Source organism: Zalophus californianus, chromosome 5 (assembly GCF_009762305.2).
Source record: "Zalophus californianus isolate mZalCal1 chromosome 5, mZalCal1.pri.v2, whole genome shotgun sequence".
NCBI classification, from domain to species: domain Eukaryota; kingdom Metazoa; phylum Chordata; class Mammalia; order Carnivora; family Otariidae; genus Zalophus; species Zalophus californianus.
In genome coordinates this window covers 17,952,473-18,096,651 of record NC_045599.1, presented here as the reverse complement: position 1 = coordinate 18,096,651, position 144,179 = coordinate 17,952,473, and the positions used below count along the sequence as shown (strand labels likewise).

Genomic DNA, 144,179 nt, shown 5'->3' with positions numbered 1-144,179 from the left:
AACTCATTCACAAGAGGAAAGTCGGAAAGAACTCAGATACATGGAGGCTAAAGAGCACCCTACTAAAGAATGAATGGGTCAACCAGGAAATTAAAGAAGAATTTAAAAAATTCATGGAAACCAATGAAAATGAAAACACAACTGTTCAAAATCTTTGGGATGCAGCAAAGGCAGTCCTAAGAGGAAAGTATATAGCAATACAAGCCTTTCTCAAGAAACAAGAAAGGTCTCAAATACACAACCTAACCCTACACCTAAAGAAGCTGGAGAAAGAACAGCAAATAAAGCCTAAACCCAGCAGGAGAAGAGAAATAATAATGGTCAGAGCAGAAATCAATGAAATAGAAGCCAAAAGAACAGTAGAACAGACCAACAAAACTAGGAGCTGGTTCTTTGAAAGAATTAACAGGACTGATAAACCCCTGGCCAGACTTATCAAAAAGAAAAGAAAAATGACCCAAATCAACAAAATCATGAATGAAAGAGGAGAGATCACAACCAACACCAAAGAAATACAAACAACTACAAGAACATATTATGTGCAACTCTATGCCAGCAAATTAGATAACCTGGAAGAAATGGATGCATTCCTAGAGATGTATCAACTACCAAAACTGAACCAGGAAGAAATAGAAAACCAGAACAGACCTATAACCACTAAGGAAATTGAAGCAGTCATTCAAAATCTCCCAACAAACAAAAGCCCAGGGCCAGATGGCTCCCCAGGGGAATTCTATCAGACATTTAAAGAAGAATTAATACCTATTCTCCCGAAACTGTTCCAAAAAATAGAAATGGAAGGAAAACTTCCAAACTCGTTTTATGAGGCCACCATTACCTTGATCCCCAAACCAGACAAAGACCCCATCAAAAAGGAGAATTACAGACCAATATCCTTGAGGAACAGGGATGCAAAAATTCCCACCAAAATACTAGCCAATAGGATCCAACAGTACATTAAAAGGATTATTCGCCATAACCAAGTGGGATTTATCCCTGGGCTGCAAGGTTGGTTCAACATCCGCAAATCAATCAACGTGATACAATACATTAACAAAAGAAAGAACAATAATCATATGATCTTCTCAATAGATGCAGAAAAAGCATTTGACAAAGTACAGCATCCTTTCCTGATCAAAACTCTTCAGAGTAGAGGGATAGAAGGTACATACCTCAATATCATAAAAGCCATCTATGAAAAACCTACAGCGAATATCATTCTCAATGGGGAAAAGCTGAGAGCTTTCCCCCTAAGGTCAGGAACACAGCAGGGATGTCCACCATCACCACTGCTATTCAACATAGTACTACAAGTCCTAGCCACAGCAATCAGACAACAAAAAGAAATCAAATGCATCCAAATTGGCAAAGAAGAAGTCAAACTCACTGTTTGCAGATGATATGATACTTTATGTGGAAAACCCACAAGACTCCACCCCAAAACTGCTAGAACTCATACAGGCATTCAGTCAAGTGGCAGGATATAAAATCAATGCACAGAAATCAGTGGCATTCCTATACACCAACAACAAGACAGAAGAGAGAGAAATTAAGGAGTCGATCCCATTTACAACTGCACCCAAAGCCATAAGATACCTCGGAATAAATCTAACCAAAGAGGCAAAGGATCTGTATTCAGAAAACTATAAAATACTCATGAAAGAAATTGAGGAAGACACAAAGAAATGGAAAAACGTTCCTTGCTCATGGATTGGAAGAACAAATATTGTGAAGATGTCAATGCTACCTAGAGCAATCTACACATTCGATGCAATCCCCATCAAAATACCATCCACTTTTTTCAAAGAAATGTAGCAAATAATCCTAAAATTTGTATGGAACCAGAAAAGACCCCGAATAGCCAGAGGAATGTTGACAAAGAAAAGCAAAGCTGGCAGCATCACAATTCCGGACTTCAAGCTCTATTACAAAGCTGTCATCATCAAGACACTTTGGTACTGGCACAAAAACAGACACATAGATCAATGGAACAGAATAGAGAGCCCAGAAATGGACCCTCAACTCTATGGTCAACTCATCTTTGACAAAGCAGGAAAGAATGTCCAGTGGAAAAGACAGTCTCTTCAACCAATGGTGTTGGGAAAATTGGACAGCCACATGCAGAAGAATGAAACTGGACCATTTCCTTACACCACACACAAAAATAGACTCCAAATGGTTGAAAGACCTAAACGTGAGACAGGAGTCCATCAAAATCCTAAAGGTGAACACAGGCAGCAACCTATTCGACCTCAGCCGCAGCAACTTTTTCCTAGAAACATCGCCAAAGGCAAGGGAAGCAAGGGCAAACATGAACTATTGGGACCTCATCAAGATAAAAAGCTTTTGCACAGCAAAAGAAACAGTCCACAAAACCAAAAGACAACCGACAGAATGGGAGAAAATATTTGCAAATGACATATCAGATAAAGGGCTAGTATCCAAAATCTATAAAGAACTTACCAAACTCAACACCCAAAGAACAAAGAATCCAATCAAGAAATGGGCAGAAGACATGAACAGACATTTTTCCAAAGAAGACCTCCAAATGGCCAACAGACACATGAAAAATTGCTCCACGTCACTCGGCATCAGGGAAATCCAAATCAAAACCTCAATGAGATACCACCTCACACCAGTCAAAATGGCTAAAATTAACAAGTCAGGAAACGACAGATGTTGGCGGGGATGCGGAGAAAGGGGAACCCTCCTACACTGTTGGTGGGAAGGCAAGCTGGTGCAGCCACTCTGGAAAACAGTATGGAGGTTCCTCAAACAGTTGAAAACAGAGCTACCCTACAATCCAGGAATTACACTACTGGATATTTACCCCAAAGATACAAATGTAGGGCTCTGAAGGGGTACATGCACCCCGGTGTTTATAGCAGTAATGTCCACAATAGCCAAACTCTGGAAAGAGCCAAGATGTCCATCGACAGATGAATGGATAAAGAAGAAGTGGTGTGTGTATATATATATACAGTGGAATATTATGCAGCCATCAAAAGAAATGAGATCTTGCCATTTGCAACGATGTGGATGGAACTGGAGGGTGTGATGCTGAGTGAAATAAGTCAATCAGAGAAAGACATGTATCATATGACCTCACTGATAGGAGGAACTCTTAATCTCAGGAAACAAACTGAGGGTTGCTGGAGTGGTGGGGGGTGGGAGGGATGGGGTGGCTGGGTGATAGACATTGGGGAGGGTATGTGCTATGGTGAGCGCTGTGAATTGTATAAGACTGATGAATCACAGATCTGTACTTCTGAAACAAATAATGCAACATATGTTAAGAAAAAAGAAAAAGAAGAAGACAGCAGGAGGGGAAGAATGAAGGGGAGTAAGTCGGAGGGGGAGACGAACCATGAGAGACGATGGACTCTGAAAAACAAACTGAGGGTTCCAGAGGGGAGGGAGGTGGGGGGATGGGCTAGCCTGGTGATGGGTATTAAAGAGGGCATGTACTGCATGGAGCACTGGGTGTTATACACAAACAATGAATCATGGAACACCACATCAAAAACTAATGATGTAATGTATGGTGATTAACACAACAATAAAAAAATTAAAAGAAAAAAAAACAAGTAGCATTTGGAGATTTGTCACTATTATTGTTACGATTTTTGTTATAATTATTCTGGCTGAACTTGTTTTGTCAGTCTATACATTCCACACCAGACCAAGTAACCCAGGCAGGAAGTTCTCCATCAGTAACATGCAATATGGATCTGTTATCCTAGATTTAAACTACCAGTAAGAGTTTCCTTCTTCGGAAAAATAAGTGTATGTATTATTATGTATTATTTCATTCTGAATGGCAGAAAAGTCTTTTTATCATATTTCACTTATTAATTTGGACTCTTTATCTTTATAACTAGATAATAGTATATAGCATATGAGTAGCCAAAATCATTCATTTAACTTCCCTTCACGGTCAAGTTCATGAGTGGAAGAAAAGATTAGGCTAAGATGATCCTTTGTTGGAAAAATAAAGGTTATTTTCCTTCACTGCAAACATTGCATAGCAGAAGGAAAAACCACCCATAATCCCAATACCCCAAGAGCAACAAGTTGCAATGGTAGTAGATCTATGTCTGTTCTTTTCACTATTCAAGTTGGGTTGCGAATGTTCGCATTCACAGTGTACTTAAATTTTTACATTATAATTTAACATTAGAACATGACAACTTTCGATGCCTTGATTAATTCTTTGTACCCCTTATTTTAAATGGCTGCACAATATTGTATTAAGCCAATGGTTTACTTAAAGGCATCAGATTGTTTCCCTCTTTTAAATAAAATTACATTGGGTATCTTCTTGCATAAAGCTTTCTCCAACCTTAGGATTAATTTTCATTGCATAAATTTTTGGAAGCAAGAGTAAAATCCTAGTTCATTATTTACAAGACTCTTTTGAGTCCATTATTATTTTATTTAAGTAGAATTTTGTCCCTGCCATGGGGAGCACTCACTCATCTGCAGTAAGAGAAGAAATGACCTCCCAGTTAGCGATGTATAACTTCATCATTTCAGAGGATTCTCTCTTCACAGTGTCCTTAGTTTTAGGAAAATCACATCTTAAGATGATTACATTGCTCTTTTTCAAATTCAAGATGTCAGTGTTCCATTCTGGACATACCTAGGGTTTGGTTCTGTTTAGAGGGAACCCGTTAAAGACGTGAAGAGAAAAAGGAGAAAGAGCGACAACTTCTCTCGGAACAGTGTTCAAGTATTATTTATGTGGTGGGAGCAGAGCAATTTTAGTTTGTTTTTGCACCATCATGTTACAGAGCGCCCTGGGGGGGTGTGACATGAGGGTATGGGAATGTTCTCGTGCACACATGTCAGAGCTGTGTGGCCGTGTGAACGTAATGTGCCGGAGCCCCGGCTGTCAGTTTGCAGCACGGAAATCATGCTGCTGAGATTCAGTTTCTGAGCAACTGTAAGAGATTCCAGAGGGACAAATTCAAGAATGACTTAGAAATCATAGACCAGATCACACAACTGTCATAAAGCTATCATCAGTTAATAAAACAGGGTTTTCTTTTCATTAAAAAAAAGTTGGCTTTTTTTCTCCCTTAAAAAAACAATATTGATGTTGGAAGCCTTTGGAACTTTGTCTGACCCTCTGTCTGCTTTTTTCATTTCCTGTTTCTTTCTTTCCTTTTTTTCTTTTTTTTAATATATATATAGCAGAGATCTCTGAAACAAGATCCCCATGTGTTAAAAACAAATGTAGATTCCCTAAAAATAGTCGAGCTTCAACGTCCTCACTCCCAGAGCCCTGCCATTCTAGGGTCTGTGGCTTCTGTGAACAAAAATGCAGGCTCCCTCCCCTGCCCCCGCCCCATGCTCCCACAGAAACTAGGCTGTGGAGACATTGGTAGGAAGAAGTCCAAGAATAAACATGAGAGTATTCTGAATGAAAAGCAAACCTCTAGTAAGGAAGAACACAACAGTGTCTGTAAAATGCTTCCTAGACGGGCTTGGTTTCACTGTGAATCCTTATTTATAGCTCCATAGGGGGGATGAGCCAGAAGAGAAACTCACTTAGTCACACACCCACTCTCTCTCTCTCTCTCTCTCACTCACTCACACACGCACACACATGCACACACACTCACTACAGCACCATGGCACCTAGTAGTAAGGTGGCTCTGCAGGGCGCTATGGGAGACCCTGGGAGACTGCTTATCAACGAGCCAGGACCCCGGGCTACCCGCCCTCGGCGCCATCAGCAGCCTTCGGAACTTACAGACACAGAACAAGGACGCAACACAGAGTTTTGCACATGACGGAGGGGTGGGGAGGGGTACAGGGGCTGCTGTGAAGTCCCCAGAACAAGGGACCAAATCATGGGACCCGGGCAGTGTCCCCAAGGAGCGCATACAGTAACCCACACCTGGAGCTTGCTCACAGTCAGCCAGGTGATGGGAGAGACAGGTGGGGGAGGCGCATTTCCTACCCATGTATTGGGAGACCCCGGGCCCAGTTCACTGCAGGCAAAGAGGACCGTCCAGGGTGTCTGCAACAGAAGGGGAAGAGGAGCCGTCCAGGTGAGCAGGGGTGACATCATGCAGAGGCCCCCAGGACCATGAGAGACATTTGAACTTGATCCCGAGGGCAACAGGAAGCAATGAAGGGATAGACACAAGCAGATCTGCACATGGGGTCTGAGATTATACTGAAACATGTACTTTTTTCTTTTTCTTTTTTTTCTTTTTTTTTTTTTTTTAGCATTTTCTTCTGTATCTTTCTCCTCTCCCAACAGATACCTGACTCTGCTTTCTGGTGCTTTGGGGCAGGTGTGTGACTCGCAGGGCGGTAAGAAGATAACACCCTGCTGGAACTTCTGGCTTTTGTTTGCAAAAGCCTCAGCACATGAGGGGCCGTGGAGATTTGCAGAAGAATTCTAGAGGGGTTCTAGGGAGAAGGAGGGTGGAGAAGGGGGCTCCCCACCAGCTTAGAAAAAATAGATTTCTCTGGAGTGGAGAAAAGGGAGTGGTTAGAAGGCAGGCATAGGGGGACACACTTGCAGCAAGAGCCCAGAGGGTTCCTGAAAGAGAAAGAGAGATGTGGACAATGCTCATCCCAGAGAACGTCAACGTCTACTGGATGCCTCAAAAACCCTGGAAGCACGACAATTCCACGGCATCAGGGAACCCTCAGGCATACGCGAGAATAAAGGTGCTATCAGCCTGGAAGGACAGGGTGGAAAGGTGATCATGAAAGATAAAACGCCATGATATTTCTCGTCCTGCTGATGGGAACCATGCTCTGTACCGTGTGTGCATATTGAAAGGCTTAGTCTGGCCCCCGTGTGAAAAGCGGATTGGAGAGAAGCAGGTGAGAGAGAGAAACCCCACCTGCCCTGGGCTGACGGAAGCGAGAATGAACAGAAGGGGATGGATTGGCAAAATATCCAGAAAATGAAAGAGCTCGGTGATTGGTCAGACGTGGCAGTGAGATGGAAGATTCCAGAACAACTCCCAGGTTCCAGGCCTGAATAACTGGGTGAGTGGGAGTATAAAATATGGTCCAGCTCCTGCAGTGACCAAATGCACAGGGGGGTGCTGAAGGAGCTCGCCTGGAAATTTCCCCCCGGGGTGATGAGCAGCCATCATACACAGGGGATGTCATATTTTACCAATACAGCATGAACAAAGAGGTAGCAGAGGCCTCCAAAGGCAGAAAGTGTAGTTATTAGCTAAGGACAGGTAATCTCAGAGGTCAACACACTGCCGGAGATACCACCAATGGAAGTCCTTCCCGTCCACTGTCTCAGAAACAAGAAATGAAATATTTATGTGGCAAGGGGCCTCAGGAGCCCTATGGCTGGAAGGGCTCCTGAAAGCAGGAATTTTCTCGCGAAGGTTTGTGACAGCAGGCTCTGCTTCTGCACTCCCAGGCCCCAGCACTTGCTATCTGGAAAGCAAGACTGCATTTGGGACCCATTCCTGGTTAGAAGAAAGGTCCCCTTACCTTACGTAGAAAACCCTCTTATTCACCTGCTCCTTCTGGTTTTGCTCTTTGGAGCCACACAGACTTAGTGTGGTCCCTCTCGTACGTTACATGTCAAAGCTGTTCTCCCATTTTTCTCTAAGTCTTCCCTACTCCAGGCTACAACCATATATCACTTCCTTTATCTCTTGTTTTCAAAGGATGTAGTAACGGAAAAAGCAACTGATACTTATTGCATGTTGCGAGTGTCGTGAGAAGCAGGAATGTCTTCCCTACTGTACCCGGATGTCTTGGCTGTCCGCCAGCAGGGTGGACAGGACTCTGAACTCCTGGAGGTGGGTGGGCAACACAAAGATGGTGGAAGCCCGGGCCCCTGTACCTGGATGGCCACCACGCTCCTTGCATGAGACTGGGATGCAAGTAAGAAATAAATGTTCCTGAATTAAGCCACTGAGCACTGGAATTTTACCTGTTACTGAGGCCAGTGTTACCCCCAAGTAATACAGAAATTGGTAGCAGAAGTGGGATGCTGCTAAAACAAAACCCTGAAATGTGCGGGAATGACTTCATGGCCAGTTCTAAAGGTCATAGAAAAGGTAGAAGGGATCAGAATGATGGCTCATGTTGGCTACTCGCTGGCTTTAGCAAGGTCTTGCAAGGAAGACATAAGCTCAGGAAAGAATTGGCCAATTTTCAAGCAGGGTTGGAGGAAAGAGAGAAAGCCCAAGGATCAAGGATCTTACAAGGTTGGAAAGGTCAATTGCTTCTGGACCCCAAAGAGTAAGAGATGAAATTGAAGACTACTTTGGTGATCATGCCCCAGTAAGACTTCCCGGTTGAGCAAGGTAACTCGGTCCAGGAGCAAAACCCAGATTAAAGGTATTCTATTTTAAAGGTATTCACTTCTATTGTGACCTCAGTGAAGCTGCCATTTAATTAAGAGAGAGGGATGGAAAGAAGAAAGTGAAGAACCATGAAAGTTTAAGAATAATGTATAAGAGAGAATTGTGTGTGTGGTTACCAGCATGAGGAACTGACTGAAGCAAATAGATCAGAAGCCTCCTACATTTCTGAGATCGTTCTATTGCCAAAGAAACTCTGAGCCTGGGCCAGAAAACAGAAGTAAAAACTCTTTTGATTGTTTAAATGTTAAATATGCTTGAGGCACCAGAACTTAAACCACCAGGAAGCTGAACCCCCTGCAAGGGATACTTGTCCAGGCCCAGTTTAGGGGTGCTCATGGAGGATACTGGGCAAGGAAAATTCTCAGAGGGTGAAGCCAGAGGGCTCAGATGGAGAACAACGGACAGAGCGTTTTTCATAGAGCATGAGACCATGAGGAGCCTCTTCCAGAATGGATAGGAAGGGTTATATACATCCCAGAGATCCTGGACTCTGAGCCAGATGCTGTTAGGGGATAGGATTTGGAGTGGTCTCCTTTCAGAAAGACCATGGAAGAAGAAGAAGGTAGGGGACAGGTGAGCAAAGGCTGGACTGTGGCAGACACTGCTATGTGCTCACTAAAATTCATTCTCTTTCCTCCTGGGCACAGAGTCACTGTACTTCCCAGAATCCCTTGCATTTAGGTGTGGCTACAGGATTGCGTTCCTGACAATGGAATATTTCTGGAAATGGTTTATGTCACTTCCCTGCTGAAGGGGTTAAAAAGAAAGTGGTGTCTCTCCTCAGCTGCAGGGATAGCTATAAAGTGGAAGGATCCTAGGTGCCTGAATGACCTCATGGAGGGCAGGACCCACATTTGACCGTGATGGAAGCAAGAAATAAATTTTAATTGCTTTTTTTTTCTGTTAGTAGATCTTACCTTAGTCGACCTATTTTAGTAGCAGTCGATCTAACCCTAATAAATACAATATATTGTCTCACTTCATCTCCAGTTTATAGATGAAGAAATTAGAGACGTTAAATGACTTATTCTAGCCGACTCATTTAGGAAGTGGGGCATCTAACGCTAAAACCTCAGTCTGTCTGGTTTCAAAGTCCATGCTTTTAATCAGTGTGCTATACTGTTTTCCAGAAGAGCAGACTTCTAGCTCCTGTATCCCCTGGTTCTCCCTCCTCTGGATGTTTTGAGTTCGTCCACATTTTGTCAGACCTGAGCACAATAGTTTATGCCATAATTTAGTGGTGCCATGACCTAAATTACTTCTCTTCTCTAGAATCATCATCTGTGAAAGGCACCCAGGAGCTCTCCAGTTATATTAGTGGCCAAGACTTCTCCTAGGATTGTTGACTTTAATCATCCAGTGCCCGTAGACCTTGTCAGCACTGCCAAGTCCCTTTCCCCAATTAGAATTTAAATAATTATTTTCCATCCAAGAGGAGACTTTATAATCAATCCTGTTCAATTTTTTTTTCTTGGTAATTTCAGCCAAGGTAAGTTCTAGCCTGTCCACATTTTTCTTGAAGCATTCAGATGACTATGCCCTTCTGGGAGTACCCCACACTGGGACAGAATCAGCCCCATGTGGGGAGCCGTATCTTTGGATTCTTACTATGACCAGTCACTGTACAAAGGACCTTCTGTGCTTATTTCATTTAATCTTTTCCTCATGCCCACTTTACAGATGAGTTTTGGACAGGGTAAGACTGCACAGTTAGTGAGTAGCGCCCATCATTGGCCCTAATCACTGAGTGAATATCTTATGACCACTTTTTTCCCCTTACACTGGAAGAGAACGAATATTGCATGGTGAAACTTGGAAGGAATAATTTTGAGAGATTTTAAACATGAAATAGAATTATTTGGGGAGAGTCTCTATGTAGTAAAAAAGTCCATACATCTAAGTAATGGCAGTAGAAGGAAGTACCAACAAGACACCTTGAGCCCAAGCTAGCTAGCCTGCAAGTCTGTGAAAGCAGAGAGCTCTTCCCCTCTGAACACTGTCCAGTATAGAGAAATAAATACTCAGTGCTCAGTACTGTTTGTTTGAGTAAATGAAGGTAGACTTAGTAGGCAGATATAAAACTCTACAGGAGACAAAGTTGCACCCATGTATGTATCAGGCAGCTATTATGAGACATTTCCAGGAGGGGTGGGACATGGCTTAGGGAAAGGAGAAATAATCCAAATAAACATGTGCGTGCATGTGCGCACATGCGTGCGCTTGCACGTGAGCACGTGTGCACGCGCCCACACACACACACACACACACACACACACGCACGCACTACATAGGTATTGACTATCCCTGACTGATTTCCGTGGGTATTGCAGAGCTGAGCTATACCCAGGCCAGCAACATCATGAAGTAGATATCCAGACCGCAGTTCTCGAAGCCCTACATTTAAACCCAATACAAATATCCAGACTTAGCACAGTGTTGGGTGTTGATCATCCTAAGCCAACACTGGCAGATGTTCTGCTGGATTGGAATGGTTTACACATAACCATATGGGAGGAGTGTGAAGGAAGACCAGCCAGCCAGCCTTTCTCAGTGCTATGGAATTTGTGGGCTCTCCAAAGTTCTCCTGATACCGACACTAGGTAATGGATGCCATGTACGCCAGGTGGTGAGCCCTGTGGAACTCTCCTAAGTCCTACGAGTTTTCCTCATTTCTGCTCCCACCTAAGTCCTTCTTTGTTCCTCTCCAGTGGTCCTTCCCTTCTCTCTTACTTCTATTCTATTTCCTTCACCCTGAGTCTCTGTTTCTCCTTCCTTCCTTCCTTCCTTCTTCTCTCCTTCTGTCCTTCCTCCCTCCCTCCTGTCTTCCCTTCCCTCCCTCCTTCCTTCTTCCCTTTTCTGTACCTTCTTTTCTCGTCTCTAGTGTCCTTTCTATCATATTATTCCATATCGGTTTCTCTCTTGAAGACGATGGCATTTAGAAGCTCCAAAGAGGAGTAAAGCACCTCCTTATCCTTGCTGCGGAGGCTGAGATTCAAGCTTGCAGGGAACAATTAGGAGGCCATTCACAGGCTACATCATACTCCCTGCTCCCACATCGACCTGCTGAGCTATTCACATGCTGTCATCTCAGGCAGAATTGTTTATCCATCACATAATGCTAGTCTATGTTGTGTCTGTTAGAGCCCTGGTGAGGAGTCTGTCCTGGATTGGACAGTTGGACCCAGGCACATGGTCAACACAAAACACGAGAGATCCATATTTGGGCATGAGTATGCCTTAAACACTAATGGGGTTTGGCACAACTGTGGCTCGGGAAATCCAGCCCACAGATCAAGTCACACATCAGGGAAAATCAAAACAGAATTAAGTTGGCCACTTTTTCTTCACGTAGACACGAGAGGCATTTTGAGTCAAGTCTGTGCAACCTTGTTTTTCATGTTCAAGTCAGCCTGTGGGCATGGCCAAATGTTATCAGTGCCCTATTTCATACAACTTTTTCCCATGCACAGATGAAGAAGGCTCAGATACAGACCCAATCCGCACCCAAAGTGTGGATTCAGAGGCAGCCCATGAGCCAATGGTCCTTTCCCTCCTAAAAAACCCTGAAATCACTGGATAAACATGCATCTGCCTAGGACAACTTGCATATGTTCCTGCCTGGTGGATGGGGGATGAACAAGGTCAGGCCCGCGATCTTTGGAAGTGAAAGGACAAAGCAGGAAACCTCCGAATAGAACACAGATTATTGGCTTCCAATATCCTTGACCTGGCCTTCCATGGACCCTGAAATTTAGAACCTTTTCACACTTATCCCTCATGAGTCCTCGTTATAAACTCAAAATCTCCATTGCACTGGTCAACTCTTTCTTCACCTAATTCTCTTTCCTTCCAGGTCCCAGCAAATGTGATCCTTTCTCTTTCACTTTGAGCCTTCCAATCCCATGTCATGTGTTACTTCTAAACAAAAGCAATCACTCTTTTCTCTAACCCTGTAGCGTATTATGCCTCCTTAAAGATGGTTGTCACTTTCTACCGTGTGTCCAGTTGTAACCTGAGAGAATTCTGGTGTCACTAGAGGGAGTGCTAGACAAAACGAATGGTAAGTTCCAGGACCTCCTGGTGACTTTGATCCCAGAGGGAGAAGTTTGGGTTTCCTGGTGCTCCCCATGCCCCCACCCCAGTCCAGCAACTGCTCGGTACCACCCTTTCCTAAAACACACACTTCTTCCCTCTGAGCATTTTGGAAGGGGGAGGGGGAGATACCCATCTGGAAAGAAAAAGAAAATTCAGCAGCTCAAGAATGAGGCTACAAGAGTCTTCTCCCTACCACATGCTCAGCCCAAGGGCTTGCCTAGTGCCCAATGGAGAAAATGTAATGATCAAGCTCACCAGTGAGGAAGAGAAGTACAGATCTTAAATGAGACCCCCACTGAGCCTTCAGGCATTCCAGGCAGCCTAGAAGCTCAGGGGTGTGGCTCCCCAATCACTAGCCACACTCAGTATATCAGAGGTCTCGAATGAGAACCCTGGACCGGAAGAACGAACCCTGCTCACCCTCCCCCAGAGATGAGCAATAATGCAGCTGGTGTCTACCTACACCCACTCATATGTCCTGTCAGGTAACCCATTTCTTAAACCAGTGTTAAAAGTATACTTTGGAGGTGAGGGCACGGGGAAGGGATGGGGCAGTGCTTATGCAGGTCCAGTAATAAGGAATTTGGCTGACCTCTGTCCCTCCTGGTTCCTGGGAGGAAGCCTCTAAACTCTTGGGATGTTCTGAGGGATGAGTGTCCACGCTATTTGTGGTGCGTGCCCGCACTCCAGTACATTCTGGTTTACACTGATGATGGGCCTTAGGATGGGGCTGGCGATGCCAGAAAGACCATGTGATTAAAGGGTGAGGCCTTGAAGCCTGTGATATCATCCCCATCTATGGGGAAAGGGACTCAACATTGAGTGGAGTGAACAATGATTCACTTGGTCATGCCTGTGTAATGGAACCCCCATAAAAACTCTGGGTATCAAAGCTGCGGCAAATTTCCCTGGTTGTCACATATCCATGTGTCAGAGAACACAGAAACTTTACATTTGGGAACCTCCCAGACCTCACGCCGCGTATCTTTCCTTTTGGCTGGTTCTGATTCATCTCCTTTTGCTAAATAAAACTGTAATCACAAGTAAAGCACTTTCCTGAGTTCTGTGAGTCATTCCAGCAAATTAACAAACACGAGGGGGCAGGGGAAACACTCAAAATTGTAGGCAAGGGAAACACTCAAATTGGCCTGGGGACCCCAAGTTTGTGGCTAGTGTCTAAAGGGAGAGAGGTCTTGTGAAGGACGGCGCCCTCAAGCTGAAAAGTCTAACTCTGGGTAGTTGGTGTGAGAAGTCATCACCGCAGTAGAGCAGATATCCACAGGAGAAGATTTGTGACAGAAAGATACTATTCCTCAATCCAAAGACCTGAGTTCATTATAAAAGAATCAGGACCCAAATAAGAACTCCGTATGCCAGAGTCAGGATGGTGTCCTAAACTACCCTGGGGTTTATTTAACAAGTGCAAAATCGCAATGGTATTTGTTGAAAGAACTCAAGAAATCTCGTAACTAATTCTATTACTTTCACCAATTTTCATGCAATCAAAGTTTTGTAAAAAATCAAGGGGCACCTGGCTGGCTCAGACCGCTAAGCATTTGCCTTCGGCTCAGGTCATGATCCCAGTGTCTTGGGATGGAGCCCCACATCAGGCTCCCTACTCAGCGCAGAGTCTGCTTCTCCCTCGCCCTCTGCTGCTTCCCCTACTTGTGCTCTCTTTCCCTCTCTCTGTCAAATAAATAAATAAAATCTTAAAAAAAAAAAAAAATGCCTTCTGTGCCTCAGTTCTTAAGAGAGTGGAAGTAAACGCATCAACTATTAACAGTAGTTATTTCTGAGTAGAAGACTCAGAATTTTCCAAGATGTCTATTACTTTTTGCTTGCTGGTTTCTTGACATTATGTTTTCCTTTAATAACCTATCCCATAAGGTGAGTTGGTGGGGGGAGGGGGAAGTGGCAAGTGTCTGGGAGAAGGGTGTTTTCCAAAGGGTAGGTAAGGCACTGGGGCTCTTTCTCACACTGCACGTGCATAACTCGCACAATAATGATCTTCTCCTGTTGGTGTCATTCTGGCCCTGTGATCTTGGGCAAGTCACTTCCCATCAATTTCACCATATGTGAAATCGGGGCTTAAACAAGATTACTGCTAATATTTCTCTCCACTCTAGAATTCTAAGTGCACATCTGAAGACTGAAGTTTATGTGCCCATATCTCAAAACATCCACAGATGTTGGAAGTGGGGGAGAGGAGTCCCTGAATGGGTGACCCCATCCCCCTACCCCCACCACCCACCCCGGCTAGGGTAATATTTGCATAAAGCTGATTTAGCAAGTGAAAAATGGGCTGCGACAGATTAATGTTGGATGGCTTGCTCTGCTCAGTATCTGGCCCACAAAGCCCAGTCTGATCAGATCTTCAAAGTCATATGGTCCCTATTTGGTTTTACAATAAATAACTCAGACTTATGAGTTAGACACCAAATAATGAAATCTTCTAGCCCAGAGGAGAGCAATCCTCATGGGCAGTCATTTTGGAAGCACAGACCATCCACTAAGGTTGCCAAGCCTGGGACTTGTGTTCCTGCTGGTGGTAGAAATGGTAGGACTCCTCTGGATTCCAGAAGACGTTCACTCTGAAATATACCAATGGTTGTCTCGGAGCTCAGGAAGGGATTGGATCCCACGGACCTGACTGATGACAAAAGGCAATTCAACCTCCTGGTCAGAGGTTGAACTCAGGACTGAAGCATGTTTGGGGTCAGTATGTGAAGGACAGAAGACTTCCGATAAAACTATATTTACTTAATCTGTTGTTTACATGCATCCTGACAGGAAGGACTCCAGGTAGAATAGTATGGAAAGTCCTTAAGGTGGCATCTTGAGGCGTCATGTTTCTGGGTGAGAAAGAAACCTACTGACGTATTCATATTCATTGAGAACCAAACCCACCACGGGTCCTCAATAAACATCAAGCAATCAGTCAATTCTCCAGCCATAGAGAAGCTTCCTGTTCCAAACGTGTAGTCATGGAAGGGAACTTGGCCCAAGACCTCTATCTCTTTTCCAAATGACGTGACTTCAAACTCCAGGAAAAGTCTGGGGTGGGTTTTTTTTTTTTTCCTTCATCCCATGGCAACTGACGGCACAATCCTTGGTAGCCTTGAAAACAGTGATTTCTAGATCAAGACACCAAGGGAACAAAGTTCTGCCATGCATTGGTCAAACTTTCACAACTTAATGGTAAGAGAATCTTAAATTATCACCAAGCAGCTGATTGGAAGAGGCTGTACCTGTTTTTTTTTTGTTTTTTTTTTTCAGAAATGCTCTGAGTAAAAATGATGTGATTTTGAAAATGGAAATCTATTGTATGGAACTCTTTAGCATTGAAAGCACTTGCTGGAAGATGGCCATAAACTGCATTTATCTGAGTTAATTTTGCATCAATCAGTATGCCTCAAAAATGACATCCTGCATTTTTTATTTAGTGATACATATATCATAAATTTCATCTCTAAGTGTTGGGAAATCTCTTCCCCAACATTAAAAATCCACTCTGAGGGTTGACAAGCTACTAACAATTTTTAAACACTGCTGTTGCAAAAGCAATTAGTGCTGAAGCTTGACAATTTGGAGTTACCCCACTTTTCAACTTACGAGAGAGACAAAGATTTCACCAAACACGAAATTCACTTCTGAGGGTTCCACAGTGTACATTGCCCTTTGAAATGATGCATGTTTTAATGATTCCTTGGGCACATACTCTTTGCAAGACTGTTTGAGCTGTAACTTTATAGACCTTTTGATGGCCCATTTGTCTTTGGCTTTTGGAGAGGGTAACCAAAGTTATGTGATCATGTATGTTTTCTATTTAATAGTCATGTATCAAATCTCTATGCACTTCTTACTGTGGTGGGATAATAATTTGATATATTAAGCAACGTTGGGTTTTTCCTTTGCGTGTGTGTGTATGTATGTGTTTAGTGCTATGACCCTGTGAGCGTCTCCCATTAGGACCATTAGCCATATGGCCCCACTGGGGAGCAATTTCAGAGATTGGGGAAACCAAGGGGCAAAAGATGAGTTTTCAAATTCAAACACCGTTTATCCTTGAGTATGACAGAAGTGATGGGAATCAAACCGAACTAATCTCTCACCCCCACCCAAAATAGTGATCCTTAGAGCTGCTGAAAGAGAGAGAGAGAGAGAGAGAGAGCGCTGAGAAATTCATGACTGGCTCTAAGAGGGGGGTGGATACTTTGCCCAGGCTGGGGGATGGGCAACTGAGTGCAGAGAACTGGGCCTGTTTCCCATCGTGAGTACTGGGAGGTGGCCAAGCCCCACAGAATTCCTTTTGTCTCTGTGCCTCTGGAAAGCAAGCTAGATGTCGGTACAACAGTCAGTGAGAATGAGAGAGGGAAGAGAAATACATATTCAGGAGGTCCTGAGCCTGTGCAGAAGGACGATGGCCTGGGGCTTCTAGCCAGGGCCCTGGGGAGGCATCACTCATTGCACCTTGGAGAGGGGTAAGCCAGCTAAGACCCAAGGAACGTGGCATATCCTAGCAGAAGCCAGATGATGTCGATACAACCCTTAAGCGACTGACTCTCACCTTAAAATTCCTGATCAAATGTCAGAATTGACTAGACTTGTGTTCTGGCTGTCAGATGAATAGAGAAATGAAATCCAAGGAATGGAGCCGTAATTCCTGCAAGTTTGGAGCCTGAGAAAGACTCCTTCTCCGTGAGCGCAGGGTGAAACAAATTCCTCCTGATTGTCTACACACACATAAACAACACGGAGCATGCAAAAAAGAGAGGCAGACTTCCCAAGGTCATAAATTAGAAGTTTGCCTGGTGAGCAGAAAGTCGCCCGAGGAGGGCTGGGGTTCCAGCCTCAGCTCCACCACTCACTAGCTGTGGAAACTGGGGGAGCCATCTGGTCTTTCCGAGACTGTGTTTTCTCATCTGTAAAGTGGGGATAGCAACTCTATCCCGTGAGACTTGCACAGGGTCATGGGGAAGGTCAAATAAGAAAAAGCATGTGAATGTGCCTTTCAGGCTGCAAATCGCTGCCCTTGAAATCAGTATCAACCTCTTTGTATTTGGTCCAAACATGGGCTCACCTTTCTTTTATGAGGCTGATTTCTGACTCTCTCTACCAAATGAGTTCTCCATATCAGAAGAATGCCTTGAACACCTGACAACTCATGTAAATAAACAATCGTATCCTCTTGTGCTTCATCTCAAGGAAAGTAAATCAGACGCCAAGACGCTACGAGATACTGCAAAGAAATGGGACTATAAAAAAAACGGACCGGATGATGGATAAACAAAGCCTGGGAACATCAGTATATGAATACAGAGGGATTATTCAGCACGGGTCCCAACACCCGGGCCCCCCCCCACGCATGCCTGTGAGAGCATGTTGTTGAACTTAGAACAGCTCGGCGCATGTGCTCAGACGGAGTCTGTCCGCTCGTGCAATTAGAAATATCATAAAATTATTTCTTGCATTTGCAATTTTTATCATAGATTCTTGTGTATTACTATATAATGAAACTTTTATCCATACATATTACTGTACTTTATAGGCATATTATAAGGGGTTGTCAAGGATAATTACACTACATACATTTCTTGTCTTCAATACTGACTTTGGAGTCAGATCTCCACATAAAATGGAACTTCATTACATATTTTAATAGTCAGCCTTCATGAAACTGAACAAAATCTTAACTCTGAAAGAATCACGTAGTTCTCTAAAGCAGAGTCATCTACCTCTGGTGAGATAAGTTGATTCCAATTTTATTTGGAAGTGAAAATCCACACTAGATTTACAGATGCTTAGATAAGATTTGTACCTCCTTGGCTAATCTGTTTATTTCACGTCCAGCTGAACGTGAAATTCCAGGACTAACTCTGTATTTTCCAAACCCACAGGAACTTGGCTTCCAGAGGCACTGGCTTCCCAAGTGGAACAGAAGGTAAAGTGAGTAAGGTGTCCCATGTACAACCGAGGGCTGACAGAGGGCAGAGGTATTTGATTTGAAAATCAATCCATTTCAAGGATGTTATTTATTTATTTCTTTGCGAGAGAGAGTGAGAGAGCACAAGCAGGGGGAGTAGCAGAGGGAGAGGGAGAAGCAGACCCCCCACTGAGCAGGGATCCCGATTCGTGGCTCGATCCCAGGACCCTGGGATCATGACCTAAGCCGAAGGCAGACACTTAACCAACTGAGCCACCCAGGTACCCCGAAAATCAATCCATTTTAATCACACCCCAAATTAGGGAGATAGACATGCCATCCTCAGGAAGGGATCATGCATGCAGGAAGTCAGAAAATAATCCTAAATGGCCTCTTTTGCTTTGGCTAATGGTCTCCACAGACCTGAATGAATTTCCGCCGAGAAGAATTCCAAGTGCAATGAGATGACATTATTATTGCCATTTCCAATAGGTAACATTGTGATAAACTCTGTTTCTGACATACCTCTCAGACTGGTTACTACTAAACACTGGCAAAGTCAGGAATCCGAGAGTGACCATGACAGGCATTCCCAGCGAGGGTGAGACTCAGGAGAAAGGATGCTACACAGTTTTCATTGAGTTGGCATACTGGTACACAGAGTAACCTCCATAGTACATAGTACATGGCTGGTAGCGTTGATTCTGTTCACTCATGACACCATCATGCATGGCAAAACCAAGCCCAGAAGCTCATCTCCAGAAATGCTGAGGCTATAAGCTTTGCTAGCTATGGCCCCTGGGGAATTGGTTTACTGAGGTTATGTGCTTGGTGCTTCCAACCCGGTGAAGTTTTAAAAATAATGATCTAAAACACCAGTTCCTGTATTCTTCTCTACGGAGCCATGGGTGTTTCAAGGGACAAAGAGACCAGTGGGTGTCCCTCCAACCAAAACATTTCCACTGCTATCTGCTTTATATAGTAGGATTTTGTTTAAGATTTCCATTTTTAAACAGTTCAACTGTTTTTTTTTTTTTTAAAAAAGTTTAAAAATTATTGATCTAAACTGCAGTCCCAATTATTTTGTTTTTCTTCCTCCTCACCTGGGCCTAAATAATGACCCCAGGCGATGAGTTTCCCAGGTGGATGATGCATATGCTTAAAGGGGATAACCTTGAATCAACCTTCAATGGAAGCCTCTGACTTAATTGCATACTGTGGGAGCCTGGAATTGCAAGTGAACAAACCAGAAACACCTGGGCGAGCAGGCATCCTTCAGTGTCTGTCATTTCTCCGCTGACACGTCTCACTCTGGCCAAATCCTGTAAACCAAGGACTTCCTATTGGACGTCTGCATCACTGTACTATCTTTATATTTTGGGGTCCTTCTGAGAAGGTAAATCCTGGTACGAGGCTCTTCAACCCAAGAACTTCCTGGCCTTCCCTCCCCTTCTTGCTTGTCAGACTCGTTGGTGGAAAGTTCCTCTGCAGCCCATTCTGGATGACCAAGGAGAGACGGGAGATCAATCTTCACAAATTTTTCTAGCTAAGAGGATAAAACTCAAACGTCCCTCCAAAGTCAGAGTCAAGTCCCATGGTTGTGTATTTTCTCCAGCAGCAAGGGAAGACAAAGGTCTTCTGTAGGTACACACATCACTCTGGTACTTGAATACTGAAGCTCGTCACTTGCTGGTCAGTTTTTACACTTTTGGCCTCCAGCCCCCAACACGTAGCTCTTTGCGCCTAAGGACTCAGGTTCAAGGTTGAGACTGGTTGTTCTCTGAGCATCCCCATATGAGGCAGAAAACGGAACACGTGTTTTGAGGGCAGAGCTTCATTTGAAAAAGATCATTTCTCAGGAAGGGAAGGCTCTTTGGCATTCGCCTTGGAGCTAAGTCACTTACAAGGTCCACCCACTAGTCCTGCGTTAAGAATGTTCTTCACCAATTACCGCACACCTGGGAAAAGAGGCATATCTAACTCCCACAGCAGGTCAATCTGAAGAGGAAAATGTGGTCAGAAGAGAAGGAGGGGCACCTTCTTATCACAAAGGCCCCTTTGATAGAATCAAGCACACGTGACTGGTTGATGAACCCCACGCCTCCCGGGGCCAGCCTCAGCACAAACCAGCACCGTTCCTGTTCTCAAACATTCCTGCACGCGGAGGAGTGGCTCTCTGACAGAGTCTCACAACACTGGAGGGTATAACGTCCCAATGAAGCATTCCTCATGGGCTCTCCCACCTACGGCATTGCTGAGGGCCCCCGGATCGGCGAGGGCCACACGAGACAGGGCTCTGGGGTAGCAAACCCCGAAGGGAAAAAAAAAAAAAAAGGCCTGTGAGACCCAGGCTCCTGACCCTTTCAGAGAGGGAGCCAACTAAGCTGTTTCCACCAGCCAGGCCTAAGCCAGAAAAAAAGAGTTTGGCTGGACGTGGTGTTGTTGAGTTTGTCTTTGGCTTTTCAGGTTGACCCACTGACCAAAGAGGATACCCCACCACGGCTTGGGATTCTGCAAGTTTGTAATCCATATAGAAGCAACATTGTTATATAAACCTTGCCAAGTCTATAGGTCTTTTAAATTCCCAACTAAGAAGCCGGAGAAATTTATGGCAGTGTTGCTAGATGGGGAGGCCAAGTAAACTCACAATGTTGATCTTAGGTCTGTTTAAATTTCTCTTGCCTTCTGGCACTTTAAGCAGTTGTGGAAAGAAATCATTTACTCATAGGTGCATTAAGCCTCTGGAAACACAGGGGTACCAGGGAAGAGCATTAGGAACATAATTGATGTGGCACATGGGGTCCCAGCCTGTGGAGGGCAAGATTTCACTCCAACACTGTGGCCATTCGTGTCCCGGGGTGGGACAAAAACCTAACAGTACCTTCGTGCAATAAATTAACTGAATTATATGGAGGCTCAGTTTTCCTACCAGGGAAGTCTTGGTAATGAACCAGCGTCCCCTGTGCCCCCATAAAAGGACACACTGCTTGGAAAAGGAGCTAAGTCATCTTATAAGGAAGAGCCACATGGCCTCGAAGCATAAGGGAGTGAGGTTTGTATTGTTTTTTTTTTCTTAAACGCTTGTTTCTTCTGCTCCTGTCACGAGTTTGGGGTCTCTCTTCGGCTCTTTGTGTTTGTAATGATTGAAGGATGCGCAAGAGGAGTCATGCAGTTTCAGATCCTTTTAGGACTGGAGTTGGAGGAGAATGAGCTGAACCCTAAAGAGAAAAATCAGCATTTAGCACAGGATTCGGCCTCAATTTGCCCATCGCACGTCTTTGCGGGAGACTCTGGGATTCGATCAACAGTGACTATTTTTCTGCAAAAGGCTGTGATTCTGCAGGTCTCCTGGAAGGACACGAAGCACACGGCTGTGGGAATCTCCACCTTGCCCGGGCTGGGAAGTGCAGTGAAGGAGTCCATTTTCACATGCCAGATTACCTTGATTTAATACAAGATGAAATGCAATCTGATATGAGCGCTGGTAATGGACTAACAAATGACTCAAGTAAAAAGTCATTTTAATGTAAAGTCCTAGACATGATGTATAACCTTCCCGGGAAGCCTGCTAATTGTGCACCCCTAAGGTTCGTGGCTATAGGAATTTTCTGGATGTGACGCCTACCCCTTATCTACCCTCCTCCCGCCGTCTCCACTTTAGTGCTCGCTTGTGTGTAATCTGAGCATTTCAGACTGGGAAAACTTGCCCGGGTTGAAACTGGAGGAAAATCTGCCTTAAAAGAATTTATAATTTAACAACAAGTCAGGCTAGAATTTATTAGAATAACATATCCTAAGAATCTTCCATATCCCAACTTCCATAATCAGTGACCCAGATCTTTAAAAGAAAAAGAAAAGAATGCCTTGGAATGTTTTTCAGGCTGAAGAAAGCTGAACTTATGTAAAGTATATAGAGTTATTTATAGATATAGGGAATGGGGAAAGAAAAGAAGGAAAAAGGGAAGGGGGAGGGAGGGAGAAAGAAGAAAGAAAGAGAGAAAGAAAGAAAGGAAAAGACGAAAGAAAGAAAAAGAAAGAAAAGAAGAAAGAAAGAAAGACGAAAGAAAGATGAAAGAAAAAGAAAGAAAGAAAAGAAAGAAAGAAAAGACGAAAGAAAGACGAAAGAAAGAAAAAGAAAGAAAAGAAAGAAAGAAAAAGAAAGAAAGAAAGAAAGAAAGAAAGAAAGAAAGAAAGAAAAAGAAAGAAAGAAAGAAAAAGAAAGAAAGAAAAAGAAAGAAAGAAAGAAAGAAAGAAAGAAAGAAAGAAAGAAAGAAAGAAAGAAAGAAAGAAAGAAAGAAAGAAAGAAAGTCAGGCAAGCAAACAAAACAAAACAATGGTTTTGGTTTCTAATTTCCCTGTAGCAGGAATGACTTTCTTTTATTTTCATTCACTCTTGTCTCCACCCTACACCCATTAAGTTCTTGGATCTGTGTATCTTTAGATGCAGACACTCAAATGCTTTTTTCCCTCAGGAAGTTACTCTCCTCACGCCTTGTGAGGTCTTGGAACAAGAAGTGATCAAGAAAGAAAAAACGGCTGCTTCTCCGTCCAGAAAAAAAAATCACATTGCATCATAGAGCTCAAAAAAAAAACCATGGTGGCTCTTCCGAGGGGGGCAGGGGTGGAGACAGCATCGGAGGGGGCGGGGAGGAGGGCAGGAGGGAGGAGAGTCTCATTTCCTACACGGGTCATTCTGCTCCATGAAGCAACAGCCCCTGTCTGTTTGCAAGGGAACCAAATGAACACCAACCGTGTCTGATGGGTACAGCCCCCCGCGTCCAAATGTGTAGGGTCTGTGCCTGAGGGTTCCCAGTCTCTCTTTCTAGTCAAAATTCTTCCCATCATCCTTGGTGCTCACGACCACCAGCCTCCACTCCCACGCCCAGTACGAAGGCTTTTCTCAATAACAAACAAAAACACTTCACCCACTCCCCAACAAAAAAAAGTTTTACATGCAGACAGTTGATGGCTCACTCCTTTGAAGGAGGGGAACCATGGTTTGGAAGGGCTCTCTTTATTAATCTATAAGTATGGTCACTGTATCTGCCCTGGGGTCAAGCGACCCTTTTGGAGCATAGACGCTCCCAAGCTTCTCTTTTTGAAGGGCTCTTCATCAGCCCTCCAAAGGCTGAATGAACATCAAACAACTGAGGGACTGCTGGTTTAAATGACTCAGCCTCTGCTTGGGAGAAGGACTTTCTTAGAGATTCTGCCCCATCCTGAGTGATTTTTCTGATTATTTGGAGGCAGGTAAGGGATGGATGCAGCGGGGGGGGGGGGGGGGGGTGTCCATATAATACAAATGACTTAAAACCAAGAGCAAAGATGGTCAATATCAACCCTTCTTTACAATAAAGATAGTAATAACCACCTCCTAGTATCGCTGAGAGGACCCAGGGGGCAGCAACCCAGGGTGGTGTGTGGTGCCCCGGCTCTTGGGCCTCAGTTTCTCTGACTGATAAAAGACTGATCATTCAAGTCCCTACCTTACAGGACTGTTCTGAGAATTCAGTGAGAAAAGACATGCATGTGTTTGGAAGAGCTAAGGATATACCAGGTGCTCAGTAGAAGTTAGTGATGATCATGACACCCATCAAGCACCTTGCACGATAGCTAGGCTCTCAATGAAAGCTAGTTTCCCCGCCCACAATTCTGAATCACCTGGGCAGGTACCAAATGAAGATGCATGAAATTTAATTATAAGAACATGACTTTCGATGCCAGTCGGACCTGGGTCCAAACCCTGCTTTCTCTACTTACAACCATGTCCCTTAGACAAAGTACTTTCTAGAGCCTTGGTTTTCTTATCTCTAAACTAGACAAGGCCTACCTCACAAGGTAGCTCTGAGGACAAAATCAGAGACTTGACAAAAGTCAATGTTTCATTTGAGGGTGATGTGTGGCTTAAAAGCTGTCATACAAACTGAGACATACGCTCAGTATTGACTGATACATAAGCATGTCCCACCCCCTCACTATGGGCAGGATTTCCGAGCTAGGCGCTGAAGGTGCAAAGGCGAATATCATACAGTCCTGCCTCAGGGAACTTCAGGTCTAGGGAGGGAGACACATTAAGAAAACATCATTTTAACTCTGTGGGGCTCTTGGTATTATCGAAGCATATTCAGAAGGCCAGAGAAGACTCAATAATGCATTGTTCCCTTGCCCGAAATATTTTCTTCCGACTCTTCAGGCAAGTAATTCCGATTATCCTTCAGCTTTGAGACGGGACTTCACCTGGTCAGGGAAGCTTCTCCAAACTCCGTGCCGTTACCCACCATGAAGGCATCTGTTGTTTCCCACTTTCTAACACTCGTCACAGAGATGATGGCTTGTCCGTTACACTCCCTCCTACCTCAGTCCACTAGCGTTTCCAGGGCTGGGTTCATTCATTCACTTAGAAAACGCAGTATACATCTTTCATACAGGAGGAAGTGCTATGCCCCCAAAGTTGCCCATGGGGGGAGGGACTGATCGTACTGAATCAAGTATTCTAGGACATCCTGGGGGCCTCCGTGTCTGGCCTCTGGTCCAAAGGAGCAGGAGGGAATTCTGTGATCATCAACACAACCCATGAGTCAAGAATTACCTCAAGATTACCAAATAAATCCTCATATATATATATAGTCAAGTGATTTTTAGCAAAGGTGCCAAAGCCATTCCATGTGGAAAGGACACTCTTTTTGACAAATGGTGCTGAGGAAACTGGGTATCCACGTGCAAAAGAGTGATCTTGGAGCCTTACCTGATACCATATACAAACATCAACTCAAAATGGATCAAAGACAAGAGTGCCTGAGTGGCACAGGCAGGTAAGCCCCCAACTCTTGCTTTCAGCTCAGGTCATGATCTCAGGGTTGTGAGATCCAGCCCCGAGTCGGGCTCTGCACTAAGCATGGAGTCTGCTTGGGATTCTCTCTCCTCCTCCCTCTGCCCCTCCTGCTCGTGCTCTCTCTCTCTCTCTCTCTCTCTCTCTCTAAAACTAATCTTTAAAAAATGGATCAAAGACCTAAACATAAGAGCTAACACTATGAAACTCTCAGAAGAAAACATAGGGGAAAGCTTTAAGACATTGCATTTCGCAATGATTTCCTCTATGTGACACCAAAGACACAGGCAACAAAAGGAAAGAATAGATAAATTGGACTTCATAAACATTTTTAAAATTTGTAAATCACAGGAAGCATCAACAGAGTGAAAAGGCAACCCAAGCAATGAGAGAAAATATGTGTCAATCATATATCTAATAAGGGGTTAATAACCAGAATATCCCAAACTCTAACAACTCCACAACAACAAGAAAACTAACCTGGTTTAAAAATGGACAAACGGGGCGCCTGGGTGGCTCAGTTGGTTGAGCGACTGCCTTCGGCTCAGGTCATGATCCTGGAGTCCCGGGATCGAGTCCCGCATCGGGCTCCCCGCTCAGCGGGGAGTCTGCTTCTCCCTCTGACCCTCTTCCCTCTCGTGCTCTCTATCTCTCATTCTCTCTTTCTCTCAAATAAATAAATAAAATCTTTAAAAATAAATAAATAAATAATAAATAAATAAAAATGGACAAACGACTTGCACAGACATGTCTTCAAAGAAGATATCACACATGGCCAATAAGCACATGCAAAGGACATCAGTAACCACTAGGGAAATAAATGCACATCAGAATTATCACGAGATACCAAGTCACACCAGTAGGGTGGCTATTATCAAAAAAGCAGAAGAGAACAAGCATTGGAGAGGATGTGACAGCCTGTAACCCTTAGGCACCGCTGGTGGCAGTATAAAATGGTGCCGTCACAACGGAAAACACCATAATAATTCATCAAAAATTAAAAACAGAATCGCCACATGATCTAGCGTTCCACTTCTGGGTATATACCCAAAGGAATCCAAACCAGAATCTTCAGGAGATATCTGCACACCCACCAGCATCATTTACAATGGCCAAAAGGTAGAAACAACCCAGATGTCCATCAATGGATGAATGGATTAAAAAAAAAAAAAAAAGTAACATGTATGTACGTACAACGGAATCTGATTAGCCTCAAAAACGAAGGACGTTCTAACACATGCTACATGAATGAAACTTGAAGACATGATTCTGAGTGAAATCTGCCAGTCACAAAAGGACAAAATACTACAGAGATTTCACTTGTTTGAGGAACCGATAGGAGTCCAATTCACAGAGAGGCAGAGTGAACCGGTGGCTGTGGGGGGCTAGGAAGAGAAAGGAGTGGACGGTTCGTGTTTGTTGCGCACAGAGTTTCAGTCTGAGATGAAAAAAGTTCTGGAGATGGATGGTGGTGATGGCTGCATGGCGATATGAATGGGCTTCACACTTTTGAATTGTACACCTAAAGTTGATTCAGATGGTAGATCTTATATATGTTTTACCACAGTTAAAAAAAATGAAAATAAAATAAAAGATTTACTTTGAACTAAGTGCATTTTGGTAATGGAAAGAGGCTAAGAATGCCACCCCAGGTTTGAAGCCTCCACCTGGGTTAAGTTGGGTTACTTTGAAGAGAGGCTGAGGGTGTGTCAGTTCAAGTAAACAAGGTGAGGGGAGAAGGTAGGATGAAGCCTGATGATGTGAGCAGTGAAGCTAGTTTGGAAAACCCAAAGACACTGGTCTGCATGAGCTTCACTTCCTGCTTCTCCAGATTTTCTTGTCTCTTTCGGGGACACGAACTCCATCTGGTCTGAGACATTAGCACTTTCTGAAATGTTGCCTTGACGTTCTTGTTGATGGGCAAGACACTCTTAGACTCTTCTTACCTCCTTTGTTTTTTTTTTTTAAAGATTTTATTTATTTATTTGAGAGAGCGAGAATGAGAGAGAGAGAGCACATGAGAGGGGGGAGGGTCAGAGGGAGAAGCAGACTCCCTGCTGAGCAGGGAGCCCGATGCGGGACTCGATCCCGGGACTCCAGGATCATGACCTGAGCCGAAGGCAGTCGCTTAACCAACCGAGCCACCCAGGCGCCCTTACCTCCTTTGTTTTTAATGGAAGGAGGCTTTGTGATTGGGCAGAAGACCACAGAGCCACGAAGACTCAAGTTCACATCCCAGGCTCAGGCTCGTGGAGTTTGAGCACTTTTGGAAACTTGGCTCAAAGGAAAAGGGCTGTAAGAAAATGCTGTAGGATTTTTGAATTTCATTCGAAAGTCGGAGATTTTCCGGGTCCTTGAAACTTAGCTGGGATGAGCTCTAACTCCTTAAGGTTTCTCCTTCCAAAAGCAGGGGAGGGCAGGGGGCCAGATTTGGGCCTGGCCTCTTGGTTGCCTGGCTCATATTCACAGAGACACAGCCCATGGAAAGGTAACACGCCCCACTAGGTTGGTATCCAGGTTCACAAGAAAACTCCATCTCCGGGAAAGTCATCTGAAATGGAAAACAAGCTAGAAAGGGGGAGGCAGACTGGAATGCTGGAGATAAGCTCTTAGCTATGAGAAATGGTCTTCTTAAAGAAAACGAACCAAACGTATCCATGATTCTTCTAACCTCCCTTTGTGAGACCCAAGGAACCTCTACACAGAATCCCAGTTTATTTTCCTCAGTTGAGGGACGAGTGGCCTTTTTTACTAGGCCCAAAGCAAATTCATCCAAGTTGCTCCCCGTCAACAGCAAAGGGGGATACCAAATATATTTGTCCTGTGGACAACGTCAACTTTCAGAGAGCAGACCATTTCTAAACCTGAAAACAGAATTCGTCCAGCTGTAGGCTTTGGCCCATTTCCATATGGATTCATCTAAGAATAATTTCTCTTAGGCCAGTTGCTTTCTGGCCTGTTTTATGTGGGTGGTGCCCTCATACTTGGAACTCACTAGGTCAGGTCTCTCTCTGCTCCTAAAAAAGGAAGACTCGGCCAAGAGGCCCTTTGAGACTCGGAGCCAAGGAAACTTCACATAGGAGTGCCCAGGAAGGGGTGGGCAGCACATGAGGAGGAACAACATGGAGCGTGCTGTGAAGAAGGAATTAATTTTACAGAGTCATGTGCAAAATTTACTGGGGAGAAGCAGAAGGGCCAGGAGACAGCAATTCATTGCCCAAGTCTAAGGAAAGGTGCTGTTTCAACACTGCTGAGTCAATCCTATGCAGGCCACACAGGGAGCTACTTCAATGCCCTGTGGTTGTAGGACCAGTGAGAGCTCCTAGCTCTGACAGAGAAGAACACACTATCAATGACTTTCAAGAAATTCTACCGGACTCTCCTCACGCTTTCCAAGTTTTTGCTGATTGCCAAGGTCTCTTTGTTTGGCCCTGGGCTATTTCTATTATGAAAGGCCCAGAATAAATCTCTGTGAATGGCTCAAAGTTTAAACATGAGTCCTTGAAGAAAAATTAAAGACACTGGGATTGAATAATCTAGACATACATATCACAGAGGAATGTTTCTGCAGGTTTCTGGAGTTGCTGGAATTCAAGTAAGTGGTGTGTGGCACTTTAAAAACATGGCGCCCAAATTCTTGGACATCCCTCCCACTGAGAAGTGGGGGTCAGTGTCCCGTCCCCTGAATCTGGGCAGGTTTGTAAGAGCTTCAGTCAAAAGAATTCCAGTGCTGGCCCTCTTGGGAAGCTCACTCTGGGGGAAGCCGGAGTAACACGTCAAACTCCCCGAAGACTGCCATGCTAGGGAGGCCATGTCCAGGGACTCTGGTCCACAGCCTCAGCTGAGCTCCCAACTGACAGCCAGCATCAAGTGTCAGCCACACCACAGAGCATGCTGGACCAGCAGCCCTGTGGAGCTTCAGATGACCCAGCCCCATGCACCTACTGGTTGCAACTGCTTCACAGATTCCAAACAAGCCCAGCAGAATCCTTCCCGAATTCCTCATCCACAAAATCGTGAGCACAATTTAAAGATCCTTTTAAGTCACTGAGTTTTGGGAGAAGTGATTATCCAGCAAGAGTAGCTGGAGGGTGGTCCCTTGGTAGTTTGGTGATTTCAGTGCAAAAGGTGAGGAGACAACTTTGTTGATAATCAGGGCACAAATGTGCAATGTAACATTGATGATGGTTTTTGCAAAAATCCCTTTCTGTCCTCAGTAACCATTATATTCTTAAATGTTACACATGCACCATTAGGATTACAAGGAGCTAATTTGTCATGACTACCTTTCAGGTAACAGGGGGAGAGTCTTTCATGTATTTGCATGTTCATAGTTACAAAAGCTAAATTTGTACTTTTCGTTTTGGTTACACATACACTTTTATTGGTTAGATGGCAAATATTTACAAAGCACTTAGTATATGCCAGACACTGTTTCGAGCGAATACATTTACTCTTCAGACTGATCCCAGGAGGCAGGTATTATTACTATCCCCATTTTAGAGGTGAGAAAACTGAGTCAGAGAGAGATTAAGTATCTAGCTCATGGTCACCTAATTCTTAAGTGTTGGATCTGGAATCTGACCTCAGGCAAGCTGGCTTGAGACTGTGGACTCTGACCTCTCTGCTGCTTCTCAATTATGCCTCATTTTATTACCAATTCATAGACACACACACCACACACACACACACACACACACACACACACACACACACACACAAACTCCACAGTGGGATATATGCTAAAGTGCAGAAGAAGTAATAAAAATCTACAATTCAGGGTAATGTCATGAATGTAAATGACACCAGGACTCAAGTACCAATGTGAAATATGTATCTATATGGGCCGGGAGGAGTGGATCCCAGGATATAATATCTGAAAGTTAGATTTTGTGTGATCATCTATCCATCTACCCCTGTCTTGAGTACATTATATCATGAAATTTTGTCATATGGGGTTAGGAAGCATCTTAAACCTTCCCCTTACTCATAAACACCGCACGAACCACCCTTCCGAAAAGCAACCAGGATTTTTCTAGAACAAGTAGAGAATAATTCTGTACAGTAAGAGATTATCAATAGTGCTGCTGAGGCCTAGGGGAGACCAGAAGTACAGAGGCATCATTTAAAGGGGCACCCTACAGCAAAACAAGTCACACCATCGCCAATAAGTTTATAAAGCCAGGTATATATTCCTGACTGATAATCGTGTTTGGCGAGAAAGCAGAACAAGCCATTGGAAGCTGCCTTTTCAAATGGCCCTGTGGGTGTCACATATTAACCATGACATGAAGTGTGGAGGAAGAATTAGCAGCATGGGTCATGATCGAGAACACCAACCCCAGAGCCAGAATGCCTAATCACCTCCCGGTTCTGCCCTGTGCTAGAAGCATGACCTCGGGGAAGGTGCTCACCCTCCCCTGCCTCAGTTTCTTCATGTGTAAAACAGGGATCATACAAGAACCGCCTCAGAGCTGCTAAAAGGATTAAGTAAACCAGTAAGGTAAAGCACTCGAGGCAGGGCCTGGTGCAGGATACTTGCTATAAAATAAATGTTTGTTAAATCAGTAGACATGCTGTGTGCTAAGACAGTTCACCTTACGGTCAAAGATGCTGATGTACAATGTAATCCATATACATACATAAACGAGGGAGAAACGTTATGAGGACTTTTGTTCGAATTCACACTGAAAGCAAATACTACAGACGAAAAGATGTTTTTGGTTAATAATCATTTGATGAGTTATGACATCAGTAGAAAATGCACACTCATTAAGAGTATTGGTGTGGTGCTAACCTATGTGTGTGCCAAGGATAAAAGGGTAAAACAATAGGCAATTATTAAATAAGTGTCGATCCATACCCAGTTTTATTCCCTAAGAACAGCGGGTGGCCAAAAAACATGCCTCTCAATCTCAATTAAATGTTGAAGGCAATAATGAAAACTGCAAATATCATCAACTCACAGCCACTGAATGTGTTTTTGACGTTCAGTAGGAAAGAGGTGAATGCAAGCCCTCTGATGGTCCACACTGAGCTGTGTTGAGTCTTGTATTGATTATGTGTGGCCACGTTAGTCCACGTCACAAAGAATCACAAAACCTTTGTGGCCTGCTACAATACATGTTTTGCTCGAGCAGCTGAACTCATCTGGGGATTAGCTTGGCAGCTCTGTTGAATTTGGCAGGCAGATGCACAAAACCTCTCGAGGGCGAGGTTCAGAACTAACACACGCTCCCTCCTACCACCCACCGCTGGCAACAAGGTACAAGCTGACCCACACTGGAGATGGGGACTACACTCTACACTCGCCTCTGTAGTGGCCACAACTCCAAACTCACAGGGCAAAGGGAATGAACGCAAAGACAGGCAAAGGAAAAGACCATTCTGGTGACGAAACATGCTTCCCCCCAAGATTTATTCTCCAAGGGATGCATTTGTTAAATGTGCTTAAAAATTGGTGGGCTGTATTTTTATGAACTGCTCATAACATGCCCTGCAATTTGAGAACACTAATTCTGCAAGAAGTCCTAAGATACTGTGATTCCTAAGTCAAAACCATAATTTCTTATGAGGACAAAATTGGAATGCACACATCTAATGGCTGAGAGCTTTTCTGATATTCGATCATTTTTATCATTTGTTGGAGAAAAAAAACTAATAATGACACATTTTAAGAACATAAACAGGTACTACAAAAGAACAGGAAGAAATACTTTCCGCAGCTATAGTGGATTAGGAAACCATTTGCTTTTAACTCTTGAGTTGGAATTTTAAATTTCCAATTTCAAACTTCGAAACAGTGTATTTTCTTCGGGTTAGATTTTGACACAGTTCCAAAGGTAATTTTCAGGGAAAAATTCTTAATTCCCAGGTTTGTGCATAACCTGAACGTAGACGACTCTGACAGAGCCATCGAATACCTGCTGTCATTGCCAATAACTTAAAATTGGAATTAAGTGTTTCTAAATGAAAAGAAAGAAAAAGAGACAAAACCAGTGAGGGATGGAAACAGACCTATGCCTCAAGTTATTCACCATGGACCTAGATGATCAGATTACTTTTCAGGAAGATAATGTGGAGAAAGAATTTATTTAGATGCTATTATTCCCATAATTTACATTTAAAAAATTATTTTGAATTTTAAAATGTTTCATTATTTCAAATTTATGACAACTCTTTTGAAATATACCTAAAATCAGTGGGCTACATGTTATCTTCTTTGCCCTTATATGCCCTGTAAATGATAAAAGTTTGAAAAGCAAAGAATGGCTAGCCAAAATCTGAAGACCTTGCCAATCCTGAGACTCAGCAGAACACGGATTCCGTAAAAACGCAGGTACTTCATAAATTCAAGAATGGTTATCATTAGAGAATGCTGTCATTCTGCATTGCAAAGGTGACAAGACTTCTTGACCGATGAGAATATGAGCAAATGAAATTATCTTGGTGAGACAATTTCCTAAAGGTAACTCTGATTGCTCGGTCACTATTTGCAAGAAGCTGGGTTAGGAACTACATCGTGTATTCGTTTCCTGCAGCTGCAGTAAAAAATAAGCACAAACAGAAATTTATCCTCTCACAGATCCGGGGGCTCCAGGGGTCTGAGATCAAGATGTAAACACAGCCAAAGGCTCTAGGGGAGAATCTTTGGCTCTTTCAGTTTCTGGGGGTTCCAGGCATCCCTTGGCTTGTGGATGCATCTCTCCAACCTCTGCCTCCGTCTTCACATGGCCTTCTCTGAGCACCTTCGGCTTTAAGACCCACCTGGGTAAGCTAGGATGATTTCGAGATCCTTAATTACATCTGCGAAGATGTTTTTCCAAGGTAAGGTCACATTCACAGGTCTGGGTGGACATTTTTTTTTCTTTTTCTGTTTTGGTCAGGGGCTGGGGGACATGCACTATTCAACCCCTCACAAATGGGTAAGAGGATGGTAAAAACTCAGAAGAGAATGCATATGGAAGCTTGACATTCTTTTATTAAGGATGTTAAAGATAAAATAGATTGTTATCGCTTATAACGTGCGCATGCGCACATGCACCCACTGGCTACCAGAAGGCAGGGAAAACTGACAGGAAGGTCTTGTAAGATCACTCCCCACTTTATTATATGGTTGGTTTGAAACTGAAAATTCTGGGGGCGCCTGGGCGGCTCAGTTGGTTAAGTGTCTTCCTTCGGCTCCGGTCATGATCTCGGGGTCCTGGGATTGAGTCCCATGTTGGGCTCCCTGCTCAGGGAGGAGCCTGCTTCTCCCTCTGCCCCTTACCCCACACATGCTCTTGCTTGCTCTCTGTCAAATAAATAAATAAAATCTTAAAAAAAAAAAAAAAACTAAACTAAACTAAAAGTTCTATTTTACCCGCTTTGATAGATACTAAGTGACTTTGGTTGTGACTAGGATTCCAAATAACTAGTACTCCCTTACCATTGTATGCATGTAGTACATAATTTCTATATATGCAGACTTGGTTTTAATTTGGGAAAGGGAAAATGGAATAATCTGGGAAAACAGGTGGGAAGATTCCCCGCCTGGCTGTGAGATGCCCTTTTAAATGTTAACCAAGTGACCCCTTTAACCTATTGGTTCGGCCTGGCTTTCTTGTTGCTCCTGCTAGAAGAGTGAACCAATCAACCCCACTTCTTCTTCCTCGTTATCTAGAATCTTCATGTAGAGAATCAAGAAATACAGGTCTTCATTATCAACTAGGAGTCTTTTGTTCTCATTTCCACTCAATCTTCTGAAGATTCAATTCATGACTGGAAGGCGCCATTCCAAATGCAAGATCTTAGAGTTGGGGGTTCTTAAGCTGGGATCCAGGCCCTCCTTCCTGAAATTCAACGTACAGTTCGGTGTGTTTGTGCATTTTTCTGTGAAGAAGTCCCTTTCTCAAAGAAATTCACTGACCCAAAAAGGTAAGAAAGATCCACAGGTCAGCTCAATGCTATGAACCATTGGTTTGTTGTTGACTACTGACAAGTTATCTAGTTTCCAGGTACAAAACTGTTATCCGCACAGGGGATGGCAACAACGGTAAAAATTCAATAAAAGAAAACAACTTTGATTCAAATATGACACAAACATCCCAGAGAAGGGCACACTGCATAGCCGTCAATCTAGGTGACAGATCTTCCACACGAGCCCACATCAAGTATTGGTGGCAGTTGTTTAGTAGGGAACCCAAACCCCTGTCTCATTTTGGCACATCTCACAAAGCAACTCCTCAGACTTGCCCGAACGCCTGCTCCAGAGAGAACAGACTTCTCCTTCAAATCTGTCCCTGCCAGTTTCCACATGGCCTCCCCATGCATATTCCCAGAGCACACTTGCCCTAAAGAATCTCCAGAAGGAGACTCCAACGTCCTCTGGCGGCAGGGTACTACTATTTTGAAAGTAGACCCTTCTCTCTGATGTAATCTTTTCCTCAAGAAACATCTGCATGTCATTCCTGAGCAATGGAATATCAACGTGGTATGACAGAAGCAGCAGGATATTATTCAACCCTCTTGTCTCCAGGTTGGAGCTGACTGCTGAGCCTCGCCACGCACGGAGACTCAGCAACCTCGCTGCATAGCTGCCTGGCATGCGTGATCATCTCCACATTTATTCTACAGGACCGTTCCTGATGCTTGTGGAAAGGATGCGTGACCTAAAACTGACACGTAAGCCCCCAAACTGAAAAACTCAATCTTCCAGTTGCTCAGGCCAAAACACCTTGGAGTCATCCTTGAGACCTAATATTCCACATCCGATCTATCCACAAATCCTGTCAATCGTCACAGTGTGCCCAGAATTCTAGCACTTTCTGCCACCTTTACCACAGCTCCCCTTGTGGGCAGACACCACCGTCTCTCACCTATAGTGAGACACCCTCCTAGCCAACTCCCATCTTCAGCCCATCTCCCTTACAGTCTGTAGTCCACAGAGCAGCTAGAATGACCCTTTCCAAAGTGGACCTTGCCTCATCTCTGCTCAAAGCCAGTTTCCCCACCTCACTCCTGGGAAAGAGCCTTCAAGTTCTCTCCCAATTGGCCTTCAAGGTTCTCATGGTCCACCTCACTTTGCCTTGCTGACCTTAACCCCTACCATCTCCCCCTCTCTCCCATTCCACTCCAGCCTCAGTGATTTCCTTAATGTTCCTTGAAGCTCAAGGACTTTTTCCGAGTTAAGTGGAATTTCATTTCCTAACAGAACAAGAGGTAAATCCAACAGCAGACTGTGGCTTTCCTGACTGACAGCCCCATGGCCCTGGACACTCAGAGGGATCACAGACCCGGGCCACTCTCAGAACAAGAGCTCTCTGTTCTTCTCTAAGGCTAAGTAGGCCAGAGATAAAAAGTCAAGTCCACCCTGCCCCACAAACGTGGCTGGGCCTCTACATAGAAATTTCCTTACTAGTGGACCCAACTTGGTTAGGCAAATGAGCTTATATAAGCACAGGAGTGAGGAAAAGAACAATCTCAAAAATACCAAAATAAAGCACAGGGCTGAATGACGACAGTCTTTCTGCTAGCGACTTCCACAAACTTGCTCATTCCTTTGTCTAGTTAATGCTTTCCCAAGAAGAATTTGTTGACACCTACTACCGAATCCATTTGTTGACTACTTCTAGAATCAAAGAGCTTGCCCTTGGGAAAAAAATGACCAGTGTGGGACTGGAAAGGCAGAACCCACGGGCAGATCAAGTCAGCGCAGGAATGTTTTATGAAGCAAATATATTTACATTCGTTGGCCGATTATCTCTAAGTGTGTGCCTGCTTTTCATTTCAACACAATGTAATCCCAGTAGATTCTATCATAAGAAGACGGCTGCACGTATGATCTCATTGGTCCTTTGTGGTGTTTTCTTTTTCTTAAAGATGTGAATTTAGTAAGATTTAAAAGTATAAACAAACTGTTGCCCATTCTAAGGGCCAGTCAGTCAGCCATTGCTGTCCCATCTGTGGCCCTTACAGCAAGCCTTCAACACCACAGCAAGCTTCTTCTCATTCTCTCGACGCACTTGTTTAAACTTTCCAAACCTCAAAAAGAAACGAAATGAAGCGCTACCCCTAACATTTTATTTGGTGGGAAGTTACAGAGGAGAGAGTCACATTTCTATTCCAATGGGGAGCATTCCCAATAAATTTATCTTTTTCACAAGAAACTTAAAATTAGCATATGGAGGAAGCCGACAACAGTGCCCTCATAGCACCTAAATATCACACTTCTATTAGCATGCTGTGAAGCTGGACGCCTTCCCTGGAGAGAACAAAATAAATTCACTTGGGGACATCTGGTTTCCAAAATAATCTTGCCGATGTGAGCCAAAATCCTTAATGTCGGAGTCACCACCTGGGCCTTTGCGTTTATACCAGAGGCAGCGTCTTTCACAGAGTACTTAGAACTTCCCAGCATAAGAACTTCCCAGGATAAAAAGCCTCTGGTTTTGCTACTTCATTCTCTCCAAGTTGGGAACAACTCAAGTAGGCGTACTGGATCGTTCAGAGAAAGGGAGTCTATGAGGGTTGATTTTTGGCAGTAGACAAAGCTTGACAGGGTGTCAACAGTGTGAGGAGGCAGACATTCGGTCTAACTGGCTGCTCTCCTTCACATGTGGTGATCACTTGCCATGACGTGATTTAAAACACACACACACACACATACACACACACACACACACAAACACACAAAAAGAGTTCTGCTGTAGAGACTATACCTCTAGTTGGTTGGAGTTTCTACCAAGATTGTTTTCAGCCAGGAGTGACATGCCAAGCTTTGAGGAAGAAAGGCACCAATAGAGGAGTTTTGTAAGAAAGGAAATACCAACTGGAACCCGCCATGTTTGACTGATTGGGAAAAACGTGTTCATCCTTTTGACAAATAAGCCTGTTAGAATCTGAATTTGGAACAAAAGTAGCATACACTGTGGTTTCAATACCGTGATAAAGAATTGCCTTGTAATAAAGGCAGTTCGTGAAGAAATTCTGTCAACTTTCTGAACACACCTCACGAATAGTTTCTAGATTGTGCCTAAGAACGTGACCTGGTTCCTGAGTACCTCACGCACGCAACTCTGTTGTTTGTGCCTTTGACAAACCAAACGTGTAAGGACTCCAATCTTTCTACCTCACTGCTCTAAACCAACAGGCTAACCACATAAGCTCATATTCTTAACAACTACATAATTACTCCATTGATGCCTGAAAAGGAACTCACTTAGCATTTTGCCAGAACAAAGGAAGAAAACTAGATTTCACTTAGCCCTGCTCAGGATGTGTTTTCGCCTGTCAATAGTGTTCTAGCCTAGCTCTCTTTTGGCCAGTGCCCAACATAATCTGCCTTCCTGCCCGTGGCCATTTGTCTCCCATGTGCATGCCATGCTTGAGAGGATTTTTCTTTTCTTTCAATGCAGAATTTTAGTTGCATGTTTAGAAAAAAACAAAAACAATGCCGGCCAGCAATGGGATATTTGAAATTCTGCTGTCCAGCAGCAGAGATTTGGTGATTATAAAATCAGCAACTACCACGTATATATATTTTAAGAGTATCTCAGCATTGCTTCCAGAAACACATTTTAGAAACATGGGACACTTGTGTCTTTTTCTTTGACAAAGCTCTCGTTCTCAAAAAGAAGCTTTGAATAAAAAGGTGTTCCCTTGTAAAAAAATTATTGCCATGTGGTTTTAGAGCCAGGGGGGCAGGTGGGCGGGAAGGTAAAGAAGCTGCTAAGATTAAGTATCTATGAGGAAGGGGATAATGATAGTACCTTGGTTATAAAGATACTGAGATTAAATCAGATAATCCACATCGAGCAGTTAACAGGGCTTGACAGAGACTGCAGTGTCTGTTGCTATCATTATCCCTGTCAACATCTGGAGAATAAGCTCACTTCATTTTTCTATTAAAATTTGCTCAACAGATTTTTTTTTTTTTTTTTAAAGCAGGGAGGGGCCGAGGGAGAGGGAGAGAGAAAATCCTAAGCAGACTCCTTGCTGAGCGCGGAGCCCAACACGGGCCTCAATCTCACAACCCTGAGATCATGACCTGAGCCGAAATCAAGAGTCGGACGCTTGACGGACGGGGCCACCCAGGCGCCCCTCAACAGATTTCTTTTAAGCACAACAGTAGCATCTCAATACAGAGGGAAGATAATTCACTAGTTTTACGCCTTTGCCCTGTTTTCAGACATATTTTTGTTTCTTGTCATTTTTGATATTGATCTGATGAAATATCTGACATCCATTACTTAAAAGAAGAAACCAAATAAATACTTTCGATGTTAAACGCAACCACGAATTACAGGCTAAACACCTGTGGCAAGGCTTCCACAGGGGAAGCAATATCCTTCTCAGTCTGGCTCTCCCTGGCCAGTTGTCCCGACAGCTGATCGTCGGGTTTGTAGAATTTAATCTTGAGAAGGTCTGAAATGTGGGTCTTCCCGGGACTCTGTGTTGTTATTTTGTGGTAGTTCAGGTAAGTATTAGTGATGGGGAAACCTCAAACTCTCGGGTGGATAAGCACCCAAACGTCCCGTCACTTCGTAAGATGTCTCCAAACCTCTTTGCCTTGCAAGGCTCCTGACGAATGACATTTCTGGAATGTGCCGTTTCTCACTTAAAGCAGCAGCTCCTAGGATCTTTCAGGACGTGACATCAGGAATTTGTAAAGGTTATGGGAAATAAAATTAAATTCACATCGAGGAAGGAAAATAGTAACTAACTTTGCTGAAAATGTGCCCGACTTCTGCGGGCATATGTGGCCTTAATAAGAGAATGACAGACTCGCTCCTAAGCCTGAGGCTGCTGGGCCTGCCCAGAGTGACCCACAGACCCCATGCTTGTTGTTCCAGAAATGCCCTGCTTTGTGAGATGCGCCATGTTTCCCACTTGAAACAACTCAGCAGATATTTGGGTTTGGTTTTTTTTTAAAACAGTGCAAACAAATACAGCAATCATGCTACTTCTACCGTGAAAAACAATGAAATATTAGCTTCTTACATGTACAACTCTTACAACCAATAGCTAGCAATTAGTTTTGCGATGATGCACCAGAGACCTGGGGCCTTGAACGTGGTGCCATCGAAGAGGAAGATGCTCCAGCCTTAGTGCATTAAGAGCTGGACAGTGAGGTTCAAGAACAAACGTAACCAAACAACTGCTCTCCATAAACCAGAGGCGAATACCCACGCTGACGTGCTCTCTGAAACACCTGAGTACAACTGAGGGGTCCCCACCTCTGAGAGCCCCACAGCCACACCCTGGGGACAGGGGCTACATTGCCAAGGCTTGCCACCCATGAGGCCTCGCGGACCCACACGGGGTCTGCATGGTTCCTTCCCTGTGCAACTCCAGCCCTGTCCCTATTTGTTGCCTTTATCACTGGAAGAGGGTCATAAAAGCCCTAAGACTCTGGCTCTAGTCCTGGTATCTTGATATGGACGCTAAGAACCACTAGTCCAGTGAGTCTTTTTCTCAGATGCAGCAATCTCTGGGACTTCACTGAAATAACAGTGTAAAGAACTAAAATCGCCATGCCACTAGCCAGCCACTTACAAGGAAAATCACATTTTCTCACCAACAGCCGCTTACATAGTGCCACTTAAAGCGAACACCTAAAATGGGGTCTTTATCTCAAAGAAGAGTTCACTAAATATTTGTTGAGTAAAGGAATGAAATCAGGAACCAGGCAACTGATGCAAAGAACGGATGAGTTGGCAATAGTTAGTAAATCTTTGTGTATCTGGACTAGAATCAAGTTTTTCCAAAATACGATACAATAAACTATAAAGCCCTCTGAGGAGAGAAGTGGTGATATCATCTTTTTCTGTTATGCTATACCGGAAATCTTTCTTCCCCCTCACCAAAAGGCTGCACTTGAATGGACATTCAATAAATATTTACTAACTGAATCAAATTATACAAATTATACAAATTATACAAGATTTAGTTTTACAGCTTTAATTATCCACACCGTAACTCTGTAAAAGTGTATCTCCCCTTTAAAAAAAAAAAAAAAAAAAGTCACTTTTAAAGATAAAGACAATCAAAACAAAAAGCTTATCTTTTAAAAAAAAAAAAAACCATGCACATTTCCTGGGGAAAATATTTGGCTTTACTTCAAGTTACTGAGATTTTTCTAGAAATGTGATGTTTGCAGCCCCACCTGGCATTACCCTTTGGCTCAGACTCTTAACTAGACAAATGAGCATGTGTGCGGATGGTACATCTTATTTTGTTAAAAAAACAAAAATGTTCCCCATGGAGAGAAGAGGGCAAACAGGGAACGCTTCAGGAGTCAAATGCCGATTCAGCAGATAGCCTCCCCCGTCTCAGTGATTCAGAGCCTTTACTCTCTTTATGCTGTAATGAATTAGGAGGTTGCTAATAAGGGAAATGGGCATATCCTGATGACTACAATTTCTGCCACCCACTTGCAGGTCCCATGTGAGTATCTGTCAATTTTTAAATAAAAACACTAAAGCAACAGTTGGGAGATTTTAAGGCGAAATCCCTATTTCAGCACATACTTCACTTAAAAGCCTCTGGGACCCAAGTGATGTCAGGACCTACTTCAGGGCTCCAAGTCAGTTCCCAGGTGGAGACCTGTCTTACAGTGTCTGCTAGACACTGGCAATAGCTCAGCAACGTGACCATTAGGAGTGTCCCCAATTTTCTATCTGTTAGAGAGAAAATGTTGCCGGCCAAGTTTGGTGGGAAATACATGCCAAAAGTCTCCTTTACTAAGAAAGGGGGAAAATAAGCTTAAATGGAGGGAGAAAGGTAGAAGAATCTTCTGGTTTAGAAAGGCTACTGCCATACTAAGTGGGACCTTGACCTTGACAAGACCATGCAGAGTGACAGAGACCCCTGTTATGGAAAGTTCCTGGGGCAGACATCAAGGGAGGAGTGAAGTCTTCCCGTTCCTGCATGCGGAGCTCATGGGAACAGAGGAGAGTGCACTTGTCTCTAAGAGTGAAATGTGGCAAATGGCAGAACTGATTTTTCTCACTGGAAAAAAGCGTTAGGGACATACAGGTGAGTCACTTATCGTCATGTTCACAAAATATACAACCAAATGCTCTTGCCTTAATCAATGGAACAGCTTTTGCTCATCGGTATAGCCGATCTGACACTTCCTTACAGGTTTCGGATTCATACGGCTCCATGTTCTTTCCATCCTTCCCAATGACACACATTTTTGGCAAATGTCTCCATCATTTCAGACAAGGAACTATAAAACGGAAGACATTCCTATCTACCAGACAGAACACTTCGAATCAGCAACAGTGATATAGGAGCACAAAATGCTTACACGTTCCGTGACAAAGAGCCAAGAAGAACGGAGGGAGGGAACGTTCTAGGTTATCTTGGACAACGGGGGTCAGGATTGTTCCAGTTCCTCTTTGGACACCACAATGTTAGAGATTATTTTGAGATATAAATATATTGTGAAAGAAGAGAAGTAACAAGCCCGAAATGGAGTCATTTGCCCCCCCACAAGAGCCCACCAAGACTTAATTACAGTTTCAACCTGTCCCATGAACCGTTTGAGAGTCGATCTGGAATTTCCTGACTGGCACTAGTGAGCAGACCTGCATGAGAAAAATCCTGCCAGTTCCCTTCCCCCCCAAAAAGATGATGTCCTGGCCTGAAAGAATCCTTCCGTTTCTTTTGCTGATAACCTTCCTTGCCCTACCCTCCTTCCTATAAAAACCTCCTACTTAGCTGGTCCACCTCCTGGGAGCTGGTGAGATAGGCCGTGGCCCAATTCATGAATCCTTTAAGAAACCCAATCAGACCTTCAAACTGACTCAATTCGGTTTTGTTTTTTAACAACATATATATAAATAAATTACAAACACAATTAACGAGGCCCCCTGTTCCTCCACTTTGAACGTGACAGCTGGGTGCTAAGGGGAGGGGATGCAAAATCAGAAGGGAAGGAAGATGTTCTGAGAGCCAAATCCATGAGAACCAAGTAAAGTGAGCCACCAAGTACCCTTGCCTTCCAGGAGCCAGTTCTGTGTTTCATGTATTTGTTACGGGAAGACCCTGGGAGAGCTAAAAGACAAGGAGTTCCTTAAAATGCTGTGTCCTGCTATCGGGTGATCAAGACATCCACAAGGTGGACTCGGTCTCTGCCACGATGCTGGCAGGAGCCGCCGGTTCCTCCCAGGGAAGGGATCGTTCTGCGGGATGTGCCCTGGGGTGACTGGGCACCTCTGTCGAGCTGCCCAGAGACTAGCTGAAGTTCACTTGCTTTCCTTGCACTCAAAACAACAGTGCGATTATGGACACCAGCCTTCCTCTTTCAACAGATTAATGATGAAAGAAGAGCCCTGTCAAGGGCCAGAGGAGAGGAAAAGGTAATTCCAATGGATGAAATGAGCTGTTCCTGCTGCAGTCTGTTCTCATCACAACCCTCTCCGGGCTCCTCCTCTGTTTCTGGGTCTGGGCCTCCTGTCACTTATTTTTGCCGAAAAGCTCCCGACACTCAGGAGAGAGTAAAGGGGTCTCCCGGGCTTCACCTACGGGAGGAAGGAAGAGGAAAGTGCCTCCACGGGGCGCTGACCATGGGGCTGGGCACCCTTCCTGCTCACATATTCAACACCGTCATAGACACAACGAAAAAATTCCTTGAAGCCTCAGACCTTCTATTTCAGCTTCATACCGAAGAACTTTATTTTTTGTTTTTTGTTTTTTTTTTTTTTTTTAAGATAAAATGGTACTGAAAACAAAATCTTCTCAACTAGCTGCTTCGGAACAATATACTGTATTACGAAGCTCTGTACATTTTCAATGTTTTTGAGATCTTGACAGGCCAGAGTCAGGTCTCCACTTCTTCTCCTTGAATTCTGAAACCGAACGGTCTTCTGCCTCTTCCAGGCTCTTCTGCATCAAGGCCAGGCTGCCGGATGGAAGGAGTGGCATAAAAAGTGCGTAGGAAAACAGAGCAAGGGACCACCCTCGGGGCCCACGGTGGCATTGACCTAGCGGAGGCTCTGGCTTCCGGTCCCGCCGGGCGGCTGCGTCAGACCACCCAAACCCAAGCTGCAGGAAGGGGGGGGGGGAGCTGTACAATGGGTCCCCTTGAATCATGCTACTAAAAAAAGGTGCAATGAGAAAGAAGTCCCTGTGCATTCTCAGTCACAAGTTGTGGGCAGAAGAACCCACAGGATTCCTCCCTTTGGTATTAAATAACAGTTTAAAAAAGCTTTTTAGAAACAAAGCAAATACACGGTGGGACCGGACACGGGAGCCGTCCCAGGTTAGTCGTTCACTGAAACAAGTCTCACCCCTAGTCATAAATAAATAATCTCTGCCCTGGTCGGACTTGCACGCCAGGATCAATCTCTCTTAACATCTTACTTATTTTATTACTGCTTTTGGTTTTCTGGGACTGATTGAAAGTTGCTCAGAGGAAATCTTTGGTTTTGCTTAAGTGTCCATGACATTTAATCATGACTTTCCTTGCAGTTTAATTCCAACCAGTCAATCAGTTAATCCACTTCAATTGATTCTGGGCTCTCGGTCATTGGCTTGCACTCATTGGGCATCCGCTGGTGCCGGCTCAGCTGTGTGGCCTGCGTGAAGCTCCTCTCACATCTCTCGCACCTGGTGGAGGCAAGAGAGAAAATTGAGACCAGGGAGCGGGGCCTGCAGGGTGATGGGCTTCCTCTCATCCTGCCTAATGAGAACCGACATTCCAAAGTGGCTTCAGATTTTACCGGCTCAAGAGGTTTAATTGGTGGCTCCTTCCCAGGCCTGGAGGCCTGGGACGGGACAAAGCCCGTCTGGTGCGGAACAGAGGGATCTGTCAATAGGCAGGGGGAAGGTGATTTCTCCAGAGAGCCTTGTCCTGCTGCAGCTCTGATCACTGTCACTTCAAATAGATAAAGAACAAAAAGAGATTTTTAGGAGTGAGCCATCAAAGCCCCAGCTTGTCTGGAGTTTTCTGCTCCGTAACCCCAAAGAGAAATTGGTGACAAATAGAATTTCCCCTGCTGCTAATTTAAAATCGGGGACTTGTCCTCCGCTCAGCGCGGCTGTTGAAGAGCCACCCCCTCTGAATGTGGAAAGTGCAGGAAGCGCGACATCCTTCTGCGCGACCGTGGGGGCGGGGTGGGGGGCTGCTTTTGTGCAGAAGTCTCACACAACGCTGCCAAAAACGCGGGGCTAAAAGAGCTGTTTGCGCGGTGGGGTGGGAGACAGACGAATTCACCATCAGCCAGTGTCTGCATGGCTCAAGAAATTCACCTGGCGAGACGGTACAGTCAAGAATGTCCCTGGAGGCCAGAATTAGGGGTCAGTGTGTCTGATGAGGAGAAAAGTGGCATCCCGCTTCTAGAGCATCTACTGTCTTCAACTTAAAAAAAAAAAAAAAAGATTGTAACCTAGAGACCCTGAGCTGGACCTATCTCCCATGCGACACACTTACTAGCGCAATAGCTACTCAACCTACAGAAATACTAATGCGCACGCGTGCACGCACACACACACACACACACACACACACACACACACACACACACACACACACACACACACACCACCCCCCCCCAATGGTGGCGTCTAGCTTTGCTGTGGTGGTTGTGACTCCTGGTTGGGTGTCTATGATCACGCACACAGGGGCACACCTACAGTGAGTTGCCTGTCACCGCCCTGCACGTCTGGGCTGCCTGGAGCACCAATGGCGCCCCCAGGAGGGCACAGCGACCACCACAGCATCCCCTTAATGTCTTCTCCCCAATCCTTTGAAGGAAAAGCTATTCAGGAGCACTGCAGACACTTGTCCCGCTTCAAAATAACACAACCTTTGGTCTCAGGTCCCTGCGCTGCTTGGTTGGGGTAGCGCTCTCAAGAGCTTTAAAGTCCTCACGGCTCCATCACGTGCCCCGTGCCCCGTTATCTGGGGGACAGTCCTCTCTTCCCTCCCCCCCTTTTTTTGGTCCATCATACAAAGTGCCTCGTCATGGAGGGATAATTACCTAAAACAAACAAACAAACAAAAAGAACACATCTATCCACTTTGGGGGTTCCTGTCTATTTTGTAATGTTGGGAGTCTGGGGGCTTGACCATCATGCTGGGATTTTTCAGAGTTCCCGTGCCAGCTGCATGTGTCAGGATGAAGAAGTTATGTTTCTTTGATTGTCTTCCTGGGAATATTTTTAGCAGCCTGTTCCACTGTTAAAAACTGCACTGTGATCTTGACAAATGTATAATGTCAGCTTTAATGTATCAGACCTATCAGCTCAATGAAAATAACTCAGAAGTATTGATCAGCTAATGATTTTTGGTGTATTCATTAACGTCCACGGGCAGCTCATCCTCTCTCCAGAGCTCCCGAGGTGCTGATGACATGTTAGCGAATTGCTGATTGTTTATTAGAAAACTGATTAGTTACTGGATCAGTGTGTCAAAATATACTACCTTTCACTGCCTGACAAACTTTCAAATTATTATATTCCTTTAAAAAAAAATTCTGAAGCTTTGGAATCCATTTCAAAGAGATCGGTTTGAACACTTACGAGGAAAGACCCTTTCCCCGGGTTACATTTCTGCACCTCTCATCTTGGGTGTTCGAATATAAAGAATTCAGACATAGGAAGTTCCGTGCTTTGTATGAGGCAAAGTGTATGTCTCTATGTGATAATTAAATATCCAGATTGGACCGAGACCTTCGGAGGCAAGTTACGTTTTTCTCAAGCGGTTTGCCTAAGCGGCCGCACAGATATTTACACTCCCGAAATCGGAAATCTACAAAGTCTGCTCTGTTGGGCTCCGGAGATGCTCACTGAAAGACCATCTCCAGCGCCATGTGCCTCATGAGCAAATGGAAACACATGCACATGCGTGTACTTGGGTGGGTTCCTTACCAACCCGCCAAGGAAGTGAAGAGAGCTAGATAGAAAAAATAATCCTTTTTTTTTTTTTTAAAGATTTTATTCATTTATTTGACAGCAACACAGTGAGAGAGGGAACACAAGCAGGGGGAGTGGGAGAGGGAGAAGCAGGCTTCCCGCGGAGCAGGGAGCCCAATGCGGGGCTCGATCCCACGATCCCGGGATCATGACCTGAGCCGAACGCAGACGCTCAACGACTGAGCCACCCAGGCACCCCCGAAAAAATATTCTTTTAAATAAGGGAAGAGCCTCCATTTCACATTCATCACCTTTATTTTGAGAAAAATTCCCTTCATGAGTTATTTTTATAGCTGAAGGAAACTCCTCAGAAAGACAGACTCCATGCAAAAGCCTGGTACCTCTAACCCTGGACTTCATGTGGTGCAGCAAATAATAAGGAAAGAAAGATGGGGGTAATGAGCCAGGAACAAAGGAAGGCTCCTGCACACGGGTCTTCCTCTTCGTGCTGACGTCACAGCCTTGAAGGGGACATTGCAGGGACACTGAAGCAGAAAGGCATCCGAATATTTCAGCAGAGAGAAAAGCCCCCAACTGTCTATGAGTATGGGTATCTTAGTTAGATTTGAAGCCACTCCTTACTTCATGTGATAGTTGGCTGGCTTATCGGTACAGAAAGCCTAACAATTGCCACCTGAAACTGACAGAAGCCAAAATGACATCAAGTTCCGTTACACAGAAAACCTGCAAGAAGCTTTCTTTCATGCCTCTGCAGCCAGTCACCAAATATTTCCTGGATTGAACCAAACTGTGCAGGGCTTGTGCATACGAAGTGCTCAATGCCTGTTTGCTGATGTCCCCTTTTATTTGCTCTGTTGCCTAAATCTTGTTAAAATATTAGATGCTCTCTGGGATATCCTTGGATTTTTTTTTTTTTTTAATAATGAACCAATCTGTCTTTACTTAAGGCAAAGATGAACTGGTGAGTATTTTCTCCTGCTTCTAACAAACATGAGGAGAAGCGCCTTTTCCTCTGGGAAGTCCTGATCTTCCCAGGCTCCAAAGCTGGGCATCAAGCAGTTCGCGTGGATCCGCAGAAAAGAGCAGAGGGAAGCAGCCCTCCCTCTGAAATCTTCAGAGATTATGTTTAGGAATGGGGGGGGGGGGGAGAAAGGAGTCCTCGCTATAAATAATAAGTTTTCGATGCCAATTAACTTCCTTCCTTCCTCTTTTCAGTAAAGAGCTGGGAATTATTATTAAATGAAATAATGTCTTGCTTTTGTTCCTTGCTCTCGATGACTATCAGTCCCACAGTACAAACTGAAAGCCACGACCTCCATCATGTTCCTTTGGTCAGTATGTTTCCTATGTGCTCATTTACTTTTTTTTTTTTTAAGGTATTATTTATTTGACAGATAGAGACACAGCAAGAGAGGGAAAACAAGCAGGGAGAATGGCAGGCTGAGGGAGAAGCAGACTCCCCACCGAGCAGGGAGCCCGATGCGGGGCTCGATCCCAGGACCCTGGGACCATGACCTGAGCCTAAGGCAGACGCTTTACAACTGAGCCACCCAGGCGCCCCTGTGCTCCTCTACTTTAGAAGTTCTAGGTCTACAGCCAAGTTGCCTGTCAACAGGCCCATGATCTACCTGCTGCTTGGGGGTGAAGTAGTCCAGTGGGATCTCAGCCAATCAGATTGTGAGGCAGAGCCTGGACAGAGACTCTGATCTCCTAATGCCAGATCTTCTTCAGCCTGGATGGCAATAATCTTGATCTGCCTACACCCACAACTCAGGAGAAGATCTCAGATGTTGGAAAGGGCCCTCCCCTGTGGCGGCAGGTCCCCAAGAATTCTGTGAAAGCCTCCGGGGCCCTAGGTAGGTGGGACAGTTTGGGGGCTGAGCCATTTGGGGCACCTCCGTGGAAGCTGCCCGAGGCGTACAGTTTAGGGTTCTGCATCTTTATGAGGTCCTTCCCCTTCTTCGTAACATTGTTTAAGCCAATACCCATTAGTTGAAGTAGTAAAATTAACTGTTGCGGTGAAATCCGTTTTATTGACTAATCTGCAACAAGAGTTTTTTTGAATGTTTCTTTTATGACCTTGTAAAAGGGTATCTTCATAATATTTACAAACGTCCGTGGGATGGATATTCATGAGCTATGGTGAGAAGCTTCCCAAGACTCCCTTGGGATAGTTCAATCCTGGACAATCTGATTGTATACACCAAAGGATTCAGCTTTCCATTTCCTAGAAGATGTTTAAAAACTTGCACTATTTAAACGAGCATACACTCGGTTCTCCCCTGGGAATATATATTTGCTAAATCAAAATTAAAAAAAACGCACCCCACCCTACGTACAGCATGTAGCTATCTGAATTAGAGTAGAAGCAGAAGGAACTAAAGCATGTACCTAGAATCGAATTCAGCCAACCCTTGTGGTTTTCTTAATTCGTTTTCCGGATGAAATTAGGTGATGGTCACAAAAACATACTTTAAGAAAGGGAAAGGATGCAATTATTAAAGCCCCTCAAATATTAATCTGATGAATTAAAGTTAAAATGGCAACTCTATTGGAAACATGACAAAAACAGGATGTTAGAGGAAAAAAAAATTGAGTAGAGTCAACAAGGTTACACATAAGTAACACCTTAACATTAATAGGAATCTATTTCCCATTTTGACCCTGAAACCTCTTCAATTAATTACTAAAATCTATTTACACAGCAACAAGATAAAAATCAATCTGATTCCTGGCACTCTGTCTGTCGGGCTGCCCTCTCTAATGTAAGGGGCCAGAAGGATCGTCAATCCTCCCGCATCTTTGCTTCTGAAAAGCTCTCCTGCTCCAAGGCATGGGACTTGGGCAACTGTCCTCTTCCACATTCAGAGCAGAGACGAAGCCAGAATCTGTGAAGCCCCTGAGGGTCAGGCCTGAGGGCGATGACAAAGTCCACTGTGCGGGACGCACACACCTGTGATAGGAACTCCAGTATCTGCGCTAACCACTGGCCCTTAGGGTAGATTAGAAAAAAAGCGGCCCCTTTGGGCTATCACAGCCCCCAGAAGGTCCAGCTTGGCTGGTGTAGTGCAGGTTTGATTTGAGACCCCTTCCTGTCCCCTTAGCCCAATGCTTTTGCACAGTGCACAAGCCACACCCATGTATGCAGAGAACAATTAAAACTCTTCTGATTATTAATGTCATAAATTAAACCACGATGAAACTAGTTAAGGATAATGAACAAAAAGTAACTAATTTGTGGGGAGGTAAGTGAAGATGACAACCTTTTATGAGTTCCTCCCTCTGATGGCAGACACCGAGGAAGGCAAGAGCCAGGCCGGCAAGACCCTGCTACCCCGAGACAAGCCGAGCCTCAGGCTGAGTGCCAGAGCAACAACGGACCACGCCAACAGGTATGAAAGGGAAATCGTGGGTAATAAGACTCTACAAAGACTCATTGGCTGAGACTGAGCAAGGGGATTTGTCCCCCACTGCCTGAATCATTTCTCTTCTTGCTTGATCTTGTCCTAGAGAAAGTAAATAGGCTACACATCTATGTCCTTTGAATTTTCCTTCCCAACCAGGGAAAACCAAGATGGCAAATGAGTAAAGAGATACGTGGTGGGTTGAAGGGAAAAGAGTCCATCACAAAGAGAGCAGAAGTTGCTTCAAGCCAACCAAGTCAAACGTACTGCTTCTCGCTCCCACGCCTATCCACACACTGCTTGGGCTACCAGAAATGCCTCTTTCCTTTGTTATGCCTGGAAAACTCCTACTCATCCTTCAAAACCCATCTTAAACATTATGTCCGCCAGACAGCACTGATAACTCCATTTCTGGGCTAACCGGCAGCACTGTAAGAATATGGCTGACTCTTCTTCACTTTTACACTTTTCATCCTATGTTGTAATACTTGCTTATTAACTGGGCTTCCCCATAAATTATGTGGTCTTCAAAGACTGGGGGAGCGAGTCTCATTCACCTTTGTATCTTTTGCACCTAGCTGGGTGCCCAGTACAAAAGCAGACGTTCAATAAATATTTGCTGAATGAACGACACATACATGAATAAATGAACGAGTGAAGGAACAGGCCATCGTGCATGATTCAGACGTCCACTGTTTTCACGACTGTGCTGTATCTAGAAACAAATTCTCTCTGGGGGGCTCTTACCTTGCCAAAGTCCTTGGAGTTCAATCCTGCCTTTTTCCACATTCCCTGAATCCTCAAGCATTCGGATGTGCCCTGTATGTGGTTGTGTTTTGTGTCACCAACATAGTAATTCTGAAATCCAAAGAGCACTTGAAAAGCCCCAAGCTGGTCGCTATCACAGATTTAAACCACTTGAACAGACAGGAAAGAGGAGGAAAGAGTCCACCAGAATCCTATAACATTCACATCTCCCAAGGGATGACTATTTAGACGTCCTAAATCGGGGTCACCTCACTGACGGTCCTGGGCTCGCTGGTGGCCCAAAGGTGGCACCTTTGGGTGCCTTGTGGGGGTTATCCAGCTTCAATTCTAGAAGCATAGAAAGAATCTTCAAATGACTTACTCCTACTTTCTTATTTTTCTGATGAGAAAAGAGACCCAGAAAGATCATCCTGTGTCCACAGTCGCACAGCTTGAGAGGAAAGAAGGTTCTAGGGTAGGCTCTACTTACTTGAAGGGCTTTTCTCCAGTGTGGGTTCGGATGTGGTTGTTGAGGGTGGTGGCCCCGGCAAAGGCCCGACCACAGTAGCCACACTTGAAAGGCCGGTCACTGGAGTGAGTGACCACGTGGTTCCTCAGCTCGGACGGTTGTGAGAAGGACTGGGAGCAGTGACCACACTGATAAGGTCTGAAACAAACAAAGAGACTGCCTGGTCATTACTGTCTGTGTCCGTCAGGGCAAAGCAGCATCACGAGGCAAGGGCCAGAACTTTCTGGTGGTATTTTCTCAGTTTTCCAAACAGCACCTTGGGCTCTGGCTGCCGGGTCCCCGAGACCCGTGCACGTTGCCACGGGAACAAAATTCACACAGCTTCTGAGGCACATTAATTCCCAAACGGAGTATTCCTTTCCAGTATTAACCATACCATTTCAAGAACCCTCGCTTTGTTTTTATCCCCACCCGAGGCAAACATTAGTGCACTTTTGGGAGCATTGGGAGTATGGGCTCAATTCAGCAGAACATTACAAAAGAAGATATGTAATTGTTGCTCTTAATTCCGTGGCACTTGAAACTCTTCAAAGCGCTACGTCAGTTACGCACTTTCATCTTCACCCTAATCCTCCGCGGCAGGGAAAGCATCTGTTACTATCTCTGTCAGTTCAGAAAACGGAGGCTACACCATCCTCGTAGGAATTAAGTTTTTGAGGCCAAGGTTACTCTAGGGTGTGTGGACTTGATCCTGAGGTAAACATGCAGAGAAGGCAGCAAGCTGCCTGCATGTTTTAATAAATACTCAACTGCCTTGGGGTCTGTAAACACAACCTCAACTTGGGGTCATCTGAGAGTTCGCGGATGGACCCAGGTGTGTACCCAGCCAGATCTGTCTCTTTACAAAAGCAATCCTGACTTGGGCTTACTCTTCACACACACACACACACACACACACACACACACACACACACACGCACGCACGCACATTTATCCACTGGGTCTTTTCTTTAAACTTCAGCTCCCCAGTTTAATTTGGTGGCAAGCAATGATTCATAGCAGCACAGAAAATGACGGGATGTCACTATGTTTGCAGGAGGGATGATGGTGATGTGAAGGCAAGTGGAAGGAAGTTGTGACAAATACCTGATAATTAGCAAGATTATCAGAGAACATTCTTTCCAGCTCATGAGAAGGAAATCAAGTTGGGGTTTTCATAAAATAGATTAAAATTCTGTCTTCTCTACACAAGTTTTGCTGCTGACTGAAGCAGAATCTGGGGAGGGATGGAAACCCTGGGGGAGTTTTCCCCACTAGAAGTTACCTCACGTAGTTCTTGGACAGCGCTCTAATTTGTTTATCAAAGTTTTGGTTAAGAAAATTAAGAATCTGTCACGAGGGATGTGAACAGCACTGGCAAAGCCCTGGTTTGTGGCCCCGATGTTCCTGGCTGCGTTTGAGAAAGCCCATGGCAGAAGCTGACTTAATTGCTCTACCTTCCACAAATGCATAAGCGCCAAAGACCAGAAACCAAAACGAAGGGCCAAGAGACAATGGTGAGCGAGCATGTACAACGATTCAATTAAGTGCAAAATAAAGTGGACCCACTCATTTGTCAAGCAAAGGGCTTAATTGTGGCTACTTGCCTCACTGAACACAAACACTATTATTTTACCAGGCTTCAGCGCACTGAGCACTGATTGTAGAATTTTTTAGCTTGATTAATAGTCCAGGATTGGTCAATAACTCAATACTATACAATTTTAATTACTTACATTTAGAAATCTATTTAACTGCTCTCAAAAAAGTTTCAAAAAATATATATAAGCGTCCTTGGTAAGGAGTTTATCAATCTTGATAAATTACATGTGCGTGTTATTACAATTATTAAATAATGCTTTGAGAAAGCCATTAAAATTTTATGTACACGGGAAGGTCCTCCTGCCAAATCTGTTCTTTGTAGTAACCATTAACCTTAAAGTGTGCCTCAAGAAAGAATTCCCTCAGGAGTCAACTTTTTAAGATGTTACGGAAGATTATAAACAAAATAATTTATTAATATATGCTATATCCACTGACAATTGATTTTTTCTAATAGTGAAGGGACCATTAACAGTGATTAGCCTCTGGTTACCTATTTTTAATAGCTATCACAATAAACAATAAACCGCTAAATAAAGCCAATTAATCTTTTCTTTTTTTCTAAGTCCGCTGTCAAAAGTTGGGGTGATTTATTTCCTATCATCAGAAGTCAATCCATCCTTTTTATGTTAATAGTCACTGTGGCAAAGATTTGCACACAGAAGAAGAGAAATGACCCCAGGGAGGCTTATTTTGGTAATTCTCCTATCAAGAGACTACCAAGGAAAGGCAAAGTGGATTCTAACACATCCCCCTTTGCCCACTACTGGCCTGAGAGGCACTTGCTAGGTATCCAGTGACCAAAGGCACAGCTTTAAAAACTTCGTAGAATTTAGCTGGACTGAATGGAAGGGTCTAGACAAAAGGGAAGACAGCAAAGCGGAGTCCTGCTTCAGCCCCTAGCATTAGGCAGTCAGGCAGCTGTGGGACTTGGACAAGTCAACCAGACTTCCTGATTGCTGTCTCTTCTCTCTGCCAAGAGGGATACACTGAGCTAGCTGTTCTCCCGCATCTCATCGCGCTCTGTACCTGCTTCCAGATGATCAACAAATGCGTGCTGCCTGAGGATCTGTCCGAGACACGGCCCCACGAGACCCACAGCATCAACAACATGACCTCCATCTTCTATTCTGTCTACCAGCCAGTTCCCTGGACACGGGGCCTCCTACGGGTGTGTGTGTGTGTGTGTGTGTGTGTGTGTGTGTGTGTGTGTGTGTGTGTGTGTGTGTGTGTGTGTGTGTGTGTGTGTGTGTGTGTACATGCTAATTAGAATATGAACCATTTAAACTTAGTAAACAGCTGAGAATTCAGGGCAACAAAATCTAGTCCCACAAGGTAGTGCCAAACCTTACTTAACTGATCTCAAGAAACAAATCGATGTCCTTTCATTCTTAAGTACCTTGAAGAATAAAATTTTGCACCAAATGGTTACATTCACCTTGGCAGAAGCTGACTTTATGTAGAATTCAGAACTAAAATGCGTACTCTAGTTGTCACCATAATAACAGCTTGTCTCCCTCTCAGCCTAGAAATTTATAGGAAGTTGGCCTTCACAAACTACAGAAGTCATACAGCAAGTAGACAAGATTCTTTCTTTCCCTGGATTTTTACTATTTCCTAAAAAATGAATAAAAGGAAACAATCCAAAAGTAATTTTAATGTCGACTGCATCATCAGATTTCACCTGAGGACAAAGGCCTACGTTTGAGACAAAATGAACTCTCCAAGCCTGAAGGCAGGTCTCAGAAAACACTATCACCGCTATGGAATCTTCTTTGGAACAACTGGCCACAGGGGTTAAGACTCACGATTTACACCTGAAGGGCTTTGAGGGCATGAAATTCATTGCCATTACTCAGCTTTTTATTCTGATGACTAACATTCTCATTAACTTGTCCAGGTCTGGCCAAAAGTCAAGGCTTACATTACTAAACCTGTAGATACAACCCATTTCAACTCCAAAGTTCTTCCTCCCTTCGACATGTCCTACCAGCAGGAGTTTGGGAGGACTGATGTCATGGGGCACTGTGTTTAGCTCTCCTCTTTCCAGGTTCACAGTTAAATGGGAATCTCCGTCCTTAAGCACTCTGATTCCCCCCAAGTCCTCATCCACGGACAGCATGTCATTATTCTCAAAACAAACGCAACCAGCATTCCTCACAAAGGGATGACAGCTCAAAACCAGAAGCTCGTGGCTTTTTTACTACTTGAGACATCTAGCACTGTTGTCCAACGCTGGAAATGTTCTTATCTACGCTATCTACTATGGAAGCCATGAGCTCCATGGTTCATGGCGTGAAAAATGGATGTGCTGTTCTACTTAATTTTGATGATTTTAAATTTACCTAGCCTTGTGTGCGACTAGTGTCAACACAGAAATACCAAGGCTTCGTGGAAAACGAGAAGGTGCCTCCTACTCAAAAAAAAAAAAAAAAAAAAACCAAAAACTAAAAAATCGACAAAGCCTGGGTCGAGTTAGTGAACGTATATCACTGTGGGTCCATTCTGAAGCAGACAGAGAGCGGCGAGACAATTCTGTACATCCCCTGGCACGCTGTGACGGGCAGTCACCGCGGCCCAAGATTCCTCTCCAGGACAATGTGCAATTCATTTGCTTGGAGCCTGCGACTGGTTTGGTGTACACAGAGCAAAAAGGATGAAACATTTAACAAAATTAAGTGTGGCCCGATTTAAAATATTAATCCTTTGATTTTTCTTTCAGGGCAATGGAAGCCTCCAGGACAAAAGCTGTTCAGCTGGGCCCACGTTCTCTCCTTGCCCCGCGTCAAGTCCGCCCACGTGCAAATCTTCCAAGGCTTCAAAGGGAGCACTACTTAGGTCACTGCTGGGCTGTGTGGAGGGAGACAAGAACGCAGCTCTACGGAAGGAGGAAAGATTTCAGGGAAGTGGCAACAGGGCAGAGCCAAAGGACCTGGAGAACACGGAGCCCTAGAAAGAAGAGAAGCTTCCCGCTTGGGGGCACGGGGGAGGGGTGCGGAGCGGCAGGGGAGGGGTGCGGAGCGGCGGGGGAGGGGTGCGGAGCGGCGGGGGAGGGGTGCGGAGCGGCGGGGGAGGGGTGCGGAGCAGCGGAGGAGGGGTGCGGAGCGGCGGGGGAGGACAGTGGAACACAAGAACATGAACACACTGCAAAGAAACGATTACGGTGACGGTGATGGAGCATCTCCAGGCTCCTCCCACCAAACAGCACCTCCAAGGGTCGTCTCGCCCTCCGGTACCACCACAGCCAATCACAGACAATGATACTCAACACAGCACAAATGTGAGGAGCTGACGGGGCACCCAGGAGGCTAAAAGGCAAACAGGGGCCACACAAAAATCAAAAAGGAGACAAGGAAAGGACGCAACATAAAGATAAGCATTATAAAGACACTTTCTGCAGAAAATAAAAAGAAGACATGGTCATCAGAAAACAATCCACCGAGATTGCTTACCCCTTTCTGGAGCCCCCCCAGTGGGACTGTTGAGAGTTTCTGCAGCAGAAAAACAGAAGAGAAAAGGGATTTCTAACTTCTGGTTCAAGCAAAAGGGATTTAAGCTGTCCTAGTCTAGGTCATAAGCTAATGCAAAAACCCAAGTATTTATGAAGTCCCTAAATAAAATCTTGATGGATCTAGAGTCTAACAGCTTCTTCCCTTTGAATTCACTCAGGAAAAGACAAAGCCAGTAGCTTGGGAAAAAGGAAGAAGAGAATCGGGGGTCTGCTTACTTATTTAATATAAACAGAACAAAATCAAGAAAAAAACACTTCTGTGGCTCCTGGATCCTCCTGGATGTGTTTTGTTTTGTTTTGTTTTGTTTTGTTTTAGTGCTAACTCTCACCTGACCAGGTCAACTGGAATTTCTTTCTGCATTTAGTGTAAATAATGTAGTAATGAAAAATGGTAATAATGCTGGCAACCTTAGGCGTCCCCAGAGCTTTCTCTTTTATATCAAGGCAGAGACTTTTTGATGGTCTCTCACATGGAAAAGCTCACAAAAATAGTCTCTTTGATGAAGGTTCAAATGTCTTGCGTTTCGTGGCCAAATATTCCGTCTGTTGAGTGAAAAATCTTTTGGACCTCGGATTCAGGGGCCTGTTTCAAATTTGGACCTGTTTGAAACTCTAACCTGTTTGCCTTCTGACTTTGTCTTCGGTGTCTCTCTTTTTCACCTCTGGTTCTAGCAAGATTTTCCTATCAAAATAAAAGCGTTCGAGTTTTTCAAATAGAGGGGAAACGGTTTCTGACTGGCAGGTTCTAAGCTTTGTCACTGCATACAGCTGAATGGGCACAAAAGTTAGCTGACTTAGGAAGTCAATAACTAAAGAAAATATGTACATTCAGCAGTTGTAATTCTCCACATGGATAATAAGAGAAAAGGCTCCAAATTTCAGGACCATCATACAGAAATCTGATGCTCCAATTTAGTTCTGGATATCTCTCTTATTTAGCAATTCACTCATGTGGTTAAGTATTATGGAGAGTGTCTTTCACTTCCAAACTTGCTAGTTCCAAGACAGCATTCTAGGTTCTAGAACAGAAAAGAGCTATTCCAGTCCTATATGCTAAAAGCAAATTGGGTACCTAGAAAGGAACACGTGCATCAAAGTGAGTGGGTATCTTCCACTATTTTGCCCCTTACCTCCGATAATCAATTTGGTAATGATGGAGTAATTCAGGCCATCTCCCCAACATGACTAAGAAACAATGTACCTTATTACTTTGCCTATAGAGGGCCTAATTTTTTTGAAGTCATAAATCTTAAATTCAACTGACCATGAATGATGGTGACCACCTCTCTCAAGTATTGACCAACAAAGCACAGGGAAGGCAGAAGTACAAACTCCCGCTTGAGTAATCTGATCCCACTCTAGCTATCTACCTGGGCATCAGAGCACCTATCACTATACCTTATCTGGGAAGGCTGGGATCACCACGCGTGGGCATGTGAGTCAAATAAGCCCAACAGGGTCTAGCTCAGGATGGAAATCTCATGCCATTCAGATTTTTGCCAATAACTCTAAATTAGCTTGGAATCAGCACTGACCCAACAGTCTCTCGTGGAAATGCATTTTGTGTACGTAAGTTTTCTCTGTCAGGTATTTTTCTGACAGTTTACATAGATGCTTTGCAAATTATGACACTATTATTTGATGGGACAGACTCCGTAGGGACTTAAACCATAACACACATACGGTTTCCTAAGCCACCCAGGCGCCCCCAAAAAACCCTTTCCGAGTGAGGAAAATATTTTCAAAACTTTTGTAACTCCTGTAAAGCCAAAAAGTACTAAGGTGTTCAGAGGTCTTGTTGATCTTTTTACTAGGGCCTCTCCTGTCGTGTAGTAAAAGATTATAAAGACCCAGCTCTTGGGGCGCCTGGGTGGCTGAGTTGGTTAAGCGTCTGCCTTGGGCTCAGGTCATGATCTCAGGGTCCTGGGATGGAGCCCTGGATTGGGCTCTCTGCTCAGTGGTGAGCCTGCTTCTCCCTCTCCCTCTGCCCGCCCTTCCCCCTGCTTGTGCTCTGTCAAATACATAAAATCTTAAAAAAAAAAAAAAAAGACCCAGCTGCCTTAACATCCCTAATGCAACCATTTCAACATTAATTACGGCAATGCTTTGATGCGTAAGCAAGTGGTTTCTAGAATGGCACAAATAAAAACATATACACATATAAATGTATGTGCATATGTACACTAAAAGGGATTCTTTTTATCATTTTAGAAGACATCCAACCCCTCTGCAGCACACCTCCACTCTCTGTGTCCCTGCTAGGTTTTCTACGACGCTGTCATACTCTGCACAGCTGGGAGGGGACAGCCGGGTGAAAATAAGGCAAAGAGGGCTTGAGTGGCTTAAGTGACTCAGTGGCCAAATTAAGAAAATAATTCAGAAGACTTGCCTCCGAGTCTCCTATCCTCCTTCTAAAAATCCTTTTCTGCGTTTCTATTCAAAGTGCATTTTCAAGGCTATTCTTAGACATTTGGGGTTTAATCAAATTTTCACAGGATGTGAAGGAGAGAGCGAAAACACACTCCTTTCTTATTGAATTATTTTGATTTTTGTCTTTTGCGCTCCCAGCTATCAAGACTGTCGAATAAACCAGTTTTGATTCATAAATAATAGTTCCATTATATCTACTGTGCCAACTCGTCAGAGCACCTGAAATTTTAATTCACTTGTTCAGCTAAATTTCATCCTCAGTTCATGGTCATAAAATTCCTTATTGACAAACTTTCAAACCAACTTTGACTCTGAGGTATCTAGTCAACATTTTTCTTCTGTGTGGATATTAGTTTATTGAATAAGTGGCATCTGTTTTCCTCCACATCACTAGCAGAGTAGGTATTTCCTTTTGACAGCTTTGCAGGATTTATGGCTTTGCATGCGCTGAAGAAAAATAGTACTAAGCAAAAAATTCCAATTCATTACCTCTTAGTACTTAATTAAGTTCATACCCACGGCACACTGGAGGTGAACCCTGAAATGCCCGTGACAGCAAGCAGAGCATCCAGCTATATTATCTTAGGAAGACAGAGAGGATTCTGATGATCTGGACCTCATTTTTCCATCTCTGATATTCAGACATGTGCCATCTACTTTGCTGCCCGTTGGACGCGGACAGAACCGCGTGGGAAGCAAGAGCAGAATCCTCCTTGCAACCCCAGTCGTTCCCGTAGCCCGTCCCAACGATAAAGTCTAGCAGGGGCCCCACCATCCATCTCTGCCCTTCTAGAACACACACACCTCCCATCACAGCGTTCCGCCCCCCGCCCCCCGATCCCCAGGCGCGGTGCGGCTGGAGGAGGCGCCCGGAGGCTGGCGGGCGGAAGGCAAGCAGTGGGTCTCCCTCAGCGAGAGTCGGGGTTACCTGTCGGGGTTCTGCGTGCACACGTGCATCTGTAAGAGAATCCGCTGCGTGAAAGTCTTAAAGCACTGGCCGCATTTCCAGAGATGCCAGTCACTGAACTCCGGGTGCAGCTGACTGGTGGAAGTCGGGCTCGCGAGCACTCTCTGGTTTTTCACGTTGATCTGGTTAAATCCCGATTCCATGGGCCCAGACTTGTCCAGGAGAGAGAAGTTCCTGGTGCACGGAGTCTGCGGGAAGACCACGGAGCGCTGCGGGGCGACGGGGGGCAGCTTGCTGTTCTTACTAAAGGGTTGCAGGGCGTCCTGTCTGCACATGGCCTCCATGACCGTCGAGGGGACATTTACTGGGAGAACAGCAAGAGGGTGAGGGGGGATTAGTTTTGCTGGCCTTTAAAAGAAGCACAGTATCACACACTTTAAAAAAAATTCCTATAGATCAAGATTTAAAAAAATGTTTCTGGACTCCAAAGTCACATGGTAACGGACTATACTTGACCGGACCGGGGCGGGGGTGGGGGGGGGGGGGGGGGAAGCAGGATTGCCGCCAATTACTAGCTCGCTCAGGGCCTATTTATTTAGCAAATACTATACGCTCAGGATTGTTGGCACACTGTCTTTGCCTCACAGAGTTCACTTGCGAGTTGAGAGAGAAAGACTCCAGAATGAGGCTCTGCACGGCACCTGAGGTTGAGAGGGAATTCAGAAGGGGCAACCAGCAAAGGACGGGGAGAGAAAGGGTGGCTGCCCAGAGAGGGTAACCCTGGGCAATGGCGAGAAGGTAGAGATCCAGGCCCTCGGGATTTCAGACCTTCCACTGGACCTTGCCAGCACAGGACGTTCCAGAAAAACTGGCTGAAAGATGAAGCGAGCAATGTGACACACACCTGGAGACAGAGGTCTGGCAGCTTGGTGGGATGACGACGGGGACAGGCTGACCAAGCAGGGCATGGGTTCTCAACACCGTGGGAATAAGGGTTGCAAGAGGAGGGCAGACCTCAGAGTCTCTTTAAAGTTCAAATAAATAAAGATGTCAGGCCTAGGAAATAGACACAGAGTGTCTCTGTACAGAAACAGCAAGAAAGAAAAGCAAGAAAACGGCAAGAGAAAAGGGCTCAGGGTGGGTTTGAGTCAGGTGTGATTTACAGATAGGGTGCAGTGACTAACATAAGATGGGGGAACAGAGCAGGGTGCTGGCAACGGGGGTTTGGGAATCAGAAAGACCAAGGTTCAAATCCTGACTCTGCCTTCTATTAGCTTGGTGATCTTAGGCAAGTTATTAAAAAAAGAAAATATGTGTGTGTGTGTGTGTGTGTGTGTGTGCGCGCGCGTGTGCCTCAGTTTCCCCATCTGTAAAAGGAGGTCAGGGAGAGCAAGAATCCTAAAAGTAAGAGCAGCGTGGCTAAGCGGTTGAGATGGCCTCCGTCTATATTAGCCTTGGGATGCCTGGCAAGTCTGAAAGTTGAAATCCCCAATTCTGTCCTTGGTGAAATGTAAAATGGTCACCCTAAGGATTAAGTCCATGCATAGATAGTTTTTAGAAAATGCCACGGCTGCCGCTCCACAGATGTGAAGCCCTAGGAGCACTGGCCTCATCTTGAAACCCCGTTAGGACACGTAAACGAGACAATGAAAGTATTGTCCCTACGGCCTCCCATCAACGACAGCCATCACTCTTACTATTATAGAGAAGAGACTGGAATGAGGAAAGACGGGGGTGAACTGAAACAGTGGGGAAAGAACCAGAAGTAAGACACATTTCTGAGGAAGGGAGCCTAACAGAAGTGAAGTCGTTCTCTTTTTTTAAGTTGTTATGGTGCTACTAACCTATCTCGTGCACTCACTGGTCAACTCACAGGGGGCAGAAGTGATCAGAAGCTAATATGCTTTAAAACTGCCGTTCTTGTTTTAAGTAACTAGTGAGTCGATAAAATGTATTTATTGGTTCTTTCAGGGGTCAGAGGGATTAAAGGTCACAGGGTGGGCGAGAGAAGAAAATCAGAGACCAAAAACTTGGAAGAGGTGGAGGGGCAAAGAGACAGGGGATGGGAAGTAAACCACAGCTCTTGGCCACTGGTTCAAGGTCACATGGAAGGACACACGTGACCTGGGGCTCTCATCCTTCCCTGCCACGGCCCATTGCTGAGATGCCGATGTAGCGTGCAAACTCAAGCGTGTTCAACTGCAAAGAGCGCATGGTAGTGGACCGTGACCACCAGGAGGCTCCGTGCTCGAGTTGGACACGGAGATGCCATGCGTGGTGGAGACACAAAGTGGACAGGGTGTTGCCATTAAGGACGGTCCAACCCAGACAGTGTTCTGAATAATCACACCTATGACACAAATCCACCAAAAGGAACAGCTCTGTCTAGGGGGCTCTGGCAGCATGGCCCATCTTCTCTTGGGAAGGGAAAAGAAAGCAAGAGACTCGCATACCTGGGAAGACTCTAGGGTCTATGCAGCTGAATGCACACTTATACTCACAGGAGAGGCTTTTAAAAAATTAAATCAGACTCTCTTGATAGGACGTGGGCATCTGCACTTTCAGAAGCTCTCCCAAGTTGCTTCTCATGGACCCTCAAGTTCGAGAATCACTGATCTAAACCAAAACTCTCTCTTATTACAAATAAAAAAAGCTGAAGCCCCAGAAGGTCCAATACTGGAACCTGTCCAGGGTCACAGGCAGTTAAGGACACAGCTGAGCTGGAATCTTTAGCCTTCTAACTTCCAAGGCATTTTTTTTTTTTTCTGGCCGCACTCCTATCTTGTCACTGCTCACCAGTTGTGTTTCCCAAAAATAAAAGGAACATTTTATAGCTAGCACAGTGTTTCGTGTGTGTGTGTGTACAAATATATCCTATAAACACACATATCATAAATACATATATATATACACACCTATACATACCCATGTGCATGTTTATGTGTCTATTTTATATATAAATATTTACACGTAATTTTGACTTCTGAGGGAAAAGTGTGTAATCAATATGAAATGTGTCCACACATTTTAGGCTTCCCCCCAAAAAAATCATTGCACACAGACTGTTTACTCTTGAAATAGGCGTTGAAAAGTAAGGAGGAGGATTTTACACAGGGTTTAGCACTTTTTTAGCAAAAAATAACAGCAGCATTGTCAGAGATCAGGGCAGAACCCATTTTGTGTCGCCTGTTTATAACTAATCCAGAAGAGACAAATCACAGAGGAACCCGCACATTTTCGGGCAACATGAAGCTCTTGCAGGACAGGAAATGCCAGACCAATAGGAAGGCATGGTGGAAAGATCGTCAAATGAAGATGTCATCAGCATGCATGAGAGCAGGATCACCAGCCAGAAGCTTCATGATGGGAAGAGGAATACAATGCCTTTGGGAGAAATTAACGCAAAGGAGACTTTACGTAGAGATTATAAATTCTGACTTTCTCACTTCTCCTAAAAAATAACCTAATAAATTACTTTTCAAAAACTGTTAAGGTCACATCACCTTTATACGAAGCACGAGAATTGGTGGGCAAATGAATTTAACTTTAATGATCAATGTCAACATGCTAATAAAGAAAAACTTATACCAGTTTGTATAATAATCTGGGATATATGGGATCTGAGGTAGTAATAATATCGGGCAATTAATAGTGCAGATGGTTGAAATAAAATTATGCTCCGTCTCATTATTTCCTTCTCTGGGACACCTCAGAGCTTTCTAGCAATAAGTAGCAACAATGACATGCTACTCTCCTTTTGATATATGCTCCTGTACTGTAAGTGTGACTCAATTCAATCTTGCTGAATGAAATGAGCATGTAATGCAGACAGAAGAAAAAGTAAGGATGGGAAGAAGTAATTATCACAAAAGCAACGATATCTGATCTCTAACCTGTCCTGCAGAGCTCCTACACACTTCCATAGGACCCTAGAAATCTACAAAACATAGCTTTTTATTTTTTATTTATTTTTTTAAAGATCTTATTTAATTATTTGACACAGAGACAGAGAGAGAGAGCACAAAGTAGGGGGAGTAGCAGGCAGAGGGAGAAGCAGGCTCCCTGCTGAGCAAGGAGCCCAATGCAGGGCTCAGTCCCAGGACTCTGGGATCATGACCTGACCAAAGGCAGACACTTTACGGATTGAGCCACCCAGGTGCCCCAAAGCATAGCTTCTTAGAGCAGGACTTAAAGGACACAGAAAACTGTTCTTCCTAAATTGCAGCCTCACTGGCTGCGACAATCGAAAGTATTCACAAAACACAGGACATTATCAGAGAGGGAACAGCCCGAACAGACCAGTGCAAGAGGACCAAGACGACTAGCCAAAGTGACCTAGATGATGAAGTGCCTTCTACACGAAGACACACTGAGCTGGTAAAATCTCTTCCACCTAGCAGACAAAGATGAAGGGGTAGAGGGCAAACTCTCAAAGCCCTAAAAGGTTCTAGAGTCAAGGAACAACATGAACTCATCAAATCCTTGAAAATCAAGAGTGGGAGCAGCAAATGCAGAATCCCTAAAACAACCTTTCGTCCATTCATTCGGCCCCCAAATACTTAGCGAGCTTCTGCTCCATGCCTGACATGGCTGGTGCTGCGGGTAGTGGGGCGGGGGGGTGGGGGGGGTGTGGAGGGATAAGTAAGCCCCAGCCCCTGGCCTCATGCCACTTACACTCCAGTGACAGAGACAGATTTCAAACTGATGTTTCTACAAAGAAGTACTTACTCCATTTCATCAAATATAAAATGCCCTTATTTGCAGGTTGCACCGTGAATTGTCAATCACCATTCATTGCAAGGCATCTCCCGGGTTCAGAAAGAACAAAACGTGAACAACATGTGTGTGTTGCTACAAGTGTGATATGTGCTATGAGAAATACGAAAAGGTGCCTGGAAAGCATATCACCAGGATGGCAGCTTCCCTAAGGCAGTGACTTTGAATGTGAATCCTGTAGGGCGCACAGGTATCAGACAGGTGTAAAGGGGAAAAAAAGACAATGCAAGAAGATGAAACGTGGGCAGTTTTGGCCATAGGGTCTGTGCAGATGCTGAGGGAGGAAGGAGCTCAACAGAGGATGTAGGGTCTGCAACAGACTGAACAGGGCACGGCCAGTCCAACGATGCTCGAATTCTCATTCTGTAAAGGATGATGTGAGCCACACAGAATACTTTCTGGAGACTCTATGTGGACCGTGGGCTACCGTACCGAAGAACTGGGGATGCATTATAAGAGTAATGGCAAACCAAAACAGGGTTTTAAATTAGGGTGTGAGGTGATGAGATTTATGCTCTAAATGCACCATCATTCTATACTGTTAAATGAAAAAGTGAGGTGCAGAACAATGTATATAGTACGTTACCACTATCTGCAGAAAAGGGCGAGGGGCAGAGTGAGAGCCAGAGAAAGAGAAGGAGAACATGCTTGAATAGAGGAGGCAAAAAAAAAAAAAAAAAAAAAAAAAAAAAAAAGAGAGAGACCTGGGAATCTATCAACTGACTTCTAAGGGGAATTATACGTCCATAGTCCTTTCTGGATTTTGGTCTATGGAACCAAATTACCTATTCACAAAACACACCAATGAGCTGAAACCATAAAATAAGCACACCAATGAAGACTTCACCTGGGCCGCTGTGAGGCCACCGAGGAAAATGTGACACGCTGGAGACGACTGCAGTGGTCCGTGACAAAGCCAGCGATCACATTGACCAAGGGGTAGCAGAAGTGAAAAGGAGTGCACTTAAGAATATCCAATCAACGGGGCTTTGTAACTGACTGGAGAGAAAGGTGAGTGAGGGTTAGGTGTTGGGGTTTCTAGAAAGAACAACTGGATGAATGGGGGTGAGCTACTGAACTGAGGGAGAGGCAGAATGGTTTCAGGTGTACATGCTGAGCTGGACACTCTGGTGAGATACCAAAGGCAGAGGTGGAGCAGACAAGTGGACGGGAGTATGGGGCTCAGCAGAGAGGTCTGGACTGGAAACGCAAATCTGGGAATACCTAAGTCAGGTCTCCTGGAAAAAGACTCTGAAATGGAGATTTGCAGTTTTGCATGCAGGAGGACCATGTCCATGGAGGAGATGGACAGCTCTGGAGCTGGGCGGGGCGGGGGGGGAGGTCCTTCACAGCTGTCCTGCTTTGGGACAGGGGAAGCAGTCCTTATCAGCCCCCACGTTGACCAGCCACTGGACACAGGCTAATGACTGAGGGCAGAGAGGCTCTCTTAGGCGGAAGGTAATTCCTGGGGACAAACTCATCTGAAAGCTGGCAGCCCCTTCTTCTCCCACAAACTGGGGGGAATGAGTGCCTCAAGCTGATAGCAAGGCTGGGATTTAGGCAGCATACCCCTGCACCCCAAAGCACCCAGAGATTGAATCTTTCATGACAGTGGGTTTCCCTGGGTTTTTGTTTTTTGTTTTTTGGTCATTTCTTGCTGTGGGCGCATTTCCAGTGGGCGCTGCCTTCTTTTGGGAGTCCTGTGCCAGTACGGAGGCATCCCTATGGGGTGGCTTCTCTTTGCTTCTTCTGGCACACTACAGTTTTCTGCAGCTCTGGACCAATCTTTGTTTGTTCGTTGGCCCAAGGTTTCTATACCTGGCAGGTAGTGCAAAATCCAGCCCCACAACATCCCAAAGGCCGGGGCCGGTTTCTAGAGAGCAGCACTGTGTTTTTCCCCATGGCCTGAAATGGACAGCTCCTTGGCTCACTGGGCGGTGGGTAGCATTCTTCTAGTCCTCAGTCAGGGACAGTTCCTGGACTTATGTACGGAGTCCAATCCCAGCTCCGGACGGTACACGGTACACGAGGGGCCTGGAGCCTTGACTCCTCCCAACTGTATCAGTGCTCAGCCCAATCCCCCTCAGCTCAGGCTCATGGCCACGGACATGTGACTTGGTTCCTGTGCCGTGTCTGGTTTGTGCTGAATGCTCATGTGCCTTCTTTTAGCCTTGAGGACAGGGCCTGAGTCCCTGTTCCTCTTCACGGTGCCCGACCCAATAATACTGCAAGCTTCTCCTCCTTCCCAGAGGGAAGGCCTGAGCCTGGGCCTAGCTCCTCCCTGTCGGTGGGATGGCAGGGGTGAGGGGCCCTACGCAGAGGTGCCCTTTTTTGTTTCCTGCTCTGTACAGTCAAGGGGAGGAGGCAGGGGGGAGGGAGGCGGCGTTCATGTCAGCGTGGGAACTGCTGCGGGGCTGAAGAGGTCCACGTTCTGCCAACTCGGCATCCCAGGCCAAGGCCTGAGCAGCAGGAAGACCTGTTGAACACTTATTCCCTATTTTTTTTCTTTTAATTTCCTCTGAAATGAATATGAACGCACTACGGTCTTTACACTCAGCAGGAGCTAATCCCCCCCTGGAAGCTTTGGGGGAGTCTCATTCCTCCTCACGGATGCCATCTGTCGACACAGGCTTTGCTTTGGGCTCTTCTGATGGGCCCACGGTGGATGGAGCGGCTCTCTCCTTGGAGTTCTATTACATTTATAACCCCGGTTTCTTAAAAAGAAAATAACAGGGGAGTTGGTTCCAGAGCCCCAGTGCCTGTGGGAAACGCTGCCTTCTCTTTGAGGCCTGGCGGCTTTCTATGGCTTGTCTGGGCCCTTGAGGGCGCCCACCGGTTCACGGGCGCTCCCCCCACCCCCCGCGAGGGGACGGTCACTCAAGCCTCAGCCCACCGCACACACTCAGGAGGAAATGTGTACTTGCGTCGATGAAAGAACCAGGGGAGGAAAATGATCTTTTAATACATGAAACTGCTTAATAAGTATTATTCGCTAAGTAAAATCACATTGCCCTTGAATGTCTTGGGCCACGTATCCATTCTGTTAACAAAGGAAACTACGGGCTGAAATGTTTAATCCCTTCAAATAATGGCAACAAAAGTCTCAACATTCATCCAGGAAGCGTTTTATTAATTGGTGTGTGCACAGCCCTGTAAGGAGGCTCTGTGGAGGCATTTTGTCACATAAGTCTCCGGTATCTTCAAGAAGCCTCTTTTTTAAGGTACCCAATTTATTCTGTGGCTAGCTCAGTGGGATAAAAATTGTCTTAGAATTGCTAATCCAGTTGAGATGATTTAAATTACTAAGGGCTGTGGAAGGCTATCTGTTAAATTATCAGTCCATGCCCTTTCACACATTTGTGCTTTTAAATCACCCAGAGTATTTTCTCTGTACAGAATAAGGAACCCTTATTATAAAGCATTCTCAGCTCTCTCAGTGAATCATGTGGAATGAGAATCCACCTTAGAGTTAAAGTCATATATCTCCCCTACACTATCTGATGAAGCTTTCTGCTGGTTTCTTCGGTGGCCAATCACATGACAGATATATGACTTTGAGACAGGAACTGAAATAAAATTCCCATAATACCGTTAGGGGGAAGGGGGGATTGTCACTGTGGAGCATTTCCGTCAATGACTTAATTTTCTTTAAACTTCCCTCCACCCTCACTTTGAGCTTGGAACTCAACGCAAAAGAGCTGCTTAGTCTAGCTACTGAATCCACAATACTTTAAGCTCCTCTAGTTTTTCACATTTTCTTCCAAGGATTTCAGGTGCTAAATGATACACATAAACCCTGGGAGAGTTAATGGAATACTCTAATCAGCAATCTCAAGAGTGCTTTACACAGCTGGAGTCTAGGAGAGAGAAGGATTAAAAAGCCAAGCATCTGGTGCTTCCAGAAAGTACCCTTCTGATGACACTTCAGCACTGACTCCGAGGCCCAGATGGTACACTCTCAGATACCTATTGTCAGGTGGTTGTGGATGGCACACAAGACCCCCAAATCCTCCAGCCCCATCCTTAAATCCATCTCGTCCATATAAGAGCATCAAAAAGTGAAAGCAATGTTGCAAATGTAGGACTTCCACCTCAGAGATCACATCAAGGGTAAGAAACGCATTCCCTAAGAAGTCACTTCCACGGTGGTTTCCATTTCTGACTCATAACTCAGTAAATCGCCGTTCCATCCTTCCGGTTCCTCAGACCAAAGCCCTAGAGTGATCCTTGACTTCTTTCCCTCTCACTCACCACCAAAGGTGTCAGCAAATGCTGTTGGCTCTACTTTCGAAATGCATCCAGAATCCAACCATGTCTCATCACCTCTGCCATGTCTACACTGGCCCAAACTACCATCATCTCTCCCCCTGGATTCCTACAAGCGCCTGGAACTGGATTCCCTGCTCCACCCTCAGGCCTTGCTGTCTGGTCTCCACTCAGTGGCCAGAGTCATCCTCTTACAACAGCAGCTCGAACATATCATCCTTCTGCTCGAAACTCTGCCGTGAGCGCCCCTCGCGAGGCCCACGCTGAGGAAAAGCCAGGCTTCCGATGGGGGCCTTCTGGGCCCCGTGAGCCCCTTGCTCATGCCCCACCTGACATCTAAGGGAACTTCTCGCCTCCCTCCAAAACCCCACGCTGACCCCGGGGATACTCTTCCAACAGGCCGGGAACATCCCCATTGTGGGGCCTCCACCCTTTATACCTAGCCACATGGAACACCCTTCTCCCAAACAACAAACACGTGGCTGATTCTTCCCCTCCTCAAGTCTCATCCCCAAGGCCACATTCCCAGTGGGCCTACCCTGATCACTCTCAAAAACTGCAACTCCCGACTCGTGGCCCGCCTCATCCCTTCTCTGTTTCCATCTCTCTACAAAACATTACCACCTGACAAACCATGTATTTACTCGCTCCTTTATTCATGCATTAATCTGTCTCCCTCCACTAGAACGTAAGCTGCATGAGGGCAGGAATTCTCGGCTGCTGTATTTGCCGTACCTACAAAGACACATGGGCCCACTGCAGGCGTTTGTTAAATATCTGAGCAATGAATGAACACATCCTTGGAAGACTCAATGTCCATCAGAACTCTAGGCTTTGATAGGCTTATCCTGACATTTCTGGACACACACACCACAATAACGTCTTCAGATCTGGAGCAAGTTTTGTTAGAGGAAACAGAAGACCTTACAGGATTTCAGACAGGCCTTGGGATCAATTCCATACTCCAGAAGGTGATGGGACATCAAGGTTCAGGAGACGGGCCCATGTCAGCAGGTCAAGGGGCCGGATGCTGTTGTCCTTCCATACAGGGACTGTGCTCTAGTGTGAGGAGAGCAAGGGCCTGGAACCCTTGTGGGAAGACGGCATGTACTGACCCCCATGCACATCTGCCTCTAACGCCCGCCACACACTCATGTCCCACACTGAGATCTGCTCCCACGAAAACAGACACTCCCTAAGACACGAGCATGACTGCAGAAAAGAACTTCCCAGTAGAAACCTGGGAAGCAGGAGGAAGGTGCTGAATGTACGAAGACTCATTTTTTGATCTGAGATTGGTTTGGAGTCAGGGTAAAGGAGAAAGGGAAAGTTGACAGGAATATGTTTTGAGAGTTCTGTTTTTTCACAAAGAACGTTAAGAACAACGTGGAAAAGAAATGTCTGATCATTGGCATTTTCCTCAGGAGTAACATGAACATTTTTTAGTTTTTAGATTATGTGTGTGTGTGTGTGTGTGTGTGTGTGAGAGAGAGAGAGAGAGAGAGAGAAAGTGGAAAAGGAAAAATAACACTTTTTCAAAATGAAGATTCTTCAAGAGATCTGTTCTCTCTGCATCTTTTTCTGTTATATAAACCCAAATCACTAGCTCCTCCCAATTATCCGTTGGCAGTTTGGTGCCAAGGAAAAAAATGACATCACCAAAACCAGTGTTTCTCACTGAAACCCCTCAGCGTGACCTCATTCTGTTCCAAATCCTGGAAATCACCTTCAACTATTTTCCCAAGAAATGATAAAACATAAATACCCGTTTGAGTAAAAATTGCTTCAAGTTTTGCACTCGCCTAGGTTGTAGATTATTTTTTTTAGAGATAATGATGGTCACGGTCATGGAGATAGAAGGACGTGACATGGTTCGTTTTAGACTAAGACATTTAGGGAGACAAATTCCACAGTCATAGGTCTACGATTTTTGCTACCATTTCTCCCTCCGAGGACTACATAGGAGGAAGCACACCCAGTTAACCAGGGCGCTTTTACACCTCATTACATAGCATCGTGTTCTCATTATTCCATTTTTGCCTGCAGCGTGCCTCTGGCAAGACTGGGCACCACTTAAGCACAGGTGCTGTCCCTTGTGCTGCCCTAGTAACCCCACCAGGCGGCAAGCAGGGAACTAGACACACAGTAGGTGCTCAACGAACACCAGCTGCCTTCCCATTGCTGCCAGAGATCTTTTAAAACTCTTGACAACGGTAGTGAAATCGTCAACGGGTGAAGAAAGGACGGGCCTGTGTTAAGTCGAGACGCCCTGTGAAAAAGCAAAGGACAACAGAGGGAAAAGAAACCAAGGGAACAGGCTCGTGCACATTTGCATCACGCATCAGAGCGAACCGTATTTCAGGAGTCTCAAGCAACACTCTTAAAACGTTAGCTTTCAAAAGGAGGTATTGTGAGAGGTGAATTCAGAGCTAAAATAAATTCTTACAGTTTTCATCCTGGGCAATGCATTGTAAGGGAATCCCAAAGAAAGACGTATAGCTGTCATTGTACCACACGAGAAGCTCGGTACCCCTGGGAATATCTATACAGGCTCGGTAGAATATATTCGACCTATTCAAAACAAAAGAAAACCCAGCTTAGTCAGAGGTACATTGTTATTGCCCCCGAAAAAAGTTCTGCTCCCCCCTTATCATTCCCAGCAACCAGCAAGAGCCTGCACCCCAGAGTGATAAACACTTTACAATTTATCTCTACAATGTCCCTCCACAGAACATCGTGGCTGAAGAGACTGATATGGGGCCCAGGAGATAGCAGAAAGCCAGGGCTCCTTTAAAAAAAAAAAAAAAAAAAATCCTATCTCACACTAATGAGAAAATTCTGTCTCTTGGCAAATTGCAGACACTGGCGCCTCACCCTCATATATAAATTAATACTATCGATTTCTGATTTGAAGGAAAAGCATGACACGTATTCCCATGACTCGGCATTGGGAGTCCCCAGATTTGCAGTAAAATGAAGCAGCTTTGGGATCGAAGGACTGAGGGAAGTAAAAAGAAAAAAAAAAAAAAATCTTCCCCGTTGCCTGTCTTCTAAAGTTTGATACGAGAGAAGAGAAAACCCCTCTTACGGGGAACGAGTGGAAATTCAGTAATACAAGAGGAACACTTGACTCCGGCTGAAAGATTACCCTCTGAAATGATAGAGTGAACGCACCAAGAAATAAACATTTTTTATAACAGCTCCGGGGCTGGAAAGAAAAACCTACAGATTAAAAAAAAAATGAGGAGACCGTGACCGGTTTCCTCCATGAAGAATTGCTACAAATATGAGCCTCAAGTTCAAGATAAAAGCGTTTAGGGTTGGTGGGCCTTAAATTTAGCCTTTCTGTAAGGAATCGGCTGTAGCAGGGCACTTTGTTCCTTGTATAACACTGCAGACGTAAGGCGAATCCTTCCCCACATTTTTCATGGCAGTGAGATATGCCCTTGTCAACATATTTCGTCACCGCAAAGTGGCTCTTGGCAATAGGATCATAAAGATCAATAAAAAAGTGCAGATTCTCAATATTTTACTTGCAGCTGCAAAAATTTCATTTATCTTGTTATTTTCCTTCCTTGCTGCCATTCTGTCTCACGAGGGCACTGCTAGCTAAGCAGAATGTTTTTCCCAACATTCTATGAATATCTGACAAAAACTCCAGCCAGTCGTCCGGACCTTACTACCCTTCCTCCCTCCCGCAACTCCAAGAGCTGTGCATTTTATTAATTCTTTCCACTGCTACATAAAAAAAAAATCAAAATTGGAGCCAAGCTATAAATCACTGGCATCTCCTAACTTGAGAAAAATTGAGTCGCCTTTGTACTTCACCCTCGTAACATTTCATCTCTCGGTTTGGCTTCCCTTAATATAAACACAGCGCCCGGCAAATGAATGTGCTAAAACCAAATGACACACTTTGCCGCTGAAAGAGCAGAACTGTTTTCGAGCAATGGGTGGTCTTCTGAGGCACGGAGTAGGCCGAGAGGGGGGGAAAAAAAGAAGGGAAAAAAAAGTGTAAGCGTACACCGTTCCTTACAAGTGGGCAGAGCTTCCAAAACTCGCAGAAATCTCTGCATGTTGAAGCACATCAAAGGGATTTTTCCCTTTTCAGATAATATTTCCTTTGCTGACATGTATTTAGTATTGTGGTTGGATGACTCATAAAGATAGCTTCATGGCGTCCCAACGCAGTTGAAGCAGAACACATGCCAACAAACATTATTGTCAGCCTCAAAATAAAAACAAAACGTTCAGCTAAGGGTCAATCAATCAAGGGCGCTTTGAAGAAAATTCCATTTAGATATTACAAATCATAACAGAATGAATCTAAACCAGCTGACTCTTCGTGAAGAGGACATTCATGTACAATAAAAATGAGGCTGGCTCTTCAGGGTCCAACTTTTCTATTTTCTTACTCTTGGACGTGGTCACTGGTAATAGATGCCAGTTTTTCTAAATTGTGTTTTTGTAGTTCATTTTAGAGAGATCCGAAGTAATCAAAAACAGATCGGCGGAGAGATCTGGAAGTTTAAGCGCCGGCATGAAAGGGGAGCTGTAAAATCCACTCACGGTTGACAGATAGGTGACTGACTTACTGACTTGCCCAGCTTCCCCTTAGGGGCGTCTTGCTTCCCCCAATTCAGAGTTTGCCTCAAGAGCTCCCCGGGTGCTCATGACAGAGCCAGCCAAACAATCTCTCGCTGAGTGGACGAGCACAATGTTTACTAATTTTCTAGCTCCGAGTTTCCTAAAAGCTTCACGACAGAAATGTGGCTGCTATAAAAGGTGAGTAGGAGCCCGCACAGGGCAGCGTAACCAGATACCGGCATGCACCGAAACCATTATTTAAGGAAATATAACTACATGAGAAACCAAGGCTGCCCAAATAGGTTCCTTTTGAACTGGAGACCTTCAGAGAGGCAGCCAGATTTGTGCAGCCTTCAACCTATAAGGGGGAGAAAGCCCTTTCTTTTCTTTCTTTTTTTTTTTTTTCCTTTACAAGGCTTCATGTTTAAAAACTAAAAAAGAAAAAAGAAAGCAAGGAAATAAACAGCCCTCGGCAGGACTCCAAGTTGCCGAGGGCAGGGCCTTCTGCTTTGATGTGTCTGTGGTGCCTAATAAAGCTAAACAGTTGCTTCTGATTCTAAAGGGAACATGGCTGTTTATAACTGAGGTCATATATTTATACGGCACATGTTTTCGAGGGATTTTGAGAAAAGGGCTTTTTTTCCCCCCTCTGTGATCTGTTTTCGTGCTCTCGTCTCCACTCCAGCCTTCTTTAGCACCGAGTGGAAATGCCTGACCAACAGGTGCACTGAGCGGAGGCGGGGATCCGCCCCCCTCCACCCTGCCCACGGGATTTTGGGAACCGAGGGAGGCCCCGCCTCCTCTTTGCTACCCTTTTGGCTTTGCGCAACCTTCGCAGGGAACTGGGGGGTTTCTCTCTGCTCTGGGGCTGCTTCATCACCTGAAACATGGTCTGAACAGTCGAAGAGCCAAAGCCAAACGCTCTGGCACCTTTCGAGGGAGTGAGGGAGCAAGGGAGCGGGAGAAGTGATTTGGGCTCAGCTGCTGCTGCTGCTGAGCCCAACAGTTTGAGAAGAGCAGCCTGGGGTGGGGTGGGAGTTAGTGCTTGGTTTCCCACGCCTTTGTAGGAAGGACAGTTTCCTGAGGCAGCAAGCCTGCAGAGGATGGGCTGCAAGGGATCCATGGCCGAACCTCCACGCTCCTATTTCTGTGAGAGTACACATCTGCTGGGGGGAAGGGGAATCACCCCACACCAGCGCGGCTTCCAGGCTCACCCAGGCAGTGGTGGATGTTCCAGCAGTGATATGGAAGGAGCTTGACCGTGTGCACTCGAGGGAGTGAGGCCTTCCACGAGCATCTTTATTCCGGAATTCTCACATTACTGTTGCAAGAACTAAGGAGATCCCAGAAACCTAGTAAAAGAAATTCCTGCCCATTCCCACAGGGTTCTGCAGGACTCCCTGCAGGATTTTTCACAACTAGCAGCAAGCCTGAATTTGTAAATGCAAGCGGAAGGGCTTCAGCTCCGTAAGGGGTAAATCAAGATATACTTTACCTGTACTGAACTACTGTTAGATTCTGCTCTCCGCAGTGCCTTGCACATCGGATATACCTCATCCAGCTCGACTTACTAGGTTCCCCACCATCAATAAAGTGCTGTAGTGTCCCATCTTGGTCATATATCTAGAGAAGAGGTCAGAAGGTCAAGTAGTTAGAACGAATCATCAGCAATCATTTTCCCTGCTTCCCTTGGTGTCTTTATGTGTTGGCTGCAGAAACGTATGGCCTGTAGGTTTGCGGGGGGCTTATTGATACCTGTGGAAATGCAACCGGAATAACAGGAAAATATTTTTTGGTGATGCGAGTCGATCATGTTTTTCTTATCAAGCCAATCTTCCCTGTATTCAACATATTTCTGGTATCTCAAGGATGTGAGGGACCATGTTTCCCAAAGGATATTTAAACCTATTTGACAGGCTACTCTTAAGTAATGAGCTGCTGGATAAACAAAGCAAGCTGAAGGGAGAGGCCACACTGAAATGGCTGGAACATCCACACCAGAGGCCCCCCCGGGCTCAAACACGTCACTGTTCGAAGGCCTTCGGGAGGCAGTAACCGTGGGTTGGACAAGCTCGGTGATACCCAGCAGAGGGCAGGTGGAGCATTATGGAAATGCACAGAACTGGTAAAAAAAAAAAAAAAAAAAAAAAGAAAGAAAACCAAAAAAAAAAAAAAAAACCCAAAAACAAAATTTGGATGAAATAAATGGACTCTCAAGTCGCAGAGGATGTGGGACTTCAGCTGTCAGGACCTGAAACTATAAAGGAGGACCATCAAAAAAGAGAGACCCTCAAAAAAAGAAAGAAAAAAAATTAACTGCTTCCTATGGATTTTCAATGTCTTAACTGAGGTGGGTCTAACAATGATTGCTTTAAGGCATCTTATGCAAATTTTCTTTCAAGATCATATTCAAGGAAATGAAATCTGCTTCAAACCAGGCAAAGAGCATGGGACAAAAAGTCTCATTCATAACGTCCGTCCAGCACACCCAGAGTGAGCACTGACAAGTGAGGTAATAGGTTCCCACTTCCAGAAACCAGGTGAGCCCTGGGCACCTTGGCAGATGTGGTATCTCGATGAGTGGGAGATCAGGGCTTGCGTAAGCACAGCAGCTTCAGAAGGGACTCCCAGCCCTGGGGCATCCGGGAAGCAAGGGGCGGGGTTCTCAGAAGGACCACAGTAGGGCTGGTCCTTTCCAAATAAAATCAGCGAGGGGATCCTGGTAACTGCTGAGGTATTCCCCAGAGCATCCTGACAAATCATGTCTCTTACCCTCTGATCAGCCTTTCCAGTCTCTTCCAAATGGACAAGGAGAGTACATCTTACAGAGAGACTCACTGGTTACATTAGACCCTAAAATTAGTATCGTCATTCATATTAATTTAGCTCAGTATTTCTGTTCTGGGGACCAGAGGGCTTAGTGATGACAGTTTCTTTTATTATCTCCAGTCATTTTAAACAGCTGACTTTCTTTTTTTTTCTTGCTTTTCTTCAACTCATTTGTCTCCACTCCCAACCTTTCCACTAACCCCCTGCCCCCAAATAAAAGAAAGACATCAATCTAATGAAGGCAATTGCTGGAGAAGCTTTGACTGGGTAGCATGTGAGCATGATCACAGCTGATAATCAAGGTCGCCTGAGAAGAATAAAGACATTCCTGGATTATATTATATTTAAGATTAATGACTTCTTTAAATTCCTAGTTTGAGGATGATGGCAGAGAACAGAATCATTTCACATGGCGGACACATCTGCTACCTGAGCAAACGAATGACAGGCTTTGCCTTTAGGTTAGATCACACTGTAGTTACTCTGTTGTTCTTACTATTGGTATGTCCCTTTTAGGAAGCTCAAAGATTCAAACTCTCAACCCCGAGTCTGCTGTTGACAGCCCATGCGACACTGAACAAAAGCCATCAGTTTCTCAGACACCAATGTTTATCTAAAATGGAGCCAAAAATGTTGATGACCCAGCCCTCTGCCCTCTCCTTCCCCGACGAACAGACTTTCCTTGAGAGCTGTTGGTGAAAATAATTACGAAGCATTTTGAGAAATACCATTCTCCTTTGTGCTTCTAGCCAATGTCATCAACAGCACGTAAAACTCTCTAACATTTGGGGCACCCCGGTGGCTCAGTCGGTTAAGCGTCTGCCTTTGGCTCAGGTCATGATCCCAGGGTCCTGGGATCGAGCCCCCATGTCAGGCTCCCTGCTCATGGGGAGCCTGCTTCTCCCTCTCCCTGCTCTTGCATGTGCGCGTGTTCTCTCTCTCTCTCTCTCTCTCTCTCCCCCTCCCCCCTCCATCTCAAATAAATAAATATTTTTTTAAAAAAACCTTCTCTAACCTTTACCTGTAGTGGGTTGCTACCTTGAATGATGGCTCATCTGAACACCAGACACTAGCCAGTCTTGAAAATGAGTATAAAGGGGCTTTTTCCTACACTCCGCAAGCTACATAGACTGTAACTCCAGGAATCCTACCACTTTTAACTGCCTCCTACCTGCCTTGAGGAGAGCAGGTGGCTATTTGTCAGGTTTTTTCCAAGCATCACACAGCGTAGTGCAGGGCATGAGGCCTCCTTGACTTTACACTATTTCACACAGAACCGGGACGAAAATCTCAGATGCCTTCTTAGATCCCATAGCTGTGCACCCAATCAGGGTTGAGGAAACTCACTGGACCTTGATGTGGTTTTCTCCCTCGGCCCCCAGTGCCTGGCCATCACCAAATCCAGGTGAATTTGCCTCCTAAATGTTTTTCCAGTGCATCCATCTCGCCGCCTCCATTGTCACCATCCCAGCCGGGGTCGGCTTCCTTGTGCACCTGTGGGACCTCATCCGGCTCCCCACTGACCTCCCTGCACCTTCCCCAGGTCCCTCCAACCTAGTCTCTATACCACAGCCAGACTGATCTTTCAAAACACAAATCTGATTACATCCATCTCACCTAAGTCCCCCCCTCAAATAAAAGCTTCATAAATGTCATAAAATGTCAAGTCACAATACTAATAATAAAAGTGGGAAACCAGGATGCCCAAATGTAAGCCTAAACAGGAACTAAGGATGATCTCCTCAGAAAAGCTCTAGGGATTCGTTTGGGCCCTATCATTATTCTCCATCATCAGTTCAACTTTGTTTCCATTTAAGAATTCAGTGTATTGAAAAAGGGGCTATGTGGGTGCGCCTGGGTGGCTCAGTCAATTAAACATCCAACTACTGATTTCAGCTCAGGTCATGATCTCAGGGTTGTGAGATGGAGCCTGCCTAAGATTCTCTCTCTCCCTCTCCCTCAGCTCCTCCCCGCCTCTCTCCCTCTCTAAAAAAAAATAAAAATAATAAAAATAAAAAGGGGGTATGTGTAAAATTCCTTGTGTAACTGAACTATACAAGGACACTCGTGCCTGTATAAGTGAAGAAACGCTTCAACAAGTTTCAGGTGAGAGCAACAATTTCAAGTTCAGGAAAGTGTTTTTTCCTGAACACAACCTGGAGGTTGTGTTAACATCTACATTTGTGTGACACTAAAATGAAATTTTAAATTAGATACCTAGTAGGTCTAAAAAAAACCTCAAGGAATTTAAGGAGATGAATTAATGCTGACACCAACATTCATTCTGTTTTCATTTCCTTTCAAAAGATTTAAAATAAGCAGAAAAACACCAAAACCCGTGCACAAAGTGCTGAGACAATCCTCTCAGGATCTACGAAAATGTCAAAGAGGTCAGAAATTGCATTCATTCAAATAATGACGATGAAGGTAAGAGAGTGAAATTTATATTAAGGGAAAGATTCTTTCTGGAAGAACACTTGAATAAAGCATAGTTTTGCTTTAAACTTTGTACTCTGTCCTGAAATGAACATGAAACAACCAAAGTTTTAGTATTTGCTCTATTCTTTCTAAAGCAGCCAAAAAAGGACCCAGTGAAAGTGCAGGAAATACACATAAGGAAACACACAGGATACTTGGTGGGAAAAAAGTAAAATTTTGCAGTAGAAAACTCTCAAAACCATAGCAGTGTATCTGGCATATTCGTTTTAGGAAGGGAGCTCCAAAAAAAAAAAAAAAAAAAGGAAGGAAGGAAGGAAGGAAGGGAGGAAGCGAGGAAGGGAGGAAAGCAAGCAAACTAGCTCCAGCTTTGCTGAAAAGAAGTATAAGAAAGCACAGTCACGTTGGAAAACACTTTGGCGACATCGAAATAAAGCTGATGATGCATAAATCCTAGGACTCAACAGTATCACTTCTAGGAAATTTTTCCACTGAAACCCCCCTATGTGTGCCCAAGGAGACAAGTCCAAGGGCATTCACCGGAGCATTGTTTGTAATAGTAAATAATGAGAAATAATGGAACCATCCGGCATCATAAGAATAAATAAATTGTGCTTTAATTATCCAATACAATAGTATAAGACATTTAAAGAAAATGAACCAGATCTGTTTGTATTCAGATCCAGTTGATATGTTGATACTGATAAACATCAAGAACAGAGACCAGTGGATTAAGAAAAAGAGGGTGCAGCCTGATACATATGATACCATTTAACATTTCAAAATATAAAAAATAACAACAGCATATTTTGTAACAGTGTACATTACCATATACATGTAACTAACTATACATGCAGTAAAATTCTGAAGACACTGAAAAGGTTCCTGATAACTTTATGAGAGCTCTGACCTTGGGAAAAAAGGAATGGGAGCAAAATAAAGGGAATTTATCTGAAAAGCTTCTGTTTTTCTTAAAAAAAAATCTGAAGCAAATACAGCAAGATCTTAACGCTCACTTTTTTGCTGGCCTGTATATTGACACTTACACCTTATACTTTGTGCTTTTCGGATTGTTTTTCAAAAAAATCAAAGAGAAAAATAAATGAAATCCTAGGCATTTATTTCTTTGTAATTTGGTTTTTGCATGTGTTGTTAAAATAGAGAAGCAGACTATCTTACCCAAGGTTAAAAACTCTATCTGTGTTATCCTCCTAGGAAAATATTTGTAATATGTATCACTACATTATCAGCCACTGATTTCTTTTGTGATGCTGTTGTTGCTGTTTTAAAACCACTGTTTTTGGTCTGTACTTTCTCTTTTTTATCAATGGGACTGGAGAGATAAGGGGGAAAGCTAATTCTTACCTTTTTAAGGGGATTTTTGCAGTTTTCAATCCAATAATATTTATTAGGACGCCACACATGTGATTCAAATAATGATCACACATTCTTGCTTATTACGGATGGTACATGGCATTAACTGCAACCACCATGGGAAAGCCGTACATTTATCACAATCCTAGATATCAGGGAGCACCACTCTCTCCTACAACCTTACTTTCCTAGAACATGAATCTATTTTAAATGAGAACAGGATGAGTAAAGAATACAACCGTGTTATCAACACTAATCCTAAGTGGCTGGTCCGTGGCTTTATCATTTATAAATGCTGCCAAATTATGTTAATGATAATAATCACAGGAACTACGTAAGCCAGCAACTAAGTGGGGCTCATTTTCACATATAGCAAGAAAACCATCTTCTGAATGATAGTAATTTGCGTATATTGGCAGCTCTGAGCACTCTTTCTCCGAAGCTAGATCTGCAAACCAGGGGCTCTCAGGTTGAACTCAGGCAACTGACCAACTTTGCTTTTCCTCCACAATGTTTTAAAAATTTGGAAATTGTACCTCACTTATAATTGTTCTCAAAAAAAAAAAAAAAGTCAAAAGGTGAGTCCCCAATCTCTGGCAATAATCCAATGGAGCAGAGGAAAGAAGGTCACCGCCTTTAGATCAGCCATGTGCTTTTCCAGTTCTCCACAGTCTCTACCCCGCCCTATTGTCTTCCAGGCTCCCTACTTCCTTAATTTACTTACCTGCTTGGCCTCATTAAGCATTTAAGTTTGTAATCCCAGCCATAAGGAATTACTGCTACCGCCATAACTCCGTGTGTGATAGCTGGGGGCGCTTTCAAGGAAAACCATGTGAACTGATAATGTGGAAACACTGCAAACATTCATTCCTCCTGGGCGGCCCAGAAGCCACCATCTGGCTGAGATCCAAGTTTTCTGTGCTGCAGTTTTCCGAGGAGTCAGAGAGCAGAGTTCATTTCTTTCATTTTTTACCAGCAGAAGCTTTCAATGATCTTTTTAAGCAAAGGATCCCCTTTAATGCAAAGAAGTCGACAAAGAAATTCCACTATAAAAACAGATAAAAAGAAAGTCCACCTCACCTCACCCTTCCTCTTGGAAGTGGCTACTGGGACATCACCAAGGGCTGGCCAAGAACTGGGGGGCCCTGTTTGAAAACGCACAGGCCTCCGTGAAGATCTCAGTCACCCATTCTTCTGCTAGAATGCTGAGTCCCTTGGCTATATATTTAGAGCCCAGGAAAATCAGATTTGGAAAGGACCTCAGAGACCATCGGTTCCAAACAGATCGGTTTGTCCATAAGGAAAAGGGGGCTCCAGAAGTTGGTGACTTAGACAAAGCGAGACTACGAGTCAGTGGCAGCCTGGAGTCTCATCGCCAGGCCCCCTCCCACCCACCATCCCCCTGCCTCCCCACTGGAGTGTGCTGAGGCCTGGCTACACACAAAAGGAACTTGCCTTAGAGCTTAAACACTAATCGGTTTCCTTCCAGAACCTGGGTCCTTGAATTTTGGCATGGAAAGAAAAAAAAAAGATCCAAGGGTTTTATATGAAAAGGATTCGCCGATTTGCAGTGAGCAGGGAGACATTGCTGGCCCCCTCTCCTTCATTGCCACAACTTGGCCGGTCCCTGTGCCGAGGCCCCGGACACCAGCATTCGGTGGCGAGCTGCAGTACCTGCTGCCTTCGGTTTTCGCTGGGAGGCTCACGTGAGGGAGCCAATTTCAGGCCCAAATGTCTAACACAGGGCCTGGCACACAGGAGGACCTCAAAACACACCGGAGTGAATTGAAATGAATCCTCACAATAACTAAAACTCCATTCTAAGCACTATCCACCAGGGTTTTTATTTTTTTTTATTATTTTTATTTTTTAATGGAAACTTTTTTTTAAAGATTTTACTTATTTATTTGAGAGAGAGAGAGCGTGCGAGAGAGCATGAACAGGGGAGAAGGAGAAGCAGACTCCCCGCTGAGTGGAGTTCGATCCCAGGACCCTTGGGATCATGACCTGAGCCGAGAGCAGATGCTTAACCGACTGAGCCACCCAGGCGCCCCTCCATCCGGGCTTGTAAAAGAAAATATGACATCCTCCTTGAATCTTACTTCTTTCAATTGTATGAAATGCAAAGATGAATGTCACATGACGATTAAAATGTAATAAACAATACCCACAGCAAAGGTCCAAGAAGCGCTCTTTGGGAGTTTTCTGGTTTAGACCTGAAAACCCAGCACTGTTTGAAGTCCTTCTGCAGCAGCTGGAGGAGCCAAGAGCCAGGGAAGAACTGAACCCAAGATGGTTTCTCCTACGTCCTCTACCTCTTCTCCACAGCGCCTCCATACGGTCCCCATCTTTTTGGAAAATTCAGAAAAGCAGGGTCTCGATAATCTAGTGTATTAGGAATTTGAGAACCTCAGTTGAAAAAATATGCTGTTTGCCAAGATGGATAATCATGTTTCACTGTGGGATTCCTCGGTGTCGGGAGGGAGAGGGTGCAAATATTTTGTGGCCCGTGGCGAGCTACACAGCTATTGCCACAAAAGAGTCATTCTTGACTGTTTTGAACTGGGAACACTTAAAAACCAGAATACCTCTGTTGCTAAATAAAAGCTTTCACTTTTAACAGTACGGTTGTTCAGGAGACTTCCTCACGTAGTACCAATGAAAACACACCACGGAACCACTCCAGTCAGGAGCACCCACGGAGGGCATGTGGGTGTCACCTCCAAAGCGTGGCTCCACCTTGGGTGGCCAAGGAACTCTGGACAGTCACTGGACCTCTAGAAGCTGAGATCTTCTTTGAAAAAGTGATGCTAACGATAATCCCTACATCAAAGGGCTAATATAAAAATCAAATGGGCTGGTATATGTGAAGTTCTGAAATCAGAGCTGGGCACACAGTAAAAGCCCAAAGAACATCAGCTACCCTGAGGCCATCACCATAATTAGATAGGAAACATCAGCCCAAACATAACCAACCAACCTGCTGGGGGACACTCGACACAGGGTTCTAGGTGTAATTTAAGCAAACTCATTACTACTAAGGTTACCAGACCGCAAGCTCACCGAGGGCACGACGACACTGTAACCACTTTGTCAATTTACCCAAAGGCACCTTACACAAGCCTTTGTACAGACCAGGAAATCAAGTTTGGTTGAAAAAGAGAAAAGAAAAGGATGTGAAGTGACACAAGCGAGATGTATAAGTAAAACAATCATTCTAGTTGGTGTTTTTATCCCCCAGATGAGCCTATTATAGGAGAAAACAAAATATTTTAAAAACACTGCATGGATGTGAACACCATCTAGAAAACAGTGAGGAAGAGCCTACATTTCCCACTTCCAAAACTTACTCAGTCTTCGGTTTCATGCAGTGTTATAAAAATGTCATCCAAGGGGCGCCTGGGTGGCGCAGTCGGTGGTTAAGTGTCTGCCTTCGGCTCAGGTCATGATCCCGGGGTCCTGGGATCGAGCCCCACGTTGGGCTCCCTGCTCAGCAGGGAGCCTGCTTCTCCCTCTCCCTCTGCCCCTCCCCCCTGCTCGTGTGCACACAGGTACTCTCTCTCAAATAAATTAAAAAAATCTCTTTAAAAAAATGTCATCCAAAAGACACAGGTACCCACCACACCTGTAAGAACATACCTGGGGCGTATTTATAAGGAACAGGCAATCACTCCATGCATTTTAATTAACTATGGCTTCAGGACCCCAAAAGCCCCTCAGTGAACATCGCTACCACGTTGCATCACTTGACCTCTGAAGTCAGTGACATTATTTGGCCAGAGGAGGCCTCGACTTAGAGTGCCTCACGTCTCTATGAACACTGAACACGTTCGAGGTAGGTGAGCTGTCGGAGCGCTCAGATGTACTGGCTGAGGGGGAGGGGACATCTGTGGACGGTCGCCTGGAGCATTCCATCGCCTGGGAGCACCGTCAGCCAGTCTCAAGAGGAAGACAGCAAGAACCACACCATGGTGGTCTCCTAACCTCCTCGCTCATGAACTTTCAAATCAAGTGAAATCAGAGCTTGAGAAAAGAGGCCACGGAGCAATGTTTTAAAACTGAGGAGAGCATCTGCCTCTACCTTAACACAGGAAGGAACAGCCGCGAATAACTAGGTAATGTACTTTCACAAGCTCATTGGATCCTCATGACTGACCTGTAAGGTAGGCTAGAATGTTACTCCATCGTACAGATAAAAACCTTGGGCTAAAAAGGGTTAAATGACTTGCCCGAAGTCACAGGGTTGATACGTGAGTGTGACAAGGACAACCCCCACCTCCATCGTAGGCCACCTCATTATTGCTTCTTTCATCATACCCCATCTGTCCTATCAGGGAGAAATGTAGAGCTTTTTCTTTAAAAGCATCTGAAATTCTCCAAGCGAGGGTCATAAAAACGTTCATAATGATTAATAACGTCATGCATGAAACAAACTCCTATTTTCAGAGCACACGCCCAGTTAGTGAGAATTACTTAATCTGTCAGTAACATTGACACAAAGCAAGCATGCAATTGAAGAAAGGTAAGAACCCCCAACTCTGCCAAAATCACCCTCCTCCCCCTGCCAATGATGGCCCAGAACATCAAAAACCTGGGGAGACATTAAGCCTATGGAGGAAGAAGCATATTTTACAACAAAAGCTTCTTCATTAAAGCACTTACCAGCTACGTGTGCCCATATTTATTTGTGTTCAGTTTTTCAACTTTTATCTCAGATATATAACCAATTTCTCCTTCCTCCCTCCATTAGAATTAACTGACTCTGTTGTTATTTCTAACAGGAAAACTCCTTCCTCTCCCTTTGGTTTGGCATATTTTGGAATGTCTGGAATGCCAAGATTTCCAGATGAGGCTTCAAAGGTCAAGCCATAAATGCCCCATAAAATAAATGAGTAATGGTTATATAGCCCGTTGTTGTATTTTCAGTAATGCTGATATAAAGCTATATACTGTACTCTGTCAATTCACATTCATCAAGTCCCAGAAATATCAGAAAATCATTAGAGGTTTATGTTGAGCTTGCAGATAATACTAACATATAAGTCAAAACTGAAATACGGTAATCAGAAAAACAGTTGAAAAGTGTCAATAAACTGTAAAACACCCGGGGTGGGGTCTGCGAAGCCTGCCTCAGAGCGCCGGCCACGTGGAGAAACAGAACGGATATTCTGGTCACACTGGGGGTCAGCTGCTGTAAGTGTCAGGCTAGCAGAGGACAACGGGGGGCTGGGAGGATTCCCACCCAGAGCCCCCAAGAATTCCGGGGAGCTGGTAGAGCGTTTGGTGCATCCTACTTATCTCGGATAGGAAGCCTGTCATCCATCAATCTGGAGTCTTCTTCAGACATCCTCTGTCTGTTGATCAGAGGAAGACTTTGGGGCGGGGGGTGGCGCGCGGGCATCAGGCTTCCATTATCAGGACTTTGTCTGTGATCTGAACAAGCCATTGAACCTTTAACTTTTCACTTGGCAGAAGCAGAGACGCTGGAAAAGTCCCAACAGTTCATTCATTTTGCTCGATCCTGGAGCCAGCTGATGTCTCACTGCTGAGACCCACCCTCTTTGATGTTGTACTCTTTTGAGAGTGCCCTGCTGTGAAAAAAATTTTATCCGTCCAAATTAAAGAGAAATATTTCTGCATCCAGCTGTTAGCCGTGACATGTTTGCCATTTTTCAGGGCGCTGGCCGGGTGCCGTCCTCAGGCTCTGCTGCAACCCTATCTTTTGCCCCATCCTCCGTCACAGGACTAATATCCACGGTGCACAACCGTCTCCGGCGCCCATGCAACGTCCACACGAGAAAGGAAAACACTGCTCATCCTCCAGGGCTCAGAACAGCCCTGGAGACATTTGCAGGCGGCAATTTCTGTTCTTCCTTTTCTTTCTTTCTTTCTTTCTTTTTTTTTTTTTTTAAGTATCAGCACGAATGTCTTCCACAAACTGTAAACTTACCCACTTAAAAAAACTGCTTCAGTTTGGCCTTTTTAATCAAGGCCACCGACAAGGAAAGAGATTTACAAATGAAGTGACTCTGGATCCTGGGAAAACTTGTTTCATCTGCACAGAGCCCACATTTTAAAATGGATATTCGTTCGGTGGAGAGAGCCCTTGTGTAAATGAAGAAAAACTCTCATGAAAACTTGAATAAACATTTGGATCGAAGTAATCAAGAAAACCTGCATCTTCTCAGTTACTCTGCGCCAGTGGGGGGTTTATAAAGGCCACTGTCATGAATTGTATGTACCATCAACGAAGGGCTACACACATTACTACCATGGTTTTCTCCGTATACTGCAGCGAATGAGTAAAACACCACGGTTTCCAGCTTCCCTCCCTTTCCTGCCCTGCTCTCTCGTTTGCACTTCTGCGGAGGTGGACCGGGATCAGCAGAACTGATCCCGCTCTGCCCCGCCTCAGAGAACCCTGCCGTGGGACTGATCTCAGACCCTGGCTGGCACACAGGCTCAGCTACTCACCATCCTTTCTCTTATCACGGAAAGGGGGGTTTCGAAAAAAATATAAACAACAACAACGATGTGCTTTATGCAAGAAAGTCTCAGTTAAAAAAAAAAAAAAAGAAATTACAGGGAAATATGAATTAACATGCTCCTCCACATGGAAAAACAAAGCCTTCGTTTTCCACCAAACAGGAAAGAGGACCATTATGCTGTTAAAATAATCCCAGAAATATGACCAGGGTGAACTGAAGGATTTGCACATGATCTATAATAATATACTGAATAGTTCAACACTTGAGAAACATAAAATAACACATTAAAGTTATTACACTGTGGTATACACATGAATTCTCCATATGGTTCATGCAATATATCTTACAGAGTACTACTTAACCCTTACTATAGTAGAAATTTCTGGTTTATAAATTCTAGTGGGTCTGACACCATATAGGCCTTGCTGAAAACTATTACTAATTTTACAGCTCAGCAGGGTAGCTACTGAAGAATATCATTTCCAAGAAGCAGCTTGGACCTGAGCCTAGGTACAAACAGCGATGGTAGCAATCATATTAAATACTTACAAGGTACTAAGTAGGGAATGTTTGTAAAGGCAATGTCCCTGAGAGAGCCTACTTCCATGTATGTGTAGTCAAACACACACCATGCCCTAGAGCTCACCTTTTTTTAGTAAGAACTTTCTGAAGACACTGAACGTTTGTCCCAATGAAGTAATGGGTTTCCTATGGTCTACAGCTTTATTTCTTCACTGAAATGTGTCACTCCTTAAATTATTATGTTTTCCCAAGTCTACGACATTCTTTTCCTAACCACACCAATAAAGTGTGATTGTCAGACACACTTTATTAAGGGAAAATGACCATCCGTCCAGAGTAAAAAGAAAATAAACATATTTTCAGATCTTGGGATAATTTAGGAGACATTCCTTATGTCAAGTCAAGACAGTGCTGAGTAAGCACTCAATTTGTAGCATCTTGCCCTGGATTATGGGATGATGGCAGAGACGAAGTGAACCCTCCGATTCAGGCCACTCGAGAGTGTAAAGTGTGGGAGCAGAAAGACCACAGTTGGCCTAAACCAAGCATGGCCCCCAGGTTGGGACACTTAGAAAGCCATCTTCTAAAGATAACTGCTCACAGGGAAAAAAAATCTCATGAAATCAAGTCTGTCCTAGAGCAGGAGACATGGGAAAGGGATGGATTTTGGCTTCTTAGAACCATTTTTCCTTCTTTCTTTCTTTAAGATTTTATTTATGTACTTGAAAGAGAGAGGGCAAGAGGGAGGGGCAGAGGGAGAGGGAAAAACAGACTCCCCGCTGAGCAGGGAGCCTGATGCGGGACTCGATCCCAGGACCCTGGGATCATGACCTGAGCCGAAGGCAGACGCTTAACCAACTGAGCCACCCAGGCGCCCCTCAACAAACATTTAGTAAGCAGCAACTATGTGCCAGCCACTGTGCATGGTGCAGGGTGTTAAAAACTTAAGACCCAGTCCCCACCCTCAGAGACTATAGTTCAAAGACTATAGTTCAACAGGAGATGTACACACAGAAGCAAATCAGAAGACATTTATCCTGGCACCACAATCTGTGGATTTTCCCATACAATATGGGGACATTTTATGTCCATAATGGTGTTCCTAGGTGTAGGAAGGGTAATCCATTTACTATTTTGCAAAAAAGGACAACAGGACTTAGAGAATTAAAACAAGTTATTTAATGAAATTCTGGACAGTGAAGGCAGCATTAAACAAACATTGGATTAAAATCTGCCAGACCAAAAACTTCAAGGAAGACAAAGATAAAGTCTGTCATATTTGTCATACTAATCCTAGTGATCAACACAGAGCTTAGCATACTGTAGTGCCTGGTGTTCAAGACATGTCTGTTGGTTGGCTGTCTGGCTAGCTGGTTGGTTGGATGGAATGGATGGATGGAGGTGTAGATGGAGGCACGGATGCATGTGTAGACGGAGGCGTGGATGGAGGTATGGATGGAGGTGTAGATGGAAGTGTGGATGCATGTGTGGATGCATGTGTGGATGGAGGTATGGATGGAAGTGTGGATGCATGTGTGGATGGAGGTGTGGATGCATGTGTGGATGGAGGTGTGGATGCATGTGTGGATGGAGGTGTGGATGCATGTGTGGATGGAGGTGTGGATGGAGGTGTGGATGCATGTGTGGATGGAGGTGTGGATGCATGTGTGGATGGAGGTGTGGATGCATGTGTGGATGAGGTGTGGATGGAGGTGTGGATGCATGTGTGGATGGAGGTGTGGATGCATGTGTGGATGGAAGTGTGGATGGAGGTGTGGATGCATGTGTGGATGGAAGTGTGGATGGAGGTGTGGATGGAGGTGTGGATGCATGTGTAGATGGAGGTGTGGATGGAAGTGTGGATGGAGGTGTGGATGGAAGTGTGGATGCATGTGTGGATGGAAGTGTGGATGGAGGTGTGGATGGAGGCGTGGATGCATGTGTAGATGGAGGTGTGGATGGAAGTGTGGATGGAGGTGTGGATGAGGTGTGGATGGAGGTGTGGATGCATGTGTGGATGGAGGTGTGGATGCATGTGTGGATGGAAGTGTGGATGGAGGTGTGGATGGAAGTGTGGATGCATGTGTGGATGGAGGTGTGGATGCATGTGTGATTGGAGGTGTGGATGCATGTGTAGATGGAGGTGTGGATGGAAGTGTGGATGCATGTGTGGATGGAGGTGTGGATGCATGTGTGGATGGAGGTATGGATGGAAGTGTGGATGCATGTGTGGATGGAGGTGTGGATGCATGTGTGGATGGAGGTGTGGATGCATATGTGGATGGAGGTATGGATGGAAGTGTGGATGCACGTGTGGATGGAAGTGTGGATGCATCTGTGGATGAGGTGTGGATGGAGGTGTGGATGCATGTGTGGATGGAGCTGTGGATGCATGTGTGGATGGAAGTGTGGATGGAGGTGTGGATGGAAGTGTGGATGGAGGTGTGGATGGAGGCGTGGATGCATGTGTAGATGGAGGTGTGGATGGAAGTGTGGATGGAGGTGCAGCAGAAGTGTGGACACATGTGTAGACGGAGGCGTGGATGGAAGTGTGGATGCATGTGTAGACGGAGTTGTGGATGGAGGTGCGGATGGCAGGTAAGATGAATGCACAGACAGTTAGAAGGATATAGAGGAAAGAACAGGATGCCTTCTAGGTAGCTAAGCATTAAGTGCTGCACCACAGCCATCTGTTCTTTGGGAAGACCCACCCAGCAAAAGCAGAGCTGAACCCAACTGCGAATATTTTAAAAGATGCAATGTTGCCTGAAAGAGTTGTGCTTTGCCTCCCTGGCTAAAATTACCATTTCCTTTAAAAATGCCCAAGAGCCTCTGCAGAGAGAAGGCAGCTGCCGAGGAGCTGGATGGAGACGTTTGCCAATGGCAAGGCTGAAGGCTCCCTGAGCCTGGAACGCCCAGCTCCCTGCAAATGTTGGTTCCTCCGGCCATGCCAACCCCGAAACCTGCACCCTGCTGATGGCTGTCACTCTCCCCAGTCTTCCCTTTAGGTAACACTTGTTCTCCCCCCATCGGGTTTCCATCCCTCTTTTCCAGGCCCAGCACTCCCCTCTTCAGGGTCCTGGGGGCTGGGAACCTAGGTCAAGGTGTTATTCTGGGAAGAAGAGTTGCATTTTGAGCTTTATCTCCAAGCGAGCCTTGAAAGTGGGTGCGCCCTGTTAAAGGAATTTCAAATTATCATAGCCAGGGCTGAAGTCCCTGCGGGGAGGAGAGATGGCCATTCCCGACACCCTTCCTACTGCACCGAGGGTCCATCGTGGGTCCTCGTCGAGATGCATGGGGAGGCCGCTGGACGCACGGCCGTAATTTGAGGACAGGAGCGCAGGTGCCTGAAGCAGCTCAGAGGAGATGGTAAGGGATCTGGTGACAGGGGCCACCCAGCGCCTCTGGCACTACAGGCTGCTGGGGATCCCCCCCCAAGGGGTGCTGGGGGGGCCACTGGGCCTCACCTTCCTAAAGAGCCTCCCATTTAGACCTTTGACGTCCTCTCCAAATGAGGCTATGCACACAACCGCAGAGACAGATGGATGGACTGAGAGACCTTCCCTGCCCACTTTAAACCAGGTCCTCTGACAGGACCACACGCCTGCAGCCAGCCCTAAGTTTAACATTTTTATAAATCTTGTCATTAACTTATGAAGAGCACAATTCTATGTTTCTGGTATGAAAAGCATTAAGCTGTTACAAGTAAACATGTAAAGTGTACCACTGTTTTTGTAACCCCGTTTTGGCATTTTTTTTTCATCTTTCGATATATCAAGGGCCTCAAGAAGTGGAAGTGGCCCAGCCGCGAAAGAGCCCCGGTGTGGGCTTGTGAAGAAAGCCCCCTTTCACAGCGTTGGTCCAGACGGCCAGCCAGCCTGCAGCTGGGGACAGGGCGCAGGGTGTTCTCACAGAGAGGCGGCCCTGTGTTCCTGGATAGGCAGTCAAGTCCACGAGGCATGATTCCCCGGAAATCCAACCAGTGGAGGGAGGCAGTGAACCCCAATGTCTCGGCCACGAGGTGTGCAAATCCTCTGGTGAGCAGAGGTATGACTAACGTCAACACCCAAAGAAAGCAACCACCTAATTACCACCTTGTGATGATCTGTACGCTTCCTCATTTTTAGACAAGACTTAGGATTCCCTTCTGTAGGCCCAGAGGAAAGAATGTGGAGAGAAGTCTCACAATGGGATCCGTGGAGGGGCTCCAGGCGAGGCTGTGAATACTCGGTGTATGTGTATATGGATCACCTCTGGGAAGAAGGCTCAGAGCTGTCAGGGGATTCTTAAAAGGGTATGTTTCCACACACATACACACACCACACACACACTATACAACCACACACACCCCAAACATACACATTATATACACATACCACACATATACCCTGCCCCCCACACACACAACTAATGCCAAATTCCACACATTCAGCTAGGACAGTATTGAATGGAGCAACAGAGAGGAGAACACCCGTAAATGAGCTACAATTCTTAGCGTGTGTTACATACTTTTGAGCAGGTTCTCTCCAGAGTCTGACAGACCTCTTGGTCTCCAAAGCACCAGATCTCACTCTCATTTCTTTCCAGATCTACAAACTCTGGGCTTCCTATGTTCCTTTTATGGCACTTTCATTTTATATTTGACAGCAGATGTGTTTTGATGTACTGGTTTTGCTTAAATCCTGGACCACATTTTCAGGAGCACTAGAAAAGTAAACTGGAATCCAGTCCTTAGGTTGATTTAGTTCCTAAGACAGATATTTTTAGGGTAGAGATCATGTGAGTGGACCAGATTACATCAGGCAGCTAAGTGTTTCAGTCTTCTGAACATTAAGCACTGCCTGTTGCTGGATTTAGTGAGTTAATGGTTATTAATACTCCAAAGCATTCCCTTCCAGCCTGGATCAAACCCTCTGATGCCACCATTTTTTCCTACTAAAAAGAAAGTATATACTCACATTGAAGCAGTCCACCCAGTAGAACCACTTGCTTTGGAAGCTGTAAAATTTTTTATAAATGAAAGCACTGTTGCTCTTCCTTTGGCTTATGCCTTTATATTTCCTAGTAGATTCATCAGTAGATGACCTACAGATTAGAAATCCTGGGCTCTAATTCTAAGCCGGGCAGGACTAACTTTGCGACCTGGGTAAATCACTTAACCTGACTCTCCATGTTCTCCAGTGAGAGGTATGGACATTAAATTAGATGATCTTCGGGATGCTCCAGCCCAAATTCTATGATCCTGGGAAATGATAACTATGCAAAAATGTATCTTAACTATAAATACGTGGCAGCTGGAATCCAGAAGGATAAAAGCCATAACACAATCATTTTAAGCATATATAAAAATATTTTGATGCCAATGGCGGGGGCAGAATAACATAACCATAAGTCCCATGCTTTTTTATTACACCTGTGCAAATTTAGTTACAATTTATACTTCCCACGTGGTAGAATATAAGCAAGTTAAGAATAAGCTTTTAAACAGTTACATTCTTTTAAGTTCCGTGTAATTGAAAGTGAATTCAATTACACAAGCGTGTAATGGAGACACTTAGATTTTAGGGAAAAGGAGACATGGTAAGAGTGGAATCAGCCAGTATGGGTATGAGTCTTGGACTCAGCACATGATCTACGTCACCCTGAGCGAAACATTTATCTCATCTGTAAGATGGGGAAGATGTCTGGGCAACTTCCAAGGGTTTCCAGGAGGATGAAATGAGAAAATCCGTGTAAATGCCTGAAACATAGTAAGTGCTCGATAAACCACACCATTTTCATTGCTTTTGACTAGTGGGTTTGGGTTTTCCTTTCCAAAACAAATGTCCACCCACTTCAATAGCTCTGAAAAATTAAGTACAGAAGAAAAGGACAGAATGTTCAACCCTCAGGTGTTGTGTGTTAAATGGAATTGGGCAGAGCAGGCATCAGGAACCTCAGCTGTGTGAGTTCGGACACATTACTTAATTTCTGTTTTCTCAGGTGTAAAAAGAGAATAACCACCCCACAGGCTGTGTAAGGATTAAGGAAAATAAGGCAATCAGGGGCTTAGGACTGTGCCTCACAGGGAGCTACAAAGAGAATTCCTAGAAAAATAAAAATGATTGCTTTTTCCTGTAGCTCAGTGACCCCATTACCTTAAATATTAAAAGTGCCAGATCATAAAAAATTTTGAAAAACTCTGTGCAACTGTTTAATTTAAAAATAGTTATTAATTAAAAACATAAATGTCAAGGCATTCAATAATGTTTACAATATTAACTGAGGCACATTCTAACTTGAACCTGAATTTCCAAATCATCTCAGTTTTAGCTCAGTGGATCATACTGTATTTCCTCTTATGCTAAAATAATAGTTTAAAGGGGGAAAATAACATTACTTCGCTATCCTCAAAAAATATATTTATTTTACAGAAAAATTCTGCTCTTGGGGTATAAAGCCAAGGAACTAGAATAATGAGAAGCCTCAGAAAAAGTATACTTTTCTCTATTTCAGTAAGTTTTCCATCATCACCCTTGTAACGACTATCAGAATTAACCCTAAAAATTAAAAGACTTCATTTTTTAAAAAATGTTTTAAACTCAGAATCTGAAGTTCAATTTAAAAGGGGAGACCTGTCTGTTGAAAGAGGCCCATAAATAACTTTAGAAACAATAATACCTATAATTAGAATCTATTTAAGAAATTAACAACTTAGCTTCTCTTGATCAGTAAGCTCTTTACAAACCAAAGTTCCGGCAGGAGTAAACACGTATAACAATTCCACGCATGACAGGGAAGAATGAATACAAGGACGGTCTCATTCCTGAAACCCATTTCTCAGACCACTACTTTCATTACAAAGCAAAATTATAGAGCTTTACTAAGACACTTTTTATTAGATACGCATTTTTTTCTATAAACCATCTTTGCATTTCTTTCGCCATAAATTAAATACATGTCATCTTCTAAATGGTATAATTAAAACCCAATGAATACCTTTTTTTTCCCCTTAAAATGGAGTAATTGTCTCCTACTAAGAAGTTGCAAAAATCTTGGCTAGTTTGTACATTTTTGCTTTCAAGGATGTAATGTAACCATCAGAGCTGTGACATCATGTAAATAAATTTCAAAGATGGTATTAATATAAAAACTATATCACATAACCCTAAAAATTTAATATAGCTGCCATGGCAATAACCAGATCATTTTTCCAAACAAATATATATTCCATCATGTCATTTTGAACTTTTTCTGACCTTTTTTTTTTTTAAAAAAAAAAAGAAAACTACAATTGAGACCAAATGTTTTGGGAAAGAAAATACAGGCAAGCCAATTTGGCCAGCACAGATAATTTCAGATTAAAGATGTTATAGTATCTTAGAACTCAGTCCCCTTTTTTTCATCAATCACAGTAATTATAATTATGATCTGACATTATGATGTCACTTAGAAAGTCTTAGGAGCTTGCAATAGTGCTTAGAATATTTTTTAATGGCTTAATAAAAACTGTGACAACCAATGCCACAGTTCCTTTCTTTAAAAAAAAAAAAAAAAATCAAATGCAGGGCTTACTACAGTTTGAAATAAGGGCTCCAGGTACGTCAGCATCTTTTCACAAACAAATTAGAAAAGGATTTAGGTCAAATGGAGGCCATTCCTACCGCATCCTTGTGGCCACGGGTCCTTCCCTCTCTTCTGTCACCCAGTCCATCCCGCACACTCCTCTATTTAGTTCAACTCAAATAGATTGCAGAATCCCTGCCTTCTTTCAATTCAACCCTGCACCCAAAGTCCAAACCTGCACATTTTAAGCACTGGTTGGATCAGTCAATGGCATCAAAATACTAGATGTGGTGGATTTCTTTTTTTTTTTTTTCCCCTAAGATTTTATTCATTCATAGAGAGAAAGAGAGAGAGAAAAAGCACAAGCAGAGGGAGAGGGAGAAGCAGGCTCCTCACTGCGCAGGGAGCCTGAAGCAGGACTTGCTCCCAGGACCCTGGGATCATGACCTGAGCTGAAGGCAGATGCTTGACCGACTGAGCCACCCAGGCGCCCCGATGTGGTGGATTTTTATAGAAATAAGCCTCCAGGGTCTGGCACAGCCTGTCCACACCGAGTGAAGCCTGTGTGCCAAGGACAGGTTCGGCATATGCTGGGGAGGAAAAAATTCTCCAAAGAACTTTTCAAGAACAGCAAAAGATCTACCTAGATCCTATGGCCCCACTGTCCAATCCTCCTCTCTCTGAAGCTCAGCATGCCAAGCCAGGCACACACAGAATGGGTCCTAATTTAGTAACACGACAGTGAGACCAAACCTTCACTGTAATTAGGGGCTCTGCTCCTTCTGAACTGTCCACATGAGATCAGGGCACAGACCCCCTTAAAAAGGAATGGCGCTCAGCATCTACCACGAGATTCCATGGCATCCTTTAAAGCTCATCTCAGCCAGGCTAGATCTCTAGCTTGAGACTAAGAAACCTCTTCTCTGGGTGCCTGGGTGGCTCAGTCGTTAAGCATCTGCCTTCAGCTCAGGTCATGATCCCAGGGTCCTGGGATCGAGTCCCGCATCGGGCTCCCGGCTCAGCGGGAAGCCTGCTTCTCTCTTTGCCCCTCCCCCCACTCATGATTGCTCTCTCAAATAAATAAAATCTTTAAAAAAAAGAAGGCTCTTCTGCTTTTTCTTATTTGTCAAAGAACTGCAATTTAATATTAGAACTTTTATTCATTTAAAAATGACCTTGAAGTGCACTTGAAAGGTGGAGGTGGGGGTGGGAGGGAGCATGGTGCTTAAGAAGAGACCCAAAGAGCCACGCTTCTCCTCTGCTGGAGACCAGCTGATGTTCCCAATGCCTTCCCTCCCGGCCTCCAAAAATAATACAACAAACAGCACAAACAACTGAAACAGAACCAGACACTTGTTATCTAATATGACCCAAACTTCGAGCATTCTGATGATGCCTGCTTTGATCGCAGAAAATGCAATATATCAAAATCCACATGTACAAGAGATAAAGGGGTGACTCTGCCTGACAAAAGGCTTCACTGAGAACATCCACCCTCCCGAGAGCCCTCAAGGAGGACTCGAATAAAAACAACTCAACGTATTTACAACATTTCAAAAATACTGCTACCGTGGGAAACGCGGTCTACCTGTGTGTACCCACAGATAAGGAGACGAGCCCACAGAGGCGCTGAACAATCTTTGCTGAAAGTGAATGGGTCAATGTTCATATGCGCATGATAAGATAACCCACTATCAGAACCATGCCTGACATTTTGGTTTTCGTATCTGCCTTTTCCTTCTAAAGTGCGTTTCACACTTCCCTCAGCTCGGTGCAATTGCCAAAAACTACTGCTTCCCTTTGCACTTAGGATTCCAGAACACGATGTCCTACAGTTCACCACGCTGAGGCTCTTCTTTAAAACAAAACAAAACCAAAACTTAGAAGAACAGGAAAAACTCCTCAAAGCCTAAAAGGTTTTTATCTCTGGACATAGACTCATGACTGAAAAAAAAAAAAAGAAAAGAAATCTTACATCACAGAAAATCCTCTGTCCCAGAGTTCTGGCCTCTATCGCTTTGTGAAAGGGACAGGGTTGCCCCCGGAGCAGGCTTTCCCATAGTTCAGCATCAGCATTAACGAGTTTTGCTGTATCTTTACACAACCCGTACCATCACATACTTAATATTCTTTAAATGATTTTAAATTGATCTGTCCACGTTGGCGTCATCAAAAGCAAGAATATTTATAAAATCATGGGTTTGAGGTACTAGATGCATTAAAACCACTTTTCTGCAGACGACCTAAAATTATTTCGAATACAACAATATGCCCCACTCTGGGAGAGGCTGGCTTAAGAAATAAGAATACCAGGGGTGCCTGGGTGCCTCAGTCGTTAAGCATCTGCCTTCGGCTCAGGTCATAATCCCAGGGTCCTGGGATCGAGCCCCACGTCGGGCTCCCTGCTCCGCGGGGAGCCTGCTTCTCCCTCTGCCTGCCACTCCCCCTGCTTGTGCTTGCACTCTCTCTGTCAAATAAATAAATAAAATATTAAAAAAAAAAAAAGGGAATACCACATGGGCATCCACAACCAGCCTTGCCCTAGGTGTATGTGACATGGGGCGAGTCATTTCAAGCCCCGCTGATGTGCTCTGCGCATTCGTAAGTCGAATGTCAGGGTAACCTGAGAAGTCTTCTACATTGGAAAATGTGAGGATCCCAGAACTTCTAGTGACCGGCACCTTGCACAGTAAAGCAGAGACCAGATCCAACTCTCGGGTTTCTGGACTCCTGATTTGGTGCCCTTTTGTTCCGATCCTACCGTGCGCACAAATGTGCAAGTGATTTGGAAATAAGGACACTGGCAAGAGACTGCAAACACATATCTAGCGCGTGCCCTGCACCAGGGGTGTTCGCAAAGACACACCATTTATCACCTCGCTGAATCTTCACAACGATCTCTGAACCTATTTCACAGATAGGAAACTGAGGCACAAAGAGAAGTAACTTGCACAAGATGATAGGGTTGTTTCAGAAGCGACTTAGCTGGGAATCGGGGCCCCGGGGGGCCTGGCCGCAGAGTGTGGGCTTTTGTCCCCACCCCACACCACGAATTTGGGGCACCCCTCAGCTGCTGAGGTTCCCATGCCCACTTTGTTGGAAGAACTCTGAGGATGTGAGTAGAGCAGTGGGAGGTACAGAGAGAGAGCACCCAAAAATAATATGGGAAGTGAACTACAGCTGGAAAATGAGAAGGAAACTAGAAAGAAAAATTCCAGTACAAGGCCTCCTCTTTTGCATAAATTTGCATATGCAACACCAGCCGTATTCAACCTTTCAACAGCACTACAAACAACCAAAACCAAAACAACCCAAATCACATTACATCCCCAGCCTCGTCCCCTCAAAAAGAAGATTACATTTTTAAAAAATTGTGGCCAAAATGTTCCCAAATGGAGTTGAAGGTACCAAAATCTATTTGTAAGCTTTCAGATGTACTGGCTATTTAAGTAATTTCTAATTAGGTTATTTTTGTTCTTTTCACACTTTCATTCTTCCTACCAAAGAACAGCAAATAAGAACAATCAGAAACACCTGGGCCTCCTGGGTATCGACTTGGTAAAATAGTCTGTGTTGGGTGAACAACCTTCTATATCTCACCGCTGTTCTCGGCCAACATGAACCCCAGAAACACAGTAAAATGGTCAGGGCAGAAATAAAATAGGAGTGGTGTGGTTCACGTTACACCATGGCCAAGGAATACATTCAAAGCTGGAACCACAGGATCATAGTCTTGAAATGTACAAGCGGAATGATTTCCAAAAGGAGATAAAGGCCTGACTTCCGAGTGGGACCGGGCTTTTCGAAAAGAAGACCTTTTCATTTACATTGTCCTTGAAATGCTCACAAAAAAACCTAGTCACTTCCACTTCACAGAGACCTCTGCAAAACCCAGGCACACCCAGCACAACGGTGAGGCTTGGCCGAACAAGAAACTTCCCCCTTTTTTTTTTGGTCAGAACTGAGACCCTCTGCAAACGTAATTTTAATACTTTAACTTCCTTTACTTAGAGTGAAAATGTATTACAAACACTTTTTTAATATCCCAAAGCAATGGGACGGTTAACAAAACAAACTAATGAAGCTCTAAAATAATTGTTGAACTGTGCTGTCCAAATGGATTGGTTTGGTTATTTTAGTATTTGTGCAACATGGATGTGTGTGTGTGTGTGTGTGTGTGTGTGTGTGTGTGTGTGTGAGAGAGAGTGTGTGTGTGAGAGAGAGTGTGTGACAGAGAGAGAGAGAGAGAGTGTGTGTGTGTGTGTGTGGGACAGAGAGAGAGAGAGAGAGTGTGTGTGTGTGTGTGTGTGTTTAGGGGGTGACGAATGTGCATGAATATATTCTTAGGAATTTAGAAATTCATCCAAAATTCAGCAGTTTGAGATGACTTAATGAGTTTGATAATGGGATGCAGAAACTTTAATTCTTAAATCATTTGTTTTATTTCAAAGCAGTCAGGGGTGATTAATCAGCTTTAGTAATAGTTTAGTGGCTTAGATATAGTTCCTGGGGCTCTGGCCTAGGGAACTGAGGGTAGTTTGGGGTAATGTTGAATTACCAACATCCCATCTATAGCAACCATTAATGGACACACTATAAAGTGTTATTAAATCCACAGGTCTTTAATACTAGTGGAGCCCCGGGGGTGGGGGGACAGGGGAGACTCCCACGTTCACTCCTGCTGCCCACGATGTCTTTCTGTTTTGTTTTGTTTTGTTTTTCTTCTGAGGAACGACCTTATCTTTTTCAGCATGTGACTTTCACAATCCTACACTGCCTTAAAGATTTTCCAATGACGATTTCATCTGAGTCGCTGATTTCTAAAACTTCATCGGATAGGATTAAGTAATAGGTCTTGAACGCGCACAGGCAAAGGTAGCTTCGTTTGTGTTCAAAGGATAACACTTGTGTAGGACTTTGTTACTTTCAAAATAACTGCATAGAGTGGACCTCATTATGGCTTGCAGCCTTTATAAACCATCTAACAATCGCTAATTCTGGGTTGACCATGATCTTTTAAACCAAGACAACCAGAGACATTTGTTTTCAGCAAAAGTTTTTAATTAACTTTAGGAGAACACAGATCAGTATTTCTTAAAGCCAATTTTTGCTTTTTTTTTTTTTTTGCATTTATTTTGCTGAGATCTGTTTGTCCTTATTGCCCAGAGCATTGCACTATGATTCGCTACTTAAAACACTGAGGCCTTATATAACATCCTATTACACGTCTCCGCATGCTGAGAGCCGTAACTCGAGATGAACTGGCTTATTGAAAAGTACTCAAAGAATTAATTCTTGGGGGCAAAATCACATACTGTTCAGCAGAAATCTTATAGTGAGAATGGTGGAGATATGAGGTTAATAATTTTTACGTCTGTTTACAGTTACTCTGGCTTCATTTCATTGAATTAATCCATTTTATGGCAGACACATGGAGAAGTTCAGCTCCTTTCAAAAACAAATGCAAACGTTCCCATTAAATAGCTTTCTGTGTGTGCTACCATAACCCAAAATACATAAAAATTAAAACGCTTTCTAAATAGAAAGGAGGGGATCTAACATCTCAATCTACCTCCTTTTAACAGTTCATATTTTGTTAACAGCCTGTTAACAAACACCCTTCATTAACGCTTAATCTATTCCCTTGAAGTTAACATGAACAATTTTTACTCCGTTTCTTACCTTGTGAAGTACTAAACTAAAGACCTCTGCTGAAAAACTGAAATGACTTTGAATGCATCTATGTTCTTTCTGGTGTGACATTTTAGAACTAAAGTCTCCAATAATTCAGGCCATTATAATTGTTCAGGAAAAGAGAACAAAGGAACCCAAACGCAGTGGTAAAATCATGCTAGGAAAAATATTATGCAAACCTTGAATTTATTTCTCAGTACGTTTTGAGTTTTTACAAGGGAAAAAGAACTACAACTTGGCTGACAATTAGAGCAAGATATATGGTTAAAAAAAAAAAAAGACAAAGTGACTCTTAGTTTAGGAACTATTTATACAGAAGTAGCCCAAAAATGTGTAAAGTGATCCTTCACTGGTTTGATTAAAAGATGGTAATTAATAAATGACAAGACAGAATGAAAAGTTCATTGTGGCGTTTTGATAAACCACCCAAGAAGTTAAATCAGTGCTCTTCTGTTTAATTTCACTATTTGTTTTTCCATTTGAGCTGCCAATTTTTCAACATGCTCCAGAAGGAAGAGAAACTTTTTTTTGATTGATAAACATCACAGATTTTGTTTCAAATCAATCGAACTTTTTCACGAGGATCCTTGCATTTGCTGTCACCCTCCTGGTGAAGCCATTATTCCATCAAAACTCTTTAAATAGCCCCCCCTCTTTTTTTTAGCTCCTTTGACAAGAACACCATAACAGTTCACATCACCCTTGACCTTCAGGGTGTATATCATCTTGTCAACATATAAACAAACACACTATTGGTTGTATTTTAATAGATTTTGTAAATATCAAGATCCAATTTATCAAAAGGTTCACCCTAAGTGACAGCTCTGAAGTTCTGGATTGTATTTGCAATGCTAATTCTGACTTTTAATGAAAAAGAATAGTTTGGTTGTGTTCTGATTTTTAGCTTTTTTTTTTTTCCCCAAAGAAAGCGCAACAAGGTACCAGAACTCTTTTTTCCCCCTTTTCTAGGATGAAGTTCTCAGTCTGATTCCATTTCAAAAGGAGAAGAATCCTAGGGCTAGCAACAAAGGTTATTTCTCTCACTTACAGGCAAAACACACATCTCTACAGGAAGAATTGATGAGATTCTTACTACTCTCTTTAATTTGGTAAAAACATATAACCCACGATAGTAAGACTCCTTTGTTTTGAATGGAAAAAGAGATTATGACCAAGGCCATTCACACGATTTCCGTGACCCCGTCCTATTTTCTTTTCACTTCCATGTCCACACAGCCTTCCCGTACTCAGTGATGCTGACTTTCTTCTTTTCCAGAACATGAACTGTGTTATCAGTATCAGTGTGTTTTTCTCCTTACAAGGCCCCTCAGTGGGGAGATAATTATAGGACTATCGTACACTTCACGGGCTAGGAGAAGTCAAGGGACAAAATGCCCTGTTTGTCAGAAAGCAGTCTTCTAGGTAATACTGGTTAAAGACAACACTGTTAAGAGTCTTTCAAACGTCAACAAACGTAAAGTTATAAAACTTACATCCTGGGGAAAATAGAAAAACATTAACAAAAAGCTAATACAGCTGGGAGAGAATATTTTGAATAAATAGTTAAAACTGCTACCGTAATGATGTTGTGGGGGGGGTGGTCTGTAAGAGCTATCCACCGGTATACGCACAGACTGGCCCACAACCACAACCGCCTCGTGTCAGAGATCCGACTTGGGACCGATCGTGTGTATTTCCAGGAGTCTGGTCCAACCACTCAGCCCCAAACACTGATGCATTTAGAAACATTCAAAGCTTCCTGAAATGTCAACACACTTTGAGAGTGCTCCACCAAAGATACGGGGGTGATATACCTGCTCTTCTGAAAAACTAAACAAGGAAACCCATTAGAAAGTACTTACAGAGCATCCAGGATCTGGAAACTTCTCTTTGATAAGTTAGGAAGGGGAAACAAACAAGAAAAGCCACACAACTCATTGTTACTTGGACGGGGGGACTGTGTTTATCCTGCTTATGCGAAGACTGAGCCAGCAAGAACTCTAATTTTGAAAGGCCTGAGGTGTTTTTCCACACTGAGGCACCCCATGTGTTAATGGATGGGATTCTTAGTGATAAAAAGACCACAATGTAGGAATTTAGCTGGAGGAATAAGACAAAGGAAGTTAGGATCTCTCTGTATCAACATTATTAATTAGGACAGCAAGAAAGTGAATGAATGGGCATGGTGAGTATACTTAATCACAGTGGAAACACACTAAGAGATCAGACTTCAAGCATGCTTGTCACACTTACAAACATTCTAAGTGTGTGAGGTGGTGAGGTACTGGCTGGCCTGTAAGCTTCATTTCACTCTCTCTATGCATACCGAATCACCATGTTGTCCACCCTACATATCATATACACTTTTTAAAAGAAAGGTGCTCTAGAAGGAGAACATACTTTGGAATGAGACATGGCCAAGATGGAAATAATAATGACCGGTAAAATCTGTAGGCTGCTTGCTCCATGCCCGGCTTGTTCTAAGTGCTTTATGTGTTAACTCACTTAATCCCCACACTGCCCTATGGGAAAGATCCTATCATGATGCCATTCTGCTTCTGAGGGACCTGAGACACAGGAAGTCTGAGCAACTCACTCCAGGACACATTCGTACCAGGGAACAAAACTGAGACCCAAACCTCCGTCATTCTGAATGCAAAACATCTGAAACTGTCCCAGGCACATAACAAGCACTCAATATCGAGAAATCACTCTCATCAACAGTGTTTATTCAACAAATATTTATCACAACGCGAGGATATGCATTTGAGTCAGACATGACCTTTGACCTCAAGTTGCTTTTATCCAGTCTCCTGAGAAAGACAAATTTATCACTAAAATGCATCACGGAGTGATGACAGGTTCGGCCTCTCAAGGCCTCAGTTTTGGATGCAGAAAATGGGAATAATCAAACCACCCTCAAAGGGAGGATTCAAGGATTAAAATGCATAAGGTGTGCAAAGTGCACAGAACAATGCCCAGCACACAGTAAATGTTGTTAACATTAACAAGGATCATTTTTAACATAATGAATAGAGTAGCAGGAAATATTATGTGCTATTAAGAATAAATACAGATGGAACTGCAGCTATGTCAACCTTTCAGACTGTTTCTTGGGAGAATTAATAACTGCTTATCGACTGTCATTTGGCTCAAACGTAATTTTTAATCTCTTAATACCATAAACACATGAATGGAACACATGGACTTTATTGTTTAAAAAAAAATCCCAAAATAAATGAGAGAATTTAAATAAAGCCATTACAAAAAGAGATCCTGTGGGTCTGATCCTAATCCAAAAACATACAAGCACCACTGCTATGTATGAGGAAATAAGTTATGCCCCAGGCTTGAGGATTTCCTAACACTTCAAAATATGTGCCAGGGCCAACTGGTATGGAGATACAACTCAAGAAAGAAGAGGGGGGGGAAGGAGGGGAAGGAAGGAGGGAAGGAGGGAGGGAGGGAAGGAAGACACGCAGGCAGGCAGTTCATTCAGGTGCTGTTTTATAAATTGGAACCGCTTAGTCGGAAACACTGGATTTTCTGATTCTCTCTGGCTTAGATCCTACATGGAACAGAACTTCATACTCTAGATTTTTTTTAATGCAATAAAGAAAAGGAAACATATACAGAGAAGACACCCTGTGACCAACAACATGCTGTGAAATTCATTTAACTTTAGTTTCATTAAATCCTCATCAGAGTAAGGTAAGATTGGTGTTCCTCATCTTACAAATGAAAAAAAAAAAAAAGAAACTAAGTTAAAACTGACACTGGGTGTTACAAGCAACTAATGAATCGTTGAACACTACATCAAAAACGGATGATGTACTACTATATGTTGGCTAATTGAACTTAAAAAAAAAAATAAAAGGTGACTTGTCCAAAGTCACACGAAGTACAGTCAGGGTTCGAGCCAAGCTGTATGAGTGCTAAGGTCTTAGTCACTGAACTGTCCCACAGAGCTCCCGTCACAAGAAGCCTCATTCCGTGGGCAGCACCGGAAGGAAGAGAGATGCACAGAAGACCCACAACAATCTTTTTTTAATGTCCTCAAACACTGTCCTGCTTGTTTACAACGCAAGGTGTCATCCAGAGACCCTGATTCAGGAGGTTTAGGGAATACCCTGGGAGGTTCTTCCTGCATTTGAAGATGCTGTTTTGTCAATACTAATCCATATACCAAGTCCTGGATCCCATGTGATGCTAAATGGCTTCATCCTACTAGATGATCTGAGAAATCCCTTAGAAAATCGTTTCTCTACAAGTTCTGTTTTAGGGTCAAAATCCTTGCCTTTAGTTTCATTCATAAATTTTTTTCCAGGCATAGATTTAGAAGTTAACACATCTTAAAAAGGGTCAAGTCTCATAACTCACAATGTTTTCAGTTTTTTTCAAATCCAAAAAGTCACTTCTCCATTTTCTTCTCTAAGTGAGGCCTCACACACCATCTTTTCATGAGCATAGGAGAGACCAGAGCTCTTCCCGTCAAATTTACAGTTCTAAGGCTTGGAAATGGGAACTTTTTCCCCACCCTCTTGATTTTTTTTCTGCCCCCTCAACCGCCAGATTTTCTCAGGGATTCTAGGAAATAGGAGTAAGAGAAAGTAAGTGTTGAGAGTGGGGTGGGGTCCTTCCCTAAATTTGGGGAGTCTGGCTTTTCACCTAAAGTGACCACTAAGTCATCTGTACCAAAACAACAAAAACGATAAACATTCATCGACTTTCCTTATGACACTATGTGCCACATTATAAAACACAAAAAAGGCTTATTAGTGATTATGACTGCGATGAGTCTCGAGGCTAGAATCAGGGAAGTGGCAGGAACATTTCTCTCTTGGAAACCAAGGTGGGGACAGGTGTAAAACCTTTGGAAGTTCTTGTTATGGCTAGGAACATTCTCCTTAACATTACTCTTATTTCTTACATTCTACCAACATGTAAGAACATGTATCATCTGTTGTCCGGGGAATACATCTTTGCTCAAGCAGCCAAAACTTAGTTAAAATGGAATCCGAAACACTGGCGTGGCTGATGTTTGGGGAGTCCATCTTTTCAGTGAAATTTCCCGCTAAATGCTGGAGGCTGACATGAGGCCATTTCCATAACTAATAAGCTAAGCCTAGAAAAAATGCTTGTCCCAAAGAGTGCTGGTTCTCAGCCCTCCGGTACTAGAGAGATACTACCTTTGAACATTGACCAGAAAAAACACGATCAATTAGGGCCAGCAACTGCCTGCTTTCAGACTTTGAAGCCATCGCCCACCTCCTTGACATTCCACGCCAAGCAAAAGATAAGGTAATTGCCACCAATGTGACATAGCACATGGAATCATGGTCCCTCTTTCCACCAACGGCCTCTCAGACCGAGGAAGATGAGCCCTAGTTATGCACCAACAGGAGTGAGACCTGACATGAACTGGTGAGAAGACCCTGCAGGCTGGTTCCCCACTCCCAGGATGTGTCCGCTGTGCCAACTCCATCCCTACTTGCTGGCTATTAAAGTGTAAATAACTAGGAACATAAAGTAACATCTACCCAGCACTGAATACCCTACTGCATCTCTTAACCCTCCTCACCCACAGAGAAGCTCAACAGAATAAAGGTACGGTTGTGGGGCCCAGGAGGACCCTTTAGAACTTTGACCGAGACCTGAAAATGAGCACAGGCGTGCTGTTCAAGATCTCTGAGAACGCGCATCCTGCAGTTTCTCTCTAGAACATGCATGGTGCAGCTCCGTGTCCTCCAGAGCCTGAAACTCCCCTTCTCTTCCATGAGACCACTCTTGGAAAATGCCTCTTTTTTTAGATGTCTGAACCCAAAACATTTTTTTTTCCTCTAACGTTTGAGTCTCTCCCACTGGAAGTCACCAAAAAAGGCCAAAGACAGGGAGGAGGAAGCGTTTCGTTGTGCGAAGACCAGGTGATTTCTCTCCTGAGCCAAATTACACTTTCTCCCAACCAAGGGTGTTCATCTAGTTACCATTCCTCTTGAGACCCATGAAGCACAGGGGAGAAGGAAGATCGCAGGAGGGACCATGTCAAGTAAGCTTTGAATTTCTGGCAAATGGCTCACTGTATATTTCATTTCAAAGGCCTAATTATGTCTGCATAAATAAACCGTGCTACGCAGCATGATGCATGGCCATTTGTCATATTAAAACAATGGCATCCAAAGTAAATCCCCATTAACATTGTTTAACTTTAATGCTTTGGGGTGTTTGCTGCTCAAATGATTAAAAAATGGAGTGATTTATGATGCTGCAATGTAAATGAGGCATCAAAACAAATAGAGTGTGAGTCACCCAGATCTAAAATGTACTACAAGCCCAGCTGTGTGAGCAGCGCAAAAGGCACCCATGGCTGAAGAGTCTCTGGACACAAGTGTATGCACACACGTGCACGTGCGTGTGTGTGTGTGCGTGTAGTTACGTGGATTGGGCAGGAGACAGGAAATGCAACACAGGGTTTTACAAAAAATGTTTTGCAAGTCACCCATACGCCGTCTGCAGGGAAATATTTGTAATGTTGGGGTTCTGTCAACAAACCTTTGGGGTACACGAAATGTGAATACAGAGGAAAAGTACATTTTTTTCACAGATCTAGATGAAAAAAAACACAGCTCTCTTTTTCCTTTACCTTTCTGTTTTAGAAAACTATATGCAGAATATCCTTATTTTATAAGAAGAGAAAAAAAAAAACCTGAGCTTGAAGACATATCCTTTCAGAGATCATAGATCAGTCTTCTAAAGTAAAACATGTTGCACAGGCTGATAAATTAATAAATGACAGAGTTGTCTAACTTTCCAGACATCCCTGGTCTTAACCATAAATTTTCTGGATGCAGCAATGTCTTGGCTTTCATTGCTGTCAAACTTGTCTCCTTTCCTCCTGGGTAGAGCCATTTTAATCCCTGATCTCTGTCCCACCTAAATCAAGACAGTGTGATTGCCAAAAACAGCAAAGTTTCTGAATTAGGCACTGTATCTGGGAAAGACCTGAGCCATTCCCCTTAATGCCAAAGTCAAAGTCGGGCTATTGTCTTAAAAAGCAGATGTGGATAAATACATTTACCAGTGAGGTAATGGTATTTTTGCCTGAGCCCTTGAGAACCAAACTTCCTGTAAATACTTCCATAAAAATACTTTGAGGTCTTTTAAACAAAGCACCATATGAAGTGTGTCTAAACAGCCCAAAAGTAAACTGCAACTTGGCAACATTCATTCTACCAATGTGAGTGCCTCAAGTGGACCACTGAAGATAAAAATCATTTCCACTGGCGTCTGAATTATCCTGCTGGCCATCTACCCCGAAATAATTATTTAGAAAACCACCAGAATGGCTTTTCCTGTTGTGCTGCATAAATAGGTACAAACGTGGAGCATTCTGGTATGGCTGCTCAGGACAATGGCAGCACAAAACGGAGGGATACACCCTTGACTTGCCCTCCACACAGAAGGAGCAGCTGCCCAGTGAGGCAGGTCAGTCTCCACAGCTGGCTCACCGTGGGCTAGGTCAAAATCTGCCAGGGATCCTGTCTTCCCTGACCTTGCCCATTCCACCCTGGTGAGCTTTGTTTAGTGGCTACCGTCCACACAAAACCAGGGATTTCTTCCATTTTTCATATTATTTGAATATTCTGACTCTGCCTTTCCTCACCCAGACTTTGGCTGTCTGTCGCTTTCTTCTGTACATTACTCCCTTTTTTTTAAGTCACCTTGTAATGAGAGCCCACAGAGCTCCCGTCTCGGACAAGAGACTGGACCAGAGGCAGCCAGAAAAATGAGACAAGAAATCAGGAGGCACATCTAAGGGTCTGCATTAAATGGGGCCAAAGGTTCAAATTTTATCAGAGTGGTATCAGAGTTTGTGTGGGAGGAAAGAGAGATCATACACTCACTACAGCACCAGTGTAAATGTAGGAAGACAACAAAGGGCAACAAAAATGAAAATAATACAACCAACTGAAAATTTTTTTTTCTAAAAACTTGGACCCCAAGGATCCTAACTGACAATTAGGATAATTGACAGGATTTATTTATTTTGGATTCATTTTGCTGACCCACGAAATGCAGCCACCTGCAGAACCTGGACATTTCATTATCTCTGCCAATAATGCAGTATCCAAAATATTCAAAGTCGATGGGGAAAAAAAAAAAAAACCTTACTAGCCAGCTACATGGTTCCGATCATCCTTTATTCCCCGTAATGAGAGCTGAGGGCTTTTGAACTGACCACGGGTGGTTTCCCAGACCTCCGAAGTGTGTTTGCCTAACACTCAAATGGGCCAAATATGCATCATCAGAAAGATGTGCCTCAGAAAGCATCACTGAAGGCCTATATTAAAAACCACTAATGTGAAAGCGCGAAGGACAAGAGAAGATTGCGCAGTGAGAAAGAGCACCGTGTAGACAAGAAATCGGGGAAATAAATACCCCATCAGCCTTTCAGATGAACGTAAACTGAATCTGTTCGAAGGCAAATTATGCAAAATTAAAAGCTGTTAAAATGTATCGACATTTTAACTTAGAAGAATAGAAATTTAAATCAGGAACACAATCACAGATGTGCCAAAAAAAAAAAAAACCAACAAAAAACCATATGGATTCTAAAAGAGTGTTATCCATACAATAGAAAAAATTTAAGCCAAGACAAATATCCAAAATTAGACCACACCTATATGTTAGAATACTGGGCAGCCATTAAACGTACAGTAAAGAATATTCAGTCACTGAAAACACATTTGCAATATATTATTTGTGAAAGTCACAAAAATTTTCAAAGAATTTAGACTTTGGGTTTTTTTTTAATGTTTTAATTTTTTAAATTTTTTGTGGGCTGAGGGGCAGAGGGAGAAAGAGAGAGAGAATCTCAAACAGGCTCCACGCCCAGCACAGAGCCTGACGTGCGGCTCGATCTCATGACCCTGAGATCATGACCTGAGCTGAAATCAAGAGTAAGACACTTAACCGATTGAGCCATCCAGGCGCCGTATGTTTTTTACTGTCATAGGAAAAGATTAGAATGAAACACAGTGAAAATACTAACAATGGTTACCTCTAAGCAGAGAGATTGTAGGTTATTTTTTTCTTTCTTTCTACTTCCCTGCATATTTTCAGTTCTAAAATTTCTTGCCAAGGGAACACAGGTAACTACAGATATGAATCAAACAGACTGAGAAATTTATCATAGAGTTCTCCACAGAAAGCACTGAAAACACCCACAGCAAGGAATATCACCAGGAGAAAAAGAAGCAATCATAGAAAAAAGCCACAAGGCATCTCAACCATCATCCATACAGGTGAGTCCCATTTGGGGGAAATCCAATAAGGAAAGGGTTCACATTTATAAAATAAATAAAAAATAGGGAGGGTGATTACTTACATTTGCAAAAGTTTACTTCTTTACTAAAATATTCATTCCTAAGGTGTCTTAAAGTATGTTCCTTTGTGCAGAGGTTCTCAAAGCTATTTGTCGGTCAGAATCACCACTAGAGCATTTCTAAAATGCAGACCATCAGACCACATTCCTGATAATTCTGATTTCTTGCTAAGAGGTGAGACTCAAGAATTCTCATTAAAAAAAAAAAAGCTCCCAACTACTAAACTGTTAGAAATGAAAAGAGACTTAAGACATATTTCAACAAAATGCAATGTGAAGATCTTGTTTTGATTGTTATCCAAACAAACCAATTGAAAGAAACACGGGGGAGGCAGGAAATGATGGAGTATGGAAATTAGATGATATTAACAAATGTGCTAACATTGCTGAGTACATGTTGGTATTGTAGTTATAGGGTATTTTTTTAAATCTGTATCTTTTAGAGATAGATACAAAGTGTTTGTTGGTTAATCATTATAGTATCTGAGATTGACTTTAAAATATTCCAACAACAACAAAAAATGACAATTTTTTTTTTAAAAAGTGGGAGAGAACAGAAGAAACAAAAATGTTAAGAAAATTATTCAAAACACATCCTGGCTACAAGAGAATGTAGTATACTGTTTCTCTGTACTTACTTTTCTCTACTGCTTACATTTAAAATTCTATAAAAATTTAGGGGGAAAAAGGCAGCCCAGCAGCCTGGACACCACTTCTTCATGGATTAAAGAAATTCAGTTTGCAACACGGGACCTAAAAGCCATTTTTCAGGACCCCGCTCTTGCATAAAGTAAGAAATTTCACATTTTTGGAATTACCATTTGCAAAACATCAGGGAGTTAATGTTTATAAATGTCAACTCCACATACTAAAGACAGCCCTACTAAGTTAAAAATGGGACCCATATTTCATAAGCAATGTTTATCATCTATTACCTTTCATTATTACTACAACCCCTAAAAGAGAAAAATAATTCCCAAGAGACAGAAGTCCAAATTATGGCTCCAACAGATAAAGTACCACTTCTAAATATGTTCACTAAAAGAATGAAAAACGGTAAGCAACATAATGCTAAGTATCTGATGATAAGGAAACAGTTAAGCAAATTCCAACTCCTTCATTCGACGGACATGTCAAAGAGGATGATTACAGAATATTAACTATAGCAGGACATAGTTAGCTAATAACTTTAAGTTAAAAAAAAGTTTTTGGCAGAATACACACCTATGAATGGATATCTACTTTTCTAGAAAAAAAAATACATGTAAAATTTTAGAGTTTGTCTCTAGGGAGTGGATTATGAGAATTTAAAATTTCTGTATTTTCTCCATTTTTAATCATAAACACCAATTACTTGTTTAATAAGACCAAAAAAAAAAAAATGAAGAAGGAAATCCAGCATTGCGCAACTTGTCAGCTCGAGCCCACAGAAGGAGATCTCAGACTAAGACTACACATCTCACTCTATTGCTGTGTGACATGGGTCTCCAGATGATGGAGCAAAACATCACATCATGGCAACAACATCCATTCTGCACACAAACAAACAAAAGAAGTCCTAGAGAAGGTTTTCATCAAGTAATCCGGCCAAGACAATACCGTATGCGTAGAACACATCCCAGCATCAAAATGTTTCTAGAATATTTTTAAATTATGCACATTTGTTTCTATTTAGAATTTCCCAGTTTCATCTGAAACACGTATCCATCGCTAAACTCAGGCTTTCTCAGAGCCATTTCTAATCATTTCTGGAACAAGGTCAAAGGAGAAGCAATGAAGGCCTCTCATAAAACGAAAGATATTCAAAACTAACCAAAAACTCTTTACAAGATACCGAATGGGTGTCAACACAGTAAGGGAAGGACCTTTAAAAGTAGTTTTTAACTCAACCTAAGCTTTTCAAATTAAAAAAAAAAAAGAAAAAGAAAAGAAAAGAGCTACTAAAATATAATCTTTTAACCTTGCATAAACTCTGGAATAAAAGCAATCTGACTTAAGTTGGTAGTATAACCACAGATACATTTTCATTTAAAATGTCCTTATTTAGCTTGCCCCCTTGAATTCCTTTCTGTTGCTTAATTTCCAAACAAGAGATATTACTGCTAGTCTTAAATGGATGAATCATCTGAGAAGGGTCTCTCTGACCCCGCTGACAGTGTAGTTCTAAAAACAGAATATTATAGATTATCAGAGAAGGAAGTTTTGAAGTATCAGCTTCGGGTCTGAAGCATGTCTTATGGGGCCACCCAAAAAGACAGCTTTCCTTGTAGTCCCCCCAGCCCGAAACTCTAATCTCCAGCCCGAAAACAGATGCATTCCTCTAATTCCAAGGGGGTGGGGGGTGGGGGCAGGGCCAGGCATCACCACGGAAGCTTCTGGTCACTGGAGCCGGAGTGGAGAGGTTGCAGCTGAGGAAAACAGCGTGGTGGCCCAGAAGGTGGCAGGATGGCAGAGCCCGCGTCTACCGGGCACCTGTACCCCAGCTGTTCTCACTGGGTCCCTGGGTCCTCCCCACCCCTGCAGCCCCTTCTCCACCTTCTCAGGGATGATCATCCCCTTGCCCAGGTCCTATCCTTCTCAACACCTAACCTTTATCACCCATTTTTTCTCGGTCCTTCAGTTGTTTAAATCTCATTGTGGGTCTTCCCTCCTAGGATCTCAACTCACTGAAAAATTTGCGTTCCTGAGTGTTGCTTTTAGTTTGTGGAGTTGGTTTCTCTTTTTCATTTTTGCTGTGCAGGAAATACAAAAGGTGCACGCTACCCGCGACACATTAGTCACGTGGCCCACTATCCACATTTTCCTGGAAGTGTCATGTGAACAGCACCCCCCCCACACACACACCCATCTTTCTACTCTGTGCTCTGAGGCAGCTGAGTTTGCTAGGTTTCTGCTTGTTTTCTTCCTCTAAATGTGCACAGCTCAGTCAGGGCTACTCGCACAAGTAGATCCTGAATCTAACAAGATGCACTCATTTGGCACAAAGCATAAGATACCCTCCTTTGTTCCAACAGAAGATCAGACACCTGTGAGTGACTCTACCACAGTCACCATCCGTAAAGGGGGAAAAAAAAAAAAAAAGCTTCCACCCCAGAGAACTGCTCTCCGCCTTAGAGAGGCTCGTTACCCCCCATGGAGTCCCGTTCTACTCACACTTGCCCCCCTGCGCTCCCTGTCCATCTCATTAGATGCTACTTGGAGTTTCGGACCAAATCTAAGACTCCAGCGCCCTGCAGGTGCTCCATGCCGTGACGGGCAGCTCACGTGTAAGGTCCCCTGTGCCTTCATCCGGGGGTGGCCCTAGCTTTACCGCCGTCTTGCTCAGTCTGAACGGAGGGGCGATCTCAGACATCCGGGAGACTTCTGTCACCTATAGCTGAAACATGACCATGGAGTCAAACCCACATCGCATTCACCTGCCACTGGCCTGCCTCGAGTCCCCTTCCCAAAGAGCACGTCGTGGTTTCCTCTGCACCCCGCCAATCTCAACTCTCTAACCGGGTTTCAAGAAGCTCACTGATGCGCCTTCCTGCGCCTGCAGCCTGACTTCATCACCTCCCAGAGAGAGACCACGGACCGAGTCAGCCTTTGAGACAAAACCAGCTTCTTCTTCTTCTTTTTAAATTTTATTTATTTTTATTTTTTTTATCATGTTCAGCTAGCCAGCATATAGTTCATCATTAGTTCGACGAGTCATTAGGTGCATATAACACCCAGTGCTCATCACCACACATGACATCACCCGGCTACCCATCCCCCCACCCCCCTGCCTTCTGTAACCCTCAGTTCGGTTCCCGGGGTCCAGAGTCTCTCACGGTTTGTCTCTCTCTCTGATTTCTTCCCATTCAGTTTTCCCTCCCTTCCCCTGTGGGCCTCCCACACTATTCCTTATGTTCCACATATGAATGAAACCGTATGATAATTGTCTTTCTCTGCTTGACTTATTTCACTTAACAGCTTCTTTCCTCCTCCTCTGGGCTCTGCACTTGCTCTTCTTCCCGTCCTACCACTCTCTCTCTTCTTGGTTAGTCTTCCACGTACACCCATCCCTGAAAAGACCCGCCAGCAAAACGGCCTCCAGAGGCATCAGAGGACTCTGCTCTCCAACGAGCCCTTCAGTCACCTCCTCGGTTCTCCCTGTGGATGTTCACAATCACGTGCCCACTTACACTCACTTTGACTTGTTTATTTCACTTCAATACCTTTCCCGGATATTTGACATCTTCCTCATAGGCTGTAAGCCCCTCCCAGGCACAAACTATGTCTTTGCTTCTTTTTTAAGTAGCCTCCACATGGGCTCAACGTGGAGCCCAACATGGGGCCTGAACTCACGACCCTGAGTTTCAAGACCTGAGCTGAGATCAAGAGTTGGACTCTGCACCGACTGAGCCACCCAAGCGCCCCATGAATTATGTCTTTCAAACACAACACCATCCTCCATAGACCCTGTGCAGTGCCTAGCACACAGGAAAAGCTTATCAAATACATGACTTGATGAATGGCTCTCCTTAGTCTTCCAGAATTGGAACAGCCTCTGTTAACATTTAACACAACCCCACAATTTCTAGTGCAGTTTTCAGTGCAAAGCAATGCTTGAGCTTCACACTCAACCCCGTGTGCAACATGCTCTCCTTGCTCTGGCAACTTCGGCAAGATTTAAAACAGAATGTCCATCTCTAGCGATCTTACAAGCAGAAAAATCCATCAGTGACGCCAGCCCAGCAAGAAAGGGGATGGGACAGCAAAACGTAACCCATCTTATTCTCTCCTGGTGATCTCGTCCTTTCTCATATGTCCCTAAACTCCCCATTTTAAACTTCCCAGGCACAAACTTGCTGCAATCCAAAGCCAAGAGCATGAAACTTTCCACCATACCCGGCCACTGAACAACGTTTTCAAAAGCAGAGGTCCCTAGCTGCTCCTCTCCCTTGGCCAGGAAAAAAACAAAATGCCAAAACCCAAAGGTACCTTGAATGACCCACTGCCTTCCAGGGCAGTCCAACCTTGGCAGTGACTACCTGTGCCATAAGCCCCTAGCAGAGACCGCCTAGACATATTTACTGCCCTCTCCCAGTCTGTATAGCCCTCACCTGGAGCTCTAAGTTGCATAACTCAGGAGTTACTCTGGCCCTGGGTCCAAAATTAAATGATGTGTTGGGATATTGGGCATCCCTGGAGGCGCCGGGGTCGAGAGTCATCAGCAAGACCAAAGCCCCTCCAGGGCTCCAAAGCCCCTGGCCTGGGGATGAGAACCAATTTGTGCATTAAAAGCAGGGGAGTGAGGAGGTAAGAGTCTCAGAACAGAACTTGGTAGCTGGAAAGCCGGTTTATTTGAGGTACGGAACGCGGAAATTTGCCAGCTACAGAGAAATGAAGTAAATTAGGGAGAACAAGGAAATTACGGGCTGGGAGACAGAGTTATTATGAAAAGCTGATTTCACTGTCCAAAAATGTTAGCCTGCATTTATTCTCAAAATTATCCAAATATTTCAGCAATCATCTATTTATATGGTTGTTTTCTGGACATTTCCTTACTGTTTCTCTCCGGTTTTTTTTTACAGCGTGGATGTGATTTGCTTTTGAAATCATTTCCTTCCTTGTGTCACAATCTGCAAGGCCTCATCTATCTGCCCCTCTAGGTCCCCAAAGGTTTGGACTTGGAAAAGGGGTTTCAGCTGATCTGAAGCAAAATGCCCTGTAGCAGAAAAAAAAAACAAAACAAAAAAGACCTCCGTTTCTCACTTCGCTACCTAAGTAAGTTTGATCTGCATATTTATCCCCTCCAACTGCCACCGCGGACAGGGGTCCAACTATGCCCTTAAAAGAGATTTCCACTTTCTCGTGTGACTCCAGACCTGGAGTAAAGATATGAAACAACTTTTCTCAGCTGGCAGCCAGGCGCTATTACCTTGGCCTGTGCCCTGAGGTTTGCAAACCAACGTCTTCTCCCACGTCTCTAGAAAACAAAGCTCCCAATGGTAAGTGCGTGAGTCATTCCCACGGAGGTGACTTATCATTCAAATTGAATTAACTGTAAATGCAAGCAGTTTGAAAAAAATTAAGGCCTTATGTTCAGTGTTGTCACTACATTTGTTAGGGATTTCATCACTGTGTGGAGGCGTTTAGTTCCAGCCTAACATTTGGACAGATGGAGACCTCCGCTGGAACACTCGGGTCAAAGGAGCCAGCTCCGCTGGGGCTCGCGGACCCAGCCTCCCCATCTCCCCAAGTGCCAGGTGGGACAGAGCGCGCCCGGCGCTTGGAGGCCACGGCTATAGAATCAGCAAGCCCGTTATGAAATCTCTTTTACAAAGCGATGGATAAATATTTGCTGTCGTTCTTAGAATCCTTCTTATTTGTATAAAGATAGTTGATCTGTGTGTGTGTTTTTCCTGCAGGTATTTTGGCAAGCTTGATCTGAGGCACTCAGGAGAGCAAATGATTAGTAATATTTTCAAAGTCAGGAGAGAGGGAGGGAGGGAGGAAGAAAGGGATGGAGGCAGAGAGGGAGGACGGACCAACACCAACGTTCAAGCACTGGCTTCCACCACAATCAGGGTAGACGGCCGCAAAAATCACCACGTGTATACACGATGAATTTTCAATCACAATCTTAGGCTACGGGCAAAGAGAGGGTTGTTATCTATATGTTATAAGAAAATCCTAAGTGCAATAAGAATGACACCAATTTAAAGGCACAGTTCATTTTTCTCTTATTGTCAAAATCATGTTTCTGCATTTTCCAGGTTCCTGCTCATTTACCCTTTGCAATCAGAAAAAGAAAGACTTCACAAGAAGCACTGTGGGGGGGGCGGGGGGACAAAAGTGCAAGAGAACAGCACTGAGCACGAGGGTGTGCATTCACGTGGACCCGTGCTTGGACCGATGTGTTCACGTGGATCCGTTCCCGTGGACCCGTGCAGCTTGCCTCCCTGTGAGCAGGGGAGATAAATGAGAGTTTGGGTAGGAGGCTGAGGTGAGTCAGAGGAAGCCTCCTCTCCGTGGGGGAGGGTTCCTGGATCCACCTCAACCAGAGTAGGTAACGGCCTCATGGCTGGCAGACTCCACCGTGTTTAGGAGAGGCGGCACGTACGAGTGCTTCTCCGCCACACCAACCGGAGAGGCAAAGGTGAAGACAGGTCCCATTGCCGGCAGAGGAGGGACAGGAGATGAGGCATCTGTGACTGTACCTACATCTGTCGCAGTGTTAGTCCCGTGTGACGAAGAGATCCAACTCACGCAGGTGTACAGAACCAGGGACCTGGTAGCCTTCCTCTAGTCAAAGCGCTGCCTTCCCGCATGCCCCAGCCGAGCTCAAGGAGGCCTACGGACTGAAACAACCACCTGTTCTTGTAACTCCCAATCTCCCTGTCCTGGGAGTTCCTACCAGCAACCAGCCCTGGCCCACCATGGACTCCTCCACACAGCGCCCAGAAGGTCTACTTCACCCACAAGAAAATGCACAGTCCTTCCCCGAGTCCCTCCGACTTTGTCTCCCACCATGTCTCTCGGAAGCCCCTTGGTTTCCAGCACACCAGCCTTCCTGACGGTCTCAGGGGCGAGACTTTTTCGGTGAGGCCTCTCCGCAACGAGCCTCTTAATAGGATTGCCAAATTAAGCAAATAAAAATACAGGACACCCGGTCAGAGCTGAATTACAGGTAAACAACCAGTTATTTGTTAGTATAAGTATGTCCCAAATTATGAGCTTACCAACTGAGGCTACAACTGTAACGTCAGAGGATAAAGCACAACTTTAACAAGCGTCAAGGGGAGGGTGGAAGACAACAGAATGTGGACAGGGTGGTGGAGACCCGGATGAGCCTAAAATGAATTCTTGGGAGTTGGGGCTCTTACTAAAGTCAAAGGTGTAGGCTGACCAGAGTAAGAAGGGTGAGCCATCTGGGTACAGAAACTGCTTAGGCAACATCCCCGCACTGCAAACTAGCAAGCCTTTGGTAGACCAAAGAACAGAAAGCCATTCATTGAGAGGAAGGACAGACAGAGGCAACAGAGGTGGGACTGGAAAGATTGTGGATCCACTGATGGGGGCTGATCATCCCCCAGGAGCACCTCCTTCCCAATTCCCAACTCCCTGAGTATTAATCATTTATGTCCCTGGGTCAAATACCTCCTCCTTCCCTAACTTCCCAGCAGGAAGTCACCTCTGTGCACTGAAATAGCACTTTCTGCAGCTGTTTCCACGTGGAATTACTCACGGCCCTACCATTCTATGGTCCCCGAGGGCAGAGTTGGTCATGCCCATCTCTGTGACCTGAACAACACCTCATGTATGTAGGCTCTCGATAAATGGATTTCTCTGAATGCTGGCAAGTCTGAATTCTCTAGCATAACAAATATGGCGCCCATGGTCTTAGAAGACAAGGTGAACTAACCATGTCAAGGGACTAAGTACCAGGTCTCTACGAAGCTGGAGTCGGGCTGTGTCTGAGAAACCAAAGCAGTGTCTCCCAAGGAGGGAATGCTCACACCAAGGCCCAGAGGCTAGGGCCAGGTGCGTGGAGAAGTCTGTAGCAGACACTGGAGCCGCATAAAATAACGGGAGCTCAGGGGTGAGAGTGGACCGGGGCAGGTAGTGTAGCAACGGACTGGTCTAGAGCAAGGACTCTATCGCCCACACCAGCTCGGTGGAAATCCTACCTTCACTACATACCACCTCGGGCAAGTTATTTAACTTCTTTTTTGCCTTCATCTGCAAAGTTTCTTCATCGGAAAAATGAGCTACAGTAGTCCTTACCTCATTGGGTTATTCTGAGCATGAATTAAGACGAGCCCTGGGAAGCTCTTTAGCACTCAGTCTCAGATTAACTGTGTTGGCTCTTATCACTGCTATCAGATCAACAGTGTTGAGTTAAGTGCCTTTTGTGTGTTAGATAGATTCCAGGAATCCAAGTATTTTTAAAAACCATTAGAGTAACTCCAAAATGTTGGGCTCACAGGCCAAAAAAGGACTATGACAGCCCTGTAAGTTAAGGATAAAGAGCCATCTATCGGGGGGAGAGGTGGGGGCGGGGCAGGTAGTGAATTCAATATGAAACATCTCTGAACAGCGATGTCTCAAAGACAACTGAAAATCCAGGATGTAAGAAAGACCTCTGTGGACACTGGAATGTGGGAGCCAGCCGTCCAAGAGAGCAACTGAAACAATAAGAACAGGCAAGCTGGGTGTGAGAAGGGGAGACCCAGAACCAGGCTGCACACCCGCAGACTACCTCCATCAACGGGCAGAGATGGGGAAGCCAAGGAGAAAGACAGGAAAAGATCAGCAAAAGATCAGCAAATGTGCAGATCGAGTTGGCACATGGAAAATTTACAGACCCCCTCACTGCAAATGGCATGCGCGGCGCATATGGCCTTTCTCCATGGCGGCGGGCTGGCAGGTGATGCGGAGAGGTAAGTCGTGCTTGGGAAGAGTGGAGGGACTTAAGGTGTCTGCTGGCGGCCACATAGCCCAGACCCAGACAGAGGTGGGGCTCAGGCCTTGTGAACATCACCAAATGCCGTCCAGAAGGCCCCAACCCTCTTCTGAAGACACCTTGATTACCTAGGGGCTAAGGACACGCTGCAGGTTACACATAAAGCTTTCTGCTTTTCTGGCCGCTTCCTGACACCTGGCCAGGTAGACTTCCAAAATATATCAAAGATGAAGGTCATGGTAGTACATCCTGCTGCCTGTTAGCCCCATCAGTATTTCTATCTTCATCTCTATCTGTCTGTCTATCTCTCCATCTATCTATCTGGAGGAGGGTGGTAAGGAAGGAGATGGGAAATACCCGGACATTAGCTAAGGTGTAGCAGCAATGAAGGCAAGACTAGAATTAACACAGGAACAGAAGAGACTAGACCAAGGGTTGAAATGAAGCAGGAGAGGCCAGGTTGGCTCCAGAGGGGCCAAAACAAGGGAAGCAGCAGGAAGGGAAGCCGACAACCATAGGAGTAAGGTAGAGAAAGGTAGAGTTCGGCATTTTCATTTTCTTAAAGTGCAGTTGGAGGACCACGTGAGATATGTGCTAAGAAAACAGACTGACGGGTCCCAGTGCAGGAAGACTGAACCAGAATCTTTTAGCGGCAGAAGCCCAGATTGAATTTTGCTTGGCTCCCTGCACCGGGAAATTCTTTTGTATGCGAGAGTTTGAGAATTAGAAGAAAAGTCGCTGAAAATGTAGCCTATTTTTTAATCAGGGTAAAATACACACAATTTACCATTTTAACTATTCTTCAGTGTACAGTTTAGTCGTGTAAGGTATATTCACGTGGTTGCAACCAATCTCCAGAACTTTTTACCTTATAAAACCAAACCCCTCTATCTAGTATAGATTTATTATTCTACCTGATTCTTTATTCAATAGTTATGCTAACACTCAGCTAACCTTCCTAGATTCAGAGCTGACACACAACCCCGTAGGGACACAGATCCAATGGCAGGCATCCTGGTTCACCGGGCAAAGTCTGAGCTGAATTGGTTATCAAATATTTTGAGTATCACCCATGCTTAGACTGCTATCTAAGTAGTAATTCCGAATACCACGAGAGAAACAATTAATATGAAATAAACATATATTTTTAAAAATATTAATTTCAGGGGCGCCTGGGTAGCTCAGTCTGTTAAGCGGCTACCGTCAGCTCAGGTCATGATCCCGAGGTACTAGGATCGAGCCCCGCATCGGGCTCCCTGCTCAGCACGGAATCTGCTTCTCCCTCTCCCACTCCCCCTGCTTCTGCTCTCTCTCTCTCTCTGTAAATAAATAAATAAAATCTTTAAAAAATATATTAATTTCAACCTAAATTTTTGTTCTTTAGGACACGTTTCGGCTTTGACTTTTTCATCTAAAATGTTCTAAATGCCAACTGTCACTTAGAATTATTCCTTTTTGGGGCGCCTGGGTGGCTCAGTCGGTTAAGCATCGGACTCTCGATTTTGGCTCAGGTCATGATCTCAGGGTCCTGGGATCGAGCCCTGCACTGGGCTCCCTACTCAGCGGGAAGCCTGCTTCTCCCTCTCCCTCTGCCCCCCCTGCCCACTTGTGCACACTTCCTCTATCAAAAATATAAATCTTTAATTAAAAAAAAGAAACCCAAGGTTAGAATTGTTGCTTTTCTTAAGGTCAACACTGACACATTCAAAATTTGTACGGTGTACCATTATGTCAGTATTTGCTAGCACACGTATAGCAGCCCACACGTTTTTATGGACAGTGGTAAATGCGCCACAATGTTGATTTGTTGTCATTTAATATATACTGACAAGCCACAATATGCTAGGCATTGAGATGTTGTTCTATTCAGAATTCAATATCCAGTGTCACACCTAATGAATGGCTCCTGGTTTGAGGTCCATAGTCAAAGGACCTTCAGGTTTTGGGGCCTCCTTGTGATTTTTCTAGATGTTTCTCAGTCATTCCCCCTACATTTCACATTGCAAGTCCATTTTCTGTCATGAGGATGAAGAGCCATCATTTCATTTACTAAAATCATATACCTAGAAACTTTTATTTATGTGTCCAACATTTATAGTTACCCTTGTTGCCCTCCATTAGAAATGTAGTGTTAAAAATTAAAGCCATCCAGGGGCACCTGGCTGGCTTAGGAAGAGCATGCAACTCTTGATGGGTCAGGAGTTCAAGCCCCATGTTGGGTGTAGAGACTACTAAAAAAAAATAATAAACTTAAAAAAAATTAAAGCCATCCAATGATTTTTTTACACCCATGTTGTATAGGATTTCCTTTTTATTTTATTTTATTTTATTTGTTTCTCAGAAAGAGAGAGAGAGCACAAGCAGGGGGAGCTGCAGAGGGAAAGGGAGAAGCAGGCTCCCTACTGAGCAAGGAGCCCAATGTGGGGCTTGATCCTAGGACCCTGGCATCATGACCTGAGCTGAAGGCAGACACTTGACCAACTGGGCCACCCAGGCGTCCCTGCGATCTCTTTAATATATAATCCCTTCTTACGTGTAAGCAGCACTAAATAAGTTTGCATTTAAATATTATTTAAGCCGGATTTTAGAGTAAATAATTAAATCCATTCAAAGTGTGTACCATGGTCTATTCTGCACAATCTTTTGTTTTATCGGACAAATAATGACATTCTAACTATGTGCAGAGTACACTAGAGACTTAAAAATTATTATTAAAATGCCAGTTGAAAAAAGGGAAAATCTCTCTTTTTATACAGAAGTCATAAATACTGTCTAGCTTGCACAATAGTACAGTGGATTCTTTTATACAAGGAGAAATAATGGCACAAAGAAATTTAGCAGTTTCCTTAAAGTCTAACATGCAAGCAGGTAAATTAATGAGTCTTCCTACTTAGAAAAGCATTTCAAAAAGATCTGATCCTTTTTTGTTAACACCTTCATGTATAAAAAGAAAAACAGAAATTTCTTCCTCTCTGAGGGCCACTAAAATCTCCCTATAGACCCCAGAAAGCCTCTGGTCATATTAAAGACACACACTAAAAACATACAAAACCATTAGAAGTGTTTCTATAATACAGCAGGGCCTGCAGACTGCTAATGAAATTTCCCACCACGAGAAATAGAGAGGGGAGGATGGAACTAGACCCCCAATCAAAATCTACTCATGGCTGAGCCAAATTTAACCATTTGCAGAAAAGTCCTATGAAAATGGTGCCATTTGGAGTATCAAGGACATCGTGCAAATATCTGTACCAAAACTGTGATTTCAATGAAATAAATACGTATTATATTACATAGTCGTCTCTCAAAAGGCCATTACGAAAATCATCAACAATGAGGCGGGGGCGGGGGGGGGGGGGGCGCAGGGGTTGGTGCCTGGCTGGCTCAGTCGGTGGAGCGTGAGACTTTTGGTCCCAGGGTTGTAGGTTCGAGCCCTGTGCTGGGTGTAGAGATTACTTAAAAAAAAAAAAAAAAAAATCATCCACTTACAGTTACCACTGGTTTATACTTCTATACAGTTTGAATTTCTTAGGATGAGCATTAAGTATGTTCCATAGAAAAGCTCATTTCCATTACTTAAAGCTTAATTATTAGATTTTCCACTTTGTAGATTATCCAGGTCAAATTGTAAATTGCCATTAATTTGCAACAAACTGAAATTAAGTGCTTTTCTCACTAGTCCAACATTTTTCAGAACTCTCTCCCCCAGGAATGATACATGCTATGTATATATATGTGTGTGTGTATATACCCCCCCACACACACATATATCTCACAAATGAATTTCAACATTAGTTTGGGGACAAACGAAACAGATTCTGAAAGCACTGTCCTCTAACCAAAAATTTATTTATGGATTATCTATCATTTTGAAGTTTGCATGGACATCTGAGAATTTAGCACCGTTGTACTAAATTTGTGATCAACATTAATATTCCCAAGCATGCTAAGAACACTTAGGTCTCGGTGCTTTACAAGACCCTGAAAACATGACTTGATTACATTTAATTTGATTCCAATTAAAAAGCACTTAAGAAGTTTCTGCTGAATTAGATTACACTGAATGTTTCTATAGAAGACACTTCATTATCTGAGGCAGCTTTAATTTAAAGTGATCACAGAGAGTGAAAAACACTGTTCATTTTAATAAAATGGGCTTAGCCCCGTATTCTCATTTCAGAGCGGCATGCTGTAGATTTCAGTTTATTAAATAAATGTACAACAGCACTGGTAGAAACATCTCTAATAGTGAGTGCCTCCTTCACACTTCACCCGAGACAGATCTGGTCCCATGGCTTTTAAGTCTTAACAGAAACCAGAAATACCTGTGGAAAGGAACATTTAAATAAAAATAAGGCGACAATATCAAGACACTGAAATGAAAATACTGCCTTTCTACTGAATTTTTAAGCCATGCATATTACAACTCATTAAAAATGAAAAGAAACTTCTGGCTTCTGAAGCACCAATACCTAAACACCAAGCCATAGGACTTCCTAAAACACAACGTTTACCCTTTTAAACAAAGGACTACCCTGAGATCAAATATTTTTGTATTCAAAGGAGGACAAGCTAAAAAATGTCTTTGTCTTCCCAACAGTGTTAAACGATTTTCTCAAGTGTTATTATTTTACAAGCCCCATTTTGTTTTAGAGTTCCAAAAGGGAAAAACTGTGATTAAAAACAAAATGATGATTAAAAACAAATGTCTCAAGTCGGTTATTTTGTACTAAGCATAAACCGCATGGCTAGCTTTCATGGGACAGAGTTTTGCAAACACATTTGGCATGCCCCTTTCTGATATTTCAGGAATAAAGGCAACTCTGTGGTTTGTGGTTAGTGATTAAGCACCAAGTGGACTTGTTGTGTGTGTTCTCGTATAGGAAAATCTGTGTTCTCGTATAGGAAAATCTGCAGCATTTTGAGCACCTCACACTTGTAACAATGTCTTTATTATGCCTTCCAGAATTAATTGACCTAAAATCCAGTGACTCTACGATATATCTATTGGATAATTAGAACTCTAAGGACCAACAAATAAAACACATTATTGGCTTTCAGATCTTCGATCAAACAAATATTTACGGCTGTGATTTGCAAAAATTATCTCCTTTTAAGTTGGCATCATTTCAAAATCTGCGCTTCTGATCTGAAACACGTGGATCATCGGCACCCTCCTCCAAAATGAGAACTCACCTGTGCAAACATGGCTACAAACCTTTTTAAAAGAACCTGCACCTACCCTCAGAGCCTAGGTGGGTCTCCTCTGAACACCACGGAAACTTCCTAATTTTTAAGGTTCTCTGAAAGTCTGCCTGACCTTGAGACCAAACACAACAGGGGAGGGGTGGGGAGGTACAGTGACCTGGTTTAGTGACCAGTAGCTATAGATACCAGAGACTGTGCTTGTTGTCAATGATAGTTGCTGAAATCTGTCTATACCACACTGGAACAATCAATTTTGTAAATGATTGCAATAATCAAGGAAATTGCCTAATTTATAAATCCTTGCATACAGCATTTTAATGGATTCCTCCATTTTAATGCTGATGCCTTCAGAGCTAAATGAATTGTTGTCCAGGCTGTCATTACACAAAATGATAAAAACATTCCGTGGGGGGGGGGGGAGGGGGCAGGGGAGAGAAACCACACCTCATGGATATTCAGGCCCGCAACCCATAATCACTCATTAGTGACTTCCACGAAAAGTTTCACATTGCTCAGCCCCAAGAAGAGCTGGAGCGGGGGGCTTCTTTGCGTCCGCGCCTCGGTGGAAATTCCTGTTAGGGTTTTGGAGTTTGAACAACGGCAATTACCTTTTGGCTTAACAGGGAGGCGCCGCCTTGCGTCCCCTGGTTTTGAAAGCCCCACCCTGTTCACGGTTTTGCTCCCTCTCCTTTCTGTCTAACGCTGGACCCTTCTTTGCCACCAAGCCTCGGAGGGGGGGCGGGGGATGCCGTGACCCTCCGGCGCCTGCTAAACACCACCGCCCCTCCAACAGGTACCTCTCTGCGCTCCCACCTGGGGGAAACCGAGGCTGCACACTGAGCGCCTTACCTGAGCTCGACACCCCTGGACTGCTCTTCTCAGTTAAACCCTAGCCAATTGATTCCAGCCAATAGTATGCTGTCACTCCTTTACTTACTGCTCAATCTCACTAACCTGACATTTATGGTGCGCTGATTGGCCTCTGTCAGTGGTGCTGGTTGTAAATTCACTTTGAAAAGCTTTGTGTTAACAGCCTTCAACCAGGCTCCAAGAAGAGGACAGCCTGACAATTGCTCGACCTCCTGCCCTTATTACAGTGAGTAAATCAGGGTTTGAGCCATTAGGCTGGAGCCTGGGGCCTACACAAAAAGGATTGACATGACAAAAGGTCAACCTCTGTCACACATGTGTAACAATTTGGATAATGGAATTCTGTAACTTATCTGAGCGAGGTGGCAAATGCTTACAAGGAAAAGTATACTCGGCTCCGGCTTCTCTGGCTTTTATGCTAAGTAGCTATCCCAGAGTCTGTATTTCTTGTGTAAATACACAAGGAATGTCTGAACTCATGAAATCTTGGAGCCTAGAAGATTCGGAATAAAAAGAAAAAAGAAAGCGAGGAAGAGACAGAGCAAGGCAGTCCTGCAGTGGTTCTTGGCACGCATTCTTCCGATCGGCAGCACGAGGGGGTCTGGATATTGTGGACCTGATTCCTCAGCTAAGGAACGGGCCCTTTTTTTATATTCCATCAAATTGGCAAAAACCCGTCATATTATACGTGATCTCTGGGTAACAAAAGAGAGTTCCTCGAATAATTCAAAGTGCTTTAAGTGACACAGCAAAATAACAAAATAAAGAGGCTCCCCTGCAGGTTCTTCGGGGCCCAAGGTTACCATAAACACATTTTTGTAGGCTCACTGGCTACCAGGGGGGGAGGGCTGAGTTTCTGATTTTAATTTCTTGACCTTATGTTTAAGTCAGTGTGGGAAAAAGTGGGGGGGGGGGAATCATATGATGTCAGAGAATATGCAGTTGTGACAAGACATACTTATTTCCTTCACATGGACAAAATGCTATCAATAAGAGAAGCAATCTGTAAACAACAGATAAAATGAACTGACTAATGAGAAAAATAGTCCTGCAGATACAGAACACATCGCTCTTCATAAAGTATTTGCAACTGAAGGCCTGTCCTGTCACATGCATACTTGGATTAAACCTCACTAGTGTGAGAATTTCCAAATGGCTGCTATCGATGTTTTTTTTGTTGTTGTTTTTAAAGCAGTATCACTTTTGGACTTGGAAAACCATGGGTGGCCCTGGGCAGGGTGAGACATAAACCCGTTACAAGAAGGACTTTCACGGGCCTCTGCAAAGCCAACTTGAAGCACTAAGTTTTGATTTTTAACACAATGCTGGAAATCATTCCAAGAGGCGGCAGATGGTTTTGCAGTTTATGTAAAATTACAAGATGTTCACACTCTATCAAATGGGCACCGCTATCACAGACATCCTCAAATGAAATGAGGCAAAGCTGAAGAGATATACCAGTTGTTACCCTGCAAATTGAAGGCATCATAGGAGCAGAACTACAGTTGATTCTTAAAGAGAAATCATTTGGAGTTCATGAAATGGACATATTCAAAACCACGCTGACAAGCAGTCTATTATATGAAATGATAAATTACTAGGAAGCACAATTTCTACTTCAATATCACTGGGAACAGCCACTTAATTCTATCCCCTTGTGCTTTGGTGAATCAGGCCCAATGAGCCGAAGTCTATAAAGCAAAACTATGGACTATGTAATTATAATACTATCACTGGAACAATTTTAAAATGATTTCCATCAAACTTTTAAGTGATTATAATTTTAAATGATTAATTTAAATTATTTTTTCAACATCTAAATATATATACAAATGAGTACAGTACTATACGAGGAATTGGGTGATGGTAAAAAACATAAGTAATGCATTTAAAATGTGAAGCCAATTCATTTCCTTCAAGTACCAATTGCCGGTGATGGTTTTGAAATATAAACATTTAGCAACGTGTAATATATTTTTAATATTGGTTTCATCAATGTCTTTTGACCTAAGCTAAATGGTAATGATGAAAAATCGACCATTTGCTTAAAAGCAAATCTCTTATTAAATCTAAAATATTATGGCATAAAATCAAACCACACACACACACACACACACACACACACACAAAAACCTGCCCCACATTATGTTATCCCCCTTGGTTTTCTGAAGAAAAATAATGAAGGTTTTCACATAGTGTAAATGAAAACGAGACACTCAAATTTACTGAGGCAAAGACAGATTCTATGAAATCAAAGCCCTTCCTATTACCTTGACTGTAATCCTAACAAGTCACTACATTATTTCAATTAGCAGCATAATTTTTCTAGGGTGAAAACAAGTGCGATTTATTTTGTCATTGTCACTAAAATTTCCTGTCAAATCAGACTCTGATTTGAAAGGCCTGGGTAATTCTGGCCTATCTTAAACTGTAAACTTTATTTTAAATTTCCATATTTTATATCCAATAGAATTTTAAGTTTACACGATGTACATTCCTCAGGTCCAGTCATATTAAATTCTGATGTTAAGCAGAAAGGGGAAACCATGTGCAACTAGATTAATTTATCTCAAGGGAAAAAGGGCACATTAATAATTGAGAAAATGTTTTCATAAAGGTTGAAATCAAACGTGCCTTTTCACGTCTTTATTAGAAAACACATTAGAACAAAATTATCTCACTCTCATCAATAAGACCTAATTGCTGAGAAAGACTATGTTTTCTTTGCAAAACATTCAGAAAGATTTTTCTCATTATGGCCAAATAGCTAGATAATACCATGCATCCAAGTCTTGCTGGAATAAATGTATATAAGAAAAGCGAGTGATTGTTTAATCCATCCTGTCATGTTTTTGTCTTAAACTCTGTGAATTTATTATTTTTTGTAAAACACATTAAAATCGGATTCTAAAAGAAACTGACAAAAAAAAGACGAGTAATTTGGCTTTTAGTTTGTTAATCTCCTTAAATTACAAAAAAAATCACCTGGGCTTCTGGCTTTAAAAAAGAAAGAAAAAAGAAAAAGAAAAACTCTTAGAATTTCCCACGGATACCCCCAGAGAGCCAAAATATATTGAAGGTAATGGAATGATATTGAACTTTCTTTAAATTGCTATATTTTTAAGAACCAGGATTAGTACAAAGAAAATATTAACTAAAAGACAACAGCACACTGACAAAACAATCAAATAAGCTCTCCATGGCTGATGTATGTTAAATATTAAAAAGTCATTTTCTACAAAAGAAAATAGAGCTTTTAATGATTAAACAAAAGCAGGAACTAAGGTGAATCTGATTGCTTCTGTAATAAGCCTTCATGTGTATAATAAAGTACAGCCGTACTAAAAACAATGAACTGTAAACTGAAACAAAAATCCATCATCTACTTGGAAACAGTGACGGGAAAAGATTAGCAATCCATTTATTGTACTGAAATAAAGATAAGTAATGCCGGTAAGATCCGTCAGGCCCTGAGTATTGAACTCTAAATATAAAGACATTTCTTCATCAGCAAGTGACTTGAAAAAAACGTGAGGAAGAGAGACAATGGTAATGATTCAACCGCTTTTAAGTTTTTAAAGATCTGCTTTATGTCGACCTGATATTCTGGAAGATGTCTAAAAGAATGTTTTTTAAACAGGTAATTATTACGTGAGTCATTAAACAATTAGTGCCAAAAGTTCCCTAGATCTACTGTGTATTCCAATCACAGAATCTTTCCTAATAGGAAGAATATGATGATGACAATTTTTTCACAAGAGAATTCAGGTTTGAAAGCAAAGACTAACAGTTAAGGAACACTCTGACACTTAGAATCTCCTGTTACAAAGTGAACTAAATTCTAATCGTCACGTTTCATTAAAAAAAAATCTTAATGCTTAAACTTCAAAATAAACTCAGACTTCATAGCTTAAGAATAATCATACTAATAAAAACCTGACACCTATTAGAGTAAGTGTTTTTTCTTACAAATGGACATTGACACTAAGTTACCTGGCCCCACTCTGTCACATTTTATAGGATCTCCCAGGAGACTGATACATTTTGCACAGCTGCAGTTTTAACATCCCCTCAAGCCCCGAAATGTGTGCTTATTCTAACTGTTCTTACAGATGATAAAAAGAAATAGATCATCAAAAACTAATGATGTAATGTATGGTGATTAAGATAACAATAAAAAATTATAAAAAAAATAAATAGATCATGTTCTGAATTTAGAAGGAGGGATCTGGAGATCATTCAAGCATGCCTATACCCAGCAAGCCTTCTTTCTAACACAGACCAACTCACGTACCTAAAACAACAGGTAAGACACACTTCCTACCCACTGAGGTATCAACATCGCTCAATTCCCTCTCTCCTCGTTTCAACAGAATTTTAATTTAATCAAGTACGAGGAAAGGCACAAAAGGAAGGCTCCAGAGTTTTCAATATTAATATGTATCATTATAGTCTATATGTGTAGTGATCTCTGGCCAACATCCCAACCATATCCAAATCCTTTAAAACAAAACAAAGCAAAACAATGAACTATGGGTTTTTGTTTTTGTTTTCATGTTTATGGCTTTGTCCCCTGGCACTCTAAAAAATAGATGAATTCCAAACCTGGGGCATCAGAGGGCAAGATGACAGTGTTCAATTTTAACATTTGCAGATGGAGCAAATCTGTACCACTGAACAATTGCTTTACCATCTCCTCCGAAAAGGACTGGCAGACCTTTAACTGTAGTGTATCAGAGCTCCCAATAACACTACTGGAACATGAAAAGTGCCTGGAAGTGTTTTATAAACTTTAAACCGCACTGGAGGTTACAACTAATTAGTAAGAAACAAAAACCAACTGGGAAATATTTCAAAACCAGATGCTTTGATTATTTCCCACTTGTCAGTTTTTCCAATCCAAAAAGCTCTAACTTCTAACCTGGCTCTATGTACGGAGCCATTTTCTCCCGTCCTGTTTTCCTATAAAAAATTCTGTTTAAAAAAAAAAGGTGACATAAATACGCCCAACATTTTCTCCCTCGCTCAAGAATCCTATGCTGAATGATTAAGAATGTGTCACTGTCTTTTCCAATTTAGGAGCGAAATGGAACCTGGGAGCCTGGGCACCGTGCCCCAGCAGATAACTGTGGGGTGCGCAGCCCATGGCTGCCATGTGGCCATCTTGGGCTTGAGGGCTGTAAGCTCATTCGCTTAGCTCCTCCCCCATCAGAGGAGGTTTTACGGGCACAGGCCCCAGCGCCCCCTGCCAACCCTCATGGAACGGCTGTGGAGACCAGGTTTGTTTTTCACAACACTATGTCTCCAGGGCCTAAGATAGTGCTGGCCAGAGTGCTCAGCAAAAATCTGAGTGGATTACTGAGTCCCACGCGTTTTAGTTAGTGGCTAGGAGGCAGCTCACAGCGTGCATGCCCATCCTGACAGGCCACGGAACCAAGTGGATGAGACAAGGTATGGTAGAAATGACCCACTAGCGGAGCCTTAAAGTCCATGCCAACTTGGCTGCTGGCTCTTCAGAGACTTTCTTTTCTGGCTACTTCTACTCCATTGTATTGCCTGGCCTCAGTGAGATTTATATATGGCCCTAAGGATAAGACTTCTACCATCTTGTATTTCAGAAATCACTCCAAGGGTGAGAGGTGGCTAAAGCTGGTTGGGCGGGGGTCGGGGGGGGGGGATTACTTATGGCTAAGAATCTGCCTCTTCAGAACTGGATCTCAATAATCAACCATAAAACTTTGGGAGAAATCTCAGATTAACATTTTTCAAATACATGGCTTATTTTTAAATAATAGCATGAGATAAGATTGTGCCACTAAAGTAATATCATTAACTGGGTGATATCAAAGTGCTCCGAGTTTTCCTATGTTTTGATTTTCTGTCTTGGGGAAGACTGCATGATTGTACTTTGCCAGAGAAGAAGCAGAATTTGTGATTTTTGATTCACGATGTAATCTGCTTACTTGGGACGCTCTGAAAGTTAAGAAACATGCCCCAGTCTCTCAAGTTCAGCGTTAAGAAAATTTTCATCTGAGAAAAGGAGCCTGACTCTCTTCCTCCTGTTTATGTTTATGTTCCTTCTTGCCCAGTGCCCAAAACCATCCTGGAAGAGCTCAGAATGGGACACAAAATTCATCGAGCTCACACCCCACTGCCCCAGCCTCCTCTGCTCTATCACCTCGGCTGGCTTTTCTTTCTCTCAAGACCCAGGGAGACCAACAGTCAAATCCATCCCAGCAGGAACAGAGGCTTGCTAAGGGCATCCCATCTTCAGAAACCTGTAGGGCCTGTCTGCCTGGCTGGGTTGCTGCTGGGCCAGGCCAAAGCCTGCACCTCTTTACTGCAGGTGCTGCAGACACCTGGCATTTGCATGACCAGAGAAATCTCTCCTCCACTCCCCTCTGGAGAACAAGGGAGGCTCTCCCCAAAGCTGACCCCCCACCCCGCCAAGGGCCAGGCTCTTTGCCGGCCAAAGCTCCAAATGGTTGGCAAGGTGCTGGGCCGCGAGGGACTTACCTCCCAGAGATGCTGCGTGTTCCTCACGGCGCCGGCCTGCACCTTCTCCGGGGGCAGGAGGACGCCCTGGAAGGGCCCAATCCAGGTGCCCTGCTGGATCCTCTGCGCCGCACAGATGCCGTAGGCCAGGCCGGGCACGGTGCTGGTGCACAGGCACACCTCCCGTGGCAGGTCCCGAAGCCACTCGGGCAGCTCGGGCGGGGGCGCGGCGGCCGCGGTGCTGCTGGTGCCCACGAGCCGGCGCAGCGAGTGCAGTGGCCCGTGCATGGGACACTCACCGTTGCGGTTGTCCGCGCACATGTCGCAACCTGCCGGAGACAGGCGGGAGGGAGGGAAGGAAGAAGGTTAACTCGCCGCTCAAGGCGGCCCATCCTCAGTGGAGAAAAGCCCTGAGACAACTCCATCCCCTCCTGCGTAAGCCACCTGCCTGGGAGGGGACACCTTCAGGCCACCGAGGCCACTGGGAATAGGGGGGGAGAGGTAAATCTGCGCCTCTCCCTTGGAAATCGCCGCACCCAAATTGGCCCGGAAGGATCGAGCCCCCGGGCGCCCCAAAAGCCTGGCGAGCTGGGGGTGGCCGGCGCGGCTGTCTCTGAAGAACCCCCGCCTGGCTTCCACTCCTTGAGGTGTGTGTCTCTCTCTCTCCCTCTTCCCTTCTTTCTCTAGTTCCCTCTGCCCCTCTCCCCTGTTCCCAGGAGTCCTCAGCTACCAGGTGTTTGCAGGTGTGTTGCTCACTGTGCCGGGAAAAGAGCCCCCAGCTCTTGCTCAACCTTCTGTCTCGAGATATTCTACTTTGGTCGCTGGTTATAGTTGGTTTACCTGTGTCTGCAATTCTAGAAGATCCTTCTAAAATCACCGGGGCAGGAGGGGGACCCTTCCAGCACAGAGCGCCCTCCCTACCCGCAGGAACCTACCCACCCGGGGTGCCCGGACCAGAGCGCCACACCGGCCTTGCCTCCCTGCCTCCCCCCCACCCCCGTGGCACCGCAACCCCAGACACCGGCCTCTGAGGGCGCCCTGGTGCTGGGGTCCCTGACGGTGCCCGCTCTGGCCACTCCAGCCAGAGGGGTTCGGGTGGAGAAAGGGGGACTGTTCTGGCAGGCGTGGAGTGCCTGTGCTGGAGTGCAAGCTCTTCCCAGAAGCCAAAAAGGAATAAATCGCAAATTTAAGGATGGGGTAATGGTTCAGTGGAGAGGGCCCCAACTCCTGCCCAGACGGTGATCCCCAAGGCTGCATGTGATTCTCAGAGAAGTGTTGCGAACAAGGCTCTCGCTCCAACGTTCCCCAGAGGAGCCTGCAGCGCAAGGGGATCCTCACCCTCCCTCTGGGTCGGGTGGCTGTGGATGCCCTGGGTCCCTCACCTCGAACTGAATGGGAAAAGGCCAGGCGGCCGCGGGAAGCAGGGCCTGTGGCGACCGTGCTGTCGGATCGCAGCGCCCTCCGGGTTATTAATGGGCCTGGCGGAGCCGCGGTGTCTGCGCCCCGGCCCTGCCGACCTGCCTCAGGGAGGCAGCCTCGGCGCCCGCCCGCCAACACAACCCCACTTCCCCGGCCCAGCCTCCCAGGGGAGCGCCCCCCCCCCCAAAGCAACGGAGCCCTGTGGCACCGAGCATGACGGCAGGCGACTACAGATGGACTGACGGACAGCGGGAGCTGGGGCACCGGTGGATGCGCCAGCGCTGGGCCGCCCTCAGAGCCTCCTAGCACCTGCACCTGGCTTTGGGCGCTGCCAGGCCTGGGGGCTCGCTCTAAGGGTGCCCCATCCTTGCTAAGACAGAGGAAAGTCTAGGTAACTTTTGGCAAAAGGAGTCACTGAGGAATCTTCAAGGAAGGAACTCCTAAGGCAACCCAGCCCTGGTGAGGGAACCCTGGTTTCGCCATTTATTTCATCTCTGCTCAGAGGAGGAGGGCTCCAGCTGGCCCTGCCTTCCCCCCAGTCCACTACGCCCCGCACTCCTCCCAAGAGAGCCCAGGAAATGGCAGGACCCTCTGACTGCAGCTTCTTGGAGGGGTCCCCAGGCCCTCCAAGTGAAAAGCGACAACCTGTTTCTACAGGTGGGGAAGTGCCCAAGCCTCTGGACCTCCACCACACAAAAGCCCCCTCTCCCAGTAACACCAACTAATGTAAATACTGCCTCAGGCTCTGCTTTTGACTGTGGGGCCTAGATGGAAAGTATTCCTACCCTTACCGTCTGTCACCCCTTCTGGATCCGCTTCACACATCCTCTCAAGCTTCTGACTGTGAAAATGACAAGTTCAAGACAAAGGGAAGAAGGGAAAGAAAGATGATAGAAACTCATAGTCACCCAGTGCCTCCACTGTTCCAGACACCTCTCATGAATCAAATAATCACCACGTCATGATCCCCATTTTGCAGATGAGGCAATTTGAGGCTTCACGGGCAACGTAACTAGTCCAAGGATCAGAAACTAGAAAGTGGTAGAGAAAGATTCACAGTCAGGTTTGCCTGACTTCAAAGCCTCCAAATCTAAAGATCTAGGGAGACTAATGAAAGCTGGGAGATTTTATACCCGCACTCATAATCAATAGAATTGCAGTATTTCACTGAAAGCACTATTCAGGGGCCACAAAAATTGCCCTAGCGTCAGTGAATTACAGAGCTTTCTGTATCTCTCTCCCATACTCTTGGGTTTGGGGCGGTTAAATGTATTCGAAAGTGAAGAGATGAGGTCCATAATTCTGAACCTTAGCGTCTGACCTCAGAGATGACCTTTCAGTGCACCTTAGCAAAAACAGCTTAAAACAAACGACAGTAAGCAAAGGCAATATGCCCGGTAAAAATAAAAATCACATCACTCCAAGGAGCTGCTTAACCCACTTTCCCTTTCTGGTTGGCTCCACAAGGCCTAGGGTGAGAAGCAAGAGCATCTGGTATTCACTCCCTACCCGTCTGCACCAGAGATCCTGTCAACTTGCCACATCTCCACACCATGCACTATCAGCCCAACTACATCAGTAATAAAATAAGGAGGAAAAGTACCAACTCCAGCCACCACCCCCACAGACAGCAAACACACTCCCCATTATTTGTTACGCAGGATGAAACCATGGCTAGCCCTTTCTCTAAGAAGTCCTCTAAAACTCTCGTCTGCCTGCTAAGTTTCAGTTGTCTCCAGCAGTGTTGAAAAACTGAAGTGGCATTTTGCCGAAGAAAAAGCTGAATTTCTCCCACTATGTAGAAGAGTACCTGTGCCTGGAGTCCACAGCAGCAACGAAGGGAGGCCAATACACTTTAATTACATGAGTCTTAACTGATAAACCACCTCGTGCCTCTAGCAAAATATTCTGCTGGAGAAGTTGACCAATTACATCCAGATCCATGTTCTATCTTGATGTTTTTTAATACATGAAACCTCTGCCGTTGAAAATAACTGGCCTCTGACTCTACGTCTCAGGGTCCCAGAGGAGCTTGAAGATGCTTAAAACAAGTAAGTTATTACTCAGGGGTTGAGAAAAGTGGCACAGTTAGACAAACTAACAGAGTGTTTTCTAGAGAGGGGCCATAAACACCTCCAAGAGAAGGTCCGAGGGAGAAGCTGGCTAGATGCACAAACTGCACCCCTCCAAAATGTATTCAACACGTACATTACGTACAGCATTCCACGCCCAGCAGTACATAACACAAGTCTATTTGTATTCATAAAGTGTAAGCAAATAAATGTTCTCAGATTATCCTAAAATCCGGGTAATTTTCTCTAAATCCATGATTTTTATTTGTAAAGTGTTTTCTGTATCTGTGAGAAGTATCATCGGATTCTCCAAGCCAGATACTTTGGAACGCCAGTTCCGCATTAGGCGGTATGAGAGATCATGGTCCCTCCTCTATCCTGAGTAGATCTGTTTATGCGTCCCTGAATGAGAGAAGGAGATATCACTAGGTTACAGACTTATTCACCTGACTTCGGAAGGCCAGGCCAAGTGTAACGAAGAGCAGAAGTCATATCCTTGTGTACTGTTTGAATATTTTTCCAAGTACATGCCCTACTTTTGCAATTGAAAACGGACCTATTTGAAGGTAAAGGGGGCAAAGCAGGCCACGGTTTTCTTTCTTGGTGTTTCATTTCGCGTTCTAGGAAAGGCGCAATTTAAAACGTTTCAGGCCTTTTTGGCTGTCTGGGGAGGCTGACGGACGCGTGTGGGCCCCGGAGGAGCCAGGGCCCGCGGGAAGCCCCCACCACACTAGACCTGGGCTCCCCGACGCCTCCCGGCCTCCTCCGCCTGCCCTCACTCATCCTCTGGAAGGGAAACCGAGGAGCAGCTGAGAAGCCTGCCTCTCCGCCGGGGCGGCAGTAACAGCTAAGCTATAAATCCTCCCCGACCGCTAGGGAGGTCGCGGCCCCCAGTCCCGCAGGCCGAGCCCGGCGGGACGGGCGGCTATCGATCCCGGCCGGCGAGGCGCCCGGGGAGTGCCGCCTGCTGGCAACGGCGTGCGCGCTCCGAGCGCGGGCGCGGGGTGGCCGGGGTCCCGAGACGGGGTCGGGGTCGGGGTTGGGGGGGGCAGAGCGCCGCGGCCCGAGCCTCCCACACTGGGGTGCACGCCCCCGGGCCTCCAGCCGACACTCAGCCCTCGCGAGCCAGCCGCTAGACTGCATGGGGCGGAAGGCCAGGCCCAGGCCCGCCGGAGGCCCCGCACCCAAGTCTGAACCTTGAAGGCCTCGGCCCCTGCCTGCTGCGCCTCCCCAACCCCACCCCGCTGGGGTCTTTCAGACTCCCCGGAGAGGCTTCGGAGGCATGTCCAGAAGGCGAGGCAGGCTAGCCCGGCCACTGGGAAAGGGAGCCGACCGTGGGCGCGCGGAACCTTCTGGAGGACTCTCTCTTAGGGGAGTTTAAAGCTCCCCGCGAATCGCACACGCGCTGGGCTTCCCCCGCTCCTCCCGGCTGCCGGCTTGGACCAGGAGCGGGAGACAAAAGGGGAGGGAAAGAAAGGGGGGGCGCAATGTGGATTTTATGTGTCTTCCGATGACTGTATTAATAAATTAAATGGGAGCGCCAGGGTGTGCGGGCGAGAGAATATTGCGCCGAGATCAACCTGGCCGGCCCCTGCCCCTGCGAGGCCGCCATATACAATGCGAAGATGATGAATAGGGGGGCGAGGAAATCGAAGCGGGCCCGGGCTGGCTCCACTCTCTCATACAAAACTATAGGGCAATTAATTGTGGCTTGTCCCCTCATCCTTCATCTCCTGGTGGCACATATCGATGGAGATTACTGCTGATGGACCATTTTATCACCTTAAATAAACAGTCGCCACCTCTTCTAACCTCAATCTAATATATGGCTCTATGTTCAGTTTCAGGGCGCTAGATAACGAATGATGTAAAATAGCTAAATCATGTGTGTTACGGGATGGGGCTGGGCCTGCACACAAAAAGAGAGAAAAGAGAAAAAGAAAAATAGAACAACACAAAAGCCCACACACTGACTCCGAGAGCCTCCCTCCCACCAGACACCAGGTCTGAAATCTAAGTCGCTGGCGGCTGACAGCGGGGACGCTGGGCGGGAGGAGCGGAGCCTGGGCCTCGGTGGCAGGAAGACCCCACTGCGGGGTTGCTGGGCTCGGGAGCTCCCGGAAACAGGACCTGCGTTTCCCAACGGGGTGGGAGGAGACTGGGGAAGGTCAGAAAACACTCACCCTCCTTTTAGCGCTCGCTCTAACTGCTCAACTGGACAAACCCCAGATCTCCTCCTCTCCCACAGCCCCTCTCCCCAGTCTTCGGAAAGGGTGGCGCTACCAGTAGAAAAGCCTCGCTCCAACTCCCACACCTGAGCACCTGCCAGTGCTGTTCCCAGCACTGTTCCTTGCGCGGCAGGGTTCCCCCAAAACGGAAGGAGCCAGAGACCTCCCGCTGGGGAAGTTGCAAAGCGTCCGGATTCCACGTGGAGAGACCACCCCCCCTCCCAGAGGACTTAGCTGCCAACCCCCTCCCAGATATCCAAAAGGAACACCTTCCCTGAAAGGTCTTGGGGCCCGAAACACTGCCCGGTATCATTGGTACAAACACCAGGGGCGCCCTGTGGCCGCCTTTCGCTACCTTCCAAGAGTGACAGGGTCTCAAGTGAGGCACCAGCTCCCAGAGGCCGAGAAGAGGCTGCCGCGGAGGAGCCTGACGTAATCAATGGCTTTAGGCAACCAGCAGCAAATGTGTGCGCCCAGTAACACAAGACGCGGAAGAGAGGCCCCATCCTCCGTTTCTGTTACAAACCGCCCACCGGTGTTAGGGAGGTGAGAAAAGGCAAATAAGCATTCAGAGAGTCAGAGGAAAGTGTACTTCAATGGTGGAATAAATGAACCCACACAGATAAGAGAAATATATTGGAAGAGGTCACCCTGCCCCGCATATACAGTGTTTGCTGTTTTTAAGTCTTTTGGTGTGAAAGAAAGCTACAGGACCCTCCGCTTTGCCTTCACTGTGGCCTTTGCCAAAGGATGCCAATAAAGTTTCAAGGTGAAGCGGGTGTTCATGATTCACACGTGTTACCGGGTTGTTGCTCCCAAGCAAAGAGGGACTCTTCTAAAGGGAAAACAAGTAAGGGGGTCCCTTTCTTTGCCTTGTAAGAGAAAAAGAAAATGACTCAACACTCTTTTAAATACAAAGTAATAAAATGAAGCAATGCTGACTGGCCACTTCACAGAACGCTTTTACAGGGAGGTGGCAAGAACCTAAAAGGAAAGTAGGAAAATGTGTGCAGGGGGTAAAAATTAATAGATGCTTCCCTTCTGGGCAGCCTCCCACCCCACCCCACGCCACCCCTACCGGCATACAACCTGGGAATGGGGAGCAGCTCTGGTGTTCACCACCTTTCAAGTAACAGACCAACTCCCCCCACCCAGGGGGGACCAAAAGTTTCCCGCCCTTTGCATTTCTGTTTTGTTTTGACCACCTCATTAGATTAAACCCAATCACGTCTCACTCCATCTTTGCAAAAGACATCCCAAGGTTTCCAATGAGTATGTGCTCTGGCCCAGAGAAGTTTCTGGAAGGATGGCAGGTCCGGCTGGCCAGCATTACACAAAGCTACCTCAGCTTTCCATTTTCTTTCTCAAAGGCCCTTTAATTAGGCAACAACGTGAAGTGCAACCTCTAATAAGACAATCTGCCTTTCTTTGCCTTCTGTGGTCTCCCCTGCCCTTTGCACAGGGAAGCAGTCCAGTTGACTCAAAAGGAGATACCAGAAGATTAACACAATGGGAATAATTTAAATAAATCATAATTCATTTCCTCCGGCCAGAGGAAAACGTTACCTGGATGATAAACTGGCTCGAGAGCCACATACTAATTAGCAATCTATCCCAATTCTTTCTCAGATTAATCTAGGTTTTCCTCTGGTGAAAATGCACTGAACCTCAAGATTGCATTGTGAACAAGAGCTCAGGGCACAGCCAGGGCTTTGGGGTGCTGCTGCTGGCAACTTTTCCAACACTCATTTAATTCAGAAGAGAAACTGCAAGTTTGATGAGGCACTCTCAGTCCACAGTGCCTATATATCACTTGGCACTGAGAACTGTCTTTTCCAAAGCATTTCTTGCCTTTTTAATTCACATTTTTTTAAGAACTGTTTTTGAAAACAACACACGCAAGAAATTCAGGAGGAAGAGAAGTATTTTTTTTTTAAAATCCATTAGGACAACATAATTTTATCAAATTTTCTAAAGCTCCGAAATACAAACCTCTTCTTAACGGCAGGGCAAATTCGAGGTGAAACCCTCATTTTAAACCAGTACTTTACCCTCAAATTCTGGAGAGGAAAAAGGTAAATACAACTGCTCTTTTTTGTTAGTAATAATTATCTCCATCAGAAAAACGATCCCCACCCCTTACGAAAAGACTGAAATACTGCCATCACTAGGCTCGTGTCTAGTGTTTTCTAATCAAAGTAATGACACTGGGAGTCCTTTAGCTAAAACCTGTAGTTATTTTGCTTTTACAACGAATTAAGAAGTTCATGGAGCGGTAGACATTCTGCAGGAAGGGGCTTATTCAAAATAGAATGATTATACATGTTTATCATCAACTTTTCCTCCTGCAGAAACCAAACGAAGGAATGAGCCGAGAAGAGCCAAGTGAGCGCTGATCTTTCAAATCCTCTGTTGCTTTCAAACCTGACTCTCTTCACCTTTAATATTCTCTCCAGAGATCTCTGGAAGTATACGGAGCACTTGCACCAACGCCTTAGGTGTAAACATACCATAACTTCTGATACTACCCAAAAGAACTGGGTAGCCAGCAATACACAATCCTGGTCTTCATTTAGCCTTTTGTCGCAAGACCTCAAAAGGGAGCTTGTCCTTGTGAGAAGCCTTTTAAACTCTGAATAGAGGAATCGAAGCTAGAAGAGACCTTCTAGCTGTAAGTAGGCATTTCCCTAATTTTTAAATTAGGCATTTGCCATTTACTCGGCAACAAGCAGAGTACTCTGCTAGTACTTAAAAAAACTACTGTCACAATCATTAAGAAACAAGTAAAGCAACAAGCGTGCCTACGGTAGGACTGCGAACGTTTACACGATCAAGGGTGCACGGAGAACGCGGGATCCGCAGGGAACGACCCTACCCTGCAGTGGGAAACGTTTTCTCATTAAGCAGTTGGCAATTTTTCTTTTCCTCCTTTTCTAAATAAATAGAAGACCTAAGAATAATGCCTGCCTGCAGGGAGAGAGCGACCCAGTGTCGTCCAAAATTCCTACTCCAGCGAGGCCCGGTCAGCCCGCAGCTCTCGGCCCGTCCCCTGACAACCCCGCGGCCCGAAAACGAGCCGGTGTAGTTAACTCCAGAGGTCAGGCAGGGAGGAGAAGGAGACACAAGCCCTGGAGCCCACGCTCCCCAGAAACGCTGAGGGTCCCTCCCGAGTCCCACTGAGGCCAGGCCAAGCCCCCAGCGTGCGCGGCTAGTACCCGCCCGGGCCCGGGCGCAGTCCCGCGGGAGGGCGATCTGTATGCCCGGTCCCCGAGCAGCTCGGGTCTAAACGCTCGGGGCTGCGAAGCAGGGACCGAGGGGAGGAGAAAAAGGGAACCGTGAGGTGCCACCCGGCCTCCCCTCCGTTCTCTCGCCTTCTCTAACGTTGACAAAATTGTGCCGCAGTCGTCCGGGAGGTGCGAAGCCGCGGCCTGGACCAGCCCACCACCCGGAGTCCCGCTCACCCGCCCCGCTTGCCGGCTGGGCGCCCGCGCTCGACGGCGCCAGCGGCCCTGGAGAGCGCGCGCGGGCCGCGGCTACGTACGGTTGTTGGGGTCGCTGGTGTGCTGGTTGAGCGGAATGATCTCCATGCGCTGCTGGCCGTACAGGTAATAGTCCAGCTCCTCCGCGCTGCAGCGGAAGCGCGGGCCGCCCCGCACGTCCCCGCCGCTGCCGCCGCACTTGGAAGGCCCCGGGCCCGACGCGGCGCCGAGGCACAGGTCCTTAGGGGGCAGCGGCTCCGCGGCGACGGCGGCGGCGGCCAGAGGCGCGAACACCGGCAGCTGCGCCACGGGCAGGGCCGAGAGACCCGCCAGCGCGGCGGCGGCGGCCGCGGCGGCGCAGGAGGAGGCAGAGGAGGCCGAGGTGGAGGAGGACGCCGGAGTGGAGGAGGCGGAGGAGAGCGAGGCGGGCCGCGGGCGCAAGCTGTCCGGCGGAGGCTCTGCGCGCTCCGAGGGCGGCGGCGGCGGCGGCTGGAGAGGCTGCGGCGCGCCCAGGGGACCCGCGGCGCCGCCGCCCTTGAGCGGGCCGCCGCTGCCGCCGTGCGGGAAGAGTTGCTGCCAGTGCTGCAGATAGGCTGGGTCCACTTTGAGGAAGGCCGAGCCGCCGGGCTCTCCGGGCTTCAGCATGTCCGACCTCTCAAGCTGGGGGCAGAGGGAAGGGGGCGCGTGAGGCGGGCCCCCGGGCCGGGTGCGAGAGGGGCAGGGAGGCTGGCCGCCCAGACCCCGGAGCGAGAGCTGAGACCCGGGCTCCGCCTGCGGCAGCCCGGTGCCACAGCTCCCTCTTTCCAACTCCGCTGGGGCGCAAAGTTTACTCTGAAGCCGCGGCGCCGCGCGAAGGGAGCTCTGTGCGCCCCGCCTTGCCTCCAGCCCGGGGCGCCCCAGCTCCCGCCCCGCACAGCTGAAGCCCGGCGCGAGGGCGCCAGCCCGCAGAACTCGGCGGCAGGAGGCAGCCCCCGCCCTCAACCGGCGCCCGGAGCCCGGAGCCGACCCGAGCCGGAGTGGCGCAGCGCCGGAGCCGCGCTGGCCTCCGGCGCCAGGAGGCGGGACAGTCTCGGCCCCCCGCCCCCGGCCCGGGACCTCCAGCCTCCCATCCCCGGGGGCCCCGGACCCCCAGCCCTAGACGAGCCTCGCCTTACCTGGAAACTCTGGAGCCGCCGGCGGGTGCGTGCGTGCGTGCGTGTCGGTGAGCGTGCGGGAGAGTGTGCGTCCCGGGTGCGCTACATGCCCCTGCGCGGCGGGGGAGGAAAGCCCTAGATGTGGTCGGGCCGCCCGGAACCCTCCCGGGCCGCGAGCGATGGGCGCCGGGGACGGCGGAGCGCGCTAGAGCAGTCCGGCCGAGCGCGCGGGAGCGCGGGCCGGCCCGGGCGCGGATCGGAGCCGCGGTGGGCTGCTGCGCTCGGCCGCCGCCGCGTCCCGCTTCCTCAGCTCCACGCTCTGGCAGCCTCCCGGCTGGACACGTGGGTTTTACGACAGCACAAAATACAAGTGTGTGTGTGTGTGTGTGTGTGTGTGTGTGTGTGTGTGAGTGAGAGAGACAGAGAGACAGACGGAGAGAGGGGGATAAAGGGAGGAAAGGGAGGGTAAGGGCGAGAGACAGAAAAAGAGAGAAAGAAGGAGAGAGAGAGAGAGAGAGAGAGAGAGAGAGGTGGGGAGTGGGGGGAGGCGGGAGGCAGGCCAAAAGAACGAAGGGGAGGGGAGAGGGAAAGAAGGAAGTTCTGACTGGGCTGGGTCCCCACCCGGCTGGTGCGCCTCTCCCGCACACATACCTCCTCGGCCCTACCCCCCACCCCGCCCCCCGCCCTTTTTTGGCGTGACGTCTCCCGCTCGCCTGTTGTCTCTTTCTGCCCATGATAAGTCTTTCTAGGTGCCAGCTCACGGCCCTGATCCTGAAAGCGGTGGAAACGCGGAAACCGGAGTGCATCTCCGCACGCGCTCGGGGGTCCGCATCGGAGCCGGCGCGCCCAACCGGCGAGCGGACCAAGTCCCAGTACCGTGTTTGCGCTTTTGCCCGGCTCAGTTTTTTCCGGGAGTACTGCTGGGTGCCAGAGTCTACTAGCCCGCCACGCAGCTTCCCACAGCAATCCTGGCGTGGGGAGGCGGGCGCGGGGCGGGTTGCGCACGGGTAGGAAAGCCTCAGTCTGCAGCGGAGGAGGCAGGCTTTGGTGAGCTGCGAGGCGTGAGACCGAGGGTCTCTAAAGGGCGCCCAGTCCTGGAGGGACTCAAGTCTGGCCGCGGAGCTGGGGAGGCGGCCGCGGCGGAGTCTCACGCGGCTGAGCGCTAAGCCCACCCACTCTCGGGTTGTGTCTCTGGGGGAACTCGCTCCTTCTCCTTGTGGGCATCGGAGGCAAGTACCCCGAGCTCTGTCACGCTGTGTTAAACTGCTCCCGGACGCCGGCGAAGCTTGTGTGCCCTGACTGCGAGAGGCTGCCCCGGGGGGTCGTGTAGGAGGCTCTTGCCCCAAGCCTGGCGTCGGAGGTGCCGGCTGCGAGAGCAGCCCCACCTCCACCTTGCCCACTCCAGGTGCCTTGGGCCGCGCGGCTGCCCTTCACTGCGCGGTCTCACATCCACGCATTGGGCCTCGGCTCCGCAGCTCCTCCAAGGCCCTGGCCGAGCTCGGTGGGGGTGCGGCACGGACCGGGGGTGTGAAATTGCCCGGCTCAGGCGCTTTCCCAAAGCCGGAGTTCTGTCCACACTCAGAAGAAATGACGTTTGTCTTTCCCCCGAACAAGCCAACTTATTTAGCACCCGCCACTCCGAACAATTGATAGCCACTCTTTCCGGATTTCTGCTTGTTTCTTTTTGTCTTCCCACCGCTCGTTTCGTCTGAGCCTGGGAACCGCGCTGTTTAGACTTTGTCCGGGTCTCACGCAGGATTGCCTCGACGCTGGTTGGAACAGAGTTGGACCGACAATGTTTTGACTGGCGTCGTTGTGACAAGGTCATCCGTCATTCCTTGGATAGATTGATGGTACCCAAGTTTAAGGCCAACACCACGAGGGAAAACCCACGTGCTGTGGGCCCCGAGGCTAACCGAGCAATCTGCGCGGGCTTTGAACAACTCCATCGGGAGGAGAGTAGGAAGTTCCAGGCCCGTTTCAGTTAATTTGCTGGAAGAACTGACGAAGAGGCGCGGTCGGGCCTCGGGAGAAGGGGCAAGCTCTCTTTCTCACACTCTCCTGGTTCCTTGCTGGTTCTCTGGGAGAGACTGTGGGCACGGGGTAAGGGAGCCCGGACCGCTGCGGGCAGCGTCCCCATCGCCTTCTTATTTGGGGCCAAGCCGGCTGCGCACGAGCCTTTGGTCCCCGGGGCCTGGCCTTCTCAGAGAACTCCTCCCCGTACCGCGCCCCCCCCCCCCCAAACACACTCGAAACTCTCGAGATTTTCAGAGGCTGGTTGCAGCAACTGCTCCCAAGACCTCCTGGCGCCCGCACCCTGGGAAGCCGGGGGTTTGCCTTCCCAGTAAGATTAGCTGATCCGTCCGTGAGAGCTTCGGATTGGCCAGGCGCCGGTAGGCGCCTCCACTACGTTTATTCCGCCCAGCAGCCCTGCGGAGAAAGCATTATCATTAACCCCAGGTTACAGATGGGGACACTGAGGCTCAGAAAATAGGTTGCCTAAGGTCACGCCGTTGTTGATTGCTGGAAACCCGGGCAAGGAGGCGCCACGTGTGCTCTCCCGCCAACCCTGGTCCAACCTCTCCGCTCACCTTCCAGACTGACGCCAGAAGGGTGTCGGGGTTCCTGGAGGGAGATTTGGCTCCCCTTGCCGTAGGGGGTCAAGGGGGAGAAGCAGAGACTGCAACGGAGCCTCAGTCCGTCACTATGCCAGAGTGTGGTGTCCCTGACTCATCAGCTTCGAGCCCCTT

General features: G+C 45.1%; 1 protein-coding gene across 2 annotated transcripts; it reads right to left on the bottom strand.

The window, feature by feature from the left end:
- Window positions 1-42,854: 42,854 nt before the first annotated feature.
- On the bottom strand, window positions 42,855-141,759 carry PRDM6 (PR/SET domain 6). Of its 2 annotated transcripts, XR_003522184.1 has the most exons (9): window positions 141,451-141,759; window positions 140,359-140,956; window positions 131,120-131,427; window positions 74,315-74,442; window positions 70,679-70,803; window positions 59,212-59,554; window positions 50,723-50,899; window positions 44,456-44,564; window positions 43,726-43,813 (listed from the first exon to the last, which is right to left on the bottom strand). XR_003522184.1 is itself a non-coding variant. In XM_027606315.2 (8 exons), exons 2-8 carry the CDS (start codon window positions 140,939-140,941, stop codon window positions 43,699-43,701), a joined length of 1,779 nt encoding a protein of 592 aa, XP_027462116.1. In that variant the 5' UTR covers window positions 140,942-140,956; window positions 141,451-141,759; the 3' UTR covers window positions 42,855-43,698. The 2 variants fall into 2 exon arrangements, 1 of the variants encoding a protein (XP_027462116.1); XM_027606315.2 differs by lacking the exon at window positions 44,456-44,564 and having other exon boundaries at window positions 42,855-43,813.
- Between the last annotated feature and the right edge of the window lie 2,420 nt (window positions 141,760-144,179).

What these genes read in the sequence shown, in the direction of transcription:
- PRDM6 (XM_027606315.2), bottom strand. Translation starts at nt 140,941, where the DNA reads ATGCTGAAGCCCGGAGAGCCCGGCGGCTCGGCCTTCCTCAAAGTGGAC. An exon ending in ACACGCAGCATCTCTGGGAG is followed by an intron (nt 74,443 to 131,119) that starts GTAAGTCCCTCG and finishes CCTCTTCTCTAG; the next exon opens with ATATATGACCAAGATGGGAC. An exon ending in CTAACAGTAGTTCAGTACAG is followed by an intron (nt 70,804 to 74,314) that starts GTAAAGTATATC and finishes TGTTTTGAATAG; the next exon opens with GTCGAATATATTCTACCGAG.